Genomic DNA, 122451 nt, shown 5'->3' with positions numbered 1-122451 from the left:
GGAGCCTGCTGCACCGAGGTGATGGACGGGGTGTACACGCTGTTGGTGGCCAGAGATACTGAGGAGGGGACTGGGCACTGCCCTGGCACTGCTCTCTCTCTTCTGGGTCATGAAGGCAGGCAGGGAGTTGAACTGCTTTTTACACTTCCCACACAGGAACACGTCTTCGTCATCTGCAGTGAAGAAAGCAGAGCTTCAGGCCTTCTCCTGCATTCCACAGTGCTCTACCCAGCAACCACAGTGTAGGGTAACAGGCACTTTGGATCTCAGCACCTGGAGGACATCCTTGTCAGGAGAGAGCAGCTGCAAGGGCCAAGCTGTCCCTCCTCCCCAAGCCCAAGCTCTCTCTAAAAGCAAGTGATGTGACAGAGCTCATCTTAGCCCTGCTCCCATACACAAACCCACTGTCTCCCTGGGACACACTAATCACACTGTCTGTCTTCTCATCCCAAATACAGGAACAACCAACCTTGCTCCTGTAGCACCCTCTGCTTTTAGTCAAAGCAGCTCCTTCCAAAGCATCAGCATTATGCTGGCTGAGGCAGATTTTATTACTCAGGTTGCACAAAGCACAAGAAGTACCTTGGATAAGGGCACAGAGTCACTGTCAGCTTGTGTCCTAACCCCCTCCACAACACTGCTGGTTTTTGGCACCTATGCCTGACATTAGAAGCAGAAAGAAGAAACCCAGTTACATGTCCCAGCTGAAATCTGCAGCATTAGCAAACCACACACCATTTGCACTCCATCCAGGCTGACTCACAGGCTGTTCCCCTGTCTGAGTCACAGCCTGAGGTTGACCATTTTTGGGGACACAGACTGTAACTCCTTGGGGGATAACTTCCCATCCACCCAGCAAATTCTAGTCCAGCACCGTGAGGGTCCACATGCACATAAATGACCAGTTCCCATATTCATTCACACAGAGATGGTCCAGGACTGGAGCACTTGAGCATCTCTAGAGGAGAAGGAATGGATATTAAATAAAAACATGAACAGTAATAGGCACTAGATGTGGGGACAGTGGCTTCTCTCTCACTCTGTGTATTTATTGGAAGCACATGGGTCAAGTTTGTTGTCATGACTGTCTCCAAAACTATCATTGCTTGCTTGGCACTTGTCCTTCCTCCTGCTCTGTCTGGTCCTGCTGAGGGCTCACAACACTCATAGCAGTACCCCACACACCCAGCTGTTCTGCCAGCTGTGCACGCTGCAGGGGAGATGTGCAGCCCTCCTGCCCTGTGCTCTGTCCCAGTGCCACCAGGACTCACCCATGGGCTGGATGGCGGCGGAGAGTTGACATTGGGAGCAGACGGATCCGTGACACCTCCTTGCCCATCCAGTAAGGACTGCACAGCCAGCACTGTCTGGTTATCCATCCCTGAAAGGAGACACAAGCATGGATGGTGAACTGAACCCAGCCAGACAGGGGTGTTTGGGTGCTGGGAGCTCACTCCTGAAACAATCTCCCTGCTGCTCTCTCCTCCCTGAGCCACTCTCACCTTCTCACCCTCTACTCCACAGCACCAACTACCACACAACAGCAACACTCCCACCTGTCTTCAGAACTCCTTTGATGCAAAAGAGAAGGGAAGAAGGGCAAGGAAAGCCAAAAGAGGGTTTGGTTTCAGGCACTTGCTGCAGAGAGGAAGGATGCTTATAACACTGGGTATGAAAAGAGCTGAGAATGTCACAGGAGTGTGGGGCAGAAGCCTGGGTGGAACTGCCCAGGGGTGCAGCACAGACACACCGAGCTCGCAGCAGACAAAATCCTTGTGTGCAGCAGCTCTCCCAGCAGCAGTGTCACAAATGCCTCCCTGTTCCAAGGCCAGCATTCCCAGATCTGATCAGACACAGGGCACACACACCCAGTCAGATTTGTTTTAGAATCAGCTTACTTGCTTTGGCACAAAACATTTTACAATACAGCTAAAATGTTTTAAAGTATTCCAGATAAATACAGAAGATTGGGACTGCTCATCTAGGGAGACAACCTGGCCAGCAGCACATGACTGTGGATTAAGCATGACACACTCTATTTAGAAACTGAATGAAAAGACACAAAGGACAACCTGATTTTGGGAGAAAAAGAGCAAAAATTGGTGATTTTCATGCACCACTCCTTCCTATCACTCTTTTATGACACAGAACTCACAAAGGAAGCAAATGGAACAGCAAGGTTGTATATTATATCTCGTGGATTAAGGGAGAGAAGAAAGCTGAGGGGTTCTTAGGAGGTTTTTCACTTCCAGATCTTTGCAGAACAAAACTGCAAAGCTCTGAACTCAGAATTATGTGCCACGGGAAAGGAAAATCAATCGGTCTGATCACTCCTAAGCAGTGAGGTGAGGACTGTGCTGAGATGAGGGGGGTTGCTCAGCAGACAGCAGCAGGAAAGACAGTGAAGCACCATAGCAGATCACAGTATAAGGGACCAGCACAGCAGGAGCATCCACCACCCCAAGTTCCTCTCAAAACTTCTCCTGAACAACTGGAATGTTACCTTCTTGATGGGGAATACCCATATAATCTACAGCCTTTTAAAGATACCCTAAACACTCATTTCTCATGCATTCCCAGTGTGAATTATGTCACATTAAGACTCTGTGAACACCTTTTTCATCCTTTCACTGAGGAGATGCTGCAACCCCTGCTCGTATCCCTGGGAGAGAGCAGAGCACCATCCTCCAAGGGCACAAGCAGCTGCTGGAAGGCAGCAGATCCCGCTACATCACACACTCCCATCAAATTCCCACCATGCCTATGGGAAGCCTTTCACACAGATCACAGAGGCACAGCAAAGCTGCAGGTCCAGTTCAGCAAGCCTTGGCTGGCAGGGAGAGCTGGAGCCAGCCCTGCAGCTCAGCCCCGCCAGCAGAACACTGCTGGGACAGTGCTGGGAGGATCTCCTCACTCCAGCCAAAGCCCTGCTCTAAATACACCTCCCCCTGCACAAAGAACCTCTGGTCAACTGCAAGGGGAGCACTGCAGGCTCCCGATGGCACAGCCAAAGCACAGAGTGCCATGGAGCAGCACTTCTCCAGCAAAAATAAGCCAGGAGGAAAAGAAGGATCAAAAATTCAGGTGAAGTATGGTATGGGGATAATTGCAACTGCACAAACAGTGCCCTCGTGATATGGGTACTAGACAAATGGGCTTCCTTCTGGCACAGAGTCAGATCTTCCAAAGAAAAAAGCCAAACAATTGCCTTGATCCCACGAGGAGGAAGAAGCTTCAGGAGAGGCCAAGACAATGATGCAGCAACATTGTCAGTGTTGCACTCAGCCTCTTGATGGAGAAAAATGGCCCAGGACAACAGAAATATCTATTTGCAATTCAGAGCCCCTGCACTTCACTGAGGCACTGCACACCACCACACTTCCCAGAGGGAAACCCCTGAGGACATGGCTAGCAACCCATGAAGGCAAGCTGGCAGTTACTTGGTTACATGGATGCCAGTCACAGCTATCCACAGACTCCAGGAGAAAGCTCTGGATCAATCCTGCCCTGCCTACAGCCAGCACCAGCCTGCAGGATGCTCTTCAGCCATGGAACTTAAAAAACCCAGCTCCCTCTCTCCTGGCAGCAGCAGCAGCTGAGGTGCCCAGAGCCTGACAAAACCAAAGTGATTTGGGGAAGCCAAGATAAAAGCACAGGGCTACTGAGCTGTGATTTTTTTCCTTCCCTTTCAAATTTCTCTCAGCTGGAGATGAAGCAAGACTGTCCACGTCACCCAGGTGCTAATTTGCCCTTGTGATAAAGTCTTTTTTTCTGACAGGAGCACCAGGTGCTTTAGTGACAGGTGAAGATGCACCTGTGCCCTGCAGCACCCTGAGACCAGGCTGCTCTAAGAATGCCAAGTCACCATCGACTTGTAATCCAATCAACAAGACAAAAAAACAAGCTCAAGCACTAAAAGCTGCCAATTGCTGCGAGCTTAAACTCCCCCCCCCTTTTTCAATTTGCTAAAAAGCTTTGCTGTCCTGAATGCTGCAGGGAAACTAACACAATGAGGAGCTGATTGCAGAGAGAAAATGGGGACCCGATTCTACACAGGGTGTTGGCAATTGCACCAAGTCACCTGACAAAATAGAGAAAAATAATTATTCTCTGCTCCTCTCTCTGCTGCTATGGTCACAGGTGATACTCAAAATCACAGGTAACAATCCCAATGTCAGACCTTCCAGGCAGTGGTGTCATGTAAAGGAAAATACATCTGTAATCCAATTTAGGAAATCAATGTCCATGAAGTAGTTTCTCTCCAAAGAGGCTGACCCCTAGCCCAGTGTCAGACTGCCACAGCTTGGCACATCATCCTCGGATGGCACCTGGCTGTAACAGTGCCCCAACACTAAAGTGAGATGTGTTTGAGCACAACCTGTTCACCCACACAACAAGCACTGCCCGGGCTACCCCTCAGAATACACATGCAGGGGCCAGCACCCACCCAGGCACTATCCCTGGGGCTGGCACAGAGCATGGCACAGCAGTGGGATGGGCAGTGTGAGCCCTGGACGTGGAGAGAAGGGGGGACCCCAGCATGCAGGGACACGGGAGGTGCAGGAGTGCTGAGAGTGCCCTGGGCATCGGGGGTGCTTCCTGGGCACAGAGACAGGGGTGATGGGAATGCCCCGATGGGCAGGGCACAGGAGCAGGGAGGGGGTGAGAGGGCCTGGAGCAGCAGGGGCAGGATGGGGATGGGGCGTCCAGGGCCAGGATGGGGATGGAGTGTCCAAGAGCAGCAGGGGCAGGATGGGGATGGGGTGTCCCGGAGCAGCAGGCAAGAGAGGCAGGGAAGGGATGAGGTGCCCCAGAAGAGCAGGCACAGGGCACGGAAGGCATGGGATGCCTTGGGCCGTCGGGCACTGGCACAGGGTAGGGATGCAGTGCACCGAGCGCAGGGCCCGTAGTTAACGAGGGCTGCCCGGTGCACAGGGCACTGCGGGGATGCCGCGGCGCACAGGCAGGAGGTGGCACAGGGCCGGGGGACCGGAGGTGACAGAGGCGCCGCAGGGAGCCGCGGACGGCAGCGGGGGCTGCCGGCGGGGACTGCAGCTGCGCCTGCGGTGCGGGCAGCGGAGGAGCAGCGCGGGAGACAGCCCGGGGCTACCGGGAGCGCCACACGCCGCGCCGGGCCGGGCCTCACGGGGCGGCCCCGCGGCGGCCCCTCGACCCGCGCGGCGGCGGCGCTGGACAGGGGGAGCTCGGAGGAGCGAGGGTCGCGCACCCCGGCTGTCGCCGCGGTCCGGGAGGTCCCGGCGCGGCCCCGGTCTGGCCCCGTTACCTTCCAGCGCCTCGAAGATCGCCTGCGCCATCTTGGAGCGGCGGCGGCAGCAGCGCCGCCAGGGGGCGCCCGCCGCTCGCTACGGGCCCACAGCGCGGGAGAGGCGGGGGAGGCCGCGGGACGGGGAGGGTCGTGTTCAACTCGGGGCGCGGCGAAGCGGCACTGCGACAGCCCGCGCAGACCGGGCAGAGACCGCCCGGGGGCCGCCCCTGCCCTTTTCGGGCTTCCGGCGCGGCCGCGTCGGCCACGACCCCCGGCCCATGACCGGGCTGTGCCGGGCCGGGCTCGCAGCGGCGCCCGCCGCCCTCACGGAGCGGGTGGGCGGGACGCCTCGCTCGGCCCCCATTGGCTGCAGGACAAACTCTCCGCACCAATGAGAGGGTGGGGTGCTGCCGCTTATTGGCCGAGAGCCGTGATTGACAGGAGCGAGGGCCTATGGGAGCGGCGGGCGGGGCGGCGGCCCCGGAAGCGGCGTGCGGCGGGGTGCCATGGCCGGCGGGGCCATGGCGGGCGGCAGGGATTCGCTCCGCGCCCTGCTCCGCGCCGCCAACGCGCTCCTGCGGCAGCGCCGCTACCGCGCCGCGCTCGCCGTCATCAAGGGCTTCCGCAACGGCGCCGTGTGAGTGCCGGGCGCGGGCAGGGGGGTCTCGGTCGCTCCCGTTGGGTGGGGAGGCCGGGGCTGCTGTGGCGGGGGTGCGGGGGAGGCGATTCCGCTCCCTCACCTGCAGCTCGGGTGCTCTGAGCTGGGTTTAGGGTCCCCTTCGGGCCTGGCTCGCTGAGGTGCGTGTGCTCTTCTCTCTCCAGCTGGGCTCCTGCCGGTTTGCTCTGCTGCTGCTGCTGGGCTGGCTTAAAATAAGAGATATTTGGCTAAATAGCCTTTTTCGGCTGTTAGTAGAATAGAAACACAATCATTACATGGTATAAAACAAACTCTGTTAAGTATCTGTCCGCCTTTACAGTTATGGAGCCAAAATCCGTGCCCCGCATGCCCTGGTGATGACTTTCCTGTTCAAGAGTGGAAGGTACAAACGCTAAATCTGTGTTTTTGTGCTGCTGCTTAGAATGTTTTCATCACAGCTGCCCGTTTTCTGTGTTTCTAGGGAGTTTAAAGAGCAGAAGGATGTGTGAGCCTTGTCCTGATAGTGAAATACACACAAATATATATCCTTGAGGGATTTAATCACTGGTGGAATGGTTGGTGAGGACAGAGGGGGAATTAGTAGATGCCAGCAGCAATGTTCTGTCCCGTGCTGAAATATGGGAACCCAGGCTATAGCAGTGCACATTGTGCCTTTCCCTGAGCTCCAGAGGTTTGCATTTAGCAATAAAAAAGTTTTAAAAGGGGCTGTTTGAGTAGTGAGAAAATTAAACCCAGTCCACAGTGGGTAGGGCTGTGCTCTGATGAGTGAGCCAGAGCTGAGGGAATTTCTCCTCCTTCCCAAGACACTCCTGGCATGGCCAAGCCATCGGTGGAGGTCGGGGGTGCAGTGCCCAGGCTGAGTGAGTGCAGGATCTTGCCTTTTCACTCTGGTAATTGTCTGTTTCTTTCCCTCAGTTTAAGGGAGAAGCTGAAATCCATTGCCCAGGCCACGTACACTCACTCCCGGAACCTGGCCTATTTTGTGTTCACCTACAAGGGGCTCCTGGCAGTGCAGTCTTGGCTGCAGGGGGAAAAAATCCCATTTCATTCTTTCCTTGCAGCCTGCATTGGGGGCTGGCTGGTGTTTGGTGACAACAATCCCATCAACAGCCAGGTAAAGGCACTTGCTGAAAGTTTCTCTGGCCAGGAAGCACAACAGGTGTGCCAGGAACTGGCTGGTGGCGCCTGTTTCTGGTGGTTCTGACCACAGAGCATTGCTCTTTTATCACGTTCTCTGCACAAGTTGCAGTTTTGGCTGCTCTGCACTCAAGTCCCAGGCGTGGCTGTGTGTCTCCATGAGCAGTTGCAGTGCTGGAAGGCCAGGCTTGCCTCCAGGGCTGCACTCAGTTTGTAGGAAGGCAGCCAGGTAACCCAAAGCTGTGGGGCTGTCCCACCTGTCACCTGAGCTGTGGTCACTACCTGTGTGTTCCTGGTCTGGCCATCGCAGGGTTAAACTCTTCCCCTGAAGTGTGGTGAGTGTAAAACTTGATCAGTTAGAGCTGCACTGAACTAAACTGATGAAAGCTGCCCAGGGGTGTTTGATTTAAAGCTGGTTGTTAACACACAGTCACAAACCAAGGAGTAAAACACAGAGCTTCAGGTGAATCCAAAGTGCTCACCTTAAGCCAGACCTGGTGTTAGGCTGTGTCCAGGCTCCTGAGCTCACACCTGCTTGGCAGGACTGCTCTGGGTCTGCTCCATCAGCACCATCTGAGGCGCCATGAGCTGGGCAAAGACACAAGTTGTGCAACTGCACGGCAGTGTTGCATGAAATGCAGCCCGGTGATTGCCAAATCAGAGCAGCAGGCCTTGGAGAGACACAAATACCCGTGGTTTGGCAGAGTGCTGATAGGGGAAATGACAGCCTGTTTGCTTTGAAGTGGGGGACTTGTTCCCAGCCCTCCTGGCTGTGCTCAGCTCTCACCCTGCTCTCTGGTTTCTCCTCCTGCAGATCGTCATGTACCTGCTGTCCCGGGTCCTGTTCGGTTTGTCCCGCCTGGCTGTGGAAAAGGGCTACATCCCACAGCCCAGGCAGGATCCCTTCCCTCTCCTGGCTGCCCTGGTGTGGGGCACAGTCCTGTGGCTCTTTGAATACCACAGGGAGACTCTGCAGCCCTCCCTGCAGTCCTCCATGACCTACCTGTACGAGGACAGCGAGGTGTGGCACGACATGTCTGACTTCCTCATTTACAACAAAAGGACAGACAGCAAGTAGGTGCTTCACTCTAAAACACCTTGGAATGGAATGGGACCTCCCAGCAGCTGAAGGAAAAGGTTATTCTGTTGCCCTTGACCTGTGATTTTTTAAAATTAACATCTGTCGAGCAGAGTTGGCTCTTGTCTCCAGGCCAGAATGTTCTGATCAGTCTTTTGGCTCCTTTTAGAAGAAGCACACACCCCAAGAAACTTGTTGCAGTCTTTTTTAAGAGGCCTTATTTTCCCTACAAGTGTGGCATTGGGGTTTGCTCTTTAAAAACTAAATATATTTAAAAAGTGACAGCCTGACACTAAGTGGAGAGTATGAAAACATGTTCTAGGGCTCATCTGAATGTTTACAAGTGTTTTTTTTTCTGTGCTGCTGTGTTCACTGTGGTGTGATCGAGGGTGAAGGGTGTGCTCTGAAAGCAGGGCCAGCATTTCTTCATTGCTGTGGATAGCTGGGAATCCTGTTTGAAGTATTACAAAGACAGTTGTATGCTCCTTGAGAGAATTCCTCTTTAGTTTTCCCTCAGGGAGACAATAAAATGTGTGAGAATAGAACTGTTAGGATTGTCTTGTACAAGCCTGGTAAATCAGGCTTGGAAAGACTATTTTTGCTTGGTTTCTTTCCTGCACTTGGTCTGAATCTGAGCCTCTGCAAAGTGCACTAATGAATACCCTGTAATTATTTTAAATTTGTTTGTAAAGCTTTTAAAAGCTGCTTGAACTAAATACCAAAAACAGTTACACAGCTTGAGCTCCTCTATGACCAGGCCTCAGATCTCATGCTGGGGACTTGGTATGTCCAAGGGAGCAACATTTCCCAAGCACTTTTATTTTGGTGGAGCATGACAAGGCTTTCTCTGAGGTCCAGAATCTGCTCTCCACAGCAGTGGAATATGATGGCTGTAACCATCAAATCTGGCTGTAACCAGATTTGAGTCTGATTTTGTACCTGCAGTTTGTGCAGGCTTAATGGATTAATTTAATGGATTAATTTATTAATCATCTTCCTCTCAAAACACTCTGCTGAGTCCCAGGATAGGGCAGCACGCCCTGAGCTGTGACAGAAGATTGACTAGAGAGCTGAGAAAGCACAAAAACTGGTTTAATTAATCAGTTAATAAATTCAAACGCCTCATAGTGCAAAGCACTCACCTGCCATACAACACTACACAGTTCACTCAGTGCTGTGCATTGAAAGAATCCCTGCCACGCTGGTTTGATGTGGTGATATTTCCAAGAGAATCATTAAGCCCTTTTGGCTCAGTTGGGACTGTTTGGTTCACTTTCCCTGTGTCCACCTGCTTTTCCCTGACCTGCCCATGGCATTTCATAATCCTGCTGATGCTCTCGTCATCATCTTTTGAACTCTTTACCCTCCAAGCTCTGGCAATTTCTCCTATTCAATGGTACAGCTGAAACAGTACATTTAACTTCAGGGAGCTTCTCAGTAGGAAAAAATTCCCAATTTCTTCTTAAGTAATTTTTCCTTGTCCTCCTAAACTCCTTTATTACTGTTGCATATATGCAGAGTGCTGCTTTGCCCTTTATTTTTCCACTTCTCTTTGTCCATGCAAATCCATGATGTACATGGTGCCCAAAAACCAAGATACTACTTTGTCATAATAACTCTCTGTGATCCCTTCAACTTCTAATTAACTGCTGTTACAGTCTGGACTGAATAATTGAACTGGAACATCCATCAGACCCTGTGAAAGCTGTAAAATTAGGAATTTGGTTTCTCTCTTTTGGTTAAGGGTTTTTGGGGGGGGGGTTTGTTGTTGTTGTTGGGGGTTTTTTTGTTTGTTTGGGTTTTTTGGTTTTGGTTTTGTTTTTTTTAATAGAGAAGCATAAAGATTCAATACAGAAAAACTGCTGAAGCTACAGGTGAGGTCTTATTCCTTTATAAACATCTTTCTTTCCACCACTGTTGTGCATTTGAAGCATCACATTTTTTCTGTCAGAAGTCTCAGTATTGTTCCAACTAAAAGCATTGGTCTTCTGCTAAAATTGCTGAATTCCTGCAAGCTTTGATGGGATTTCAGAAAGCTGACAGCTGTGGCTTGGGAATTGCTCCCTAAAACTATTAAACTCACAAATCCTTGACCATGTGTCATTATTGCAGCAAAAGAAGCTGTGGGCTGGTTCTGTGAGCTGAGTGTCTCTGAGAAGTTTTTGATCTGTAAAATTTGTAGCTGGTATTTCTTTCTCTGAGAAAGGCTTGTGGCTCCCTTCGAGGTGGAATAACCTTCCTCTGCTGGGCATTGTACCACTGTGGCTGCTGGTGAAGCAGAGAAGGACAAGTGGCCTTTCCTGCCCTTTTCACACTGCTCTCTGTCCTCTCTAGAAAATAAATCCTAGCCAAAAACCAGTGTCTGCAGTCAGCCTGGCAGCAGTGACCGTGACTTCTCCTTGGTTCAAAACGCCCTTTTTCTCTTGGGAATCTCTCCCTTCCTAAGGAACCCGTGCCTGAGCCTGCAGCCATCTGCAGAGGAGCTGCAGGAGGCAGCTGCCATCCCTGGAAGCCCAGCTCCTCCCGGGAGCACAGCCCCTGGGGGTTTGCTGACCGTTGGTTTTCCTGCTGTGCCGGGCCAGGACAGTAAGCTGCAAGTCACTGCTTTCCCCAGGGAAGTAATTGGGACAGCTCCTTAATGACCTCAGCCCCCATGGCTGTTCTGGGACCAGATCGCTGGGGATGAGCCCCTTCTGCTGCCAAGGTGTTGGAACAATGCAGGCGTGTAGTAGGGAAGTGAACTAGAAGTAATCTGTCTGAGTCAGACTTTTGGGATATGTAAGTGACACTCCCTGCCCTCCCCCAGGGCATTGTGTGGGGAAAGGAGTGCCCTGTTTGGGTTCCCTTTTTATGAGCATTAAAAGCAAAAGAAATAAAGAGACAGTTGGGAAGCCACCTGCGTATGGCCAAGTGCTTAAGGATCACAAAGAAGGGGCATTTTCTCCCCCCAGCCCCGAATGGGTTTGAATTTTAAGATGAGCATGGGGTTGTTTGTCTACAGCAACTTTATTTTCCCCTTTGTTATTTCTTTCTTGACACCTGGCTGATGCTGAGTGTCTGTAAAGAGGAGCAGAGTGTCTCAATCTTAGCTCAGTTTGTCAGAAGTGAGGAACACTGGATAAAACTGAAGTGTTTAAAATGATGCTTCTCCCTCAGATTTTAAGCCTCTCTTAGAGGCAGTTTTAAAGGTTAATGAATCGAACTGATCAAAAGTTTTCAGCAATCCTGAGCTTTTCAAGCAGACTGACTATCCTGGGCTATTAATCATTTATTTTTTGAAGGAACAAAGCAGGCTCAGGGTTATTTACTGCTGCTGCCTGCTGCCCTGGCATACCCACTGTGCTTCCCTTCCCTTTGGAGGACAGCTTGTGTGCTGGGGCTGGCTCTGGGGATGGCTGGAGAACCCTTTCCGGGACAATTGCATTATTTAACAAGGGTGAAAACGAGACAGCTGCCTGACATTTGGTTTAGGGAAGGTTTTCTGGGCTGTGTTTGATGCTGGCAGTGAAGGAGAGAGTATTTCTGAGAGCAAAACCTGTGTTTGGCCGTTCAGTGCTGCAGAGGAGAGCTCGAGGAGGCTGGGGCTGCTGGGAGGTGTGACCCTGTGTCTGTAATGGGACAGTGCATTTGTCCTGGCCACCACCCCTGTGTCTGTGCAATAACCAGAGAACTGGCCCTGTTCAGGGCATTTATTAGAGAATTGTTGGGTGCTTCAGGTTGGATGACCCCTTAAAAACCATCCCACCCCTTGCCATGGGCAGGGACACCTTCCTCTATCCCAGGAGGCTCCAAGCCCCATCCAGCCTGGCCTTGGACACTTCCAGGGATCCAGGGGCAGCCACAGCTGCTCTGGGCACCCTGTGCCAGGGTGGAGAGGGTGCAGAGAAGCTTTGATATTGGTGCTGTGAGACTTTCTGCCCTACTAGAGTAGGTCAAACTCTGCTTTACACCCACTGGGTGTGGGTGGAAGGGCAGAGATGATCCCTGGCTGCTGAAAGTGACCCAAAGCAGGGCCCCCCTGTGCAGAGGGAGCTCTGCAGCCAGCTGGGAGCTGCCATGGCTGCCTGCTGCTGCTGGAGCAACCAGAACCCTGTGCAGATCCTTCACCCAGGAGAAGCTGCTGGGACTCCAACTCGTTTTCCCTGCATCAGCACAAAGGTGACCTTTGGATAATACCCCGAGCTGTGTGCTGCTCCCTATTTGTCAGGCTGTGTTTGTCTCCCTGGCTCATGCCAGCCTGAAGCAAAATGTGCTTTCTGATGCTGCTTTTGAAACCCAACAGATAAGGGAGGAGGGAAAATAAGGCGTCATGTCTGTCTGCCACTGTTAATATTTTTGGGGTGTTAATCTTGAGCTTTCAACCTGTGTGTTCCTACCAGATTGGTGGAGGAGGTAACTTTTTTCTTTACTTTGAAGAATTTTTGTGTTTCTGGTGATGAGGAGGGAGAAAAACAAACTAAAAGCTCTATAATGCAGGTATTATTACCTCTGCTTTTGAGATATATTTTGTATTCATAATTGCTGTGTAATCCAGGCCCTGATTTTCTGACAGCATAGAATAAACTAAAGAACATAAACTCGGGTAACTTACATGACACTGATCAGAATGCTTGTAGATGTATCTCGGATTTTGGGTTTAAAACAATAAAAAGAGAGGTCAGGGAGTTCTTGATGTGGCTCTGTCTGCTATGAATCACCCTCTTGGGGTCATTATTTCTGTATAATCACTCTTGGAATATTACAGTACTGTGCTTTGTCTACAAATAAAAATCCCAATTTTTTGTCTTTTTTTTACTGTCATCATTTTTAAGCTAAAATCTCTGAAGCAATGCTTGATTATTGCATGTCTGTAGTCCTGGCTGTAGAGAAGCCATGCACAAAGTGCAGTTTTGGCATGGTTTGAGCTCTGGTGTTACCAGCTTGGAAACAACAGCCAGTGCTGCTTTGACCCCACCATCAGATTTAATTCCTGCAGGTGTAAGGATGCCAGCTGCAGAAACAAATTGGGATGGCTGACACCCCTTGGTTTGTTTTTTTCAATATGACAAATAGAGAAAATAAGGATGTCTATGGATGGTTTTGCTGCCTCTTCCAAGCTAAAAGTTCAGAGGGAATGTGCTGTAGAGGTGACTGCTGTGGTGGTGGGGATGAAGCAATTGCTGAGTGTCTGTAAGACCAAACCTCCAGCTCTGTAGCTGTTGGAATGCTGGAGTGTCCAGCCTGGGCCCATGAGGAGCCAAATTAACACCTCCAAACTGATGCCAGTCCTACCTTCAAGTGTTTTTTTCCTCCTCACAGAGCATCATACTCTGTCTGAGCCCTTGTTCTGCTCCAGGTGAAGCTCTGGGTGACCTGTTGGTTTTCTGACAAAAGCAAAAGTGTTCCAGCACTTTTGGGTTCTCAGTGCCAGTGACCATGTGGTGGGAAGTGAACCTGGACTGGCTAAGCAGAGGTAGAAGCTAGAGCCTGGCATATTCCCAAATCACTCCTCGATAAGCCCCAGGCTCCCCAGAAACACTTCAGCCTCTCTGTTCTTCCATGGGGTTTGAGTGAAGGAAATGGAAGAGCCTCGTGGCATGGAGTGGCTTTCAGTGTTTGTGGTGTTTTGGCTCAGGATGAGACAAGGCCGCCCTGGCTGGGTGTGAGAGCAGAGCAGGAGGGCAGAGGGCTCTGTGCCCCTGGCTTCTGCTGAGAGACACTCTGCATGGTGTCAGCTTTAAAAACAGAGAGAGAGGAGGTGGCACTGCTGAGTCCGGTGTGCCCAGCATCCAAAAGAGGAGCTGACCTGGTGTCCTGCGAGAAGGGCTGTGTCTTCTTCTGTAAGAGATGCAAGGGAGCAGGCACTGCCTGCTTTGGGCTTTTGGGACTGGGATCTGAGAGAAGACACCTAAACCACGGCTGCCCCCTTCTGCCACAAGCCAGCTTTGGACACTGTTTATGCTTCCAGAAAATCGCTTTGGTTTGCACAGAACAACAGTGATGGCTCAGATGGCAGAGGTGAGGGACTGTAGGGTCAGGGCAGCAGAACTGGGGGTGCTCTGGCCTTTCCCCAGCTGCGTGTCCCCACCACAGGCAGATTGTGCCACGCTGCCAACTCACCATCTTGTGAACAAACCAGTGAGCTGGGAACAGGAGCGTTGGCAGGACACCCCGGGGAAGTCCTGCCCTCCTTGCGTGTGACAGCTCAGCACACTCCACGTGGGAACTGCTGGAGGCTGGGACAGTAAATATCCCTGGGACACCCACAGGCTGCCCTTAACCGAGCACAGGGGTTTGCATCCTGCCAGCTCTCCTGCTCCCGCTGCCAGGTGATTTTCCAGCGCAGGTACCAGCTGTGCTCCAGCTGCAGACTTTTCCCAGCATACGCCCCTCGCCCTGAGTCTATCCCACAGTGCCAAACCCACCCAAACTCAGCGACTGCCGCGGGCTAAATCCTGCTGGGGCACGAAGTGTCTGAGCAGCCTTGCTGATGCTCTCCAGGACCGAGCGGGGCTGTGCAGACAGGGCTTTATCTGGGAGCAGCACCTGCCACACAGCTAATCTTGGGAACACTCTGCACTCCTTAGCGGGGCTGCCGGGGCCGGGGGGAGGCTGCAGTTGTGCAGGAGACAGAATTCATCTGCTTCCCCTCATCCACACGCAAGGAAAGGCCCTGCCCGCCCTTCTCCCACCAGCGTTCGCCTTTCATTTGTTTCCACAGCCGCCCCTTTTCGCGCCGCCGGCGCTGAAAGCCTCGGAGGAGTCGCAGCGCAGCCTCCGGGAGAGGGGGCAGAGCCTGCTCCCCCCCGAAAAGCTCCTGCATGAATTAGGGGGGGTGAAGGCAGCCTTTGTGAGCCGAGCGGGAGCAGCTGGTGCAGCAGCTGTGTCCCAAACCCTGCCTCATCCCAGGAAGCGCCGGGCTGAGGCTCCCCAGGGATGGGGAGAGCGCCAGCCATGCGCTCCCGCCCGGCTGCTGGGGTTGCCTTTTCCCCCTTCCCCAGATGGAAGAAGCATTAACTGTGTGCAAACATCTGGTCTAACTGTTGCTTATGCTTCGTAGTAATGATGATATTGCAGTGGAAGGGCTCTGGAGAGTGGGGCTTGGAATATTAGAAGGGCCAAGTGTTAATTAAGTGTATTAATTTCCTTTAAGCGAGGCAGCGTTTCTCTTTGCTCTCTGCTGATGAAGAAATGAGGCACAGCGAGTTTATTTGATTGGTCACGGACACGCACCATGTTACTGCTGTATTTAAGGATGGAGGGATCCAGGGAAATCACAGCTCTGCTCCATACTGGCCATCCCCAGGGGAATTGCAGCCACTGCCAAAGTATCCAGCATAAAATCCTTTAAAGCCAGAAACCTGTTAGGCCAGCACAGGGGCACTGCATGTCAGGATCTGCTCCACAGCAGAGGAGTTAACTCATCCCTGCAAATGCCTCCTGCATCCCACGCACTGCTGGGAAAAGAGCCCCTCTCCTGCACTGCTGGGAAAAGAGCCCTTCTCCTGCACTGCTGGGAAAAGAGCCCTTCTCCTGCACTGCTGGGAAAAGAGCCCTTCTCCTGCATCCCGGGCAGGTCAGGGTTGGCAGCGGGGCCGGGGCGGGAGCCAGCGCTGGCTCACAGCCCTGCCTGGCAGCAGCAGCGGGCTGGGGGCCACTGTGCTCGACCACCAACCCCCGGGGGCGCGTGGGGCAGCTCATGGGGGGAACAGAGGGGTCAAACCCTGGGCTCGACTCAGTGGGGTTTGGGTGCCTGGATCAGACCCCGCTCCACACTTTCCTCATGAGCTTCCCCACGTCTGGGCCCTGCAAAAGGCCTGATCTTTAAATGCTTTTTAATTTTTTCTTTTTTTTTTTTTTTTTTAATTAGCAAGATGTACTTTTTTCCTTTTTAATTTTGCTTCCTCATGCAGCAGGAGGTTATCAGTGTCCTGCAGGCAGGAGATACTGGTGCTGGGAGCTGCCTGTCCCGTGTCTCGTGGGTGGACTCTCACCTTTCTCAGCATATGGGGCCGCTCCCGGCTCCGTCTGCCGCCCCTGTGTCCCTGCCGCTCCCCAGCCACACGGTCCCACGGCCAGAGATAGCGCCTGGCACGGTCAAGTGCAGGTTGTGCTCCCGGCAGAGCTTTTCCTCTTCCCTCTAAGGTGTTATCAGCCAGTCCTGAAGGAGCTGCCGAGATCTGCAGCTGTTTGGTGTTTGGAAACACAGAATGCCGTGAATCATCGGCCAAACGGATGGAGCAGATTGCAGCATCCCAGTCCTTCCGTGCGCGCTGGACCCTGGAGCAGCGTCAGAGCCTGAAGCCTCCAGACTAGCCCGACAGCCTCATCCGTGGACTCGGGGCTGCTTTGAACGAGGGACGTGGGCAGCCCTGAACTGAGCCCTTCATCGCTCCAGCACTTTTAGACAAAAATCCTGCAGACGCCTTGCCCCGCAGCACAGGAGAGCTCCTGCCCAGCACGGCTGAGCACCCACTGATGTCCCCAAAGCAAGGCATTGCTGTGGGGTGCCTGGGCCACGCTGGGCTGGCTGTCACCCCTGGGGAAGGGGAACAGCCTGGGACACCCCGCAGAGTCCAAAGCCACCCTCTTCCCCAGCAGTGACACCCGTGGGTGGGTGGAGCCCGCAGGGCAGGGGAGCGAGCTGAACTTTGCTCGTGGGTGCGTGCCCTGTCCTCCCGGGCCGTCCGGAGCGGGGAGCGGCCGCGCCCGCGGCCGGAAGCCCATCACCCCGGCGGGGCTGAGCCCGGGCCGGGACCGGCTCTGCCTGAGCCCTAAAATCCCCACGGGTGGGAAAACCGGGAGCCGGGGCCGGGTCGGAGCGAGGAATCCGCGGCGGCACACAAGAGGGGGACACCCGTATGGGGGACTCAGGGACACGGGAGGGGACATCCCCGAGGGGGACACACAGGGACAGGGGAGGGGACATCCCCGAGGGGGACATGCACAGGGACAGGGGAGGGGACACCCCCGAGGGGGACACACACAGGGACAGGAGAGGGGACACCCCCGAGGGGGACACGGGGAACACACCCGAGGGGGACACGCACAGGGACAGGGGAGGGGACACCCCCGAGGGGGACACGGGGAACACACCCGAGGGGGACACGCACAGGGACAGGAGAGGGGACACCCCCGAGGGGGACACGGGGAACACACCCGAGGGGGACACACACAGGGACAGGGGAGGGGACACCCCCGAGGGGGACACGGGGAACACACCCGAGGGGGACACACACAGGGACAGGGGAGGGGACACCCCCGAGGGGGACACGGGGAACACACCCGAGGGGGACACACACAGGGACAGGGGAGGGGACACCCCCGAGGGGGACACGGGGAACACCCCCGAGGGGGACACACACAGGGACAGGGGAGGGGACACCCCCGAGGGGGACACGCAGCGCGCGCCGCACCCACGCGGCGCCCCCGCCGCGTCCCCGAGCCACGCTCCCATTGGCCGCCGCCCCGGCGCGGCGCCGCCGATTGGCCGCCTGTCAGCGCGGCCCCCGCCCGCCAATGGCCGCGCGGCACCGCCCGCCGCCCCGCGCGCCGCGGCCAATGGCGGCGCGCCCTCCCCTCCCCGCCGCGGCGGGCGCAGCCAATGGGCGGGCGGCGGGGCGGCTCGCGCCGCTTTTCGCGGCAAAAAGGATTTGGCGCGCAAAGGCGCGCGGGGCCGGCGCGCCGAACAATCCGGCGGCGGGCGCAGCGGAGCCGGAGCCGGAGCCGGAGCGCAGCGGCCCCGCGCCCGCCATGGGCCGCGCCCCTGTCCGCGCCCTGCCCGCCGCGCCGCCCGCCGCACCGCCGGCACCGGCTGCCATGTGAGCCATGGCGGCGGCGGGCGGCGCGGCGGGGCTGGCGGCGCTGCTGGGCAGCGCCTCCCCGCACCTCCTGATCGTCTCCGCCGCCGCCGAGGAGCCCGCGGGCGGCGGCCACCCCGATACCGACCTCCTGCTCTTCGCCACGCCGCAGCCCGCCCGCCCCGGCGCCGCGCCCAGACGGCCCGCGCTGGGCCGCCCGCCGGTAACCCCCGCGAGTGGGATGGGGAGGGGGCGGGGGCCGGGGCCGGGCGGGGGCTCCGGGGACCGGGGGGCCCGGGCTGTGTTCCGGGCTGTGCAGTATTTGGCCTCGAACCGGCCGTGTACCGACCGGGCCGTATACCCGACCGGGCTACACCGAGCCGGGCTGTACAATGGCCCCGGCTGCATACCGGGCCCTGCTATGTAGCGAGCCGTGCCATACCGAGCCGGGCTGTACAGCGAGCCGTGCTGTATACCGGACAGGGCTCCATACCGGCCCGGGCCGTACTGCTCCCTGCTGTGCCCCGTGCTGTGCCATATGTCGTGCCGTGCCCTGCTCCGTGCCAGCCCGTGCCCGGTGCCCCCGGCTGTGCCAGGCTGTACGGCCGGGCCGTGCCACGCAGCACCTGCCGGGCCGGCCCTGCCCCGCCGCCGCTCCGGAAGCCGCAGGCCCCGGCGCCGGGCCGTGCTTTGCCTCCCCACCCACGGCCCACGTCGGCTCTGGGGCGCTCCCCGCAGCGTGGCAGGGCCTCCGCGGTTGGAACAGCCCCCCATCCCCGCCGGCGTGCGTGACAGCTCTCATCAACCCCTTCCTGCCGGGATCTGGGGTGTCTGTACCCCACAGTGCTGTGGGGGTTCCTCACAGAATCCCTTCATCAGCAGTGGGGCCAGGGGTTGCCTGTCCCTGTGCTGACCCTGTCCCTTGCAGGTGAAGAGGAAGCTGAACTTGGAGACGGATCACCAGTACATAGCGGAGAGTTTGCCAGTGAGCCGGGGCAAGGCCAGGAACCCTGCTAAAGGTATTGGCTCCACTGCCCCTGGCCCCCCTTGCCAGCCCAGCTCAGAGCAGAGGTCCAGCAGCCCCACTCTGCTCCCCCAGGCTCATCCCTTTGTGTCGGTGTGGATGGGCTGTCCCTGGGGCTGGCCTGCCTCTGCCCACCCTCTGCACTCACTGCTGTGCCCTGTGCTGGTGCCAGGGTTGTCCTGCCCTTCTGCTGGGCACCCCACTGGCTCTGTCCCTCCCCGTGGGATGCAGCTGTAGGTGCCAGCATGGTGTCAGTGCAGTGTCCCAGGTGGACCTGCTGTTATCTCCCCCCGAGACCAGCCTGGCACTCGGTGTCTCAGTCACAGGTGTCACAGTTTGTGCCAGGTGCTGCAACATGCTTCCTATGGGGGATTTGGGCAGCTCACCCCATTGCCCTGAGAAAACAGATTGGGTTTGGGGTGCCAGTCCTGGTCACTAGTCCACAAGCCACCTGCAAGCATGGCAGGTGTTTGGTAACCTTTCAACTTCATCTCTGGATTTCCCTTGTGGCCAAATGACACTTGTCCTTCACGTCTGGCAGGGGCAAAGTCTCCTGGAGAGAAGTCCCGCTATGAAACCTCCCTGAACCTCACCACCAAGCGCTTCCTGGAGCTGCTGAGCCAGTCCCCAGATGGTGTGGTGGACCTCAACTGGGCGGCCGAGGTCCTGAAGGTGCAGAAGAGGCGCATCTACGACATCACCAATGTCCTGGAGGGCATACAGCTCATCACCAAGAAGTCCAAGAACCACATCCAGTGGCTGTATGTCCCTTGGCTCGTGGGGCTGTGCCTGGCTGTTCCTGGGGTGGGGGAGCTGTCTGGGTGGAGAAGGCTCTTACTTGGGTGGAGAATTTCAGGGCGGGGTCACCAGAACTTCTGTTGCAGGCCAAGTGGTGGCCCCCTGTGGGGAGGGCTGTGCTCAATGGCAGGAGGCACCTGCGAGTCCCCCTGGGACTCCCCAAGTCATCCAGGGGAGTGGGGGGCTGCATCCAGCCTTGGGGAGTGGTCTGCAAAATCCCTGCAGGGCTGGTTTGGTTCCCTGGCTGTGGGGTGGGATGTGGCCTGGCCTGGTGGGGGCACAGGAAGCTGTGGGAGCTGGCTCCTGATGGACACGGTGCTCCCCAGGGGCAGCCAGGCCACGGTGGGAGCGCCAGGCCGGCACCGGCTGCTGGAGAAGGAGCTGCGGGAGCTGCAGGCGGCCGAGCGGCAGCTGGATGACCTCATCCAGATGTGCACGGTGCAGCTGCGCCTGCTCACCGAGGACCCCGCCAACCAGCAATATCCTTTGCTTCTGGGGTGGGGCTGGCTGGGTGGCGGCTGTGGTTGAGCCCTGGTGTCACAGGCAGGGCTGTTTCACACAGGGCTGTTTCTCAGCCCGCATCCCCGTGTCCCTTCCTTGACCCGCCCCACCGCAGCCTATGTGACCTGCCAGGACCTCCGGAGCATTGTGGACCCCGCGGAGCAAATGGTGATGGTTATCAAAGCCCCCCCAGAGACCCAGCTGCAGGTCTCAGACCCAGCAGAGGTGAGTTGGGGTCACGCTCTGCTCCTCCTGTGCCCTCCCTGAACAGCCCTGGGTGTTCCCCAGGTGTCCTTGTGCCGCCTTGTCTCACTCCTGTCCCCTTCCCCAGGCGTTCCAGGTCTCCGTGCGAAGCACTCAGGGCCCCATCGATGTGTTCCTCTGCCCCGAGGACAGCTCGGGGGTCTGCAGCCCCGTCAAGAGCCCCTTCAAAGCCCCTGCAGAGGACTCTTCTCCCAGCCATTCACAGCCCAGAGCCTCCCTGCTCCTGCATCCTGCCCAGGATGTGAACATGCCGCTGCTGCCTGGAGAGCAAGGTGGGGCTGGGGACACGAGGGGCCTGGGGACACGAGGGAGCTGCGGGGATGTCACGGTGGCTCTCATCAGCCCCTCTGCTGTTGGCACATGCTGCTCAGGCGCCCCAACGAGGCAGGGAGGTGGGAAGGCAGGATCTCGATAGCCAAAAAAAGCTTTTTTTGGGGTTTCTTTGGAGAGTATTATGGGATTTACAGCTGCTTCCCATCCCCACAGAAGCGCTGCTGCCAGGACCAAGCGTGCTACCCAGCAAGAGCCCGGAGGAAGAGGTGAGCCTGTCCCCACTGGCCTCCATGGACATCCTGCTGGAGCAGAGCAGGGAGGACTTGGCGGGCTTCTTGGCCGATGAGTTCATCAACCTGTCGCCGCCGCAGGCGCAGGACTATCACTTTGGCCTGGAGGAGGGCGAGGGCATCAGCGAGCTCTTTGACTGCAACTTTGGGGACTTCACCCCCTTGGACTTCTGAAGCTGTGCCTGCCCGGGTGCTTGGGGGAGCTGCCAGGGGAGGGGGCAGCCCTGGCAGGGCAGGGCAGCTCCTCTGGCTCCAGCGCCCGCTGTTCTCCCCCATCCCTTTTTGCAATATTTTCTCATTATCCCTCCAGCCCGGCGGGGGCCAGTGGCATCCCCAGCTCCAGCCCCACAAGGAGGATGCCAGGGTGGGGTTCCCATCTCAGGGGAACCCCTCTCCCAATAGGGCCCTGATCGGGGGCAACTGCCCAGGGCAGAGCCACTGCCCCCTGGGAGCCCATTCCAGAGCTTTAAGCAGTCCTGTGTATAGATTACTGATTTGATTAATTTATTATTGTCCCCTGGGGACAGCGTTTCATTTCCATGGGGGTTTGGGGGGGCTGTACAGCAGAGTGGGGGTGCTGAGAGTTTTTGTTGTGCTGGGAGGGGGTGGTGGAGATGTGGGGGGTGCTGGGTTAGGGCTGTCCCCCTGCGTGGGGGCTGCCCACAGCCTGGCTGAGCGTGGGGTATTTATTTATTATTTATGGTGTGTGGAGCTCTCCCAGGACATGGGGGGAGCAGGAGGACAGTGCTGGTGAGACATGGAGGGTGCCACCAGGGTCTCACCAGCACATCCTGGCTTTGCTTGTGTCCAGAGCGGGGCTGGCAAGGCCACGGCTGTGGCAGGTGGCTGCGGGAGCGGGGACGGGGCTGGATGGGGCTGGTGGCCCTGGGACCATGTGTGTGTCCCCTCAGGGGACACAGAGGTGTCCATGGGGAGTGTCTCTGCAGGTGAGCACCCAACGCTGTCTCCAGGCTTTCCTTCCCCTCCCTGTGCAGCCCTTCAGCCTTTTGGCTCTGGCTCTCCATCCCCAGGCCACAGGGGCTGGGAGGGGAGCCGAGCTGGACCGAGCTGGAGACGCACTTTCACTTTTACTGCCATTTAACAAGCTTGTGTTCTCTGAGCTTTGTGTTTAATAAAGGTTTCTACTGACTCTGCCCTTCGGCTGTGCTCAGGTGCCTGGGGGTGTGAGGGGTGGTGGGAATTTCAGCTGAGAAACTGAGAGGTTTGGGGTTATTTTGTGGTATGTTTTCCACTTTGAACTTGAAATCCATGACCAGGTATGTCCACACCTGGGGCTGCAATAGGTGTTTCAGTCCTTGGTCCCACACAGGGTGGGATCTGGGCCTGATCCTGCCCTCCCTGCTCCTCCAAAGAGGCTGTGCTGCAGGGGGATGGGGTGATGGGTTGGGGTGGGGTTTGCTTTTCTTTCAGCAGTCCCTGTCCCCACTTGGCTCCTCTCTTGCCTACTTCCCTCCCTGCCTTCCCCCTGGTCCTGGGGCAGCACTTTCCTGCTGTGGCTGCAGCATGGGGCCAGTGTGAAGCCACTCCATCCACTGAGTTCCCAGCTTTCCCCGTTCACCCAGCTCTTGGTGCTGCCTCAAGACACCTGCTGGCAGCAGTTTCTGGCCCAAAGCTCGAGGTCCCTGTGTCCTTGCTCGCTGGGGACACACTGCCAGCAGCAGCCCTGACCCCGGGTGCCCTGATTCCCTCTGCAGCACACCAGGACCGAGGGACACTGGGGACCCCCAGGGAGGGGTGCTTGGGGTTGCCAGGGGCTCCCCGGCAGCCAGGATGGGGCTCAGCAGCGTCACGGCCACTGCCCTAGTGGCAGCCAGGGCTGTGCTACTTCCTGCCCGTGTTTGTGCGCTTTCTCCCCTCCTCCTGCCCAGCCTCCTGCCTGGTTTTCCTTTAAACAGCCTGATAAATGTTTCACCCTGACCATGTTGTGTAATCACCCTGCTCCTGCACGGGCAGGCAATGGGATCCCAGGCTCAGGACAGGCTGCTGCTGGGTGCTGGGTGGCACAGAGAGCCCATCACCACTGCCTGGCCTCCTGCCCGCACCCTTGTGCCTCTCTTCCCACACCAGTCCCTGGCTGGCTGTGCTGCCCCTGGATTGTTCCTACAGCTGGACACGTGTGGATGCTCAGCTCTGCACACCATTCCCTTTCCCAGCTTTCCCAGCCCTCCAAAGCACGGCAGCAGGGCCAGCCAGGCCCTGCCATCTCCAAACCAGTGCCCAGCACGGCAGTGTCACACACAGGCTGGCACGGTGACCCCTGTGCCTGGCTGGGAAGAGCTGGTGTTTGTCACACTGCCACCCCTTCAAATGGGGCTTTTTCACACAGTGACACTGCAACAGCATTCCTGCTGCTCTGGTCCATGGGATCCTGCCCCACAGAGCCAGGGCAGCAGGACAGGGACCAGGTGGGAGGGCACGGACCCAGGTCCCTGCCTGCTGTGTCCTCCACTGCAGGGTTTGTCCCCTGAGGTGGCAGGTGCTGGAGGTTCTATGAGTTACTGCAGGGTGCCCAGCCCAGCCATATGCCAACCCCTCCCCAGCCATCCCTCCTCCTCTCCTCTGCTCAATTCTGTCATGATGGATGGTGATGGTGATCTGCAGCGCTGCAAAGGGGAGAGACCCCGGCACGGGAAGTGTTTTTTGTGGGAGCCGGGGGGCACAGGGAGAGGGGCGAGGACTTGCACTGACATCCCGAGCTCCACAGGGCTGTTCCCACAGCCAGCCAACCCCCAGCAGCAGCACAGCTCTCCCTCTTTCCCCCGAGAGAAGGCAAACCTCCGATGGCATCACCATCACACTGCCCTCGCAGGCAACCTCCTGGCACACCGAACCCTTGGCACTCCCAACCCCGCTGGCAGCAGCCCCGGCAGGGACGGGGCTGTGTCCCACTGCGGCAGCACAGCCCAGCCCTGGGGGCTGCTCCGCCAGCTCCACGTGAGCCACGGCACGTAAAAATAACCACTCTGCCTCCCAGGATGATTCACGATGCAGCTGAAGGGCTTCCCTCCTGCTATTTCGGATGCTGGAGAGGGAGCTGATGGTAGCTGCTTTGGAAGAGCACAGGGCAGCGTTGGGAAGCGGCCCCAGGCAGTGCCTGGTTTGATTTATTGGCTCCAACGCTGCTTTTCTGTCAGGTGAAGGCACCTTGCACACACCCTGCCTGCTCCTGGGGCTCTCACTGCCAGGCAGTGTGACCCCACAGGGACCGTGTCCATCCAGCCTGGGGTGCTGTTGGGCTGCAGTGAGTGGTGACCCCATTGGCACTGGAAAATGTCGTGCAGGATCTGGCCACGGCGCTGAGCCCAGACAGCCCTGGGATGTCCTGGCCCTGTGCTGCAGGGTTGGGATCTGGGGGAGGCAGGAGAGCTCCACAGAGGGGTGAGCTCTGGGACAGCCTGGCAGTGGCATTAGGTGTCCCCCACAAGGGGTTTGTGCCTTTAACCTAACCCCCCTCAGAGGGTCCTAGAGGGGTTTGGGGTCTCTATAGGCAGGGGTGTCCTGCCCCCCCCCTGCATCCCACCCCACACTTCCCTATTTCCACTTCCAAAAATCTTTCCTGTTTCCTCCACGAGGAGGGAACTTAGGGAGGTGAAGAGCAGCATGGTTTATTTCTGGGACGCTGTTGAGTGGCTGCTTCCTTTAATTCCTCCCCGTTGAGGTGCTGGGGAGCAAAGCAGAGCCCTGCTGTCCCCCACAGCCGGGGCCACATCCTCCTTCCCTGCCGTGGCTTTCTGGGAGTTGGGAGCTGTCACCTGTCACCTCCTGCCATCAGCAGTTTGCCTGAACTTCATACTCACTCTCAGGCTGCTCCTTCCCACATGGAAACTCATGCTGACTCCCAGGGATCCCAGCGTGGGACCGAGCGTGGATTTTTGGAGCAGATGGGAGTGCAGGGAGCCCTTCCAAGGGGGGATTTGGATCTGTGGCAGAGCCTCACCATCACCCAAGCCCCTTCCATGCTCCCTGGCAAGGTGAGTCCCCTGTCCCTGCTGCAACCCTTGCCCGTGTTTTGTTCCTGCTCCCGTTTCAGTTGGATTTGATGATGGCCATGCTCAACAGCTCCAGCCCTTGGACTTCTCTGCCTCCCTGGGGACAGGGACAGCCCCGTGCCAAGTGCGGTGAGTGCACGTGCACCCTGGAGCCCTTGGATGCCCCTGCCAGGGCCCAGGTGTGCTTTTTCCACCTCTTTTGCCTTGCACACACCTGGAACAGCTGGGAGATGGTAAAAATAGCTGTGATGCCGTGGGCTCAGCTTGGAGCACGTTATCCCAGAGGGAGCAGGAGGTGAGTGAGCTCCACGTGCTGCAGCTCGCTCACGTTGGGGTGGGGAAGGAGTTTGGATCTGAGATCTGGCTTAAGCAGAGCCGAGCTCAGGACTCAGGGCGTCCTGGAGAGCTCCATGTGAAAGCAGAGGTGGTGCTGAGGGAGGCAAAGCCTGCCTGGGATTTTACAAAATCCAAGCAAAACTGGTTCATGCCCCTTTCTCAGGAAGTGAAATCCTGGAATGCAGGCACAAGCCTCCAGGTGCCTGTGCCAGGCAAGGGATGGGGACAGCTCCTTCTCCTCCTCCTCATGTCCCCCAGCCTGCTGGGGCAGGGGGGTCACATCTCTGGAGGTACCGGGATCCTGGCGTGTTGCTCTGGAGGGAAGCAGCTCGGAGCAAAGGCTGCCTGGCACTGGGGGCATGGAGGAGCTGGCACCACCAGGAACTCATTTGGAACCACCCTGGGTGTCAGGGGACCACTCCAGGGCCACCAAAATCACAGTGAGACCACCTGTGGTCAAAATGCGGCCAACCAGGGCCAACTGAGGAAACCGGGACTTTCCCAGTGCCATCAGTATCCATGTTGGGACTGGTCAAACTGGGACCAACTGGGACAATCGGGGCTACCCCAAAGCCAACAACAACTGCACTGGGACCACCTGTGGTCCAACTGGGGCCACAGTGGGACAACCAGGGCTATGCTAGGACCAGCCATGAGCACACTATGACCACCCATGGTCAAACTGGGGCAGCCCCAGGGCCATCGGGGCAACCAGGGCTACCCTGGGGGCAAGAGCAACCACACTGGGACCACCCATGGCTCAACTGGCACCAACCAGGGCCACAATGGTGTGATCAGGACTACAGTGGGGCCAGCAGCAACCGCACTGGGACCACCCACGGTCAAACTGGGACCACCCATGGTCAAACTGGGACCACTCAGGGCCTCACTTAGGGCACCCAGGGCTATGGTGGAGTCAACAACGACCACACTGGGACCACCCATCACCAGACTAGAGCCACCCTCGGGCCAGCTGAGGCACCTAGTGCTACAGCGGGGCCAACAGTGACCACCTGTGGCCACACTGCGATCAGCTGGGGCAACCAGGGCTACTGTGGAGCCAACACTGAGACCTGTGGTCACACTGGGACACTCAGGGATGGTCACACAACCCAGGAGTGGGAGCCCACTGGGCTCTACTGGCTCCAACTGGGACCACCCCAGCAGCGAGCGGGCACCGGACCCGGCGTGGCCCCGCCCCTCTCCGTTCCGCCAAGCGCATTGGTGGTTCCCGATGCCAATCACGGCCCATGGCCAATCGGATGGCGGCGGGGGCGGGCCCTCCGCGGAGCCAAAGTTGGCTGGGCCGGCGGAGCCGCGATCGGCGGAGTCGGGATCGGCGGGGCGCGACCTGCGCACGGACCGAGCCGATCCGAGCCGATCCGAGCCGAGCCGAGCCGAGCCGAGCCGAACCGAGACGAGCCGGGCCGAACCGAGCCGGGCCGAGCCGAGCCGAGCCGAGCGGAGCCTAACCACCCTGCCTAACCGGACTGAGCCCAGCCGAGCCACCCCTGCCGAACCGAAGAGAGCCGCACCGAGCAGAGCCGAATCCATCCCTACAGCACCGCACCGAACCCGTCCCTGCGGCACCGAGCCGATCCCTAAGGCACCGAACCAAACCCATCCGTACCGCACCGAGGCCGTTCCTTCCGCACCCAGCCCATCTCTACGGTACCGCACCGAGCCGTGCCCTAAGCACCGCACCGCGTCCTCCGGCACCGCACCGAACCCATCCCTACAGCAGCGCCCCGTGCCCTGCGGCACCGCACCGCGCCCTAAGGCTCTGCACCCTCCGGCACCGCGCCGCTCCCCGCGCCCCGGTGCCCGCAGCACCCGCGCCCGGCGGGACCATGATGTCGTGTGCCGAGCTGCTGGCCGTGTGCCTGCTCTCAGCAGATCGCGGCCCCAAGCCCCACCGCCAGCCGCTGCCCATCTTCCACGACGTGAGTACCGCGGGCGGGACCCCCGCACCCCTGCCCAGCCCCGGGGCCGCCCTCGGGGAGCCGCCGCACGGGTGGCGTCGGGGTGAGGCTCCTTCCCGGAGGAACCGGCCCGAGGGATGCGCCCGTGCCAGCCCGGAGCTGTGCATGGTCGTGATGGCTTCAGTAATGGTGTCATGTCCTCCTGCTGAATGCTGGGCCTCTGGGTGGCTGGAAACAGCCCACGCCTCATCCAGAGCTGGCTGTCATGACAGCCGGAGCGGGAGCTGTGCGTGGCAGGAACGCTGTGGAAGGTTCCCTGGAGCTGTTCACAGCCCTGGGATCCAGCAGAGCGCTGCCTGCGGTAGCTCCCGGCTGCAGCCCCTGTCCCTGCCCGCTCCCGACGCTCCGGGATTGTGCAGGAGGATGCTCCGTGCGGGCTGGAGGTTGCCTCGGCATCCTGGCGGCTGTGGGTGGCACGGGGGAATTGGAAATGCAGGTGGTGGCTGTCTTTGTGTTCGGAGATGCTGGCACAGTTCCTCCTGTCGCACCGCGTCCCCTCCAGGCCGCGGCCGCGCTGCTCCTGTGACAGGGGCCGGGGCTCCGGGGGAGGCGGCTGCACCCGGCCATCTCCCGGGCCAGGGGCACAGCCCGGGCCAGAGCCACCTCTGGAGCACCTCCGCTCGGCCCTCCTGCTCCTGCCCAAATCTCCCCGGTGACAGAGCCCTGGCACTGCCATGTGTTCGGCACCGCTGCGCTCCAAGCCACCCTGTGGACCAAGGAGATGTGGGGGCAGAGGTGCTGCCCCTGCCCTGCCGCAGGGCGGAGAAGGAGAAAGCCAGCGAGGGTTAAGGATGAGGGCTGGTGGTGCCCGGGCACCTGCACAGCCCAGGTCGGTGCCAGCTGTCATGTCCCAGCTGTCGTCTCCGTCTTGACCCGCTCCAGGTTCACCCCCGTGCCCCACTCCATCCCAGAGAAGGGGAACAGCAGATCTCGGGCAGAACTTTGGGAAGGTGAATGCCACGTCTGGTCCAGTCCAAGACCTCCCGGCACCCCCAGGGAGGCGCTGGGAAGCGCGGCTCCCTCGGCCGTGGTGCCGCTCGCAGCTGCCAGCTGGGGGTCAGGGTCTGTCCCCTGCCTGGGGGTTCGGGCTGCCAGGCTCTCCAGCCAGCATCATTAACCGCACTAATTACTTGGCTGAGGGAAGGTGGGCAGGAGGGGGCGGGTGGTGACAGCTGTGTTCCAGCTCAGCTCCTCAGGGCACTCGTTGAGTCGCATATCCATCCCTCAGGGTGTCATTAAAGCAATTAAAATGGGAAATGTTAACAACGCTAGCAGCTGCTTTCCGGGTTCTGACGGCTTCTCTTCCTCTACCCTCTGACTCCTTTGCTCCCACCTTTGCTCCAGAGCTCGGCAGGGTGAGTTTAATCTCTGCACTTTTGGGTCTGGGCACTTGGCCGGTGTCCAGCTGCCCCCCAGGCTGGTCGGGGTGAGCATCCCACGGCAGCAGGGCAGGAGCCCCGCCTGCCTCCCGGCAGCGCTGCCCGCCGCAGATCCCGGTGGCTGCTGCTCCGCTGGGACCTGTCTGCACATCTCCTGCCTTTGGGAGAGGTGAGGAGGAGGAGGAGGAGGAGGAGGGCTTTGCCCAAGACGCTTCGCTGCAGGCGCGGCACGAACCGCAGTGCTGCCATCGCCCTGTGCAGAATCTCAAGCCTCGGGGAGATTTGTCCCTCAGGCTGGTGCCCGGGGCTTGCTCTCTCCCCTCCCGGGATACGGGAGCTTCAGGAAGGACGGCGCTCTGGTGCCTGGCCGCAGCCTGCCTTAGCCTGCCGCGGGTCGATGAGCGCATTGTCCCCAGGGCAGCTGTCCCCTCCCCAGCAGCCGCCTGTCCCTGCCTGCCTGTCCAGCCAGACCTGCAGGCAGGGACAAATCCTGTAATCTCCTTCCTTCCCGGGGTACGTGTGGGGCTCATCCCATAAATAAATGCTGTTTCAGTGCCTCTTCCCGCGGTCCCGGTGAGGCTGCGGCTGCTTGGGCACAAGGCCAAGGGCTGAGGGAAACATGCCGGGCTCCAGGCAGTGTCTCCCTGTGCCTCTGAGGCTGCCAGTCCACCCTGAGGCAAGAGAAGGATTGCTTGTAGGGCCCTCCAGCAGCCCACGCAGACCTAATCCCGCTCCCAGCCTGGCTTTGCATCACCTTTCCCTGGCTTTGTCCCAGGGTGCTGTCCTGTCCGCACTGGGGACAGCGCTCAGCTGCCATCGCCTGTGCCCAGGGAGGGGACAGCATTCGCCCTGTGCAGCATGGAGTGGCTCCGTGCTGGCTGAGCTGGCTGCAGCTGGCCCTGGGCTCGGGCAGGACGGGCCGGCTGCAGCAGCCGGAGCCAAGCCCTGCCACGCCGGGGGCTCTGCAGCAGACACGGCCCTGCCCCGGGGCCACTCCGGGCTCCCGCTCCTGCCGCGCTCCTCTGGAGCTCCAGGCAGCTGTCGTGGTGTGTGCGCTGGCTCGTGTGACTCACTGAGCCCTGGGAGTGAGGAGGGGCATCCGCTCTGTGTGCTGAGGCTCCTGCTGCACTCAGGATGGGCTCACCCCGGATGAGAGACCTTCTCACCCCAGGGGATCTCCCCTGAAATTGTGTTCTCCTCTGAGCCCGCAGATAAACCCTGCTGAGCAAGGCCAGCCCCTGAGTGGGAAATGTTTGCCCTCGCTCGAAGTGCCTGGGTGACACTTGACAGTCCCTGGGATGAGCTAGGTGGCCTCTGTGACAGCTGGGGCCACAGAGGTGTCAGTACAGGAGCCGCGTGTCCCTCTGATGACACGGAGCTCTGCAGGGTGAAGCTTCTCCCTTGATGGAGAGTTCATGGCAGGGTGCGACCATTCCCTGCAGCCGTGAGACCCCACAAGGAACCCGTTAGTCTGGAGAAAGCTTTGCTTTAAAATCCAGAGGAATCGCCACTGTTTGGGAGCTGCAGGTTCCCATCTCAGCTCCACAGTGCATGAGGCAGGTGCTGTGTGGTGCTCAGGGAGTGCCCACCCCCCTGTCCTGGCAGGAAATAAATGCTGTTTATTATTATATTATAATTATAGCATTATAATATATAATACTGTTTATTATTATATTATATTATTATTATTATTATTATTATTATTATTATTATTATTATTATTATTATTATTATTATTATTATTATTGCTGTTTATTAATAAATGCTGGCAGGGCAGCAGCCTGGCCGGCTGGAATCCCGGGGGATGGTTACCTGATGCTGCTCAGCCCAAGGCAGCCCCTGCTCCTGCAGCAGCTTGGGGCAGGAGGAGCTCACTGTGCTCACAAGAGCATCCTCCAAGGAGCTGTCCCTGCTCCTGGTTTCAGCCCCAGGGAAGGAACCAGGGAGCTCCAGCCCTAGGAAAGCCTCTGCTCATCTCCAAGCCAGAGGTTCAGGGTTTTTAGGTTTTTTTAGCGTTTTCCTGCTTTCCCTCAGCAGTCTCTCAGAGCTGGTGAGGGACCGTGGTCTCGGAACACGCAGCAGAGCTGGCGGTGGGCGGTGCGGGAGGAGCCGGGGCGGAGGGGCAGCGGTGCCTCTGCCTGCGCAGCCAGCGGGGGGGCAAGAATAGGAAAGTTCTATCTCCTTTCCCGGCCCTTTTTTCTTTCCTAATCTTTCTTCAGACCGACAGATTTCTTTATCAGCCGGGATGATATAAAGGACAGTTGCCACATAGAAAATTTTATGTCGTTGCCTCCATTAGGATGTGCTGGACAAAACCTGGTACATTTTGGTCTTGAAAAACGTTGCCAGAAGTGATGTTGTTCCTCAGTAGGGTCAGCCCCAGACCTTCCAATAATTCCTGGTGAAACAGATCCTACAGGGCTGAGCAGGACTCATGGTTGGGAGTCTGCCTTGAGTCCCTGAACTGGAGCAGCTCTCCAGCTGTGCTCTGTGGCAGAAGCAGTTGCAGATTAATTAATTAATTAATTAATAATTAATTCCAGTGAGTGTGCAGGCCGAGGTGTTGTGGGAAGGGCTGTGCTGAGGGGTGGTTACAAAGCTCAGGGCAGGAGCTGCTCCTCGGCGCAGGTGCCTGAGTGTTGGTGATGCACAAAGTGCTTCCTTACAGACTGGGTTTGCTCCTAATGTTCTTTCGTTTAAATGGACTGAAAAATCAAAGAATTGCCATCACAAGGATGTAGCAAAGTCCTTTCTGCTTTGCCTCTGTGTTCTCTAAAGGTGCTTGCTGTGAGTGCCGGGCTCGCTCGGCCAGGGGCTCTGTGCATTAGAGGCAAGAAATGGGTTTAATCATTGGCAAAGGGGAATTTCCCGGAGCAGCCTGTGCAGTCCCAACAGCTGGGGCTTCTCCCTGAGCTCCTGGAGGTGATTTTCTGTGCTGCTGGGTGCTGCCTGGCTCACTGTTCAGCTGCCCTTCTCCCCCTGCTGCCACGCTGAGCCCTGTTGTGTTTTGTCTTGCAGATTTTCCGGCGAGCCGACAAGAACGGTGAGTGCTTTGTTCCTGCTGCCCCCCTTCCCTGCCTGGCTCTGGCTGAAGCAGCGTGGCTCATTCCCACTGCGAGGTTTGGCTGGAAGAGGGAGGGTGGAAAATGCTTTTCTGCTTCACCTGGATCCCAGAGCCTGCCCAGGGGCTGGGGAATAGGCTCCCCCAATTCCCCATCCATGCACCACGCAGGACACAGCCCCTTCCAAGCCCTTCTCCTGCCCAGGGGCTGTCAGGCTTCTGCTCGGTCCCTCACAGGATTGGTTCCGTCTCCGTGCTCAGTCCAGGGTTTTACAGGTGCTCCTGGTTGGGGGATCCTGTTTCTGGGTGCCCCTGGAGCCCCTGGCATTTGGGAGTTAGGCTCTGCTGCCCAGTTTTTAGTCCAGCACCCATAAAGCAAGAGGTCCAAAATCACAAGTGGATTCCCTGAGCCTTCCCATACTCTCTTGGGCTCTTTTCCTTCATGGTAGCTTAGGAGATGCTTTTATTGCAGATCACAATGCAGCCCAGGAGCTGAAGTCCTCCACAGAGAGGAGGGAAAAAGCTCTTGAGTCCATGGAGAGCACTTTCTTCCCATGGAAATCTGATGCTGCCCTCAGTGTGCTGTTTGTTCTTGGACAGCCTGCGTGCCTTTCTGAGAACACCACAATGGGGCCTTTAGGAAAGGGCTGAAATTCCACCTGCAGTTCCAGCAGCACCCTGTGTTTCTGCTGGGCTGGTGGGCCACGCTCTCAGGGAGATTTGTGCTGTGATTATCATGCAGAACACGCCCAGCCGTCCCACGCGGCCCGCCGGGGCCGGGGCGCTGCTTTCCACAGTGATATAATTACTCTTCCCTTTTCTTTGAATGCAGATGATGGGAAGCTGTCATTTGAGGAGTTCAAGAACTATTTCGCTGATGGCATCCTGAGCTCGGAGGAGCTGTGGGAGTTGTTCAGTGGCATTGACAGGCGTCACTCAGAGTGAGTACCGCGGTGGCACGGGGGAGACGCAGGAGAAGCTAAAACTGCCTGGCTGGAGGTGGAGGACGTTGGGAGGCGGGTGTGATAAATAGTCAGGGTGAGACAAACCCACCTCTTGCCACATGCAGGTGTTCAAAGCCACCAGCAGCGAGCCCTGAGAGTGCTGAGAGCAGTCAGACATTTTGAGAGCACCATCGGATTTCCTGCAACTCTGGAAAGCGAGCAGGCATTGAAAATGCCATTCTTTTGGTTTGGAAAATGTACTCCAGGCATACCCGGCCTGTGTGTCTGCAGGAGCGTGTGCTGGTGTGGGGACACAGCACAGGCTGTGCAGAGTCACAGGCTTTGCCACTGCTGACTCAGGAACTGCTTGTCACTTATGTAAGAGCTGCTTTCCACCCCAAGTGGGCCCGGTGCGTGTAACGGGGAATTTAGGGCAGCTACTTGTAAAAAAAAGAAAGCCCCAAAGAGCAGGAGAAGGAATTGTGATTAGCTCTGGTCTCCTCGTGAGTGGTGCTATCCAGAGGGCTCTCTTGGGCTTGGCTGGGATTCTCATCCCAACTTTTTGGGTATTTTTGGCCTCACTGGGGTCTCTATGCCCAGCTGGTTGCTGTGGGTGAGTCTGTCCTGGCACTGGGAGGAACTGGCTGCTGCTAAATTGCATGGCTGGGGTCTGCCCAAACATTGGGGTGCTGCTGGGGGACAAGGGGCTGCAGCTTTCTCCCAGTCTGGGTGGAGGTTTGGCTTCCCCAGCACCCAGCATCTCCTGCACCTCTGACACCCTTGACCAGGGCGCAGGTCCCTGCCAGGGTGAGGAAATCTGGGGCAGCCTGAGCTGCACACGCTGGTCCCAGGGCTTTGCAGGGAGCCAGGGCAGTGGCACAGAGGGCCCTTGTCACACTGAGATGCCAATGGCCACCAAATGCCACCAGCAGCAGCCACCCAGGGTCATCACCCACTCAGGCCTGGGGCAGTGGGAATGATGGACTCCCGTGCTGTTGGAGCTGGCTTTGGTTCCCACTGCAGTGGTGGGCAGAGCAGTGGGCAGGTGTGGGGAGCCTTGTGCTGCTTTCCTTGGAGCCTGCTGGTTGGGCTTGTGGATGTGGGCAGCAGGAGGTGTCTCCTGAAAACATCTCTGTCTCTGGGCTGTGATCCCAGTGATCCCAGGAAGCTGCAGTGAGTGTTCCCTTTCCTCTGGAACTGCTCCTTTCCTCTTGCTCCATTTTGGGGTGATCTTGGAGTCACAACACCCCTGGAAAACACAGGGTGCAGCCAAGCTGGGAGCTTTAACCCAGCTCAAAACTGAGCAGGGAAGGTCTCCTGCCTTCAGGTGGGGCTTGTTCCATCTCTGGAGCACTGAGGAGACCTGACCGGGCTGTGCTGCCCGGAGCCGTGGCTGCAGCAGTGCCCCCACAGCTCGTTACCTAACGAGGGTAGCTGTGACAGCATTGAGCTGGTGACATCTGTTAGCAGGGCATGAGAATTGGGTGTTTGTCCTCTTCCTGCCACCAAGAGCAGAAGGGACCCTCAGACAGAGTTGTTGCAAATTCCTGCAGATGTAGGAAACAAGGGGTTTGGGGTGTGCAGGATTTGGTGTCGCATGAGGGCTGTGCTGGTGCCCTGCTGTCCCCGTGGTGGGGGCTTGGACAGCCCTTCTCCCCTGGGCTTGTTCCTTGCCCTGTCAGGAATTTAATATTTCAGAGAGCTGGCCAAAGTTTGCTGCCAGATTGAAGAGTATTACAAAGCTGGGAAGCAGCTACAAGCTCTCCAAGCAGATCTGCTGTGCTGCTTTTGTGTCCCGAAGCTTTTGTGATGGTGGGAAAGTTTCACTCTCAATCCAGCAGGTGGGTTTGGTGCTGTGTTTGTCATGTCTAGGCTGGAATTTGTGTTTCCTTGTCCCTGCCAGGCTGACCTGAGGAGGGGCAGTAACAGACAGCCCCTCCTGACCCTCACCCATCCCTGGAACCTGCAGAGCTGGCAGCTGGGAACATGAATATTTCAGAGGTCTCCCACATTTCTTGTTGTCTTTCCAGAGAGCCCCATGCTCTCCTCTGTCCACCTCCCACCCCTCTGGCTCTGAGGTGGGACGCTGGGGCCTGCACATCACACACCTCTGCTGGGGTCACTTCAGAGTCTACATTTCCACACGAGGCTGGTTTTGTTCTGCATTTCAGAAAATGTTGCCATTTTGGCAAAAGTATCCCCTCACTTTAATTCTGTGACATTTCAAAATTTATATTGAAGCCAAATTCAGCTCTGGATGGCAGCTGGTACAACAGCAGGTCCATGGCTTTCTTTGGCTGGTCCAGAGCTCCACACCAGCTCTGGCAGTGGCACACTAAGGTTTGTCTTCCTGGAGAAGAGCATTTTCATCCTCTGAGATGTCTGGGTGAGAAAAGACTGATGTTTTTGGAAGTAGGAGAGCTCCACAGCTGCATCCAGAATTGCAGGGGTTGAATGCCTGCGCTGTGAAACCTGCCCAGGGAAGTGCTGTTTGGATTTTACCTGTCCTTCTGTCCTGCACCTGTTGGGGAAATTCAGAAAAATAAGGTCTAGAAAATGCATCTTTCCATGAGGGTGTTCAGGAATTGGGTGCAGGTTGCTCAGAGCCTTTGACCTGGAGCCACAAGGGATGGAAGTGCTGACCTGGTGCCTCTTGAAGTCTCTTGGTGGAAATAACCTCAAGCCTGTGAGTGTCTGGAAGAAGGGATTTGAGTGGATTCCCTCTTCTCTCTTTACTCAGAGACTCTGCAGCATCTGCCAGCCCCTGATGATGGAGAGTGACTGAAACACTCTGTGTCACACAAAAAAAGGTTTGGAAACCAGATCTGTGATGGCAGTGGAGGTTCCCAACATGACAAATTATCAAAAAAAAAAAAACCAAAAAAAACCCGTCTGCTTTTCTGCAGCTGATTGCTGTTTTCTTGCATAAATTCCAGGCACATTCTGACAAAATCCCAATAGCATAATGATGACAAGCTCCTCCATCATCAGTTCAGGCTTAATTACAGTTAATCAGTGGTTTGAGCACAGTCAAAATACAGCTATGGGAAATGTGGAGAGTCTCAGGATGAGTGCTTTGGAGGCAGAGGATGGCTCTTCTCTTGGAGTGGGAATGGCAGAGAGGAAAGCCTGCTGTCCCTGGCAGCCTTGCAAAATGGGTCAGGATTTGGTGTGCACGTTCTGTCCATGAGCTCCACTTGCTTTTTGGTGTGAATTTGTTCTGGCAGCATGAGAATGGCCCCAGCAGCTCTGGGGTTTGCCTGCTGTGCTCTGTCCTGCCCCTGTCTGTGCCCTGGGGCTGCTGCAGGCTGGGGGACATGGGAGAGGTTCCCGTGCAGGGCTGCTGATGGAGCAGGCTGCAGCAGGGGGAAAAGGGAGCAGATCTCCTGGACAGCTCCCAGAGGGATGGTTTCTGCCACGAGATGTTGTTGATTGGTTCAATGTTCAGTGGTTTAGTGATTGATTAGTTAACATTTCTTTTTAAGCAGCAAGCAGCCAAGATATAAAGAGTTATTAATAACCTTAGAAGCCACAGGGTGGGAGTTGATGGCAGCTCCTTGTCACACCTTGCTGGAGCTGGGAATGGCAGTGAGTTGAGCTGGTGGCTCCTTGTTCCTGCTGAAACCAGTCCCAGCCCCAGGTGCTCACTGGGAGCAGTGCAATTGCCTGGATAACGTGTGCACCAGGTGTCCACATCCCCTCTGTGGTGACTTTTACCCTTCTCTCAGGTGGGAGCCAGGCTTTCCCTGCACTGACAGCTCTGGGGCACAGCTCTGGCAGGCTGTGCTGTGGATGCTGCAGTGCCAGGGCTCTTGCAGCACTGCAGCAGCTCTGCAGGCTCCAGGCAGCTGCCAGAAATAAAAGGGGAAAACTTCAGAAGGAGCAAACCCTTTTTCCAATGTACACTGGTGCCCCAAACCCCAGTGTCTCTGTCAGGCAGAGCTGCCCAGAAATGGGATCAGCAAAGTTGGGCAGAGTGGAGCTGGCAGAGCGAGGGGCTGTGGCTTTGCAGGTTTTTCTGTATTGAGTCTCGAGGGAAACACGATTTTTTTATCCACTTTTAAAAGTGCCTGCAGTGCCAGGTCAGTGCGCAGAGCCCTGCCTAAATCAGCTGCTGCGTGTTTAAAATAGCTGAGCTGAATGCCAGCCTCACACTGCCCCTCTCTGCTGCCTCAGAGCTCCAGGTGCAGTCCCAGAGCAGAGCATCTGCAGTCCCCCTGCCCTGGCTCTGCCACCCCTCAGGTCAAAATATTCCCCTGCTTTGAACCACTGCCTGCTGTTAAAGTGCTCTCAGTGGAAGCCCAGAAGAAAGGGAGAGACAAAAACAGCCTTTGATGGCTTGGGAACAGCTGTAGGAAGACTCTGCCTTAATTATTTCACCTTAAATGGCATTTTGGACACTTCACACACTGTTCTCTTACTTTACATGGGGGTGTTTTTGTCCCTTTGCCCTGTGAGCAGTGTCAGAGGGGGGACAGGGTGATGTGGCCATGGTTTCCCACCCCCTGGGCAGCAGCACTGCAGCATTCCTCATGCTGAGAGCCTGACAAACTCCAGGTACCGCCACTTCCTCCATGTGTGACAGCACTTAAACACTTAAAAAACACTTGAAAAGCTCTCTTTGGGGCTCTCTTCCACTTTTCCAATCAGGATTAAAATTGGTTGTAATCATTTGGGGGATTTTGAGGCAGCAGAACGCCTTGAGCAGAGGCTGATTTGAATAAATGACATGCTGGGGTCTGTCCCTGCAGGCTCTGGGCATTGAGAGCAGCTCTGCCTCCGTGGCTTTGGCCACCTGAGCAGATCCTACAGCACCATGCAGACCCATCCCAAAACCTGGGGCTGTTTTTGAACATTCCCCCTTCCCTCTCCACCCCAGCAGCACCTTTAGCAGCCACAGGAGGGACCTGCCCAAGCCCTGCAGGGATGCCAGGGGGGATCGTGCAGCGCAGTGCTCTCTGTTAGTGACAAGGGTGGGGGTCTGGCCCCTGCCCCCAGGATTTTGGAGCCAGCTCCTTGCTTTCATGGCCTTCAGGGCAGGAACAACTGCACTGGAGGGCTGTGAAGTCATCCAGCCCCTGGGAGCCTGCAGACAGCCCCACAGCACCTGGGCTCTGAGGGAGGGAAGAGGAGGAGGAGCAGCTGGAGGGGGTCTGGCCACGGGGAGGACCTGGGCTGAGCTCAGGGATGAACAAGGAAGGAGCCCTGGCTGGATGCCTCCCACCTCTGGGGAAGGAGCAGCTTCAGTTGAAGAAGCAGCTCCAGGGCTCAGAAATGGGGCTGCCAACCCAGCTGGCCAGCCAGGGGTGTGGGGCCTCTCCATCCCGACCCCACTGTGTTGCCACAGATGCTCTCCCTGCACACTCCAGCTCCAGGAGATTTTGGTGGAGCAGATTTTCCTGCTCCTTCAGCCCCTGGGTGCTGCAGGGGCTGGGAATGGCTCCTGAGCTGCTGGCTCTGAACCTGTGCAGCTCCTTATTTTTCTAATGCAGCCTGTGAAAATACATGAATATGAAAATCCACAAACATGAAAATCCACCAGGACTCAAGACAAGCCCTCAAACCCCTGCTCACCACCACTGTTTCCCCCACACCAGCCCCACTACCTAACGGGAGCTTTTTTGTGTTTCTTGCAGTAACGTGGACACGGAGAAGTTGTGTGGTAAGTCAGGGATATTCCTGCCCTGGAGAGCTTCTCCTCCCCTGGCTCTGGGTGGTGAGGCTTGTGTGTGTCTGAGCTGGGCAGGACTGGGTGGCATCGAAGGTTCCTGTGGCTGGATCCCAGCACAGAGGTGCTTTTCCCAAGGGGATGGATGTCTTGGTTTGAAAAGCCAGGTGTCTGCTAAGGAAGGCAGGAGCCTCCCCTGAAATGGAAAATGCAAACCCCCTCCCCCTGAATTATTGTAATTTTGAAATTAAGGGGCTCTCAGGCAAAGATATGGGAGTAGTAATAACAGTTCTTTACCAGGGAAGAAAATAAAAATAAAATAAACAATGCAGTAACACAAAACAACCCTGCCAGAGTGAGAGCAGGCCCTGGCAGGCTGTGGGTCAGGGTGTGGCAGCAGTCCCATTCCATGGGGGCTCAGCCCTCCTGCAGTGCCAGCTGTGCTTCTGCTGGAGCAGGATCCTGGACAAGGCTGGAGTTTTCCTCTGGAGCTCCAGGGCTGCTGGAGATGGGCCTGGGCTCCCTCTGGGAATGCAGTGGGGAAGAAAGCTGCTCCTCTGGGAATGCAGTGGGGCAGAAAGCTGCTCCTCTGGGAATGCAGTGGGGCAGAAAGCTGCTCCTCTGGGAATGCAGTGGGCAAAGGCTGCTGTGGGGTTCCAAAGTCAGATTGGATCCAGGTAGGAATGCTTGGCTCCTGCCCTGGGCACAGCATCTCCCCATGGGATGATGGAATTTTCTCAGCCATGCAGGGACACTCAGTGGCCATGGACAGCAGAGATCTCCTGGAGGGAGGATTGGCTGTGGGAGAGATAAAGAAAAAACTGCCCAGGGAACAGCAGAGAACTGCCCCAGCTCTGACAGATGGGGACAGAACACACAGCCCTGAACCATATCTTACAACCCAGGACAGTAGGGAAGAACTCTTCATTTCAGTCCAAGTGGGAGAATGATTCTGGAAGGGGAGGGGGATCCCCCCTCGCAGCTCTGGGCTGTGTGTGGGAGCAGGGGAGGCAGAGATGGAGGTGCTCAGGAAGCTGACCACGGTGTTCTGTCCTGCTGCAGATTATTTCTCGGCGTACCTCGGGGAATACAGGAATGTGCTCTCCGCCCTGGAAACCCTCAACGCTGCGGTGCTGGCAGCCATGGACAAAACCAAGCTGGTAAGGATGGCACCAGGGGAGGGCAGCTGGGTGTGAAATTGGAGCTGTGGTGAGCTCAGCTGCTTCTTAATGTGGAATTTGGGGGTTGGAGGCAGCAAACCCCTCAAATGAAGGGGTGTCTGTGCGTGCTTGGGTTGCCTGCATGGGCAGGCACACAGCCTGGAGGAGGGGAAGGGCAGCAGCCTAGTACCAGTGGATGGTGTTTGCTGCTACCTTTCCCAAAAGCATCTTCTGGGAAAGCTGCTCGGGCAAGTACAGACAGTCACTCAATCCACACTCTCACCACAGCTACGTCAGCAAAAAGAGACAGAAAGGGTCTCTGTATAGACTTCCAGTGAGATTTATTGTAGAATCACACTGAAGGAATTCAGGACAAAGACAGGGCAAACAGTGAGTGTCCTCGGTTAAGTCTGGGGTCAGGAACCAATGATTTGGGGGCACAGGGACAGTACAAAGGGCAGTGACCTATGAGGAAAGGGCAGATTAATTTAGCTGCAGGACACCATGGGAGAAGCCCCTTTTGACTCACCCTAAGGACAGAGGCATTCTCGAAGCCTGTGGTGAATTCTTCCAGGGCAATATCCTAGAAGTTTCCTTAATAAGCTCAAAGGTGTTCACAGGGAAGGGTAAACCCAAAGCCTTCATGCTGTGGAGACCTTATCTGTGCTCTGGGGACATCATCCCCCCCTTGCAGGGCTCTGGCAGTGCCTGTTCCAGCAGCTCCTTGCAGCATCCTGCCCACGGACGCTTCCTGGGAGCATCACTGAGAGCCCGTGCCGAGTTCTGAGCCAGAACAAAGTGTTTCCCACCCAGCAGCGTGGCTCAGAACGTGCCCTGCAGGGCTGATGGTGCTCGGGACAGAGCCCAGCCCGGGCTGTGCTCGCAGCACCGAGTGCCGGCTGCAGAAGAGGGGCAGGGGCAGCGCTGCAATTCCTGCTCTCCCAGCCTGGTACAGGCTTCCTTCCTGAGCCAACGCTCGCCCTCTCCCCGCAGCCTGTGCTGATGGAAGCAGCTCGGAGGCTGCTAATTAGGGCAAGCTGCGAGCCCCGGCTGTGCTGGGCAGCGCCAGGATAAGGACAGTGGGGAAAGGCAGCGCTGGCAGGGCCCTGCCCAGGGACAGCAGCTCCTTCTGCACCTGAGATGTGGCAAAGGGTTCAGCTGTGTGCTTGGGCTGCTGCTGAGCCAGGGGAACGCCCTTCCTTTGAAGCAGGTGAGGGGCATCGTCCGTGTGAATGCTCCTCTGACCTCTTGGTCAGACAAAGAAAAGGGGGACCAGCCCCACACTCACCCCCGTGGTGTTTGTGCCTCTCTAGTGTCAGTCCCTCTCTGCGTTTTCCTCTGGCCAGAGCCACACTCAGCAGTGTCTCCCTGTACGTGTGGAAATTTCATGCCAGGAGAGGGAATCTCCTGAAAATGCATTTTCTCATTGGTTCAGGTCCCTGGCCCCACTCACAGTTATTAAATACAAGTCCAGAGGGAGAGGAGGAATCCTCTCCAGAGAGCTGTGCTTTATTTCAGTTCCTTTCCCTTCTGTTTTCTTTGGGTAATGAATGTGTACAGCCATGTATTTCTCCAAAGGGCAGAACAGTCACTCTCTGCTCCACAGCATTCACTCCCTCCAGACCTTCTGTGCCACTGGTGTTCCCTGGAAAAGAGAAGCAGGTTTTTCCTGTTGAAGCAAATTTGGATGGACTCATTTCTCCCACCTGTTTGGATCTGCCTGTAGCCAGGGCAGTCCAGTGTTCCCAGCACTGCTCCCACCCAGGAGGGGCCTGTGCTGGTCAGGTGCCCTGATGTGCCCCAGTGCAGCTATTGATCCTGATCAGGTGCTCTGATCCCAGCCCTGATGTGCCCCAGTGCAGCTATTGATCCTGATCAGGTGCTCTGATCCCAGCCCTGATGTGCCCCAGTGCAGCTATTGATCCTGATCAGGTGCTCTGATCCCACCCTGATGTGCCCCAGTGCAGATATTGATCCTGATCAGGTGCTCTGATCCCACCCTGATGTGCCCCAGTGCAGCTATTGATCCTGATCAGGTGCTCTGATCCCACCCTGATGTGCCCCAGTGCAGCTATTGATCCTGATCAGGTGCTCTGATCCCACCCTGATGTGCCCCAGTGCAGCTATTGATCCTGATCAGGTGCTCTGATCCCAGCCCTGATGTGCCCCAGTGCAGCTATTGATCCTGATCAGGTGCTCTGATCCCACCCTGATGTGCCCCAGTGCAGATATTGATCCTGATCAGGTGCTCTGATCCCACCCTGATGTGCCCCGGTGCAGCTATTGATCCTGATCAGGTGCTCTGATCCCACCCTGATGTGCCCCGGTGCAGATATTGATCCTCCTGGGACCCTTCCCCTGCACTCCCCTGCTCTGATCTGGGGAGGAGGCAGGAGTGGGCAGGGCTCCTGCAGAGCTGTGCGATACCTGCCACTGCTGGAGGCTCCAGAGATGATAAATGCTGCATTCCTACCTGCTGGGACCTGAATAGATTCCCACATTTGTCTTTCCAGAGTTGGACTGGAGCTTGAGTTGTGATGGGATTAGTGGGCTGGATTTTAGCCAAAGCTCACACCTCTGTGAGCCAGGCAGAGAGCAGATGTCCCACATTACACCTGCCCCTCAATTCTTCGGGTTCAAACACCTCTCTGAGGCCTGGGAGCCCCACTTTGGCAGAGGGAGCACCCTCGGGGAAGAACCAGATGAACTTTCATCCCAGGGAGCTGCTTGTGCACTGAGAAAACTGGAATGTTGCAGCCCTAGATACTGAGAATTTCAGACTTTCTGTGCTGACAGGCACAGGAGAACACTGCATTGACCCGAGGCTGTGGAGAAGGCTTCCAAAATGGAATAATAGAACTAGGATTATGAGTGTGTAGTTTAAATAGAAGTGTGAAATATCATGTAGTAGAAAACTTATAGTTTAAGGATTTAGAATAATATATATAAAGAATAATATAATAATATTATATATTAATATAATATAATATAATATAAATAATAATATAATATAATATAATAATTGATAGTATAAAATATAATATATAATAATATATAATATGGAATTTATAATAATATATGTGTTATAATTATAATATAATTAGAATAGAATAGAATAGAATAGAATATATATAATATGAATTTAGAATAATATATATAAAACAAGTTAGAAGTTTTAGGGCGGAAGCTACTCCTTCTTCTTCATCTTCTTCTTCATGAGTTTGAGTAGTATTGTGTAATTGGATAAAAAAACCCGCATTACAAGCCACAAGTAGTTAGTTAAAAGTAAAAATAATTTAAGTGTCATTTCTTAATTAAACAGTTTATCCTTAAAAACCTTGGAGAGAGAGAGAGATACAGCTCTATTTTTGGTTAATTAAAATAAAGTCCTATAGAACTCACAAATTGTGAAACTCTAATATAGCTATGAAGTAATAAACATCTAAGCCAAACAAGAAATCCCATGTCAAGCATTTAATCCCAACCTTAACAGAAAAAGGAGCAACGACTCCTCACTGCTGAAGGATCTGCAGGCGCTGCCTGTTCCTGCCAGGCTGTGCTTAGGAGGACTCGGCCCGACTCTGGAGCAGGCAGCGAGGTCCAGGCTGGCAGGACGAAGGAGGAGGAGGAGGAGATCTCTGCCTCGAGCTGTCCCAGCACAGCATCCCTTGGTTAGGGCATGATCCAGCTCCAGCAGCTCCTCCCTGCTGCAGCCACAGGGCTGCTCAGCCCTGCAGCCTCCAGGGACACAGCTGGAAATGTGAAAAGGAGCAGGAAAACACACAGAGAGCCCGGGCAGCTCCTTGGGGACTGCTCACACCGTGCCAGTGAGCTACCCAGGAGGGGAATAAGGAAAGGAAGGCTCAGAGGGAATGTGCCGTGGGGGTATTTGGGAGCTGTGGTTTGAGGCAGTGCTGCCAAAAGCCTTCTTGGGATTGAATATTCCCAGCTCTGTGCGTGTCCCTGCAGGCCAGGATACCTGGCATGGGTCACTGGGCTGTGTCCCAGCTGTCTCCTGGCTGGCAGGCTCCTCGATCTCCTTGTCAGGAGAAGCCCTGGCATAAAGCGTGGGCAGTGCAGGCTGGCTTTGTCCTGGGTGCCTGCAGTTGCTGCAGTGTCGGATTGGGCCCTTTCCTGACCCAGAGCTGGGGTGACTGAGAGGGGTTTTAAAAACTTTTATTCCATTTTCAGTCTCATGTGAAGGGTGAGACAATACAGATGTTATAATTCACACCATCACAATCAGAAGCCAATTATTTCCTAATTACAAAACACTATAAGCATTCCTTGGCCTATCAGCTTTAGCTACACTTTTAAAAAACTTATTTTATACTTATACTATACTTTATACTTATATATATATACACTTTATACTTTATACTTTATACTTTATACTTATACTGCACTTACACTTTTAAAAACTTATTTTTAGTTTAATTTCTCTCTCAACAATATCTATCTTATTCTATAGTGTTTCTGAGTTAACATTTCTTATCTCAACGTTTTCGTGCAAATATGTACCAAGTGAACCTTCTGTCAGATTTTAAGAATTTTCTATAAATCCCTTTCCCGCACTGCAGGAAGCTCTCTGTGTGTGTGTGTGTGAGCAGCAAACCTGCTCCTGTTTTTTTAATGGATCTGCAGGTCAGCAGGAGGAAACCAAACCATTAGGGCTTCCCATGCCTCCGTCCTTCCTCACTGGGCTGCTAGGAACATGCTGAAGAAAATATGATTTGTCAAGAAGAGAGGGTTTTCCCTCCACATTCTGTCATTCCCACTTATTTGTAAAATATAACTTGATAGCTGTGCTGTAGAGGGCTAATTACACCTTATTTTGTGGCTGAACTTCATGTTTGCAATATAATTGTGTAAGGGTAGGAGGTGAACAGTGGAAATAGGTCAGAAAACAGCCTGATGTTTCTCACAGGGGGTCTGCATGCTAAAATCTTTCCATTCTCCAGTGTGCAAACACTGCAAACCCTCACATAAATACCTCTCCAAGCCAGGCAGCCTTATTGATCCTTTGACAGGAATGATGTGGCCACCCATTCCATTCTGTCCTGAGCTTAACTATCATCATAAGAAATCAATAAAACCCCTGAAAAGCAGAATTACAGCAGCTCTTGGCAACTTGGTGATTTTCAACCGGGTAAACAGAGCTGAAACACAAGTGCACGACCAAAATTCCTTGTCTTGAGCTTGCTGAGTTATTTCCTTTGCCATGAGCAGAAAATGCTGTGCTTGGTGAGTTTATTGAACCTCTGGTCACAGAGGGTTTGACTTCTGTGCAGCATCTGATGAGAGGATTTTGGGTTTTTTGCCCCAAAATGAGAAGTGCGATGGGGGCCAGATTTTAGGTTCTTTCTCTGCCCTGGCATGAAATTTTCCAAAGTGCTGCTGAAAGGTGAAGCAGCATTTGGAGCTCTCCTGGGGGATGGTTATTTCCATCCTGTCCCCAGCACGTTCCCCTGGGTGTGCTGTGTTTGACGAGGCAGGAGGCAGCTGGCACTGCTGCCGTGTCCCCGTGGGACCCTCTGCAGCTGAGTCCCCTCCTGGCACAGTGTGCCCTGGGCTGGCACTGGGATTCTGGGGGCTCTCACCCCACACTGGTGCCTGTGCCTGTGTGTTTGGGGTGTAGGGGCTGCCCTGGGCGAGCTGTGGGGCTCAGGGCAGGCTGAAGGTGGTGTTGGTGAGAGCAGCTCTGCTCCTGCCATAAAACTCCATCCATGGGGGGCATGAGGCTTTGGGGGTTCAGGGTGGAAGCTGAGAGGATGGGGAGTGCTGGGAGGCAGGGTTGCTGCTTTTCCTAGAATCTGGCCCTGGGGAGGTGCCAGATTATTCTCTTTTCTGACCCAGAGATGGGGCAAACTGAGACGTGCTTTAAAAACTTCTATTCTATTTTTAACAATACTAACAACACAATAACAATATTCTACTTTAACATTAAAATTTTGTACTGAGTTTCAGTACCAAAAAAAAATTCCATAATTAAATGTTACTCCCCATCATCCTATATACAGAAACTCAAGTTTGTAGTACAATTGTACTACCCCAGTACCCCCTAAAAATAAAATTACTAACTTAAGTAAGTTCCCACAGGAAGGGGAGTGATGTGCTTGGGGAGAAGCCTCCAAGCCCCAGGCCAAGGGAAGTGTTTGTTTGCCCAGGCTGTGGCAGGGCTGGAAGGACACCTCAGAGCTGGGAGCACACCTCATTTGGCTGCTGGCTGGGGGAAGGGCCCTCGGTGGTACCAGAGGCATGACAAGGCTTGGATTTGGATTTGGGGCAGTGAAACTGATGCCTTGTGCAGGCTGCCCTAGAACAGAGACTGGGCAGAGCTAGAGAATAAAGCAGGGATTTATTAGAAGGCCTCAATAGATCCACCTTGGGCAGCACCAGAGCCCAGCCAGGGCTGCACCCAAGAGGAACCAAAATGGTCCCAAAATGCACGAGCGCTCCCGGGGGCTCTCACTGGGATCAGCTCTGCTCCATTTGCACCTTGCAGTTCATTGTCCCATTCCAGCTTTAGCCCAGGCACTCCCATCCTGCTTGTTTTTCTCTCTCCAGCCCACGCTGTTTGTGCTCCTGGGCCTGAGCTTTGGATCATTTGTCCTTGGTCCCCAGCTGGAGAAGGAATTGTTTTGTCTCCCTGCTCTGTGCAGAGAGCTCACCATCCCCTCATATGAAGCTCAGAAGTGCACACTGAAGCAGCACAGAATCTGAAAAATATAAAAACTAAAACCTGAGGCATCAAAACAGACTGTGCAGGGCTATGTGGTGGGAGAACAATGTTCCTGCTCTGCCCCCCTGGGGACTCACTCACTCCAGGTGTGTCCTGGGGAGGTTGGAGTGTCTCTTGTTCCCCTTCAAGCAGGGAATGAGTCCAGGCTGGCAGGAGCTGGGCAGGCATTGCTGGCAGGGATTTCAGTGCCTGCACACCCTGGGATGAGGAGGGGAAGGGTGGGCAGGGATACCCAGCCCTGAGCTCACCCTTTCTGGGGCTGAGGGCAAGGAAGGCTTTGTGGGAACACATGGGATGCTTGGCTGGGAGAGGCTGGAGATGCAGAGCTGGAACTCAGTTTGCTGTGGCTGCATCTTGTCAGTGTTGCTGCCATCCTCTTCCTGAGGCAGGACAATGAGATTCATTTTCCAGCAGGGATAAAACCCCCATGCCTCTGGCCCCTGGTACTGGGGGGAGGCTGTGACTGTCCTTTGCTGACTCCAGCTTGAGCCCAGAGCTTTGGGGATGAGCATCCATCCTCTCCACTCTCTCCCCTTCCCTTCCCTTCCCTTCCCTTCCCTTCCCTTCCCTTCCCTTCCCTTCCCTTCCCTTCCCTTCCCTTCCCTTCCCTTCCCTTCCCTTCCCTTCCCTTCCCTTCCCTTCCCTTCCCTTCCCTTCCCTTCCCTTCCCTTCCCTTCCCTTCCCTTCCCTTCCCTTCCCTTCCCTTCCCTTCCCTTCCCTTCCCTTCCCTTCCCTTCCCTTCCCTTCCCATCCAGCCACAGCTGTGCCCAGTCAGACACAGCTCCCGGACTGGCACAGAGCAACCAGAACACCATGAGGGGCTCAGGACCCTCCCCACTGCTCCCTTTCTTTGACACCATCAGTGGAAGGGTTACAACGAAATCCTTCTGTGCAGAGCTTCTGAAATTCCAGCTCCTCAGTGTGCTGGAGAGAAACACAGCAGGAATTGGAAATATTTGACCCCAGTAATGGGGTGGCATTGCTGGACATTATTTTGGACATGGTTCATGAAGCCTGGGGGGGGGAGAGGGCAGCTCTGGGTGCTGCAGCCTTGGGGTCACACGAGGACACCACGGGGAAGGCAGGGATGCTGCTCCAGCCTTGTCTTGTTGAGGAAAGGGGTGGACCTCTCCTGGTGGATGTTCCTGGTGAGCAACCAGCCCTCCTGCATCATGTGGAGGCTCCTTCCTCACCCTCCCACTGCTGCTCCTGTCTCTCAGAGCTCACGGTGACATCCTGTGGTTTCTGTGTCCCTTGAGGAGCTGGCACGGGGCTGGCCATGGGGACAGGAGTCTGCTGTGACAGCTGGGCTGTGCTCCCCAGCTGCTTCCTTCACAACCTCTGATCCCTTTCTAATCATCTGCCGAGCTGAGTCAGTTCAGCCAGGCAGCAGCAAGGCCAGGTGAGGAAATGCCTCTCAGGGAGCTGAATCGGCTCCCTGAAGCACCAAATGACCTTTAGATCTAAATTAAAGGAGTGAAAGCAGTTCCCTGGTTTTCAGCTCATCTTCCTCACCAGTGCTGATCTGTTCAGTGCCAGGATGAGGAATCACCTCCTGCAGTAAGTGGCTGCAGTGCAGGTGCTGTGTGGACCTTCCCCTGCTCAGCTCCTTCCTCCTGCACTTGTGGCTCCCCTTGGGGGTCCTGCACTGCTGACAGCTGGAGCAGGTCCCTTCCTCGTCCTGGCAGCTGCATTTCCAGTTGGGGAAGGCAGCCTGGAGCATTAGGATTGCCTGAATGTACCCAGACCAGGCAGTCAGCATGGCCTGGATCCCCAGCATGAGCCCCAGTTGTTTTCCAGCCCGATGGGACACAGCCTTGTTAGATAGGAAATAACCTGGAGTGTCAGTGAAAAGCACTTTGGTTCTTTCGGGGCATTTTAATTGACTTTGCACCCCTGCAGCAGTGCAGGAGCCACTCGGGCAGCGCTGCTGCAGCTGCCCCCGGCGCAGGGCAGTGTTTCAGTCACTCCTGCAGTGACACAGTGGCACGGCTGCCACCTCTCTACTGGAATTTCATGTGCACATACTCGGCCCCGTGCTCCTGGTACTCGCCCTTCGTCATCCACGTGTGCTGGAAGGACGTGAGCGAGGCTGCCATGGAGCCCCCGGCCCAGGCTGCCGTGCCCCTCCTGGGGTTCGCCAGGACCTCGATGTGGACACCCGCTCCTCGGAAAAGGAAGTTCAGCTCCAAGCACATCCTCTCGGGAAAGCCAGGGAACATGGAGGAGCCGCCTGAGAGCACGATGTTGCCCAGCACGTGCCTCCTGGCGTGCTCGGGCACCGTCTGGAGGCTCTGGCCAGCCAGCTGGGCCAGCCCGGGGCAGCTGTGCTGCAGCAGCTCCGGCCGGAACAGCGGCTCCGGGCAGCAGAAGCGCTCCTTGCCCAGGGTGATCCAGCGCCCGTCGGGGGTCTGGAATCTGGCTGGGTGATGGGACCCCTTCTCCCGGAGGTCTCCCTCGTAGTCCAAGGACACGTAGCAGCATTGCTCCTTCAGCTGCGTCAGCACCTTCTTGGTCAGGGCCTGCAGCGCCGCGGGCTCCGTGGGGCTCTGCAGCAGCAGCTGGTGCAGGTGCCCGGACAGGTGGTCCCCGGCCACCCCCAGGCAGCGGGTGCCCTTCCTCAGGGTCTGGCCCCCACACACGGAGGTGACGTGGGACACCGCGGCCCCAGCCTCCACGGCCAGCCCGGTGACCCTGCCGTGGGCGCAGAGCGACAGGAAGCCGGTGTTGGCCACGTGCAGGGCGGGCACCCCGAGGCTCTCGAACAGCACCTCGGCCGCCTTCGCCCTGTCGGAGGCGGGGCAGGACGGGGACTCAGCCAGGAGCACCGGGTGCTCCTCTGGGGACACTCTGAGGCAGCAGCACAAGAGGTGGCTCCACAGGGTTTTCATGCCGTCCCAGTCCTCCACGAGGCCGTACTTGAGCGGGCAGCGCCGGGGGGCTGCGGCCCAGCACGGCGGGCTCTCCGTGGCAGGGCAGTGCTGCCGGGCGTCCCACGGGGTGTCTGTGCTGCAGGGCTGCCCCAGCACCGTCCTCAGCACGCACGGGGGCTGCTCCTGGCCCGCAAAGCCCCCCCGCGTGAAGCGGCTGCCGCTGTCTATGACCACCGCGGCCTTCAGCATGGCTGGCGCTCCGCAGGGATGCCGGGCACGGAGGAAGAGCCTGCGCTGGGACAAGAGGGGTCTGGTGAGGGCAAACCAGGCTCAGGTGCCTGCTCTGCAAGGGGGGCTGGCTCAGCCCCACTGCAGGACAGCGGTGTCTGCTCTAGAAGTGTCTGGGTGTGTCCCTCCTGTCTCCTCACTCCCCGTCTCGCTGAGTGTCCCTGCGTGGGTACCTTGTCTCCATCCCCAGAGGTTTTCTAACAGTGCAAGGACAGAACTTGAGGTGGTTTTAAGGAAGCAAGTGATCACTGGACCAGAAAGTTGAGTGGTTGGACCAAATCCTGGGCTGTACCAGAAGGAGAGGGGCCAGAAGATCAAAGGAGGTGACTCTTCTCATCTACTCTGCTCTTGTGAGACCCCATTTGGAATATTGTGCACAGTTCTGGTGTCTCCAGCATAAGAAGGACACAGAACTGTTGGAGCAATTCCAGAGGAGGCCACAGAGTTGCTGAGGGCACTGGAGCACCTCCCTTCTGGAGACAGGCTGAGAAAGTTGGGGCTCTTGAGGCTGGAGAAGAGAAGGTTGTGTGGAGACCTCCCAGCACCTTCCCAGAGCGTGAAGGGGCTGCAGGGAGGCGGGAGAGGATTCTTTGTCAGGAACTGTGGTGACAGGACAAGGGGAATGGGATCAAACTGAAAGAGGGGAAATTTATGCTGGATATTAAATGCAAGAAGTTCTTTACTGTGAGGGTGGGGAGGCCCTGGCACAGGGTGCCCAGAGCAGCTGTGGCTGCCCCTGGATCCCTGGCAGTGCCCAAGGCCAGGCTGGACAGGGCTTGGAGCAACCTGGGACAGTGGAAGGTGTCCGTGCCCATGGCAGCAGGGCATTGGAACTGGATGATCTCTGAGGTCCATTCCAATCCCTTAGCATCCTATGATTCTGTAAATGCTGAGCCAGCAGAGCCAGCAGAGCCCATAGCACAACAGAGAGGAGCTGAGAGGATCTGTGATCCCAGCTGGCAGAGAAAGGCAGGAGTTTGGGGTGCCTCTGTGTGTCCAGGCTCCTCCCTGGCTCTCTGTGCCTCCCAGACCTGCTCCTGTGGCATGGTGTGCCTCTTGACGCGTTCTTTGGGCACTCTCCAGGCCAGGTGACCCCTTTGTTCTCCCCAGAGCTTCTCACATGCCCCTCTGGATGCACTTTTACATGCCCAGTGTAAGCACACGTCAGAAATCCATCAGGGAATCTCTCATGGAAGCAGACAGGCTTGGCACTGTTTCCCTGGGCAGAGAGGGCACAGAGCCAGCCCCTGCCTGGGCCTGCCAGTGGTGGGGGGGTCCCTGGAGGAGCTGCCAGCACCCAGGGTGCCACCACAGGCTGCCAGCCTTGTCCCCAAGCCCTGCAGTGAGCAGAGCAGGGTGTGAGCGGGTGGCACAGGGGTGCTGTGCCAGCCCTGGGGGCCTCCCTGGGGCTGGGGGCTGTCCCTGAGAGTGACCTTCACCTGGTGGCTTGTGTCCATCTGCCCTCCCCCACGGCTCCTGGAGCTGGCAGTGCTGGGCCAGGGCTGGCAGTGCCGGGGCCGGGCCGTGGGTGCTGGGGCAGGGCTGCCCATGGAACCGTGGCTGCATTCCCTGTTGTGACCTCACAGCAATGCACCCCGAGGCTTCTTCTGCCCCACAGCCTCACTTCTGCCCTCAAATATCGCTTTTGGTGATGATTAAAATTTGACTGAACCCCACCACGTTTGGTTTATTGAAGGGACAGCCCTTTCCAGGTGTGGCTCTGCTGTCCCTGCACAGAGGCAGGTCTGACAGATCCTTTCCCCTCTCCCCCAGAGGTACGAGACAGCCTCGAAGATGGAGCAGTTCCTGACACGGTTCCTGCTGCGGGAAACCATGCACCAGCTGCAGTCCCTGCAGGCATCCCTCGAGTGCGCCGTGGACACGGTGGAGGAGCAGGCGGGACGGGAGAGGTACCGGGCTGGGACGTGCTGCTCCCCCTGTCCCCAGACCCCTCCTCACTGGGAGGGACAGCCAGGAGCCCTCTCCCAGCCCAGTGCGGAGCTGACACCTCTAGGAATGACTTCAAGACCTCCTTTTGCTTTTTTTTTTTTTGTTTTGTTTTAATTCCAGAAAGGAGATCAAGAAATCGGAGACTTCCGTTGGCCTGAGGTCAGGGAGGCGGTGTGGGCGCAGGGGACAGAAGAACGTCTGCCTGTCCCCAACAGACCCCTACTCTGGGATGCTGACAACAGGTGCCTGCTGTTCCTCAGGTTCTTTGTGCGCTGCTGGAGCCCGGAGGGGGTGTGGGACCAGCACAGAATCACAGAATCAGTGAGGTGGGAAAAAATCTCCAAGATCGAGTCCAAACGTCCTCCCAGCACTGCCATGGCCACCACTGACCCGTGTCCCCAAGTGCCACATCTCCAGCAGCACTGGGCAGTGAGGGCTCCTCCAGGATGGAGCCTGGAGCATCTTGTCCAGATGCCAGCTGGAGCTTCTGGGGGATGTTGTATCTTTTGGGCAGTAGGAAAAAAAAAACTAGTTTTTAGGATTAAATCAGTGGTCTAGAAGATTTTGTGGGTTTTGGGTCCTGAGCAAGCTTTGGCCGTGACAAAGCTGAGCTTATTTTGGGTGACACCTCTGTGCTCTTTGCCCTGCAGGTGTTTGTGTGGAGGACAGCAGCCAGTGGATGGCTCAGATCAACAGGCTCCAGCAGCTCATCGAGAAGCTGGAGTGCAAGGTGTGTGCCCAGGGGGGTGCTGGGCTTGCCCCACACCTGGGCACGGCCACATCAGTGCTGGGACCCCCTTCTGTGCCAGCAGCCCTGGCATAGTCACAGAGCTGCACCCACGCACTGGCCCCAGCCCTGCATCCCCTTCCCCCGCAGCTCTGCTGAGCTCTGCTGGCTTCCCCGGGGTGCTGAGGAGTCCCTCAGGTCCCAGTGACCCCACAGGTGTGCAGGACACAGCCCTGCCCTCCCCCAGGTAGCACAGGGGGTGTCCCTGGGGCGGTACCCAGCTGTCCCCGGGGTCGGTGCCTGTCCTGCTGCAGAGCTCTCCCGGTACCTCTGCTTTTACCCAGTACCTCTGGTTTTTCCTGGTACCTCTGGTTTTTCCCAGTAACTCTGGTTTCCCCTGGTGCTAACGCAGAGCCCGCGCCTGGAGCCGCTGAAGGAGGAAGCCATGTGCAAAGGACAGGATGCAGTAAGTCCCTGTCCCTGTCCCTGTCCCTGCCCCTGTCCCTGTCCCTGTCCCCGTGGTTTGCAGGGACGCTGCCCCTGTGCCCAGCCTGGCAGCTCTGCTGTGACCCGCTGATGCAGCAGGCTGGATTCAGGGCTGGGACCATCCAGGGGACAAATGCAGCTCCCTCGTGTCCCTGCCAGCCCCGGGCAGTGCCCGCTGCCAGCCCAGAGGAATGCAGCCCTCTGCTCGTGAGAGCCCAGATCCCCCAGGAGCGCTGAGGGTGCCCACAGACCCAGGTGGGGGGTCCCCAAGCCCCTTTCTGTGGAGGATCTGCAGCAGGACCCCCACGGGGGATGGAGCATCTCCCGCTGGTGGGGTCCCTGTAAGGACAGCCTGTCCAGCTGGGGAGAGGCCGCTTTGTGTCCCAGCACGGTGGTGCCAGACCCACTGCGGTGGCACAGGATCGCACACAGGGGGGAGCAGGGAGGGCAGGAGGGGACAGCCCCTGACGCCGTGCTGTCCCTCGGCAGCACATCCTGGTGGCCAAGAGGCAGATCTCGGTGGCCACGAGCAGCGTCGAGGAGTTCCGGCAGGCGTTCCGCTCCTACACCGAGGGCACGGCCGGGCACAGCAGCTGCCTGCAGTAAGTGGGGTGTTTTGGGGGTGCTCTGGGGGGTGCCCCCCCGGAAATGGGGATTTTAACACCCTCGGGGGGCACAAGGGTTTGTGTGGAGTGTTTTGTGTGCTGGGCTCGGACCTGGCAGGCAGGATGGTGTCACGGCTGCAGCAGTAGCATCCCATCTGCCGCAGGTATTCCCAGTGAGAACCAGTGCCTGGCCAGGAGTGGGGGGTTTGTGCCTGCACGAGTGGCTGTGGTGTGTTCCTGTAAGCGAATGCACGAGCTCCTCCAGCACTGAAGCACTCAGAAGCAATGGGAAGGGCAAGGGCAGGGCTCCTGCAGAGCTCTGACTGAGGGAGAGCCTGTGGGAAGCTGCCACGAGCACCTGAAGCTGCCCCTGGGTGAGGCCAAGGCTGCCCCAGAGCCCTGCCGTGCCTGCAGGGACATGGCAGTGCCAGCCTGGCCCTGATGGCACAGCTGCTCCCTTCCCTGTCCCACGGGTCGCTCCAGGCTGCCTCCTGCAGGGAATGTTCCTGTTGTTCCCGTTTCAAGTGTCCTTTCTCAGCTCTTCACGTTCAACAGCACAAATTCACATTTTCAGTCCAAACAAAAGGAAGATGCTCGCTGTGACACGTGTGGTGGAGAGAATGGGAGGCTTTTTCTTTGGAATTGATGGGCTTTTTTGTCATCAGGGCTATTTGTGGAGACAGCGGGGTGGCGTGGCGTGGGCTGGCTCTCCACGTGAGCCCAAAGCTGGAGCCGAGCCCGGGGATCCTCCGTGGGGCTGCGTCCCTCCAGGGAATGGCAGAGCCCCGTGTGGGAGCAGGGGACAGCCTCAGAGCTGCTGGGTGACACACTGTGCTGTCCCCCCGGGGCTTGGCCCCCTCCAGCAGCTGCAGGAAAGGCTGGTCCTCAGCTGGAACTGCTGCTGCTGCAGCCCAGCACAGCTGCTTCCCCTGGCCCTGCACCCCCAGCACTGCAGTTACCCCTGGCTGCCTCCCCAGCACCAGCCCCAGCCTCTCCTGGGCACGAGGGAATGTGAGGACAGAGAGCTGTGGGTTTGTGCTGTGAGCTCAGCTTCTGCCCCCGTGCCTCAGTTTCCCCCCGTGTGAAGGGTGACATACACCTACTCCAAGGGGCTTGCAGGATGAGCTGTGTCAGTGCTGGGGAGGAGTAAAATAATAAAACACAGAACGTGCTGGCTCCTGGGCAGCAGCAAAGACCAGTGTAAGAGCTGTAAAGCTCCTCTGGCACCTGGACACAGGAGCCGTGGAGCAGGATTTGGGTTCGGGATCCTCTGGAGCTGTTCACAAAGTGTGGATGCACCCAAACTGTGCTTTGGGAGCCTCGTGGGGAGGCTGATGGGCACAGCAGTGCCCTGCTGCCCCAGGCTGCGGGGGCACACGTGGCCATGCCGTGCCAGGGCCATGCCGGGGCTGTGCCAGGGCCATGCCAGGGCTGTGCCAGGGCCATGCCAGGGCCGTGCCAGGGCCATGCCAGGGCTGTGCCAGGGCCGTGCCAGGGCCATGCCAGGGCCGTGCCAGCCTGCCCAGCCCAGCTCAGGGTGGCTCTGTCCCCACAGTGTCTCTGCCTGCAAGCTGACGGACGAGGCCTGCTTCATCCTGTACGAGTTCTGGCGGGACGTGACCTCCTGGAGAAGGTGGGGCCGTGCCCATGGGTGGGGCTGGGGGGCTCAAAGGGGTGCCCACTGCTCCCTTCCCTTGCCCAGCCTGTGCCACTGCTCTGCCCCGTGTGCCCTGGGGCCATCTGCAGCTCACAGGGGTGAACGCCCCGATAAAGGACTTGGGGAGCAGGGCAGGAGCAGGGGCTGGTGCTGGGGGTGCAGAAGCTGCCCTGTCCCTGTGTGTGGGCACAGGGCCCTGGCACCACATCCCCCTGACCCTACACCTTGTTTTACAGCCACTTGCAGTCCAGCTGCAGCAAGACTTTCCAGCAGTCCATCCTCAGCTTGCTGGAGTCCCCGGAGCTGCTGACCACCATGCTCTTCCCAGGTGAGGGTGCCTCAGTGCTGCTCTGGGTGTGCTGCACAGGGCAGGAACAGGCCAGGAGCAGGCACTGTGGCTCCCTGCAGAGCAGAAAATTGGTTTGGGGTGACCTAAATGAAGTTTTTCAAGCCTCAGGGTGAGACCCGTTGTCCCCAGCAGGTTTGGGTGTGAGCTGGGGTCTGTCCCCTGCCCAAGGGTGCTCTCCAGTGGGGACAGCCAGGAGCAGGGACACTGCCCGGGTAGCAGATGAGCTGAGTCCTGTCCCACATACACCTGGTGCCTCGTTTTGTGTTTCCCCTGAGCCCTGAACGTGCTCTGCAGAGCGCTGCTGCTGCCAGGTCAGTGCCAGGGGCTGTGTGCAGGGTTACAGCCCAGCGCTGGGGCAGGGCAGGCCAGCACAGGGAATGTGCACATTCCCAGGGTACCAATGCAAGTGGGACCAGCTGTGGGAAATGGGAACCAAAGTCAGCCCTGGTTTGCTTTCAGGGATCTTGTAAATATTGTAAAATATTAGTCCATAAAACATGGATTAATTTGGACTGAAGCCTGCTGCTCCCGACTTGCCAGTCCCACTGACCACATTCCCAGTGCTCTCCTGCACAAGTTGCCACATTTCCAGGGGATCTCCCCTCTCCAGGCTCCCTGCCCGGGGTGGGGTGGGTGCTTTAGAGCCAGGGACCTGCAGGGTCAGGTCCCCCTTCTCTGCCACCCCAAATCCCCATTCCCAGTTTCACACCGCGCTCACCTCCCTGCTTTCCCTCTCTTCCCAGCTTCCTGGTGGATCATGAACAACAACTGACCCGGGGCAGCGTCTCCAGGACACCATCAGCATGCGGGAGGACGTGGAGCCCTGGGCACAGCCTCTGCCACCTTTGTCACCTCCCTGTCCCTCCATTCCCTCCTGTGGCCAGCGGGGGCTGCCTGCCCTCGGCCCTGCCAGTGTTCTGCTCCTTTGCTCTTGTCATGTTAATTTATTTCTTTATCCTGCTCCTAAGCCAGTGTCCGAGCCGCCTGGGGGAGCCGTGGGTGGGGTGGCAGCCTGGCCCTTGGGGGAGCACTGCTCTGGTGCTGCAGCCCAGGAGCCCTCAGTCCCTCTTGCACTCAGCTCCTCCTCCTGGCTCTGAGGCTGCCCGGGGATGGGCAGGGGGACACGGCACTGGCCAGCTGTGACATCCTGCCCAGGGAGCCAGGTGGCCTGGTATGGATTGTGAAGAGTGTTTTATAGGGAAAAAATATTTCATGAAGTGCTTCTGGCAAGGAGTACCCGATCATGCCCTGCCACGCTGGCAGCACGCGCTGTGGCTTTGAGGTTGGCTTTGTGCCCCACCAGCTGTGCCCACGGCTGAACCTGTCCCCAGCACATCCCACTCCAGGGAAGGCCAGAGTGGCTCCTGGCTGCTGCTTCCTCAGTTCCCATAAACCAGCCTTGGCACTGAGCAGTGGTGCCAGAAGCTGGAGCTGAGTTAAGGGGGAGGGGTCTGGGGTGGGGGGCACTAAGTGAGGGGGGAAGGCTGGAGCAGATCCCACCTGCTCCAGGGTGGCACTGGGGGTTTCCTTGGTGGTGCTGCAGCAGCAGAGCCTCTGCTGAGCTGGGAAAAAATGCATTGTCACAGCCAGTGTGGAGGGAGTGGGAGGGCACAGGGGGCAGGAGGGACAGCAGCCACCCTCCTGGCCTGGAGAACATCATCCTTGTGCCCCTGCCTGTCCTCAGTGCCAGCGTGGCACCCCCAATCCTCACTCACCCGGGACCTGCTACCACCCCCAACCTCTTCTCCCACTCCCTGCGGGTGCTGCTCCACCAGAAACATTAATTTGAGTGCCTCTGCCCCAGTCCCTGGATGCAGGCAGGAAAACCTGTGCCTGAAGGGGCAGTGGGTGCAGCTGCTGCCTGGGGACCCCTCAGACACACTGTGCTGGGTGGCTCTGACACGGTGGCACCGCTGGCCCCAGGGGGTGACAGCACAGGAGGGGTCACTGGCTTTTAGGGAGCTTGTTTTGCTCCAGCAGAAGCTGCCTGGTTTGGGGTGCCAGGGGCTGACCTGGCTGATGCCAGGAGCAAGCTGCAGAGATGGGATCAGGGAAGCTCCTGCTTGGAGGGACAGCAGCTGCTGCTGCCAGCCCAGCTGGGCACTGCCAGACCCCAGCCCAGGGCAGGCTCAGCACCCAAACCACAAATGGCCCTTCCAGGGATGGGGTGGCAGAGCCTGTCCCCGTTCCCATGGGGACCCATCCCCCAAGCACCCCGTTGTTTGCCTGATTATCAATCCCTGCTGCTTTCCCTGGCCAAAGCCAGGATTTGCTGTGCCCGTGGGGCAGCTGCTGGGCCCAGAGCCACATTCCTGCCCCTGGGAGTGGCAAACAAGGGATGCAGGGATGCAGCACCCTGGGCCATCAGGAGGGGACAGGCTGTGCCAGGGCACAGCCAGGCTGGGTCAGAGAGGGGCAGCCACAGGGGCAGAGCTGCAGCAGGCACTGGTTTGGGATTCCTGAGCTGCCTCCCCAGCCCTGTGTGGGGTTCACCCCTCAGTTCTGGGTTTCTTCACCACTGGATTAATGTTTGCAGCAGCCTGGAGACCAAAATCCTCAGATTAAGCCAAGGTGTGGGCAGGGGGCAGCCCTGGGGGCACAGGGCTGGCAGTGGCAGCCAGCTGAGACAGCACCCTGCAGGCTGCTCTGTGCTCACATAAAAAGAAGTAATTTTAAAAAAAGCTCAGAAAACAACAACACATTGAACTATAAACTCAAAGAAATCACTGGGGATAGGGCTGAACTCCAGCTCTGCCTGCACTTGCTCCCAGGCTTTGCCCACAGCATCACCACCACAGGGGAGGCAGTTTTTGTCCCTAAAAGTCCCCTGGCCAAGGCCAAGGTGTGCCAGTGTTCCCCAAAAACCCCAAGAGCTGCCTGAGCACTGCTGAAAACCTCTGCCCCTTCCCAGAGAGAAGGGGGAGCTGGAGGATGAATATAGTCTTTTTATTGACTACTTTTGAGTAGAACAAACTAAATACATCTGTAACAGTTTGGGCTCCTTTATACAGGACATTAAATAAGTTATGCACAGGAATGAAGTAACAAATTTCTATTACAGAATTAAATGTCAAAAAAAAAAATAGAAACCTTAACCCAATGTCTTCCCACACCCCAAGTTCACATTTATCATTCCATCTTTTAAAAAAACAACAAAAAAGAAAGAAGCAATCATTCTAATCATGACTGTTAGTATTTCATTCATTTACACTGGGGTTAATTTTAATACACGGCCATCAACGTTGCATGAGAATTATGGAAGACAATCTATTTACAAGCAACTCCTTCCAGCCCTGCCCTGCTCCCCTCCCACCCCAGCCTGGCACTGTCACCACGCACCCACGGCCTGAGCCTGGGGCTGCAGGTGAGGAGGGGACGTCACAAGCACGTGGGATTGACCTGAGGCTGTTCCAAAAGAGTCCCTTAGGGCAGGAAATCCCTTCCTGACAGCCCTAGCATGGGCTGCTGCAGGTCAGGGTGGCTCCAGTGCCACCCCCACTGGGAGCTGCCTCAATGCCAGTGTGCTCCAGCACCGACTCCTGGGGACACAGGGGAGACACCCCCAGGGCCACTGGAGCTGTCTTCAACACCAGGAGACCACGTGGCTTTTTAATAAAACCTTGCAGACAGGGAATCACCAGCTCCATCCCAAGGAGCTTTCTCAAGGGGCCAGGGCTGGAGCAGCAGGTTTTCCTGCTCACCCCTGTGACGACTCATTACAGCTCCATTATTCACCTCCAATTGAAAAAGTGATCAAAAATAATTTGGGAATTACTTGCTTCATTGGGCTCCAGCCCAGCAGTGGCACACACACAGTCACAAACACGGCTCTGCTGAAGAGATGGATTTCTAGAGCCCCTGTGGGAGCTGGGAGCAGCTCCTGGAGGGAGCAGGGCACGTCCCCTCCCTGCCACGGGCTGTGCCACTGCCACCCTGTGTGACACTCCTGGCCAGCCCTGCTGCAGGGCTGTGCTGTCACAGCCTGCACTGCCCTGGGTCCCTCCAACCCCTCCTTCCCTCCACAGCAGGGACTCTGTGATGGATGGAGCTCCCCAGGCTGGCCCCTTCCCCAGGGACCTCGTGATCCTCTTTTGGGATCCTCTGATCCTGTGGTTTCAGGATAATCTCTGAAGGTGGATGCACATCCCTGGGCATCTCTGGATGCAGCATTGCAGGAAACCCCTGGAGCTGGGGATAAGAACAGACACAGTACACCCAGACCTGCCTTTCTTTCACCAGTGTGGCTGATGTGAGTGGAGAGCACAGGCTGTAAACAACCCCTCGCACCAGCGAGGATCCCTGGGCTCAAAAACAACAGCAGGAACTCACAGACCAGCAGCTTCCAGGCAGTGAAAAAACAAAACAACGGCCCCGAGGTGGAAAGGGCACCTGCACCCAGCCCAGATCTGCTGTGCACGTGTTCCCCCAGCACAGGCCCCACCCAGGAAACACCCAACTGTCTGTCTCACCACAGACCAGGATGAAATCCAGGCCATCCAGCTGTACCTCCCTGCCACTGCCTCTTGTGTTAGAGCAGACAAATCCTCTCCTCCCTCTGTGCAACCCTCAGATGCCAGCCTGGAGGCAGGAGAAGTGGGCTCAGCTTTGGCCATTGCACAGAGGATGAGATGCTCCTGCTGGGAAATTGGCTCTGGTCTGTTCACAGCAACAACCGGCCCACACAGCCACCTGAGGCACAGCTGCCTGGGAGCAGGGAACAAACTCTGGATATTATGGAGGAAAGGTGGCAGAAGGAGGCAGTGGTGGCTCTGACACCTTGGGAAGCGAGCCCGAGCATGCCACAAGGACAGGGCTCCCTGCTTGGGCACCACACTCTCAGCATCTCCGGCCTGTGCCAGCGCTCTCCCCCCTGTCCAGGCCCCCCGAGCGGGTGCCCAGTGTCCCCCAGGTCCTGACGCTGCTCTGGCGTCCCCCTGAGAGGAGCAGGGAGATGCTGCAGGCGAGGCTCACCCCAGTCCACGAGCCACAAAGGAAAAGGCAGAATGAGAGGGCAAAGCTGGAGTGAAAAATGTCAAGTAGTAACAGTTGCTGCAGGGGCTTTTTCAGCTTAAAAAAACCCAGGGAACTCATCCAGTGGAGTGAAGCAAAGCCTCCCTCCTAGAGTCCGTTCGTGTCTATGGCCGTCACGGATGCTGGCGTGGAGGAGCGCGAGGTGGTGGCCGAGGTTTTCTCCAGGGCTGGGCTGGGGATGCCATCGAGGCTCTTGGCCGCCGCTGCCACCCGGCCCGTGGGCAGGGCCAGGGGCTTGCTCTGGCCGTGCAGGCCTTGCCCACAGATGCGGTGGTGCCTCTCCCAGTCCTTGTGCTGGCAGAAGGAGCCGCAGTACCGGGCGATGTTGCAGCCGCTGCACGTCTCGCTGGCTTTGCGGCCGCAGTTCCAGCAGCTCTGCAAGACCAAAGACACTGTGCTTGAAAGGGGTTTCGTTTCCCTAGGAGCTGCAGGATGGTGCTGACTCAGCTCTGGAGGGGACTGTTCATCCCCTGTGGCCCAGATTTAAGAATATGAAAATGAGCAATCCATTAATTCCTGCTATTCCCCAGCTCTTTGCCAATGATTCTAACCCCCACTGCTCTTTGCCCGCAGCCGCTGTCACACTGCTCCAGGCACATCCTCTCTCCTAGACCCACCCGAATGCAGAGAGGAAACAGCAGGCATGAACTGAAAAACACTCTGCAGATGCTGCTATTGGGCCTTTTTATTTCCTGTTTTAAGCAGCTCTATTTTGGTCTCGCTCCCAGCCAAGCGCTCTCCGCAGGGATCGCGGCGCGCTGCACAGGCACCATTTGCTCCGCACCCTGCCTCGCTGCACGAGAGGTTGGAGCAGGCCAATTTGGAAAAGCAAATGCTCATTTGAAAGCCTCCCAGCCAGGTGGAAGCACTGCCAGAGCTTGAGCTTCAACCTGGAAGTGGAGCAAAGCCCCTCAGACCGCTGGGAGAGGTGTCAGCTGGTGGCTCCCGCGTGCCACCGCTTCCCTCGGAGCGTGGGGCAAGGGGCCAGCGCTGGAGCGAGGGCTGCAGCTGCTCCGGGGAGGGGAGGGACGGCAGAGCAGCTTCCCTGCAGCTGGACCAGGGTGTAGCAAACACATACTGGGGAGGGAAGCTCAGCTGAGGGAACACAGCTTCTGTCAGAGCTGGCCTTTTTGGGGACGCGGCTGCTGCGATCACCATCAAAGAGCTGTGGGAGCGGGGTGCTGGGAGATGCTGGGCTCTACCAGGCAGCCCTGCCGTGGGGAAGGGCTGGGAGATTCCCACTCCCAGGCTCAGCACTGGAGCCACCAGCTCACGGTGATCATTTATGGGCTGACAGTGAAGCACCTGACGGGTTCACTTTGGAGTGAGCTGCTCCAGAGCCTCTGTGTCCCCAGGGGTCCTCCACCTTCCAGGAGAAACAGGACTTGTGACCAAAAAAACCCTACCAAAGGCTGTGGTAGCTCTTGGAAAACTGGGTCACTGCTTCGCAGCTGTTTACACTTCAAGTGTTTTTCAGCTGTGTTGCAAAGGTTACAAGATGTGCCAGAACACAGGACAGCTTTTAGACAGGGTCTCTAGGGCTTGCACAGGGGTGCTCAGCAGCTCTCGAGGTCCCAGACTGCTCCTCAGCACAGCTGGAGGAGGAGGACACTCCTCTGCTATTCCCCTATGGAGAAATCACTACTTGCCTCATTCCTTCCATGGCTTCCTGAGCAGTTCCACCCACTCCCATCATGCGACTGGTGCGTTCAACCCTCAGCAATTTCATTGGGAATTGCAGTATGGACATAATTCTCTGGAATGACACCTAGTAATTCCATGGTTCTGGCCACACTTCCTGAGCCCCAGCTGAGCTGAAACCCACCAGGAGGAGGGGATGGACCTGCTGCCTCCACACCCCAGCAGACACAAAGAGCGTGGTCCCATCAGATGCTCAGCAGACACAAACCCTCTGCTCTTGTATGTGTAGACAAATTAAAGTATGGAGCAAAGCCGACATGGATGGGATGCGGTAGTGCAGGAATGAGCCATGTGATTCCCCTTGCCCAAAATCTCAAAAACTCTACCAAGTGACCTTCCTGTTAAGCAACAGGGAGGGTGATTGATGATTGAAGAGTAGAAAGAGATACTCTGAGGCACCCATTCAGCACATGGCACTGGCAATGACAAACCAAGATCCATCCCATCCCTTCTTTTCCAACATGCAAACGTGGTACAGACCACCAGGAATGTGCAAGAGCCTTTCCTGCAGCCCAGTTTCTGCCCTGCCCTATTTTCAAGCCCACAAACAGCAGTTTCTTTCCTGCAATGATCAAGTACCCCACCATAATTTCTGACCTAAACTGCTGCATGCACCAGCTTCCTTTTCCCTTTGCTTCTACACCTCTTTCAATGCCAAAAAATCCTTGGTGATTACACTGAGTCCAGCTCAGGGTGCCCAGTGGTTGCACACACATGTGTCCAGAGACACTGTTCACGCTGACTCCCCGCCAGCAAAACCGAAAAAGGATTTTTGATTATGTTGGTGCATTGTTTAGTTATTGATTGGAGAGAGACTTCTAAAAGGAAAAGGTGTTGGAGACTGGATGGAGTTTGGAGCACCTTAGTCCAGTGGAAGGCGTCTCTGCTCATGGCAGGGACTTGGAATGAGATTTCTTTGAGGTCTCTTCCAACCCAACCCATCGTGCGATCTATGATTCTGTGAAAAGGGTGGGGGCCCTGCAGGCTTGACCTGGAGACTCTGCAGCCTTGGAAAGGCCTTGCCAGGCTGTCCCCTGGCACCTCACCTCGGTGGACTCCTCCTGCTCGTTGATGACGAGGAAGGCATCCTCGGTGGCCTGGCGCTTGGCGTCGGCGATGGTCTGCTCCATGCGCGCCCGCTCCGACGCGATCATCTCAAACGCCTTCTGCTCCGCCTCGGCCACCGCCTTCTGCACCTCCGACATGGCCTGCCGCTTCACCTCGTTCACAGCTTCTTCTGGAAGGAAAGAGCAGCCTCACCCACCCGCCCTGGGAGTGAGGGGAGCCTCCCAGAGAAGCACAGCTCCAGCAGTGTGTTCCCAGCACCAACGAGCGGCAAGGCCGGCCTCAGTCCCACGGGATCCCTGTGGCACCACAGAGGAGCAGAGCCCTTTGGGAAAGCCAGGGTGGGGACGATGGCAGCCAGATGTGCACGTCCTGGGGCGTTGCTGCAGCTGGGCTCTGCTGTTTCTGCACAGCAAATCCACAGCACGTGTGTTTGGGGTTTACCCCGGGCGATCCGGCAGGATCCCGGCCGGGTCGCCGCAAACACTCACCGGCTTTTTTCCAAATCTCCTCCGTGACGTAGCCCGTTCCCGACCTGCTGCTGAACTCCCGCAGGGAATCTGCTGGAGCAAGGGACACAGGGAAAGGTTGGCAAAGCCTCATCCCACCCAGCTGCCGCTCACGTGCCCAGTGGTAGCTCAGGCCATCACGGGGCAGGGAAGGATTGACCGGCTAAAACTCAAAGCAGAGGATTTCTATGGTTAAAGCCACTCCTCAAACATTCAGATGATAAATTACAACGTTTAATTATCGCCTTGCATAATTTATGACTCTGTATAACCTACCTCCTGGTACTCTAAAACAACAGGCAATGCTTATAAATGTATGTTATCCAACTACTGCACTGTCCAGAGGCTGTGAGCATCAATCTGCACACCAGCAGTTTACATCAAGCACAGCACTTCCCAATCCCAGGGCAATTCAAAGGCTTGAACTGATGGACAAACTGTCCTCCAAGACACCTGGAGATGCTGCTTGATGTTAACTGAACCTTCTCACAAGAGCAATAGAGCTTGAAAATTATCCCTAGGTCCCACAAGGGGAGAAAGCAACAGCTTTCCAAATCTGTATAAAAATTTTAAATTATATCACCTTTAACAACATGGGGCTGGAAGTGTATTAGTCATGATATACTTAAATATAGGAGGGCTGAAAGCTGGCTGTGCCCCCCAGGCTGTCACATACACCCACTGCTCCTCAGGCTTGGTGGCAACTGGAGCCAGGGGCACTTGGATTCCTTGCAGGATTCACTCTATATTTTGTATACAAACAAGTAGAATATACATCAAATTGACATTTATTCTTGCTGGAAGAAATCCATTTTTATTACTGAATAATCAGTGGGTTTTTTCCCCAGAACTTTCATTTGCATTGGGTTTGTTTGGATGGAAATCGGAATTACATTGAAATAAATCAGCATTTTAGACTTGTTTTTTCTATAGGGTCAAACCCTGCATACTGGATGGGGAAACCAGTCAGCTTTGATAAAGTTGACTCATGATACAAAAATAGAATTAGTAACACAGGTAGCTATTACACTTACAAAAGCCTTTGGTATTTTTAGAATAAATAGACCTTGACATTTAAAATCCTTCAGGCAAGAGGGACTGGAAGGGGGAGAGTGGTGGAGACTAACACCTCTTCCCTGCCTTTTCACCCCCAGCTTTTTGGACCAACTTTGGCCAGCAGTGACAAGGAAAGCATGAGCAAAGGTGCCTTTAGATGCTGACAAAAACTGCTCCCTGTGTCGCCTCTCTGCAAATCCTTGAGAAAAATACTTAAGCACTTTGTAGATGTGACAGCCTGTGGTTTTTTGTTTTGGGGTTTTTTTTGTTTGTTTTTTTTTTTTTTTAATAGAAGGCAAAATAGCAGAAGCCCCATTTATTTGAGCCTCTCTTTTATACCTTAGTTCACTACAGGGGCACCTGATTGGTCATTTAATCAATACATTCCACATGATTGGCTAATTAACAAGACACCCATTTGTAAACAACCTTATGAGAAAAACAGCAGAACAGATTGTTAAAAAACACCACCTGCAGACTGTTTTAATATTTGACTATCACTGCTTATCTCCAGCTCCCTAAAGCCTCCCAGGCTGATTAATGGGAAAATTTATCTTGCTTTCTCTCTCTCTGACCAGGCTGTCACATGCACGGCAGCGCTTAACCAAACTCATCCCACGACTGGCACGAACGCCCATCGCTCCGTGCCCTGCTCACCGCTGCCCGCGGAGTCGGCGCTGGCGGGGCTGTGCTGGCGGCTGAGCAGCTCGGCGCCCGCCTTGCGCGGCTCGGCCGTCTCGGAGCAGCGCCTCTTCCAGTAGTTGAGCTCCTCCCTGTCGGCCTCCTGGCAGCGCCGCAGCACCGCCATGGAGCGCCGCGTCTTCTCCACCATCTCCATGATGCAGTTCAGGGCCTGCGGGGGGAAAAGGGTCTCCATCGTCTTGGATTTCACCCAGGAGGGACCATCCCAGGCAGATGAGACAAGAGCGAGGTGGTTTCCCAGGAGTCGGGATGGTGCCGTGTCCAAGGATACAGCACTAGGTAGGGTCACCACAGGAGGTGGCTCAACACCTCCAGGACACGCTCCTAAAAGCAGAGAGGAAAACCCCACCACTTTCCTATGGGATTAGGGCTGGTTATGCTGGTGTCAGTGCTCCAGAGTCGCAGTCCAACTCCAAATATTCAGCTACTGGGCCTCTGCTCCACCCCAACACCATCCCCTCAAAAAAACCCATTAGCTTTGAACTGTGAGGTCTTTCTGCATTTATGATCAAAGCTGAATTTTAATCCCATCTCTTTGACGGAAACACCAGTGAAGCGCCTGGAGGAGCTGCCTTGCTCAGAAGGAAAAAGCTCAGCATAAAATCTGCCAGAAGCACCAGGTCTTGCTGTTGGTGCCTTTTTTGGTCCATAAAAGGCTGGCACCTCAGGGAAAAAGAAGTCTTAAAATGCAGTAATGATAGGTTTACTAATTTTGTAAGTCCATATCCTGACTGCACTTAGTGCATCTGTGCACTCTGTGCTGGCCAGGGCTGGGGCAGAAAAGATCCCAGTGGGGATAAAGCTGAGTTTGGTTGCTCAGCCAGCCATGGCAGCACCTGGCCGTGCTCTGCAGGAGAAGGTCCCCAGCTCCAGACACTTCATCCACACCAATTTTAGTTTCCACTGACCATGGGCAGAGGAAAGCGCTACAGCTCCTCTCAGCCCTCCCCACCATCCACCTGCTTGTGGTGTCTTGTTCCTCCACCAGCCACCAGGAGAGCCTGGATATGGTATCAACAAGGAAATCACCAACTGGAGCAGGTGGAACACTGGTTGCTGCTTCCCACAGAGCTTCCCACAGCCCCTGCCGTTCCTTACGTGATCGAGATGCTTCCACTCATCCGCCCACTCCCTCTCTGTCAGGCGGTGATCCACCAGCTCGTCCTGGTAGCCTCCATTCAACCCTGCAACAAAACGCAGCCACAGAGGGATTAGATGGACCAGTGGAGAGAGAAGTGGCCCCAAAGCAAGAATAAAGAGCTCTATTTCCAGCTCCACAGAGCTGGGATTTTAAAACACATCTCCAGGTGGCAGCTCTACAGGGGTAATTCCATGCTGGTGCTTTTTTATCCCTGTCTGCTTCACTGTCTGGGAAGTGCTACAATCCACTTGTGGCTCCAGTTCTGACCTGCTTGTGGAGCTGGTTCTCCTGTTATAAACTCACAGCAGCTCAGAGCCTGCGATTCAGGCTGTTGTGCTGGAAACACATCATGCACCTCCCACACATCCCTTGGAGAAACAGGGCAGGGGGTCAATCTCTACTCTCCTGCTTTGGAGCTCTTGGAAAAGTTAATTTCTATTTCCCAGTCCTCTCTTTCTACCTGCTGGGTTGGCTATACTCAACTCACACACTAAGTCCTTCCTCCTCACCCTCCGAGACTCCAGCCTTCATACAGGGAAATACAAACTCTCAGTCTTCCTGTTTGTAACTGAACTGTTTCCTCTGAACTCCCTGCAAAGAATCAGCTGTGAGGATATGCCCAGCATCAACCATCTTTGGGTACGAGTGGCCAAGCAAAGACCAACACCAAAGCCCAACCAGGAACCCTCCAGGCTCTCACCGAGCCCGCCGTGCCTGTCCCGGATCTCTCTGTGCTCCAGCATCTTGCTGGGGTCCCTGTAGAGGTGGGAGGTGGCAATATCTTCCAAGGTGTAGTGCTGGAGGGGGGGCGGGGTGGGGTGGAACTGCCCGCTGGGGTTCATCAGGGGGATGGTGAGGGCAGGGCTGTGCCGGGGCGCGGGGCTGATGGTGCAAACCCTCTTGGCTGGAGGCTCTGTTGGCAGCGGCTCCCTCTCAAAGCTGCTGTCTTCCCTCCTGCAATCACACCAGCAGAGACAGGCATTCCTTAGCATCCCATAGATGTACTCAGATGCAGATTTGGAATCAGCAGGGTTTGGGCAGCAATGATTTTACCACGGGGTAAATGCAGAGAGCTCAAACAAATGCGCTCATTTTATGAGGCGATGCACAAAGCGACCCCGTGAAAGAAAAGGGTTCAGGATGCCTGAGTGTTGTGATTCATCTCTCTGAGCATGACCAAATTAAAATTTCACAGTTTTTATAAATTTGAGGCATGCTCCACATAATTGCATAACAACTTTTATCTTGGAATAAAACGTGGTGAAAATGAAGCGCATCCTTCCCAGCCCTGCCAATGCCTCCGCTCATTGCCTTGGGGGTGGGAAACTGCTCAGCTCCCTGGCTCGGGCTTTTCAGTGCTACCCAAAAGTCCCTCTGGGTCACACCCTGCCTGAAAGAGAAACCCAACCTGAATTCATAGTGCAGCAGGAGCAGTCATTGGAGTCTTAGAACAGCCAGAATAGTTGTTGGGAGTGATAAGATCCTGGATGCTGCTTAAAGCCGTTGTCAGCAGCAAAGATAAAACAAAAGTCACGACTTCAACAACTGAGCAGAGTGACAAAAGCTGGTTTTCACCTGTCTGGACTGTGCCTCTTGCCATTGCCATTGACCTCGATGAGCAGCTCGGAGGAGTCAGCGGGAGACGTGGTGTTGGTGTTGAGCAGGATGTGCTCGTGCTGTGCCAGGTACTGGGAGGGCGTTTGCTTGGCAGCACGGGCACAGTGCAGCAGCTCCCGCTGCAGCAGAGGGAGGTTGGCCTGGAAAACAAGCACAGGGCTGGATTACAGCAGGGCAGGGGTTTCCAGCTGTTCCAAAAGCTTTGGTCTTCATCAATAGCTCAGAGCAGTAACACCTGTGACCCATGAGCCCCACTCAGGATCCCCCAGCTCCTGGTGTCTGCACTGTCAGATTTACCTGTATTTTCCCAGGAGCCTGATGATGGTAGACCCAAAATCCAAGTGTTACAGGAAGCACTGTGTGCTACCAGCATCTAGTTACCCAGAGATGTTGTGGAATCCCCATCCCTGGAAGTGCTCAAGGCAAGGTTGGACAGGGCTGGGAAGAACCTGGTCTAGTGGAAGGTGTCCCTGTCCATGGCAGGGGGCTGGAATGAGATGGGCTTTAATGTCCCTTCCAACCCAAACCATCCTGCGATTCTGTGATTTAACCATCCCAGACAGACTCCGTGTGCCAGCACTTCAAACATTCTAGATCTGAACATTTGCAAATAAGATCATAGGCTCAGAAGCTGCCACATGGAGCTTGGTTTGCCTCCTTTATCTCCAGCACACAAGCAGACATATGTGGCACACAGCACAACGTCAGCCAGTCCCACACGGCCAGCACTACGCTCTGTGCAGTCTGTCTTGGGCTCCAGAATTGCCGTGGTGCTTGCAAGGAGAGCTTTCCCAGCAATGTCACAGTGCCAAGAGGCACACGGAGTGTCAGCAAGCCCCAGCAGCTCCCTGTCACCTTCAGGAAGGGGATCACAAATGGCCGGAGGGGGAAGTTGGTCGCCTCTTGCAGCTTGCAGTGAAATTCCTCGATTGTCACCGTTGAGTTCTGAGAAAAGAAATTAAGAAACGAAATGGCAATTTGTTCTTATTTTTAGACATGTGGGAAATGGCTCCAAATGAACAGAACTGGGAGGGAGACAGCATCTGCTGCTCCAGGACTGACAGTGTTTGCATTGGATCCTGCTGGATGCAGCCAGCAAGGCTCAGGCCAGCGGAGCAGGAATGCTGCACTAGGAGAGGGGGAACTGCCTGGCTCAGCACCCCCCAGCTCCAGAGTGGGAGGCAGAGGCTGACTCCAGGGCAGCAGGACACAGCTGCCATCTACTGCATGCTGGGGCAGGCTGTGGAGAGTCAGACTTTGATCCCAGCTGCCCAGAACTGCACACCTTCAGTTCTGCTCATCTAACCCATCCACAGAGTCTCATCAGCCCCTCTGCTCACTGTGGTCCTCTCCTGGTCCAGCCCTGCCTCCCCCAGGGCTGCTCAGGCTGGGGAATCCCTGGGACAGCAGCGTTTGATAATTGCATATACAAAACTCAGCCCTGCAGCAATAAGCACAATCTGGGGTGAGAACAACAGCCAAAGGGACCTGGACAGCTTCTCCTTCCCTCCCCAAAAGGGCAGGTTAAGGTACTACCCTACATCCATGGAATTAAATATGCTATATAAATGCAGCAGCATTTTACATCCATTGCTTAAGCCCTGGGAGTGGCCCTGAGGACATGGACAGACTCAGGTTTGCCTTGGAAGCAGAAATGCTCCAGGCTGCTGCAGTTTAGCTCCCTTCAGTGCCTGCTGAGCCTCAAAAGAAAATGTGCCAAAAAGCAGAGATCAGTGCAGGAGCCCCACTGGGTGCCCCATGGGACCACAGCTGCCCAGGGCTCCAGGGCCTCAGTCCAAGGTCACAGAATGGGTTGGAAGTGTCCTTAAACCCCATCTCATCATCTCATTCCACCCCTGCCATGGGCAGGGACGCCTTCCACTATCCCAGGTTGCTCCAAGCCCCATCCAGCCTGGTCTTGGACACTGCCAGGGATCCAGGGGCAGCCACAGCTGCTCTGGGCACCCTGTGCCAGGGCCTGCCCATCCTCACAGGGAAGAATTTCTTCCTAATATGCAATTCAAACCTCCTTTTTTTCAGTTTAAAGCCATTCCCTCTTGTCCTGTCACTCCATGCCTTTGTAAAGCACGTGGAGTATCGTGTCTAATGCACTGGACAGTATTTCCCCCAGTTATTCTGTATAAATGCAAACAATGGATACAATTCTACAGCAAGATCTGTTCATTTGGGTTTGAAGGGTGTTCTCACGGCAGGGGTTAGGAATGAGGTGATCTTTAAGGTCCCAAATCAAACCATTTTGTGATTCCATGATTTACAGAAAAGCTTTATCCAATTCCTTCCAGCTTTCCTTAAGTTTAGCTGCACACAAGCTCGTGCCTAAGCCCCCGGACCAACAGCTTTTTGAAACATAGCAAAGGCAAGAAAAAATACATAATTAAGTTTCTCAGGAAGCACAAACATAACAGTCCTGCTCAGCAAAGATGCAAACAGACGACATTGTGTGCCAGGAGCTGGGAAAAGCCAGGCAGCCTGGGACGGTGCAGGACTTACCACGAGAGCCAGAACGAGGGTGCGGACCTTCTCCCCGATCTCTGGTGAGATGTCATTCCCAAACTGCTGCAGGGTGGTGAGGAAGCGCTTCAGCTTGCTGAGCTGCCGGGCTCCACACGTGGCTGGGAGCTGCTGGTTGGTCAGCGAGGAGGAGGAGGATGAGGAAGGGCCGTTGCTGAACCTCTGGGGTGGGGAGGGGGCCCCGTTCAGGGTCGGGGGGGAATGGTTTATTCCGTTGGGCACTGCAAAGGGGAGACAGAAGCGATGCTGAGCACCAGATGGGCACATCCCTGTGGTCTGGTGCTGAAGTGGATCCATCCTCCAGCCAGGAGGCTGCTGCTGCTGCTGAGGGGCACCTCAGGTGGCTCCACCTCGCCTGAGGAGGGCTGGCAGAGCCTGCCCTGTGCCTGCCATCCCTCCCTGGGGATTTACAGGGAGTTTTGCAAACACAGTTGTTTTTTTCCCAACCTGGTCCCATCTGAAACTTTGCCTCCTGTAAGTGGTGAGCATGTTGAAACAGACTGAAGGGCTGGAAGTTTGGGAACTCGGCAAGGGATTAGGATAAATTGTTGACATCTCCACGCTGTGGTTGTGCAATGTTGAGCCCTGTCTGATGAGCAGCTGTGCACTGGGGCCCCAGATCAGTATAAACCCAGAATTTCAGAGTGAAAAGCACATCACTGGAAATAGAGTCATAGCAGATCCACAGGGTTTATCCTTAAAAACCCAGCCCTGAATCCCTTATGGATTTAAGTGCTGACAAGGGGGCCATAAGGTATAAAAACCATTTCAAGTGATGGTGTTCAGAGAAGCCCTGAAACCACCTGGCAGAGCTGCCCCTTGCCTGTGGGAGGAGCAGAAACTTGTGAGAAAAGATGCCAAAATTTCTGCTGCAGCTTCACGAGGATCATAGCAAATCCTGATGAACCCAGTGAGGGGTTTTTCAGAGAAGACAGGAGGTACTTGAACAGTTAAACCACTCTGGGGCATGCCAGGGTTGGAGGCTAGAAAGGCTCCACACACCTGGACCTTGGTGGTGAGCACAGGAGGGAAACTTAACCAGAGTCAGTTAAGATGCAAGGAAAGATAAGGCTACAGAGACTAACAAAGGTGGTTCCTGCTAACCAAGGGGTGACAGCCCTCACAGACAGATGATGAGATGAAGGTGAAGGCCAGCACTGAGAGAATGGAGGTACAAAGGCAATGTGAGCTCATGCCTTTTGTTATGGAGCAAAGCAACCTGAAAAACTGCTGCTCTTAACACACACTCCCAAAGCAGCAAAACAACAGGGACATCAGGATGTACCCACAGGTACAGCTCCACAGAGTACACCAGAGCTGTGTGAAAGGCAAGGCCTTTCTGGTAATTACTCATAAAGGCCTTTATTTCACTATAAAAGGGTTATAAATAGGGTGAAGCTGCCAAGAGAAGCTCCTCTCAAACAGCAAAGGCTGTGCAGCTCCGTGCTCTCCGGCAGCCACAACTGAGGCACTTTCCCCCTTCTCTATTTCACTTCCTCTTATTCTTTCAGATGAAAGTCTGGGGAGAGCAACAGGCTCTATTTATACCTCAGGAGAAAGGGGCTGTGAGACACCCCTGGGGCTGTGGGGGACCCTCGGGAGAGGCTGCCAAGGAGGGAGCAGAGGATGCTGGTGGACAGGGGGATGCCGTTAGACACGGCCCCGTAACCGCGCTGTGTTTTTGGGCTCAGCCCTCCTGACCCTCTGCCAACGGCACCACCACAGGGCAGCTGGCAGTTATCTGATCCTGCACACCACCAGGATCTGCTCCACCACAGACCACACAGCAGGGCTGGCACCTCCACTTCCAGGTGAGAGCACAGCGCTGGAACAAGCGAGGCAGCGTACCAAGACCAGTGGGATTGCTGGTTTGGGGACAGCAGGATGATAAAATTCCTGGGAACAAAGTCATTTAAGGCTACTCTTAAATTCTGCCTTAGGTCCTACACAGTCAAAGGTTTTGCTGCTTCTCCAACCCTGTGTTAGTGATCCACAGGCAGGTATGGCTTTGTTCCAACTGCTCCACCTCACCTGCCCAAGCCAGGGCAGGTCACACCCCCACTGAGTGATCAAGACCCTCTGGTGCAACTGAGAAATGAAAAAGCAAGAATGAACTTCACCATAGGTCACATCTCTCATGTGTCTTGGAAAGAGGCAATTAAGTCATCTGCAATCAGCAGATTCAGGCTTCTTGGCCCTTAACAGCATGCCAAGCATCCTCATTGGAAAAATTAATTTCTGTCACTTTGCTAATGGTCTTTTTCTGCCTGAGCAAAAGGAGAGCCATTAAAAACGCCTGAGCACATAAAGATGGGGACAATGTGTCTGGCGGGATAACCCAGTGATTAGTGCTGCTGCCAGCACATCACAGTGTGTCCTCCAGGAGGCTGGGCTGGAAATCTGCAAACCCCAGTGCCAGCATGGAACTCTGAGATAGCCCAGACACTGTCATGGACAGCACAGCAACGCAGAACCAGCTAGGGAACAGTCTGTGCAGGGAAAAAGGGGTGAGGAGAGCATGGAAAATATGCACATGCCATGTGTGGGGGTCAGATAACTCCATGCCCAACAAAGTAAAGCAGCTTTGCTCCGGAACAATGCTTTTAAAAAGACATTAAATGGCTTAAATGATAGCTAAAGAAGGAAAAAAAAAAAAAAAAAAAGACCTTTTCTAGTCTGTAAGAAAAGGCTGAAGGTCCTTTCCATCCATGGAGTCACCTCTGAGCAACATTCAGCTAGAAGAACTGGGTGCAAGACTGTGCTACAGCTGGGCAGGATCAGGACTGACTGTGGCTTAATAGGAAAGACTACAAAGAGAAGATGGAAAAAAGAGAATCTGGATGGACAGCAAGGAATTTTCAAGGCTGGGAAATTAAAAAAATGAAAAACTTTCTAATCTCAGCTGCAGGAATGATGTCTGCAAAGTGAGATACAGCAGAGTGGGAATTAACTCCTCCAAAAGATAAAGAGGAAAGCCCAGCTCTTGGTTTGCTTGAAGCTGACCTGATAAAAGATTCAATTTCCTAAGGAGTTTATGGTGGAAATCAAGGCTGCACCTGCAAAGAGAAAGCCTCAAGAGCACCAGGAGCAAGGCAGGAGCAGGCAGGGGGGCAAAGGGGGATTACACAGCCTCTTTTATGTCCTGCATGCGCTACAGAACTGCAGCAAAGCCCCGGTCCCCGCTCCCGCACGGCCAGGCAGCATCACCCGCCGTGCCCTGGCTGATGGCTTGGCCACCCCAGGGAGTTCTGTGAGCAGAGCCTGCCCTGCTGGCTAGAGCTGGTCCCAGGACAAGCAGCAGTACTGAGCTAAGCCGGGCTTACGTGCAGTCGGAGTGAAGGACACGGGCCGGGGGCCGCCGGCGTTGACGGGGGGCAGCGGCGGCATGTTGGGAGGAGAGGACCTGGACTGTATCTTCACTTCCACGGGCGATCCGGGCATCACTGGCACCCTCTTCTCACCAGCAACTGTACCAAGAGAAGGTGGCAAGGCTTAGTGACAGTCACTGACACGCACTTCCCCGCCCAGCACGCCGGGAACGCTTGCAGGGGTGAAGATAAGAGCTGGGGGAAGTCACATAAGGCTCCCACGCTGCTCTGGAGGGCCCCGAGCTGGGGACAGGCACCAGGGGTCATGCCTGTGGTGTCTGTGCTCACCACCCCGCTCTCCTGACTCCATCTCCTCACCCCTCACGCCCAAAGATGCTCTTCAGAGTGTTTCTGTCGATTTGCTTTGCCCCTATTTAAGATCTCTCTGGTACACACCAGATGAGCCTTTCCAGAGGAATCCCAACCTCTGGGAGCCATGCAAGCAGTACTATGGACTTGGGCTGTGCCAGAAGTGACTGGAATGGGCCTGGAGTTGTAGAAATGAGCTGGTATCAGTTACAGCCCCACTCCTGTGTGCAGTCTCTGGTGTCCAATCTATGACCAGCTCAAACTGCAGCTTCCTTTCCAGCCCTGAGGGATGTCCCAGCTCAGGGGAACAGTGTGACTGCAGTGTGACTTACACTCCCAGCTCCAGTGGCTGGGATCAGCTTCACAAGACAAAAAGGAAGAAACATCCTAATGTAATACTGGGATGCTTTTTTTTTTTTTTTTTTTTTTTTTTTTTTTTTTTTTTTTTTTTTTTGAGAGTGGTGTTTTGGGGATTTTTGGTTTTTAAAATGCACACAGCTCAGCAGACAAAGCCTAAGGATCTCCAAAGCACAATTCCTGTGGGGTGCTCTGTACTGCACTGCCAGCGTCTCCAGTGCCCATGACCCCAAAGAAATCATCCCTCTGAGATGATGGTCCCCACTCCCTGCCCTTCAAGCTGCCTCTCCCCTTGCTCAATTAACTCACTAATGAGATGTGAGCATCTTGTCCCACCCAGGAACACGGCCGGGTCCCCAGCACGTCCAGCTGCACCCCAGCTCAGGCTGTGAGGGAGCTCAACTCAACTTCCACCACTCCAGCAATGCAAGCTGGGCTTGGGACCATTACCATCTAATTTCTTATCCACAGCTCTTACCAATATCTGTCAGCTGCAAGAAACTCAGCTTTTGAGCCTGGGCAAACAATGAAATGCTGCATTCCCATAGAGCGCTGAATAGGTGGCAAAATTCTGCAACACAACCCAAACTTGCTACTTCTCGACTCCCAACAACAAAAATGCTGCTTTTGAGAGCAGAGAAAACACAAACTGGCACCTGAGCCCTCGTGCTGCTGCCTGGGATCTGCTCTGTCAGCCCCAGCACCTGCTCAGCCACTGAGCTGCCTCATTTATTTTCCTTATGGCAAGTCATGGGGGATGCCAGCGAGGTAACAAATGAACTTTGTTATTCCCAGCATTTCTTTCTGCTGTTTGCAGGAAGGGGAAGCAGGGATAATGCACACTGAAAATCCATGTTTTCCTGCCCTGTCAGTACAGGTGGAATAACTTGGGTTGGAATTGCTACAAAACCCACATCTGAGAACATTTGTGTCTTCATTTATTGAAGCCTGCTTTCAAAAAAAAAAGGGAAAAAATTCTAGGCTTTGCTTTCATGAAGTAGAGAGATATTGAGCCAAGGGGAACTACTATTAATTTTAACATATAATAACTACATTAATCCCATATTGCAAACTACTGTACATGTGGTCCAGCTTCCATACAATTGAACCCTGATGTGCAGACCCTCCCTGTCATTCCCATGCATGAATATGATATTCAGATGAATAACCATGCATTGAGGTAGGAATGTGACATCATTTATACATGTAGGCACCTACTCCAGCAGGTCAGTTTATCAGCAAGAACAGGGAAAAATTCCTGACTTTCTTTCCTCTCTACATAAATGCAGCAAAACAGTGAAATTTTGTACACAAAGTTAGGGGTATTTCTACCACAAAAAGTCTGAATTGCCTCACTCAGGCAAGGAAAGGAAACATTGCTAAATGACCCAAATTCTTCAATCAAAACAGCACTAATTGTTGCCTCTCCAGCACTCAGTGTCAGCTGTCCAATGACCCATCCAGGGACCCACTGTCACCCACCTGCCTCCTCTCCTCCCCCTTCCCATGAAACCCCCTTTTCCAGGTGTACATGGCCAACCTGATATTGCCATACTCTGGAGAGCATGAAATCCTTAAGTTCTCTCCCTATTCCTCCCTAAAATGTTCCTAGGGCACATTAAGAAAGCTGAACCGATTTGGTTAATTTACAGGCAGGGAGATAAATTTCACATAGAATTTATAACCCCAAAATAAAACCAGCTACTGTGTGAGACACCAAAACTGAAGCCCACAAGAAGCCAACACCTTCTTTTCCAAGCCCACTCCAACAGACAAGAAGCAAACAGGATTGTTAAATTTAAAAGCTTCCTGCTAATGACCTGGGGCATCTATAAATGCAGCTAAAAAGCATCTTTCTGAAGCTCTCCTTTTTTAGCCCAAACATGTCCATTTAATGAGAATCATCTGAGCAAACCAGGCTGTGACCAAGGGTTTGAGTCAGCCTTGAGTTGACCTGGGGCTAAAGCTGAGCCAGTGAGCTGCTCCCTGGAGAAAGGCTGCCTTCCTTGTCTCATTCTTTCACTTCCAGCACTCAGAAATATTTACTGGCTCACCAAGAGCAGCTTTTCAGTGCTGCCTCCATTTGCAAAGGGAGGATGCAGAGAGGCTCCTCAAAACATGTGCAAGTCACCAGCTGAGGCACTCACCTAAAGAGTCAAATGCCATCATAGACTTTGGATGATACTCTAACAAGAATAATTGTTGTCAATGACTGAATGCTCTAAGCACCAGAGCAAGATACCTGCCCAAACTGGAAACATTGCACTGTTTTCCTACGAAAAACCTCCTCCTTCCAAACCTTACCTGGATCAGAAACACAAATGCTGTTGTTACTTCTCAAGCAGTGCCTGCAGGAGCAGGCCAGACATATTTATGGCACAACACTTTGGCTGTCAAGCTGCCAGATGTCCAAACTTTGCAGTGACACGTGCTCAGCTCTGCACCAGATCCTGCCCAAGGTGACCAGGGACAGAGGCGGCAGCGACGTGGATACCTGGGTGGGAGAGCTGCCTTCCAGCCTCAGACACACAGGAATTTCCCACAGGAAGAGGACTCAGAGAAAACAAAACCCAATGAGATGCTGTTTTAGTCCTGGCTCCACGCAGGAATTCCACCTCCTTCCAGCAGCGGTGGCCTTGCGGTGCGGATTTCACAGCTCTCAGCAGCTCACGCTGCCGGCTGGGCACGGGCAGCTGCAGCCACAGAGCAGCCTGTGCTCCTGCCCTAGATATTCCTGTGCCCCATTTAAGGAGCCCAGGTGTGCAAGAGACCAGAAAGCCTCAGAGCTGTGAGTACACCTGGAGCCCTCCCTCCCTCCCTGACACGCTGCAAGGCGCCGGGTTCATCTGGCTCCGCTCTGGCTGTCGGTGCGCACCAGATTTCCTTTGCTGCTCCAGTTGCCATCCTGGCGTAACAAATTAAAAAGGAACATATGTCAGGATTAAGTGCAGCTGATGATTTTCCTTTCTGGAGAGGAGAAAGAGCAAAGTGACGCAATGGGACAAAACACCAAGAAAAAATCTGGGGTCTCAACTGATGCTCAGAGAGGTCCCACTCCTGCAATCCCAGCTCTCCAATACCACAGCACATCTCAGGGGGGCAGTTTCAACACCAGCTCCAGACAGATCTCATCCTGTTTATTTTCTTTAAAGAAGTCTTCTACCTATAGTGTTTAGTACAAAGAGAGTGGTGCTGTGACAGGTAACATCAGCATTTACTTGCACTATAAACTGTATGAAGAAACTGCTTCATTAAACTCTTCATGCCTGTGGGCTTGAGAAAAGGGAAAAGGCAGAAGAAAAAAAAAACAGCAACAAGTTATGGAGTATCTCAACTACACTGGAATTTAATTTAATCCTTAAATTCCTTTGGCAATTAGAGAATAAACTAAGTGATGAAAGAGATGTAGAAATAGTGCATGAGGAGAACTGGATGTTACCTTCCCCCAAAAAGCAAGATTAGGAACAGAAGAGTGACAGTGAGGCAGACAGACACAAATGGTCTCCTCATCCACTTCCCAAAGTTCAAAATATAATTCAAGGCAGTACCAGGAGGTGCTCCACTCTGCTCAAGAGAAAGCCTTGATCTAGATTCCCTGGCAGTGCCGTGGATTTGTTCAGAGCAAGGGAAGAGAGGAAGAGCCACTGCTACAGAGCAGAAAATGGGGATGCTTTATATGAATTTACAATGCAGTGTCTGCATGGGCACAATTTAACCCAGTCACCTCCCTGAGTGGTATCTTCAAGCCTCTCCTGATGCACAGGTAGGATTCCCCTTGATTCCACAGCACAAGAGTTAAGCAGGAAGGATGAACCTGCATGCCCTGGGAGTGATTTTGGAGCTGTCATTTGTAAATAAGCTGTCATTTGTAAAAAAAGAGTCAGAACTGTGTCTCACCAGCCCATGTGCCAGACTTGAGCTCTCCAGCTTTCTGCAGAAGACAAACCATGAAATATCTTGGAAGAAATAAGAGAAAACTACATGAAACATGAGACAGCCCTGCGACACCAGCAGCTATGCCCAGGTAAGGGTTTGCTTTTCCCTTTGGCAGCTTGCAGGACAGAGAACAGGCTCAAAATCAGACCTTGTCAACAAAGCTTTTACCACTAAGTGGTTACATTGCAAACCTGTAAATTAACAAATTTCTGAATAAAAGGCTGTGTACAAGGGTTTGCCCAATGGTTCAGTCTCAGGAGGGAAAGCATGTACTGATTTCAGACAGAAAGAAGTTTAATCATGAGAAGATTAACCATAAGATGTTTTTCAACTTTCATCTGGAACAGGCAGAACATATTCATAACCTAAAAAGCCTCTCCTCACCCCAAAAAGTTAAAAGCCCCAAATTCATACCTGCCTCTTGAGAGCAAGGGACTGGAGAACTGTCCCAGTAACAACAGCCAAGGTCAGGTCCAGCAGGAGAAATTCTTTGGTCACCCATGAGCCAGGTCTGAGCTTATTCCAGAGCCAGCAGACAAACAGACACCCCAGAGGTGATGCAGCAAGGGAGATCAGCCACACCTGTCTTTGCACTGGCCCTGACACCAGGGTGAGCACTCGGGCTAGAGGCATGAATTATAGACCCCCTACAAGTCAGCAAAATGAGCCCTTCCTACAAACAGTCCTTGGAACTTCTTTCCCACCATTTACACAGATCAGAGTCCCTGGTTTTAGATAAAGCAATGCCAAACTTGGCTAAATGGATAGAGAGGGCATTGGAAAGAAGGAAACGAAGGAGGGACAGATCTTTAACAACCCCCTCTGACCCAAACTGTTCTATAACTCTGCAAGTAGCTCCATGTCTCATGCTGGAGGGCAGGCCAGGGAAATGCCCCGGCCCAGCCATGCCAGCCCTGACATCCCCAGCGAGGAGGACGTGCTGCAGTTGGCTCATCACTGGGTCCCTGTTGATCATCTGAATGCAGACGAGAGGCAGCATCAGTGTAACCTGACCTGATAATGTAAATAGGGTGAAATGAAATATGGTTCGCCACCTCCCCAGCTTTGGCGAATGTTTATTTTGAATAACATGCTTATCTGCTCCAACTGCTCACCATCTGTTTTCAGTCTCCACCAAGCTAATATTTTTCACATTTAGGAACTGAGAAATGGGAAGAATTACATTTAAATTTTATTAACATCTTTCCTCTGCTCCAAGGTTGCCTTTCCCTCCCCTTGATGGCTCTAAGCCATCTGTAGAGCACCTTTGCAGTTCTCCAAGGCATGCAGATGAGAGGTGATCTACATGCAAAGCAAGAGCATCATTACTCAGGCTTCCAGAAGATGCCATTTACTGCTTCTCCACCGCAATTCCCTCCCTTACCTGCTTCCAGCAGCTTCCCCAAGCTCAAACTCAAATCAAATCGTCAAGGGAAAAGTAATATTTAATCTTTTTGCAGCATTGCTGCATCAAAAGGCGATTGAGAGGGAAGACTGAAGATAAGCATCAGGAACAAGGCAGCCAATACAGCAGCTTTCAGAAAAAGAGGATGGTTGGGTCTGTCCCAATTTGGAGGAGAGTGAGACACTGGGAGGTCTGTAGTCAAGATGACTTCTCTCTACAAATATTGACATTTACTTGCTTGTGGGGTGGTTTCTAGAGGTCTTTCTTTGCTTGAGTCAACAAAAGGTGATTTACAACCAGCACTGCAGAACACGAGTGTGTCACATAACCAGGTCACCAGCAAGGGCAGGTCACATGAGGTCCCTGTCCATCCTCCTCCCTCCATGCCATGGAGCTGGCCAAGATACTACTACAGCAGCAGTGCCAGTGGGTAACTCATTTCTCTGTACAGATATTTCCTCCACTCCATGTGATCAGCCTATTTTTACCCCGTTTAGCTGGGTTTTATGGCACATCCCAGCTCCTGAGCTGTAAGATGCTGTGGGAGTGGAGAGGGCTCGGCACCTCTCAGGAGAGCCTTGCATCACACAGGAGGGAGCTGCTGAGCCTGGGATAGGCATTTTATAAATCAAAAATAAACGCGTGTATCTCCATTGCCATCTAGTCCTCTCCCACACACAGCTGTTTCACTTTAAATCTCAATTCAATGTGAAACTCAGATAGAAGAACTTGAAAGAGCAAAGTATGTTATCGTTCACAAGCAGTCCAGAAAGCAGTTAATAAGGGAAATAAGATTAATAATTTATTCCTGAAGGCAGACTGCAGATCTTTATCCATCTTGCCCTTCAGTGATTTTTATAAAATCCTATTAATGTGCCTGGCTCTAGGAACTCAGCAGTAGCACAGGTTGGATTTCGAGGCAGTTCCCAGGCAGACAAGGCGGCAGCAGCTCCAGCTCTGCCTGTGCCATGGCCGTGTCAGACCCAGCAGCACAAACCTGCCTGCAGGGCACTCCTGCCTCTTGAGCTCTGCCCTCCTCTGGGGCCAGGACCAAACCTGTGGGATCTGGGATTCGCCCCACAAACTATCACATCCAACACACCCCACAGCTGTTGTACATCAAGCCCCCAAACTGATCTTGCTTCTACAAGAACACAATCCACCCTGTTGTGGTAATCCCCACTCTCCTGCTCTCTTTCCATGAAGGAGGCAGGCAATAGCTACCCTGACAGCCATTTCCACCCAGGAGCTGTTGTTGTTCTAGCCACCACACCACAGCCATTCCCTTCCCACACCACTAGCATCCCTACAAATAAATTTTGGGTGCCCAAGTTCATCCCCTGATATCCCTGGCAGCAGCTTTTGCTCATCATTGTCTCAAAGGGATGCTGTGAGCTCTGCCAGGGAGCCCGAGGTGCCCTGGTGCATGGAACCCTCCTCATCCTCCCCAGCTGACTGCTCTGCCCTCATCAGAGACAGCCACCCTGGAGGGAGGCATACACTCCTGGAATATAGCCCAGGAGAATACATTCCTGGAAACCAAGGCCTGCATTGCAGTTTTAGGATAGGAAGCACTCTGGGGATTGAGGGGAGTGACGCAACCTCCCCAACCACCCCTTTGGCTGGGTTATAACGTGGGACAGGGCACTCGTTCAGCAAAGCCAGAGCTGCTCACTAATTCATTTGCTTAGATACTGCTAAGTATTTTGGTAATTTTTCAGTAATTCCTTGTTCCATTTAACATTACAGAATCAAGACTATTTTTTTTTAAATCACCCACTCCCATAACAATATTAAGCAATATTTCCTCCCCTGCACTATTTACTCCTTGGGCTAAAGCACTCGGAATGAAAAATGAAAGCAGTTACAGATATCAAACGGGCAATTATCACAATCATGGCAAAAAATTAGTTCTTAAAAGTCTCAGCCTGCTGCATTGCTCTCCAAAGCCTCTGACTCCGAGTGGAACAACAGTGGCGGGAGCAAAGTTTCCAGATGGGAACATCTGTGTCTCATTTGCCTCAGGGAAGAAAACACCAGGAAGATTAACGGCTCCTGAGGCTGGTGGAGCCCAGACACAACACGTACAGAAGGGACACCATGGAGAAAGGCTTGGAGCAACAGCCTGCTATCAAAGATTGGGTTTTTTTATTAATGATTATTTTGTGGTGCTTCTACACGTGGGGAAATGAGATGTCAGGGCAAAAGAGAGCTTGGGTATTACTTATTGTTAATGCTGTGTAGAGTGAAAGCAAGAGTTGAGTTAATTATGCTTGTATTAAAAAAATAAAATAAAAGCAGCACTTTTACCATCTCAGCTATTTTTAGATAGAAAAATTAATTTTAAGAGTTGGCTTTAAGGGGTTACACTCTTAAAAGCTCTGAAATGGCTCCCTGACCAGAGCATCAAGGCCACGGATTCACCCCTCTGGGGTCCAGTGAACACCAACTTTACACCAAAGAGTAAGAAGTGATCCAACAAGTGGGAAACTCATGGTTGAGTGACCGAGTCTCCCCTGGCAATGGCAGTAAAAACCTGTTTCCCTCAGGAGCATTCCTTAAATTCTGCCACAGTTTAGGAACCACATTTCCCAAGGTGGGCAGGCGTATAATCCACAGGTTATACAGCAAAACAACTGAGCACTGTAATTTTGAGAGTGCAAATCTGTTTTTTCATTCTGCCTAGGCTAAACACTATGCAGTAAATAAAGCTGAAACTTTTGTACCTGTAAAATTTTGGGAGGTCCAAGAGAGGGGAAACACAGTGAAACAAGCTCTAAGTTTAGAAAGCATTTTCCACCTTAACAGAGGCTTCGAGACAGCCTTTAGGACATGATTTTATCTAGCCCTCATAAATCCTTTCAAAACTTGGACTGCTGGCCATTTAACAAGCAGCTCCACCCTTCTCCTGCTCTCCAGATGAAACACATTCGCGCTGGGCTCCATTTTGTTCCCTCCTTCTCCGACCCAGCAGCCCCAGCAAAGCAGCAGAGCCTGGGGAACCGTGGTTAATTGGCATCCTCTAATTACTAATTAGCTCCAAGGGGCTCTCTGCAGCTCCAAACAGTCAATGGGAATGCATCCACTGATTTAAAGAGGCTTGGGAAAAGCAGAGCTGCTGGAGCAGGCTCCGAGGAGTGACCCAAGGAGCTGCACAGGGAACCCACAGCTCCCCATGGAGGATCCAGCACGGGGCCACCACCACTGCAGCCCTTGCTGGGCTTCTCAGGAACGGCTCTGGAGGAGCCTCAGGGAGGGTTACAGGGTTCTCTCATCCAAGGGGAGCATTCCCAGGGGGTTCTGGCTGCTCTGCAGCTTCTCCTGCACAAGCGCCTCTTACACAGGTGCTGCAGTTAGAGGTGTCTGAGCAGAGTTTGTGGTTTAAAAATCCATCATAAGAGATTTAAGCCACAAATTCATCCCACCACCACCCCACAAACTCCATTTAGGACCCTGAGCCTCCTTGCTGCCCGACTTTACCAAAAGAAATGAGGAGAGGGCAATGTGCACAGAGCAGATCCCAGCAGGAGCTGATGGCCACCAGTGCAGCGAGGCCACAGCTCCCACTCTGCAGCACTGCCCTGCTCCCTGCTGAGCTGCTCCAGGAAACCCAGGGGAGCACTGCAGGTCTGGCATTCCCATGGCTTCCCCAGGACAACCCCCTTCCCAAGGGAATCCTGCAGCTTCTGCACTGTGAGTCTGGTTCATCCCAAAAGTGATGGTCGCCAGGTGAGTGAGCCTCTTTTTTCACTGCCTGGTGGTTTATGTCCCAGCTCTCAGTTTCAGCAGGAAAAGCTGTGGGAAAGGAGGACATTTTCTAGCCAATTCCATAAGAAATTTAGGAGGTGCTGAGAAGGGTGCTGTTTCTGGGTCAGCACAGTGAGCCCCTTTGCTGAAGGCTTCCCACCAGCAGCCCTGCTGTTCTCATTGCGGGATGAATCCCTGCCTCTCCAAGAACAACCATTCTGGGAGTTTCCTCTGAGAAAAGCGTCCCATCCAGCAGAGTCCACTCCACTGCCTGGTCCATTTTTAACCCCAAGCAGCTGAGGGATGGTGTGAGATCCCTTATCACAGTGCCTGGTGAGCTCAGATCCCAATCCCACAGCTCCTGGCACTTGAGATCCTGCCCACCCTGTGCCTCTGCTCCCAGTTGGCTGCTGGGAATAACTGTGGCCACACGCAGGACAAGTTCCTACAGGGACGTGCACGGTCTGTACAACAGCTCCCACAGATTGTTATGAGGACAGCAAGGTTTACTCCAGATTTTTGTCATCAGAGAACCCAGAAATCCTTCAGCCACAGCAGCTCCTTCAGGAGAGACAGCCTTGTCTGTCCAAATGTGTCCTTTCCTCAGGCATCCACAGCAATCCTGCCTCACTAGGTACAACAAACACAGGCACTGTCCATGACCTGGACAGGTCCCCATCCCACACTGACACACCCCAGGGATCTGCACAGCAGGGCAGAGACAGCCTGGAGCACCTCAGAAGTTCAAGCAACACAAGGAAAAAGGAAAGAGTCTGAAAAATCATTAAATCTTTTAGAATAAAAGGATGAATTCAAACCCTCCTTAAAATCATCCAGTGAATATTTGGGAGCTTTAAACCTGATTACTAAAGACATACAGAAGGAATTTAAAGTCAAGCTTTAAAACCATTTAAGAAGACATCCCTCTTGCTGTCCTCCATCTTCCAAACCCTGCTGCTTGATGGTTTGGTCCCCAACACTATAAATGAACCTTAAAATCAGCACTGACCTCAGAAAACAACCAGTACTGAGCAAATCTGGATTTCTTAGAGCATCATGAATATCACTGAGCACAGGGATCTGGGCTAAGGAGAACAGGAACAGCAGGTCTGGGGTTTAAGAGTAGGGGTATCCAGTGAGTAGAGAGTACTCCAAATAAGTAAAGCACAAACTGGGATAAAAAGATCTCTGCATACCAGGCAGACACAAAGCAGCAGTGCTACCAGCTCAAGCACCACTACCAATAACTGTAAATAACAGCAATTTAAAAAAGCACTTCTGAAAGAAGTGAGATCTCAAGGCAGAAAACCACATTTAATCCATAACAACCAACGTGACCACAGAGAGGCACAAATAATACCAAGGACACCCAAAGCCATTAGAAAAGCCTATATTAAACTAGAAACAAAACCCCAAAACTAACAACAAACCTGTTTGTTAAGCACAGACCAGGTACAAATCCTGACCATCTGGAGAAGAAAGCAGTCCAGAAACTCATAGTCAGATGGGCCAATTTAGATGAAAACAATGGTCATTTTAGCAAAATCAAAACAGAAACCAAATGCAGTGCAAAACAAACCATAACCAAGTTCTACCACAAACCCAAAATGAAGCAATCAAGGAAGCATACAGAAAAACATCCCCCTTGGGTCCCTGAAGTCATACCATTTCCAAATATAAAGCAGACTCGAACACAGAGTCTTCCCTTCTCCAGAGGGAGGCTGAAGAGCAGGAGCTCATCACTGCCAGCCAGCCCAAGGGCTAAAGCTCCACCAGACTTTATCCAAAATTGGGCAAGTTGTCCAAGAAATCATGAGGAACTTGGGAAAGACTTGGAAAATCTCTTTTATCCTCGTTATTTACAATCTCCTACAAGTGCCAGAGGGGACTCCATCCCTCTGTCAGTGTCTGCAGGGAAGGGTCACAGCAGGGACCAGACTCTGCTCTGTGGGACAAGAGGAACGGGCAGGAACTGATGCCCAGGAAGTTACACATGAACGTGAAAAACTTCTTTACTGTGTGGGAATGCCCAGGGAGGGCAAATATCTCCCTACTGGAGGTGTTCCAGGACTGCCTGGACACAGCCCTGTGCCACGTGCTCCGGGATGACCCAGCTGCTGTGGTCCCTTCCAGCTGGACCCACCCTGAGCTTGTGTGACCAGGAGTGTCCCTTGCCCCACAGCCAGGCTGGCTTTCCCAGGCAGCCCTGGCACTGCTGCCCACACCAACACCCCTGTCACTGCCCTGCTGATATTGCTGAGGTAGCCAAGGCTCACTAATGACTCCCCAGCTCCCTGGCTCTGTGCAGAGCTCACTTCATTCACTTGGGCGCTAAGTGCATTCAGTGCTGCCCAGCTAATAGTCCCTGCCATCACTGGCACACACAGGAGCCCTGCCAAGATGACAATTCTGCCTCTTAAAAACACTCCTCACACCACTACACAAATGGCTCCTCCTCTGTGCCCCAAGCCTGACCAGCTTGTGGGAAATTTCCACCATTCCCTGGAACTGGCAGCACAGGAGGAACACACTTAGGGGTGTGTTTTGGAGGGGCCTGATGATGTAGAGGGGCCCCTACACACCTGGAGCCCCACAAGCCAGCATCCCCTGTAGAGTCCAGGCACAGAGAGATCAGGATGAACAGGAGAACCATCAAAGTTCAGTGTTTAGAATCATGGAATGGTTGGGTTGGAAGGGACCTTGAAGATCACTCTGTCCCAAACCCCTGAACACCTTCCACCAGACCAGGTTACTCCAAGCCCTGTCCAACTGGAACATGAACACTGCCAGGGATGGGGGATCCACACCTTCTTGGTCTGTTCAGGGAATTATCCCAGCAGAGATGGGTGCACAGCAGTGACTGTTTCTGTGTGCCTCCTTCCCCTCCCTCTCGTGGGCAGCAGAGGTGGAGAATTTCCATGGATAACCTCTGGAGACTCAGTGATGCACAGGGACTGGAGAGGGAAGGCTGGCTCAGCTGCTGCTGCACTCGCTTTCAGCCCATCACACAGCACAGACAAGATTTTCCAATTCATCCTTCTTAGCGTTGTCCTCAAGTAGTTACCAGTAACTTGCATTAACCTGCTCCCCATCAACTGGAGCACAGGGCAAGACAAAAACCCAAAAAGCTCAATTGCCAAAGTTGTGAGACCAGGGCACAAAACAACCCAGCAAAGCCCCAAGTCTGTTCTAAACTGTCATCTTCCTTCCCTGGTCACAGCAAAGCCTGTGACACGGCGCCTATAAATTTCCTCTAATGATGCAGCAGTGAGGCAGAGCCCCATCTGTGCCTGGGCACAGGTGAGACTTTTCACTATCGTGTAAGTGCAGGCTGCCTTTCAATTACACTCACCAGCCCATTAGGCAAATTAGATTTGCATATGAGAGGATAACTAGAAAGTCAAGAAATAGGCCCTGAAGGAAAATACATTCTATAAGCTACATGTCCCTGGGAAGATGAGGACAGGGAGTTTGCTGTCCAGCCCTCTAGAGCTACGTTAGGTTTTCACGGTGTTCAGGTTTCTCTCAGCACTGGCATGGGTTTGAGGACAGCCTCTCCACTAGGCAGAACTGAAGCCAGACAAAGACATCTGCGTTCCCTGCGTCCCCACCTCCCTAAAAAGATGCCCATTTCTGCAGGGCTTTGCATCATTTGCAGGTTCTGCCTTGCAGTATGCTGGAAAGGAGATTAAAATACTACTGGTGTGAGAGAATTTCAATTGATCCCACCTGGGTTTCAATAACATATCACTGAACTACAGAATTATTTCCAGCACCCTAAGAAGGTCCAGAGGGACATGATACCCAGTGGTATGGCATTACACAGGTGTCCCATGTCACTGAGGACACTCATGTGGACTAAAGAGTTCTGCTCAGGTGATTCTGAAGAATTCATCCGCCTGCACACACTTGTTTTTTTTTCCTGGTGAGTGTATGTAAAACAGAGACAACCTAGCTCATCTCCCAGAATCCAGATGGCACTTGCAAACCTTGTCTGTGTATCAAATGTTGTTTTTTAGATCAAGTGTCCCTGGTTGACAACACAGAACTTCACGGTGCTATCTTTAGAGAGGCTTCTCTGCAAAGAAACACCCTTGGAGCATACGTTGCAGGAATATGCTAATGTGGCAGGGTGTTTTCAGCGGCCACAAATGGATCTGTTCCTGGGAGCTCAGACACCCCACAAGCAGCTGAGACTGGCTGGAGATGAAGGGTCACCCAGCCCCTATGGAACAGATGCACCAACAAGTTAAAAATCGCAGACAGAGGTTAAGGTACACCACTGGAGAGATGCAGGGTGAGCTCACAGCAAGTGCACTCGCACACAAATGATGATTACCAAAAATCCCTGCTGGAAGAGTGAGGGCAGCTCAAAACAGACAGCAAAATGCGAGACTTTCCGTTCCTTGACTTCTCCTACAAGTTTAGAGATTCTTACCCTGTTTCCTGTTCAGCTAACTGCAAGGATCTTATAAAAACCCAATGATTTTTCTTCCTCAAGGTCTTCACTTCCTCCTCCACATTTCATGCAAAGATAAAAGCAGCGCATGCAAAGTAAGTTCTTTAAAACCAGCCCATTAATAAAGAACAAAACTCTACAAAACTTGCGGTTTGACATATTTCTGAGATGGTCATGTTACCTTCAATGAAAAAAAAAAAATGGTAGCAGTTGTTAAAAGAAAACACTAGCATCCCCCAAAAAAACCACCCTGAGTTGTTTTCTATTCTCCTCAGCTCCAAGAACAAGAATCATCACCTGCATGTGAAAAAGCATGAAAAAAACCCTGACTTATACACACTCCTCACTAAGCAGCAAAATGGCCTAAGAAAAAAAACAAGAAAAAACAAAGAAAGCTGCAGAAACAGGTTATGGTACAGCTCAACCCTGGGATCAGAAGGTGACACCAACAGCACTGAGGTGGCAGAAATAACCCCTCATGCCCGCTGCTGAAAAGAACATTTCAGAACAGTGACATCAGGTAAAGCAGCAGCTTTTGAAAAAAGAAAGTGATCCAGGAGGTAGCTCCTTCCATATTGCAGGCGCTCACAGTAAACACCATATGGCCTGTTAATTTAATTAGGGAGAAGAAACCCCCTAAGTTTGAGATTTGACTTTGAAGGGTTTAAAACAAGTCTGAGGAAAATCGCTCGAGATATTCCATGAGCTTGCCTTGCCTCCTTCATCCACCTTCTGACCCGCTGTACCCAGTGGCTGTCCCCAGGCTGCACGGCACCCCTAAGAGCTGGGATTTTTTTAGAAGTCCACCTTCCCCACCACTGCACCTGCACAGATGCTTCCCAGGAAGAGCTGAGTGGTCCATGCCAGGCAGCCAAGCCAGGAGAGGTCTGGATCAGGAAGGAGGGACATGCAGTAAATAAACCAAGTACTTCAGCTGAACAATATTCTCAGATAGAAACCAGAATTTTTATTTTAAATCCTCACAACCTACATTGGCAGGTCCCACATATCAAAGACAGGATGCAGCTCGTGCTGAAGGTCAGCCTGGCAAATGGTGGAGCACCAATGCTGAGACACAAAGCCTTAGGGCAAGTCCACTCCCCATCCATAAGTAAGTTTGCATCTGTAATCTTGAGATCAACCAACCAAGCTCCAGACTTCTGTATCTGAGCAAAGTCTCAGTGCAGTGACTCTGCTGAATAAAATGTCATTCTCCATTATGGATATATCTTCCATGTCTCTTTGTGAGCAGAGAGGGGCATTTCTAGGATCATTTCCAGCTAGAGGTTTGCTTTCCTGCATCTGTACCATGATGGGACACCGCAGCACCTCTGCCACGCTGCCCTGCCAGGTCTCTGCTCAAACTGCTCAGTGCATCACCAGCAGGAACAAGAGAGATCCCATGGAAGTGGCTGCTGGGGCACCACCAAGAATGCAAAGCCACAAAAGGTGATGATTCCCTGAGGAATGGCTTCCCAAGCTGGAACAGCTGAGGCATACCAGGTTCTGGTAAGGTCTCACCTTCAGCAGCCCCTGAGGCCCAGGCAGGAGCAGGAACACCTCCATGGTGCTCCAAGGACCACCATCCCCTCACGAGCTGCTCTGGCAGGAGCCTCCAGCACAAACCCCACCAGCACAGCCTTCGGGGGTCCCAGCTGGGTGAGGGAAACCCAACACTTCTCCAGAGAGGTGTGACCGACCGACCTCAGGCCTGGGTCAGGGCTTTGGCCCCCAGGCTGCTCGGACAGGGGCACAGAGGGAAGCTCTGCCTGATGCCTCCAGCATGGGCATGAGCTGCCACCCTCCTCCACTCCTGCCTGGCACAAAGTGGGTCAGGCTGCGTGGGCCGATGGCACGTCACAGGACGTGACCCACCCGTGCTCCCCAGCGTGCCTCTGAAGAGCAGGTGCATTTCTCAGGCCCAGGCAGGGCAGCAAGGGATGCTCCCTCCCTCCTCCTCTTGCCAACTGCAGCCCATCCTATCGTGAGGAAAACCCAGGGAATACCCCAGGGGATATTTTAGGAGATCTGGACTTTCATGGAATCTGCTGCCCTGTAGATAAATCGTACGAGGAGAAAACCACATTGCTCCTAGAAATTTGTAACCTCAGTTGGCATGGAGTTTCTCCTTGGCTCCTCTCAACAGCTGACTACACTCACAAATTAACATCCCACTTGTTTAATTATGTTTTCCTTTCCTATCCAGACCCAGGCTGGGATCTGTGTATGCCTTTAATAGGTGTGTCACAGCAGTATGCCAGAGTTTCCCATTTTCTAGTTAAAAAAAAAAAAAAAAACAAAAAAACACCAAAAAAACCCCAACAAGCCCAAAACCAGATAACAAAACATCTAAAGCCCAGCAGACTTCTTCCTGCTAGCAAGGAAACCTCCTCTCAGGACACTGCAAAGATTTAATTTACTACCAGTTGCCCTCTGGTTATTTTACATTTATGGGGTGGGGGCTGAAGAAAGGAAGAAAGCAAAGAGGGTGTAATTAGCTTTGCTTGTAAAATGTTCATCCCAGTTGTAACAGCAACTGGAGCCTATCGGGGGCTTAATAGATTTCAGGGTTTTGTTGAAGCTGAAGGGTCTGTGTGGGGCGGAGGGAAAGGCTGGGAATAAAAGAAAAAGGGGAAAAATATTAAAAAAAAAAAATCAATAAGAGGATCCTACATCTTGCCACAGCCCCATATGGAAGTAATCAAGCACAAGGGTGGCAGCTGGGGCCAATAACAGTCACCTGCAGTTGAGGGACGTGGGGGTTTGGGATGGGTTTTTAATGCTAATTTCCTGGAGGAACAATGCGGGAGCGGCAGCGAGGGCGGCTGAATGGGGAGCAGCGGAACAATGGCTGCACCTGGCGCTGCGGGCAGGGCACGGAGCGGCAGCGCCCGGCACATCTGCTCGCACAATGCCCGCTCCCCCCTGCAACAGGTCCGAGCCGCAGCCTCCTCGTCCTCCCCTCCGCCACGGCTAGCGACACTTTTGGGGCTTTCAAGGGTTTTTTTTTTTTTTTTTTTGGTGAAAGGGATGGTTACACGGCATCCCGCCGGCAGGTTGCGGCATCCCGCTGCCACAGATGAGGCGAGGAAGGAAAACTGACTCTTGGCTTTGAAGATCTGCAAGTGTTGGTTCTTCTAAATGGTTCTTCTGGCCACCTGTGAGTGTCCTCCTTCAATACCCCAAGTCGTGCTGCAGCCACCAGAGATGGGAATCCCACAGCCGGCAGCGCGCCGAGGAAATTCAGTACGCATTATTCTAAAACCTTAAGCTTAGCTTATAAAAATGCCACTGCCCAGCCCAATAAAAGGCATGATAGTTACACTTTAAAATGCTTTGAAACCTCTGAAATTGCTATTGTCCTGTTGGACATAAGCTGCTGACACACAAAGCCGTGCTAAGGTCAAGGTCCTGCCTCAGAAAATTGCTTGCAGACCCAGGAACTGAACCCAAGCCTCTCTGTGCTGCACTTTTAACTGTGGGATCACCGCTCACCATTTCTTCCTGGCTGCTGCTCCTGCTCTAAACAAAGGTTTTTCCAGCCGTTCCCTGAACGCTGCATGAATTAAGGCAGTCTCCCTCATAAAAATAAAAGTTGAACAGACTCCCAGAGACCTGCAGTGATGCTGCCCCCAGGGACTGCTCTGGAGTGTCTGTCGAAACACATTTCATACCTAGCTCCTAACAAGCAATCAGATATGGAAATAGTCACTAGATAAAGGCAAGCTTACAATCCAGCCCAGAAGAAGTATGGATAAGCCAGCTTTTATAATGGGAAAAAAACCAAACAGGCAACAGATTATGACCATCTCCTGCTCAGATTTAAAACCTAGCCAGCATTGACTTAAATCTGCTGCATGTGTCCAAGTCCCCAAATGACTGTGTTCAGCTCTCCAGCTATACTATAAACATCACACATACACGTCAAACAAATCTTGTTTTTTGTCCAAAGCTTAAAAAAACAGATCTGGAGAAAACAAGAGGCCACCTGGCTCCCCCATCCCATCCCATAACTGTGGGAGAGCACTGCCTCCTGCTAAATGCTGCTGGTGGTTACTGCATTTATGGGTCAATTTGGGGACTGAAGGGCTGATTGACTTGAAAACTCAGCTCCTGCAGTCAAACCACACAAACCTGTCAAACCAGTGATAACCTCTACAAGCCAAACTCCGCTGTGGGTGACGCAAGACAAAGCTCTGTGAAGCAGCAATAAAATAATTTGGGACTCACACTCAATGCGACAGGGGAGGCAGCATTAAGTGAAACCCCACTCTCTTGGGGACTCTGGTCCTTAAGGCTCAGAATAAACCAGAAAAAAACCCAAACCCAACAGCCTGACCCAGGGCTCACGTGAGCAAAGCTCCCTTTGCTTTGGCAGGTTTAAACAAGCCTCTGCAACACCAGCAGATGCAAGTTGCAAAAATAGCAGCATCTTGGAAGTAAGTAGGGGCTGTGGCTCCAGTCCCTGGGCAGAGCAGAGCCTGGCTTGGCATTTTCACTATTAAATGGAGTTTCTGCTCTTTTCCTCGGGGCATTCCCTGTGTAATAGAGTTCTCAGATTAATGATTTATTCTTCTTGCCTTTAGCAATTCTGCTCCTTCCTCAAACCCTTCAAAATCCTTCTCTTGGCTTAGCTGCACTTTCCTGTTGGCAGTATTTGCTCAAACTGCCGTTCCTTTACTCCTTTTTCCTTGTTTCCCACACTGGAGTCTCTGAGTTCTGCATTATTTGTGTGTTTCTCTAACTGCTGGATGTGCTGGGCTGCCTGGCTGTGAAGGGCACACAGTCATTTAGGTGAAGCCTAGGTAGTTCCAAAAATCAGACTAAACATCTTTTCCATATTAATAGTGAAAATCATGTCATCCAGCAGACAATAGCAGGGAGAAAAAAGTGTCTTCACTTGGATGTCCTGCAGAATTTCTATAACATTATCAGGTCTGGCGACAAGAGTTTCAAGCTACCCTCTTCCCCAAAATACAACCACCTCTCTCACCTAAGCACTCGGCTCATCAGGCACCCTAAATCCTTTTTAAAAATAAAGGAGCCTAAGGAAAAAAAGAAAGTTTCCTGCAGGGCTTGAGCACGACTCTACCAAATTAGTTGTTTAATGGCCAAATCGTGCTGCCCTGATGCTGGCAGAACTTCCGTTTGCTTAATCAGGGCTCGACCCGCAAGGAGACCGCAGGGGCAGCTGCTCCAACACCCTGCACTGCCTTCACGAATTCGGGAAGTCTCCAGGAGAGCTGCAGCAGAGGAGAGCACTGCTCTTTGCTCCTAGATATCATCACACCCTGTACGGCTTTGCTGGACATTTTTGGGGTTTCAAACTCCTTGTGCTGGTGCACTTTGAGACATGGAAGTGCACACACTCCTTCTGCCTCCTCTCCAGGGACACACAGGGGGTGTGTTTGATGTGTATCTAGAAGCAGACTTATAATATACAGTATTTCTAAAAGCCTCTACCCAAATGCTTACATGCTGCAAAAGAAGGAAAACCTTAAGGTGGCCCATGGAGTGGCCAAACTGGCCGAGCACAGAGCTATAGCCCAAGCATGCTGCCAGGGAGCCCAGCCAGGCTCTCCCTCAGGAAACCCTGACATTTGGCATGTTTAAAGCTAACCTGGACAAAGCAACACCAAAGGGAATCATCCTGCACCAGGCAACCCAGCAAATACTCCTTTCTCTTTTTCCAGCCTGACAGCAAGCGATACTCAGCAACATTTCAGCTCCCCAAACTTTGAGTGCTGATTTTGGTGCATCTCCTGTAGCTGGGCAGGATTTCTCCAGCACATAAAATGGACTGAGTATCATTGCACAGGAGCTGAGTGGTGTAGGGGGCAGAAAATATTTGGTCAGCTTAAACATGCAACAGAGAGATCTCTACAACAAGCTACACCAGAGGGTCAGAGGAGTAATTTCAACTGCCGAACCTTCCCAAAAGACAGGGAGGGAGAAAAAGGGCAGGTTTAAACTAAATATACAGGATCCAAGGATTACAATAGAAAAAGAGAAAATACAGCCTGTCTACAGCGCGACAGTGAAAATATATAGGGGAGATGTGTTCTGGTATCACAAGATTGATCTGGGAGATTTAGATGCTGGGAGCATCAGTTGCTGCTCAAGGAGTGCAAAGACAAAAAGGGAGCAGCCTCTGACACAATGCAGAGAAGCCCTGAAAACACGGGGGAAATTAAGGAAATTTGGGAGCCAATGGAAGAAACCCACCTCTGCAGTTTACACCTCCCCCCCAACCCCAGCTTCAATACCGGCATGCAGAAACCAGAGTAAACCTAGGCACAGCAGAAAAACACGTTCTGCTGAAACACACAAAACCCTTCCTGCATTGCCATTTCCCCAGAAAACGCCAAATCCCAGCCCTCTGCTCATGGAGGGGGGGTGGGGGGGAAGGAAAAAAAAAAAATAACCATTCCATAGCAACCCAGAACGAGCTGTACCGCAGCTCTCCTCAGAGAGAGTTTAGTGTTTTTTCAGCTGCAGAATCCTCGCATGCAGCCGGCTGGGCTATTGAAGTTTTCCCCAGCACTGCAGAGGACCGAGGCAGGGCTGGCAAAGCGCTGCGGCCGCCGCTCCCAGCCTCTCCCGTACCTGCTCCCGAGCTGGAGGCTCTCCCCAGCCCGCCTGCGAAAGCCAAGGCGCTCCCCAAACCTTGCAGGGCTGATCATCCCCCCGAGCATCCCCCGCCGCCCCGGGTACGCCGAGCGCTGCTTCAAAATAATCCCGTTCCTTGCTTACCCTAGCCAGCGAGGTTGCAAGGATCCAGCTGCTGTGCAATACACCTCGTTTCTTTCAAATAGAAAGAAAAGCGCTCTTCCTCCTCCTCCTCCGCCCGTGATCTTCGAGCGCAGCCGGAGCCCAGCCTGCCTTCTCCTTTCATTAGCTGGACATGTGTCAGGTCCCGCACATCTGCGATTTCTCACTGCCTGGAGCCGCCTGTCCGATTCCAGGGAAACACAGATGGATCCCAGATGGGAAGGTCCTGCCAAACAGACCAGCTCTCCACCTTGCCAGAATACCCAGCTTAGAGGCACACACCCTCGGCTCCCTGCCTGCTCCCTGCCTGCGCCGCGCTGCTGCCAGGCTGCTCGCCAGCTGATGTCACCAGGCACACACCTACCAGCGCCTCGCCGCCCGCCTGACATTAACTTGTTAAATACACCCAATTTGTTTATGGCCGGCAGGAACAGCGAGGCAGCGGCAGGAGCAGAAGCGGCTCCGCCGCCCCCCTCCCCAAAGCAGCCTTGTGCGGCACCGGGGGCACGGCAGCCGCTGTCTCAGCCCTGGCTTTGGAAACCGGGATGAGCTGTTGGGTAAACCGGCGGATTAATTTTCCGAAGGTTTCCCCATGCACGTAAATCTTCGCTGCAAACTCCACCCCCCATCCCCGCAAGCCCAGTGCCAGAGTTTGCGGCGCTGGAAAACTGGCATGTGTTAGCAATTAGAAGCAACAACAAGATAACAAGATACTGATGTTGCAAGGGTACCAAACGCGGACTGGAAAATTCAAAGGAAGAGCAATTAAATGCGTAACATACTACCCGGCTCGAAGAGGAAGTGTTATAGGGAAATGTAAATCCGAAATGTTTTATACAGGGAGTAAACTCCACCAGAGATCTCAGAGCAGTGAGGGAGGCCCGGAGCAGGAACCCATCGGGCAGGACCACATTTGACCATTTCCCTCCTCCCATTAATGCACAGACGTGGCTGCTGTGCCACCTACAATCCTCCTGGTAATCCTGACAGGCTGCTCCCCGAGGTGCGGCGTGAACAACAGATATTAACTGGAGGCCCCTGACTAATCCCATCAGCCCGGCACCACTCACCCCCAGCCGGGCGCTGGGCAAACACGGATTTACACAACAGCATTCCTGGCCACGTCCCTGCCTGCCGGGGGACTGCCCCGAGCAGGGGGCACCACCCCTCCAGACTGCCCAAACCATCCTGCTCCACACCATCCCACTGCCAGCTCCTCTCAAACTGCCCCAGGAGGAGAAGCAATGTTTGCATTTTGCCTGCACACCATGCACAGGCACATTTTAAGATCTCAGAAGGGATCTGCTGCTCCAGTCCTTACAGCTTAACAGGTTCAGGTCTTGATCCTTTCCAAATCTCTGCAGTCAACAACACCTCTCTCTCCAGCTACTTTTTTTGAGAACCAGGGACCTCAACGCTTCCCCAGCCAGCAAACTAAGAGCCTGACACTGCTCAAGCTGGGGGATGCTGCTTTTTCACAAGTCCAAAAGTCATACATGCCAAATTCTCCACAGTTAGTGCAGGCATGACAGGATAGTTACTTGTTCACAGGCAGCAAAATGCTCCTTTTTATGAAATTCCCAGTGCTCTGGCAGGCTACTGCTAACTGCTATGTCCATAAACCTTCTGGAGGTACTGCCCCCTGGCATCTCACCTAACCCTTCACCCTGGCTTCTCTGCTGCTTATTCCTAATTAGTTTAAGGTACCTCTGCTTCTCTTTGGGAGGGGGAAAAGGCTGTAAAGGGAGAAAGCTGCTTTAAAGGAAGCATTAAAAAGCATTCTGCAAGCAGGCACGGCATGAGTCCCTGAACACAGGGGCCACGATCTCCTCCTGCAGAGGACAGACCTCCCAGTATAGGCAGGATGCTGCATGATAATGGGGGGGCAATTTGGGCAGGAGATTTTTGGGCTGTTGCAGGAGCACATGAAGCTGCTGCTTCCCTGGCTGGGCAAACACATCACTCTGAGAAGAGCAGCCTGGCTGCAGGCAGAGGGGACACAGGCTTACAGCAGCTCTCCCTCCTCCAAACCTCACCCAAGAGCAGCAATTCCACATGCTTCAGTTAAGAAAAAAGAAGTGAATCACATTCAAGTATCAGCACACAAACACCTGGAGCATCCCAAGAGATGATGCTCAGGCAGCAAAACAGGTTGGGAACAGGCAGATCCAACAGTGCCCCCCAGCACCCCAGTCCCCACTGGAGGGGCTGCTGGCAAGGCACATCAATAAATCATTTAGGTTCAGAAAGTTCAGCTCGCTGGGGCTTCTGACACTTCTGATGGAGGTTGCGCAAAATAGCGAAGCTCTCAATATTTCATAAGCTGAGATGGAAAAACCATCTCTAAATTACACAGACAATGAAGGGAGGCACAACCCAAGCAGCTCCACCAACAGCAGAACTAATAAAGTTATTTTCCTATGGACTTGCATCTCATGGTTGGCTCCCTGGCACCTCAGGCTGTGAGGTCCCCAACAGGAGCCGTCCCCGGCCGGGTCGTGGCGACAGCGGTGGCTCTCATGTGGAGTCTCTGACGTCTTCTAAGAAGCAAGCTCATGTTGCAGCTCTGTCCCCAGTGGAGATGGCACCAGCCCTGTGCTGCCAGCGTTAAGAATCCAGTATCAGACACCGCTGCTCCCTGTGCTGCCCTGTCCCACCACCCCCAGACCAGCCTGAACTGGGCAGGGAACTCAAAAGCTGACTTTGGTCTGAGTGTGACAGAGGGGGGCTCTGTGATGAACAGCAGACGCTCAAGAGATGCCACCTGGCATCTGTCAGGTCTTTGAGCCAAAGCCATAAGAGAAATACCCTCAGAAGGCACAGGGGACATCCTGGGGCTGGGATAAAGGGGCTTTATGTGAAATAGGTAACTAGCACAAGGTGTTCCCTTGCCTGCTTTTTTAACCATATTTCAGTTTAAGGACCTGAACAGCTTGTAACCCTTCACACAAACAAAAGCTGTCCACAGCTGTGACAACTGGGTTCTAACTACCCTTTGTCGACCCACGGCCAAATAAATCTCTTCGATGTTTTTACAACATAAAGCACCTTGAAATGTCAAGAACTCAGGTCACTGAAAGTATTTTAAGTATAGTTACAACAACTTTATAAACCTTTATGAAAAGGCACACAACTCTTCATCACTGTGTCCACAGCCCAGTGTCTAAAACCCCACCATCCTCAGGGAAGACATCCCCACTTCTTGCTAGGGAAGCAGGAATAAGCCAGACCTCACGGCTCACCGTTAGAGTAAGAAAGATAGATGTGTGCTTTTGGGTTCTCCAGGTACAAAAACTATGGACACCAGGAAGTCATTGCCTAACCTTCTTTGAAAGGCTCATGGATTGTGTCTTACATATGATCCAAGTGCCTCAGCTCACCCAAACCATGACCTATCCCTAAGCTCATCCCTGAGCTCACCGCTGGCAGAGGCAGGTGCGTGAAGTATAGAATCACAAAATCCCAGAGTGGTTTGGGTTGGAAGGGACTTTGCAGCTCATCCCACCCCACCCTCTGCCATGGGCAGGGACACCTTCCACTGTCCCAAGGTGCTCCAAGCCCTGTCCAGCCTGGCCTTGGGCACTGCCAGGGATCCAGGGGCAGCCACAGCTGCTCTGGGCACCCTGTGCCAGGGCTCCAGGTTGCTCCAACCCCCATCCAATCTGGCACAAGGAGTCCATCCACATGTCATCTGCTGACCCCTCTCACTGTTCCCAAGAGGCTTGTCTGCTCCTAAATATGCACTAAAGCAGATTTTGTAGCCCAGACATCACCAGCACAGCAGAAGGAAGCAGAAGTGCAGGCAGCACGGGGAGAACTGCTCTCCCTGGCTCACCATACTGATCTGCTTCTGCTTTCTTCTCCTGGGAATGTTCCATGGAAAGAACTATGCAAGCAAAGTTTGAACACTGGGAGCTATTGATACCTGCTGCTCAGTGTGGTTTCTGAGGAAAGCAAGGAAATCTGAAGAATTTTTCCAGTTTGCAGTGAAATTTTTATGCCTATCACAGCCCATTGCCACAGCGAGCACAAGAGACCCAAACTGCTTCTGATTTCTCTGCTATTCCACAGATACTTCACGATGTGCCTCAGATTTATTTTTTGCCTGCTGTGTTCTTACCTCAGAAAGAAGCTTCACTTGAATTCAAGGCAACCCTGGAAAGCCTTTGCCTTTTTAAGCTGACCACTTTCCATTGCACAGAAAAATAAATCCAAATGCACTAAGGCAGCCAAAGCCATTTATCAGGCTAAGTAGAAACCGTAAATTCATGCTAACTGGAATCTGATGGAAACCAATTGGGATCCTCCTCCAGGCTCAGGTCTGGCAGGCAAGTCAAACATTTTATTGCCTTCTTTATGCCTTACAATACAGTGGAGCCAAGAAGGGACTGCTCCCTTTGAAGCGATGCTGGTGGGGTTGCAAGGGACACTCATTGCCTTGAGTTCAAGCTCAATCCCCAAAACAGAGATTAGACCTCTCCATTCCTGGCAAATTTATCACATTTAACAAACATCCTCTTTTCAATACATCCATTATTTGAATTAGCACTTGGCAGATTATGCTAACAAGCTTAATTTGTCACAGAATCGTGGAGAATGGTTTGGGTTGGAAGGGATCTTAAAGTTCATCTTGTCCCACTCCCTGCCAGGGACACCTTCCACTGTCCCAGGCTGCTCCAAGCCCTGTCCAGCCTGGCCTTGGGCACTGCCAGGAGCAGCCCCAGCTGCTCTGGGCACCCTGTGCCAGGGCCTGCCCACCCTCACAGGGAACAATTCCATCCTAATATCCTGTCTAACCCTGCCAAGGCACACCCCTCTCATCACTTCCAGACCCTTGTCCAAAGTCCCTCTCCAGCTCTCTTGAAGCCCTGTTAGGCACTGGAAAGGGCTCTAAGGTCTCCCTGGAACTTTCTCTTCTCCAGGCTGGACATCCCCAGCATTCCCAGCCCCTCCCCAGAGCAGAAGAGCTCCAGCCCTCAACAAAACCCAAATCCAATCACATTGCTTCCTTCAGGAGTGAACATGAGCAGTGTTTGGTTTTTGTGCCATTTTAATCTTCCCCAGAGAGGGGAAAAACCACATTAAAAGTCAGCCTTAACTGAGCTGGAAGAATTTTACACCCAGAACATCCACAATCAGACATAGCCAAAAAAATTCCCAAAACAATCAGGGGGAGCAAAGATGCAACAAGGAATTAAACTCAACCTGAGGAAGTTATTGAAACTACTCCTGGCCACCCATTAAGGGAGGGGACACATGATGCTTTATTCTTGTGGCCACATATGTAAAGAAAAAAAAAAAAAACATGCAGGAACTGATATCCTGTGCAAAAATATCCCCTCCAAAACAACAAACCAATTCCTAAATCTAACACCCCTGCTCTGATTAGAAATCCAAGCTTCTGTAGCTGTCACGGGTATTTAAACCAAACACAGAAATATGGAAAAAATGAGTAATCCTATTTGGAGAGAGAGTAAAATCCAGCCTGCAGAGGATTAATTCTAGTCCAACAGCCCTGCAGCTTGACAGTATTTTCCAGATCAATAGCAGTGCCATTTGATTACAGAGATTTGTTCAAATACGTACATCCACTCCCCTCCAATTGTCATTTCAGTGATTCTCAACTTTAGTTGCCCAACACCCAGACCAGGAGCATTCCTGGCACTGGAAGCTGTGTGGATGGAGCCCTGCTGCAGCTCTCAGCCACCTCTCCACTACTTTGGAAAACCCAATTTCCTGTCTACATCTGACAGTTTTGCCCCACTCCTTGCAAGACCATCCTCTTCAGTGCCTGTTTATGGTGCAGACAGGCTTTGGAAGCCAAAATCCTCCCTTTTTCAGGTGAGGTGGTGGCTTTGAGAGCCGAGTCGTGGATCAGGCACCCTACTCCAGGCTCCCAGCGCTCCTCACCACCACATGTGGAAGACCATTTACAATTAAGAAAGCACAGGTTAAAGCCTAACAAAGCAGCAGAATTTGGGGTTTTTGCCTCATCCCAGGGGCCACTGTGAGTAACAAAATGCACGTGATGCATCCTAAGCCCCTTCCCCACAGCAGGTTCACTACATCCCAGTTTGCTTCCAGCACCTCCCTCCCCTGGTGCCTTCCCTGCCACAGCTCTGTCTCCTCCTTCTTTATCTCAGGCTCTTTTAACAGAAAGAGCTTCTCCTTCTTTATCTTGGGTTCCTTTTTTTCCCCAAATTCACCCTGAGCTTCCCTCTGCTCCAGGCCCTGGGACTGGCACATCTGTGAGGGCTGCTGGGGCTCTGCTCCTTTCCCAGTGCTTCAGAGGAGAAAAGTGGTACCTCCCCAGCACACAGCCACCCAAGCAGGGTTCTTTTCTCATTAATTAGGTGTCACTAACCTGGTAACATTGATTTAAAATATCCAAATTCCAATCTCCCTTTAAAAAATAAAAATAAAATGCCAAGTTGTTTTGTTCATGACACCCAGCAAAACCACCAGCTGTGGATTTTAAGCAAGGCTCCCCAGCAGCATCCCAGTTTCTTGGCTTTGCAGGTTTAGCAGTGAGCAGGGTTCCTTTCCTTCCAACCCATCACAGAAACCACATTTCAAACCTGTTTTTTTGCTAGTTTTCCCCCTATTTCCTTTCTACCCATTTTTCTTCGCCAGCTCCCTTCTCCTGCTCCCCGCTGACCCTTTAGACCTGACAAACGCTGGCTTTGGGGAGAGAGAAAAGAAAAAAGAGCCCAGCGCAGCCCTTTGCGCCTGGCCCGGCATTCCAGCGCTGCGCTCCCGGCTCCACAAAGTCTGATTTAGCAGCACTGCTGGGAGCTATTAGTTTACGAAAGGCCCAGCACGCCCACCCAGGCACAGGGGCGGCAGAGGCTCCCCTTTCACCGCTGCCATGTGCCTCCCACCCCGCCCGGAGCGCCGGCAGGGCGCGGAGCCACGGCAGGGCCAGCCCGGCGGGCAGGGGACAGGGACAGGGGACAGCCCCGTGCTGCCGCAGGACAGCCTTCATTAATGGCATGCTTATTAAGGGAGGCCAGCCTCCATCCAGGCTCTCCTTTTATCCTGCCCGTTGCTCCTTGTTGCCGTGTCCTGTACCCACTTCTTCCTTTTTTTTTCCACTACCATGCTTTTAATCTCGTTGTTTAATCTGCTTTTTTTGCCGTATTTTTGCTTCCCTTTGCCACTCTCTGCTTCCACCATCTCCAGGCTCCTCGTCTGCCTCCATCCCTTCCCCAGCAGCCGATCCTGAAAATCATCAAATCATCACTGTCCTCCCAACCACTGGAATGTGCTGAGCAAGCTCAGCCACCTGCCCAGGTGTCTGCTACCTGACCCTGTTACCCTCCCAGAATTAAAGCATGCATCAGCCTCCCAAAAATGTGTGCCACGGGGAACTTATTGGTGTGCTCTGCCAATACTGCCAGACTTTGGCCAGCTCATTATCCCAAAATGCCTGGTGTGGATGTAAGGCAGAGTTAACTCTCCAAAACTGAAAATCAGCTCAGTGGTGGGAGAAGCAGTGAGAAAGGAAAGGGGAAAACAAGCAAATGAAGCATCATTTTGGAGTCATCAGGGTTTTGACATTCTCCAACTGGCTTCTATTAGCATTGCATCTGTTTGGGTGCCTGAAGGAGAAAAAAAAAAAAATCAAAGGAAAGACTCATTTCCAGAGGTACAGAGCAATCAGCAGGTTCTCTGTGTTTCCACTGCCTCTGGAGTGTTTGGATGCAGCTCAAGGAGGACCAGGCACAGTGAACAAGGACCTGAAATTTTATTACTTTCCCCTCCTGCCGGAAGCAGAGCCTATTTGCAGATTTACAGCTCATGTCAACAGGAAGTTCGTGTTTACAAGTTTCCTGGAAAAAAAGGCAGCATTCCTGTCCTCCACCACAGCCTGGTGGCAATGCTGCCTCGTGGGGGAGTGCTCAGATGGGTATGGGAGACAGGAATGAGTTTTGGCCATGTAAAACATAGAGACAAATAGATAAAGCTATGAAAAAAAAAAAAAAAAATTGAAGACCAGAAGGAGAACAGTAATTCAGCAATTTGGTGGAAAATGCACAGCAAGACAGCACAGCCGTGTCTGGAAAAATACTTTTGTAGCATCTGGGATTCACACTTCAAAGAAGCAGAAGAATTTTAAGAGGATGAAAAGCTATATTCAAGCTAACATGAATTTTTCTCTTCTGGCCCAACTCTTCTGTCACTCCCATTACACTGTTCCTCCAAGAGTCACAGCCAAGCTCAGCTGGTCACACTGGGGTGGGCCCTCCTCTCCCAGTAAAGGCAGTAATGGGACCACAGTGTGTCTGGGGGTGCTGCTGGATGCACCAGGACCTGCCAGGGTCCATCCATCCCCCAGCTCAATCCCAGATGCAGCTGAGGACACTGTTTATTGCCTTCACAAATTGGAGCCCTGGGCCTGAACAACCCTATCTTGTGAAACCTGGATTTAAAGTCTTCCCCTTTCATATGGTTATTGAAAAAAAAAAAAAAAAAAAAAAAAGGCAACCAAAAAGACCCACCAAAAACCAAAACTGAAACCAAACAAAAAAAAAAAAAAAAGAAAAAACCCCACTATTTGTTCCAAAATTACACAAATCAAGAGGACATGAGGACAGCCAAAGGTCAAGCAGCCAGAGCTCTACCAGGATGCCAAAGACCCAAATCAGTAAATATTTATTTAGGCCACACTGTACAGTTTAGTAAAGACAGATATGGAGTGCTTAGGGTGGTATCTGATCTCCTGAGAGAGAACACACTGCTCTCAAGGAAAGTTTCTGTCTCGACAGATGGACATTTTCCAACAGAAGGATGATCCAATCACAAGATCCCTCGGACACAAACTCATTCAACAACACACAACAGGTACAGAAAACCAAATCTCAAAAAGCCACACTTACCTCCTCCCTAGAGAAAGGGCTGGAGAAAACCGAGCTGACAAAGCCCTCAACCCACCCAGGCTTACCACCTTCCAGGATTTAACATGCAGCAGCTTGAAACAACTGAGCTGAAGAGGAAACTCAGAACGGATGCAGGCATCAGGTCCTTCCCACACCACCACAGCTGTCCCCAACCCTTGCATCCACAGGTGTCTCCAGCATAGATTTAGGGTGACCCCCCTTACCCAGAGCTGTACTCATTCCCTTGAGTGCTCTTTCCACACCAACCAGCAGCACTAAGAACAAAATTCCCAGTAGAATGAGAGAGACGGAGAGAAGAGTGTCACGCAAAGGTGCCCAAACTTATTTTTCCACCCTAAGTCGTTATCAGGAAACCATTACTGAGGAGCTGCCTGCCCTGGATCCAAGCATTTCACATCCAGGTGTCAGCATCTCTGTGCTGAAGGATGGAAGCTCAAAAGGAAGATTTTGCAATAGGCTGAAAGGAACATTTGCTGAAAGCATCCTATCGAAGCAGGCAGGTGTCTTCTACCCCACACACTGGACATACTTGTTCAGACAACTTCAAGAGCCAGAAGAACCTAAACACCTGCATGGTGAAGTTAATTTGCATGCACAGAGAGGAAAAAGCAAGAAAATAATTACCTTCAATCCAAACCTCAGGTTTACTAAACTTGAAACTTCAAAAGTCATCAAAATCTTCATTTTCTACATCATGAGTTACATTAAAAAAAACCCAACTCAGGGAGAAGAATAAGAAGGAGACATTTTAACTTAAAAAACAACAACAAAAACCTGGAGCAGGAGATAAAGATTCATCAGCAAAGCTCCTCCAAAGTGGGGTTGGAGTTGATGGCAGAGGCAGTTAAACTGCAGTATTCTGGAAAGATCTAATGTGATTTGGCTGTCACTACTAAGGGAAAAACCCAACAAAACTGCAGCAGCTCAAACACATTTATTTCCTCTTCATTTCATTAATGCTACCCAGGGCTGTGGCCAAGGTGAAGCTGAGTTTATTGCCTCGAGCCTGCTCTGGGATGTTCTCTGCCCAGGTGAGCCAGCACCTCCCAGGGCTGCTCTTAACTTCTCCCAGCTGTGTTTTCCCTATACCCCAAACATCTCCACCTGGTTCGGCAGATGGAGCAGCTGCAGCTGAAGGCAAACACCTGGTGAGCCACAGCCCTGCCCTGCTTGCAGGGGGAGATCAGAGTTACAGCAGCTCCTGCCCTATTTAAGGCTGTATCAGGGCTGTAAGTGCTGTGTTTGTGGTTAATAATCTGCTTCCTTTGAGCCCAGGGAACCTGAAAAGCTCAGCCGGGCAGCATTGCACTGACCAGCCACCAAAAACCTCCCAAAGATGTGGAAAGGAGTGCTAAATCCAGCACAGGTCCTACTCAGAGTAGGCCACCACTGGATGCTCCAATGATTGTACCTCTACACCAGCTGCATTTCTCACACACCAGCTTTGGGCTGCACCAACCCAACCAGCACAGGAGCTGCACGTGTCCAGGTCCCTGATGGGCTCCAGGCTGGCAGGAGGCTCCCTTGGGACAGAGGAAGGAAGACCCTTGTCCTGTTCACTGCTGCTGTCTGACCTGGTGAATACTTGGAAATTCACTTCTCTAGAACAACATTTGACAAATACTCATCCTCTAGGGAATGTCATGATGAGCAGAGCATGAGAAGTACTAGGACTGTTATTAAGGGATTTTTACAGCAGTCATGTCAAGTTAACACCTCTCTTCAAGTCAATACTGCAGTCTGAGCAGGCTTTTAGTTTAACAGTTCATTCTTGTTGGAGACTCCTTACAACTAAGCAGCAGCGTCATACAACTACCTGGTTAGCAGTGCTGCTTCAGCATTTCTTTGCACCATTTTCCTCTTGGTCAGTGATGGCAGTATTAATAGTATTTCTATTAAGAACACAAATATTAATAATATTTATGTTAACAACACAAAGGTATATAACTATTCTACTATAAACTGGAGAGGCAGACAGTGCATTAAAAAAAAAACCCAAACCCACTTCCCAACAAGATCCAGACATTTATGGTCACCAAAGAACCAGCAAAAGAAGCTGTTTGTTACTTAGCAGTAATTTTCAAGTGACTTGAGCTGAATTCAGTATTGTAGTCACACAGGAAAAAAAATCCATGAGAAATGCTCAAGGCCAGGTTGGAATGGGCTCTCAGCAACCTGGGATAGGGGAAGGTGTCCCTGCCCACAGCAGGGGTTTGGAATAGGATGGTCTTTAAGGTCCCTTCCAACCCAACCGTTCTGGGTGTCTATGTAATAAAATGTTGGGGGGAAGGGAGATAATTTAAGGGTTAAATTAAATCTTGCAAGGCCAAACTGACAGGAATCAGTTCCAGAAAGCCTGCAGGGTCAACTTGTATTGACTATAGAAGATCCTTGTGCAAATTAAAAAGTTTCCCTGCCTGTTTGTTTCGGCATATGGAAAAGCTGCAAATTCACTCCCTGAGGTTCTCACTGAGGAGGCTGTTAAATGCCAGGACGAGTCTCAGGACTGGGATGTTTGGATGCTAAGGAGTGCTGGAGGTGCAGCCTGCTGCCATTCTCCCACGTGTTCAGGAGTCAAGTCAAATCAAGGCGACATTTGTAAAAGCCCCTCTCGGGCCCCGTTTCCAAACACCTGCATCCCTGTGTCTCCTGGGCCCCCCAGCTCTCCTGTTTCTCAGTGCATCTCACTATGAAACTGCAGAGTGCCTGTCTTCCTCACCCATGCAGAACAGCTAATCCCAGCAGGATAATCCTGCTTTAATGAGAAAACTATAGGACCTTTGATAAAGCATATAAATCTTATAAAAGCCATACTACAACATTCCTTAGTCTCTGGGACTGGATGACCGACCTCTAAAATGAATTTTGCATGTGGCTGTCTCAAAGCTGTGGAAGGTAACACGTGGCAGGGAGAGCAAACTGCTCCCTCTTGCTTGCAAGACACCTTAAAATCTGTAACAGTGCTGGAGGCAAATTTCCCATGCCTCTGGACACGTGTGCCACTCCAGCAACAAAACACCTCATCCTCTGCCTGCCACAGGAGCCAGAGGACACTGGCATCTCCCACTCCTCTTCTCCAGCTCACAGCACACTTCCCCAAATGGGAATGGCCATGATACAGCTGACCTGCCCCAAGTCAGGAGCTCCAAAGGTCCAGTAATTTCCTACAGCCCAAAGAGCTGGGACATGGTAGGAACTGTGTCTTGGTCTGCAGCGCAGCTGCTGAGCTCCAAGATAAACTTCAGAGCCTCTGCCAAACCGGGAATGTGTGTCAGGTTTTGTATGACAAAAAAAAAAAAAAATTGAGAACAATTCCTCATTACAACTTAGGTGCAGAAATCCACAGACACTTTTTTCTGACCTCACAAGACCTTGCTCCAGCCCCAGAGAAGAACCCAATTAATTGACATTTCAACACTTTCTTTTCCCCTCAAGTACAAACACACAATTGCTGAGAAAAAGCAGTGATGCTCTGACCTGACACGACCAGTCGTGTTGAGGAATAATTCCTGTGCTGTATCAGTGACTGGAATTACCAGGGCTTTGCCAACAATTTAATGAGATGGAAACTCGTGCTCCCACTGCCAGAATTTGTTTGTCGGGCCATAAACTATTTAGATGCCCTGAATATTTTGCTCCTGTGTTATAAAACAGGTGTGAAGAGGTGCATCTCCATTCACGGAGCTGCTGCTTGGAGCAGTACGGCCTTTTGGACAGAGCTAAATTCTTGGTGTGCTGCATGTACTCAGGGAGAGCTGTCCACTGGCTTGCCCTTCACCAAAAGAGGCTCTCGGAGCCTGGATGGGGACAGGGTCACACCTGCCCAGAGCACACCTGAAGCTGGACCAGCTCAGAGTGGTGCTGCCAGGTTCTCCAGAGCTTCCTGGGCCACCTCAGACCAGCAGGAGCAGCAGCAGGACAGTAAAAATGCAGTGCTGGTGGAAACTGAGGCAATCCTTACATGTGCACAAGGGAAAAGGGGAGATTCTGTGCCAACCAAACTATCTTGTTTGGTACCTGTGAGACTGAAGGCAAGAATTCCTGCATGGATCACATCCTGGTCTTTGGTGCTCTACTGTCCTTATGCCACCAGGATAGTCCTCAGCACGGGTGGAGGATCAAGATGTGGTAAACAATGTTCAGGAGCAGTGACTGAGCCTACCAGTGTTTTTTTCTGAGCGTATTTTACCAGAAAAACATGACAAATTTAATTCCATTAGTTTTATCTCAAGCTTAGCTTTCTTAATTAGAGGTACAGGGCTCAAAGGAAACGACTGTAATTATTAAATGGGAAATAAATCCTGATGAACACAGTAACTGCAGTGACTGAACATTTAAATAAAACTGGGAGAGGACAAATCAAGAAATATCTAAAAATCACCTGCTCAACAGTTTGTGTGCTCTGATAGTTATTTACCTATTCACATGCACAAAAAGGTTTTATTCCCCCTCTTGCTAAAATCAATATCATACAGGGAAAAAAAAGGGTTCTTCAACAAGACAAATATATTCAAGAAGAAAACAGTCAGACAAGCACCTGGGAATGTTTTTGGAGTACTGCAGTGCAAAACCAAGACTCTCCCTCAGAAGATTCCATCACATTAACTTCTAGGTGCTCAGCATGCCTAAATAAAGAGGGAAAACCGAGCTCTCACAGAAAAAACTCAGCCCTTGGGGGGATAAAAGGACACCACCAGTGTATTCTGGAATGTGGAAACTCAGGTGGGCCAGGGGCAGTAATCTGAAGTCAGGTGCTCTGCAGCAGAGGGGTGAATAAACACCAGTAAATGGATGCAGGTGAGCCACCCACAATTCCAGCGTGAGCTGATTTGCAGTGGCTGATATGGGAGCCACAAGAAGAAGGCACTGCCTGTGTGACACAGCTCCTGACCCGTGCTGCTTCAGGAGTGGCAGTGCCTCTCTGCAAGAACATTCCTGAGGACAACACGGTTTCCCAGCACCACGTAAAGTACAGCGTGTCCCGTTACTCACCACGGAAGGTGATCCATCAGCATCTGTAGTGTGAAGAGGGAGGCAAACAGCAGAAGGAAAGCAAAGTGCTAGAAAGAATTCCTGGCTAGAATTTGCTGCTTTAAATCTTCCCATGAACGCAGGCTGTGAGCTGCAGAACGACACACTCACACCGGGAAAGCAAAATGGGTACAAGGCTCCCATCCAACTTGGATTTAATGGCAGAGAAGATAGATCTGCTCTTTGAGAAAAATCCCAATTGTTGATTTCTATTTTGTCTGGCGATGGAGTACAGTATTCCTCCTTCCTTCCTGCCAAAAGTGGTGGAAGTACGATGTGCTTTAAAGTAATTACAGCAGCTCGTCCCAGAAGTGGCTGCATTTCAAACGAGGCAGGAGATGCACAAGTGGGGAGTGGCTGCTCCCAGCTGAATGTTGAACCTGCCTTCAGACCTGGGGACGAAAAGGTTCTCTCCAAAACAAACCACCACATTTGCTTCTGAAACCTGCCAAATTTGACCCCTTCTGGTCTGCTTAACCCTGCTGCACCTCCATGGATAGCTGGAAAGCCCAGGGCAGCGTGGCCCAACGTGGCACCTGTGGGCAGGACATGCCTTCCTACGGGGACTCAGCTTGATCCCAGGTTTTTTTGAACTGGTATCTCTCTGACTCCTCAGCAAAACTTGCAAACATTTGGCTGTGCCAACCCTGCACCCCTCTAAACACTGCAGTATTTGGAAGTGTGCACTATTTTCATTATTGGTAGAACAGCCATAATTATCCAAATAAAACTATTGCTATACTGGGCCTTTGATCATAAATAGAACTTAATGGATTTTATTACATCCCAGAAAGCGAGAGCTACAGAAAGAAAGGTATTGCTAAATGTGTTTAGCTACCACCTATCAATTTCTCCTAAACACTGAGCACTTAAGAAATACCCAAAGAAACACATTGCTCCTACTGCATAACCATTGCAAGTTCCCCTCTGAGCTCTTCCCCTTTAGCCAGCTCGCAGGGGACATTTCAGCAGCTGAAAATTAAAGGGTCACAATATTGAGCCTTCAGGTATCAAGTTCACAATGGAAATAGCAGCTGACACAGAAAGGGCTCCGCTGAGCACGGCTGTGATAATTCTGTTGCCTCGGAGCTGGAAGCAGCTCACTTACACAGAGTTTGTTATTTAACTCAGCGAGGAACGAAATAAAATGCCACAGCCATGGATTTATTCCTTACACAGCCTCTTTCAAATCATGCTCCACACCGGAGATGTGCTTGCAGTGAGTCTTTAACTCTGGCTGCAGTATCCTCTCAAATCCAAATAATTCCCTGTCAAGTGCCAGGGAAGGCAGTGATGGCCTCAGCAAGGGCTGCTTGTCCTGCAAACCTCTGCTAGCTCTTCTGCTGGAGCCCATCTTCCAGAAAACTTCACAGGAACCAAACACCACTAGATGCCATGGGTCCGTGAGCAAGTGACAACAAATCCGGGATGTCCGACAGCCGCCGTGGAGAAGGGCAGAAACAAGGAGGACTTCAGTGGGGCAGCCAGATATGCCAGCTTCCCGCTTGTCCCTGCTGACACAGTGCAGGAAAAGCCATCTTGCCACCCCCGGGGACTCCCCACCTGGCCCCGCTCCGCGGTGACAGCCCAGGCCTGCTGCTATCTCCCAAACAGATGCATTTATTCTCCTGAGAGCCTCCCACGTCTTATCTAGCTGGCAGTTCCCAAACGTCGAGCGCCAAGTCCAGCTAAAACCACTTTAAGCTCTTTTAGGCAACAATCCCTGAAAGCGTTTTGGCAGGGGAGCGAGGGAGGCGAGGTCCCCCTGCGCTGTCCTGCCGGGCTGGGCACAGAAAGCAACCCCTGCACCCCACTCTGGAGATGCTGTAAACAGGACCTGGCACAGGAATGGATGTATAGGTTACAGAGATGCCTTGCTTCAAGCAAATTTGCCTCTCAACACATGGCCAAACTCTCACGCAATAAATTAACTATTTGGCAGCCACCGAACTAGCGCTGGAGCCAAACCAATTAGGGTTTAATGTGATCCCAATTTCCTATTTCTGAGACGGGGGTCGGGGAGGCGGAGGAAGAAGGGGGAAGAGGAGGGAGGGAGAGCAAAGTAAATCCCCTCCTGGTTTATAAATCCTTGCCAATCATCCCAGATAAACCTGTCACCCACAGCTCTAAATCTGTATTTGCACTTGCGTGCTCCGAGGGACGTGGTGGGAAAAGGCGCATCGGACACAGCCAGCCTGACTCCCGACATGTGTTTTCCATACTTGGGAAATTCAATCATTTAAAAAATATTTACCAAGCTTTGTCTTTAATTAGAAAAACATGACCACGGATAAGGCAAGTTATTGTTTCTAAGCTAGAAATGTCAGAGATCCTCATGATGTCAGAAGATAAACCCCATCAGCGACCCGTGGACCCGCTGCCAGGGCTGCAAATGTTTTGAAGGTTTTTTTTCATCTCCCCTCTAAGTTCAGCGCTTTCCAGTCACAATTCATCGGTGGCTTCTTGGCCCCCAACAAAGCTAGTCATGAAGGAGGAGGAGGAGATGGAGGGAAGGCTCCTGCAGCAGATCTGCCAGACGGGTGTTTTAATGCAAACGAGCTCGCACAACGGGGGAGGAACAGAGGAACACTTGACTTCTTTGTGTTTTAACATCCTGACTCTGGTACCTCCCCTGCACAACTACCTGCCCTCAACTAAGATAAGCAAATTAATCTCATCTGCACCTGGAAATGCCGCAGGCTGAGCTGTCCCCATGCTTTGAAAAAGTGTTAATTTAAGTTTCTGCTTAGCCAAGAGCCAGGGAAGTGCTCGCTCTCGGGAATACAGCCAAAAAATACTGCAGGCCACAATACCCACCTAAGAAAAGGAAGCTGCCTGTGCTCCAAGCAGACAGCCAGGAGTTCTGCCTGCCCAGGACCATGTGTGACCCTACAGCTGTACCCCACACTACAGCCACTGTTCCACCTCTGTTTGATCCAACACCTGCAGCCAGATCCGGAGAGGCTCCGCAGGCAGGATGCACAGCTTTAAAGTATAAAGCAAATATTTGTTTTTTTGCCAACAAACAAAAGATAGGGGGGATGTAATGAGCTGTCAGGCCCATTTGTGTGCTCACCACTCCTGTTAAGGCCACTGAAGAGTCTTTGCTGACCAGGTGGGGGTCAGGAAGGGTCCCTGGACTGGCTCCTCAGCGCTGCCAGCCTGTTGTGTGCCACCAGCACAGTTCCACCAGTGTCAGCAGCTGCTCGACCCAACCACTCCTCCCCCAGCCCACTCCCACACACCCCAAACACATACAGCCGCCTTACTTTACCTCCTTTAGGGCTTTATCCCTCTTTTCCTCCTCCTCCTGTTGCCTCCTGGCAGAAAAGGCGGGATCAAACACACACAAAGGCCAGGTGGGAGCGTGTCAGGTGACAGATTTGGAGAAACTTCCTGCTGCAGCAACCAGGTGCACTGCTAGGAAGTGAAAGCCAACTCCCAAGAGATCATGAGGATTAAAAAGTACAGATAAGCAGGGAGAAGCTGGTATTGATGCAAACAAACTGGTGTGTCTATCAAGTCCAATCCTACAGCAATAAGTCTGGAAGCATTCACTAAGTATTTGATTATTTTATATCCACAGGCAAAAAAAAGGCTAACCCTGCATTTTCCATTCAAAACCCTGCCTGTGATGAGAGAATTCTGTAATATTTTTCAAATATTTTTTAGCAAGCTTTGAAGTGTCAGCTATGGCCCCAAAGCCAAGCCAAGGGCATGCCACATATCTTGTGAAAACACCCTTGCAACCCAAGGCTGAGGGCTATTAGCAATGACTACCTTAAATACCAACATAAATCTACACTGGAGAAAATCCCTGCCTGAGCAGTCAGATCCTTTAAATCATCCCAAGTGTGCAAAGCACGTCATTGAAGAAAACACGTGCAGAATTTGACCTCAAGGTCCGAGTGCCAGAAAAGTTGTTACCTGTAGAAGTTAGTACTGCTCTCTCATGAAAGGGAGTAAAGGACATTTCAATTGACTTCCAAAGTCAGGGTTGATTAAGCCAGAGTGCACAAACTATGATCAGGATATGTCTGTGGCTGAATCAAACAACGGTGTGCACACACTCAGGATGTGGCACAAAGAGATGGGAAGGTGACAGGGACACAGTTTTAAGCCCCAGACAGAGAAGTTTTAAGCCCCAGACACTGGCTGGACAAATGCTCTCAGGAAGGTGCCTTTCTGCAAGAGTTCCAGGTGAATTGCCAGTCTGGGTGGAAACCCTTCCCCTGGGACTTTTTACATCAGAGAGGGAGAGGTGGGCTCACTTCTCACCTTTCTGAGTCTTACAACCACCTCCTTCTTCTGAAGGGGAGGAGTTCACCTCTGATTCTTGCCAGCAAGAAGGAAACCTGAGCAGTTCCCCCCCTCTCCAGTGGCTCATGGCAGCCTCTCGAGGTGCCTGTGACTCCTTGGCAGCTCAGGATGATGGAAAGCACTCTGCCTATTCCACTCCAGTCCTGCTTCCAACAGAGTCAACTCCACAAGCTCTCTCCCAAGTACAAACTCTTTTCAATCCTCAGAGCAGCAGCAAATCAAAAAGTTCTTTTTCTTTTCTCTTACTGCTTTAAAATGTCAATTTATTTCACTGTCCTGAACACTGGCACAAAGGAAGAGGAACACCTAAAGCCTTTCATTTTACAGCATATGACAATCAAGACTAAGACCCTGAATGATCCATTTCAATTTCTAGCCATTGGAAATATCCACATAAGAAGAGCACATTCATGAGAGCTGGTATGTGCCTTAAACGAACATGGAACATCCCAAAGTTTCAAAGCAGTCCCACATTTCTTCTTTCCTTCCCCACTGTTAGTTTCACAGTGAGCACTGATCCACTTCCCTGTAACACCCACCCAAAGAAATCAAGCAACCTCCTGACATTGCCAGGATGTGTAAAAATCAGAAATCATTGGGCTATGCAGATAATTCAATTTATAAACATTATGAGTCTGATTATTCACTTTTTTTTATAAACCCCAACAGTGTTCTTGGGCTGACACTGGGCCCAAGAACCGAATGATGTCTTGTGCAAGTGTTCACACTGTTCAATAGCTGGCACTACCAGGGCAATCCTTACCTGATCTATCTGCAAAGACATCTATGTGCTTATCTTTATAAAGCAGCTGCACAGCTCACCAGGCTTATCCTTAGCATTCCCCAATGGATGCTGGGCCACAGACACATTAAACTGAATTTAAAAAATACACTTTATCTCCCACTGAGTCACTCCAAGCATTCCAGGTGCCCTCACCCTCTCCTGCCAGGGGCTATGGCCTTGCTGTCCCTGCTGCCATAGGGTCAGTGATTGCTTGCTCAGTTCTGCCAGCAGGACCCAGATGAAAAGCCCTAATCACAGATTAACAGGCTGGTTTGGGCTGCGAGGAACCTGAAAGACCACCCTGTTCCACTCCCTGCCATGGCAGGGACACCTTCCACTAGCCCAGGCTGCTCCAAGCCCTGTCCATCCTGGCCTTGGACACTTCCAGGGATCCAGGGGCAGCCTGGGCTTCTCTGGGCACCCTGTGCCAGGGCCTGCCCACCCTCACAGCCAGGAATTTCTTCCTAATTTCAGGCATGGTTTAATATTGCAAAACTCAACAGCCACATACATGTCCACACGTTCCTGCCACAATCCAACAAAATATTCAAACAACTTGTCCCATGTTGTAGAAAGTGTCACAGCTGAGAGGAACCGGTTTCACGGACCCACCCTGAAGCTATGATGGAGGCACAAGATTCCTATCTCCCTTAGCTTCAAATATTTTTAGCAGGATTTCAAAGGTCTGACTCTCCTCCCTGTGCTCAGTCTGAGGGAAGCAGGGAATCTGACTGGTCTCTGCACACTCCACTGCGTGCACCACGAGCAGACACACTGGGTGGCATTTGTTTCATCCAGCTCCTCACTGCCAAAGCCTAAGCCAGCTCTCCTGGACTCCCCTTGCAGTGAATGAAAAAGCTCAGGCACCTCCAGTGAGGAATTTGTCTCATTCAGAGAGAGGTGTCCAAGACTGGAGAGATGAATCACCCCCAGCAGTGCCTGTTTCTCAATGTGACTTCAAAGGGAGCCTGGGGGAAGGAGATTGGGCGCAGACTTCGGGCAGCAGGGTTAAAGCACACGATCTCAGCCGAGCTCCTTCTGTGGGGCCTTTTCTGCAGGGCTGACAAAATGCAGGTCAGGAGCCAGGTGCCCGGGCTCTCCAAAGCCACGTGGACATGGACACAGCTCTGCCACCACGGTGCTCTCCAGGCACCTGGGACACTGGCTGGCTGAAGTCCACACGCCTTGACACGCTCATATATTTCCAACTGTCTTAAGGGGTAACAGCCTCACCCCAGCATCTCCACACATTCTGCCCTAAGCAGCACCATGAAGTATAAAACCGATTTCTGTCACTTGGTAATTCCTTCTCCATATCGGGAATGCAGCTTTCAGAGTGGTTTCCACATTAGCATCAGCATCTATCTTTACACTGCTTCCCTATGAGCAATCACACTTCATTTTAAAATTTTTGAATTTCCTGAGCCTTGGGATGTGCTTTTAACTGCTTTTCTGCCTTGCCTGAGCAATGACTTACCCACAGAGTCACCTTGAGGCCGTGACCTAGCCCACGTGTAATGGACATTGCTACACACAGACATCCCGGCACCTCGCTCCTCATCCCGGGATGGCTCCATTTCCATCCCCACTTGTGGACAAACCAGCACAGGCCACGGAAACGCTCAGGAGGCTGAAATACGGCCAGAGGCACCACGCGCTCTCCTGCCAGCCTCAAGGCTTTCAGAGGGCACGACACTTCTGGCAACAAACCCAGGATTTTGGGGAAATTAACGCGCGTGGAGCTGAGGATACCCACCTTCCCAGCTCCAGGCAGGAGAGGCGCTGCTCCGAGCAGGATTTCTGTGCACAGGACTCGCACACACAGGTGCCAGCTCGCTGTGTGCCCGCAGTTTGCAGCAGGGGAAACACTCGTGCCCAGCTCTGCCGTGGGTATTTCCACAAAGTGTCCCAGACACTTCACGGACGCGTTCGGGCGCTGGGCCGGCAATGTGGGAAGCGCCAGGAGGGTGCAAGCCCGCCTGGGCTGCAGCACCGAGGTCGGGCAGTGCCGGCCCCAGCAGCCCTTGTTCCGAAACCCCTCCAGCCCGGAAATCCCGCACAAACCCGGGCACTGCCGGGCTGGGCTTGCGGCTGGGGGTCCCCAGGCCCGCGCCTCGGGGCAGTGAACCCGCAGGCTGAGAAGCACGCGTTAGTCAGAGGCGGAATTACAGACTGCGACACAAAGCGCGGCTGCCCCTCCCGCGGCCCGCCCGGGGGCTCAGCCCCGCTGCCCCGGCCCGGCGCCGCCTCCCGCCCGCGCCCCGAGCCCGGCTCTTACGCTGGCAGCTGCCCGGGATCCCCACCATGGCCCGGATCCTCGGCGCCTCCCGCCCGGCCCGGCCCGGCCCGGCCCCCGCCGTGACGGGAGCGGGGCGCGGCTTCCCCCGGCCCGCCCCGCCGCCCTTGCCCGGCTCCGGGGCGGCTTTTGGGGCTCTGCGGGGGTTTGGGGGTGAGGTACGGCCGGCTTGTGCGGTGTAACCTTCACACACCCCACGGGCCGCATGCCCCACCTCCCCGGAGGTCTCCGGCTCCCCTCAAGGTGTGACGATACCTGCGTACAACCCCAAAGGTGTTAAAATTCCTGTACACACATCCCCAAAGGTGCTACAATACCTGTATGCCCCCAAAAGATGTTAAAATTCCTGTGCACCCCCAAAAGATGTTAAAATTCCGGTATACACATCCCCAAAGGTGCTACAATACCTGCATGCTCCCAAAAGATGTTAAAATTCCTGTATGCGCGCCTCCAAAGGTGCTACAATACCTGTATGCCCCCAAAAGATGTTAAAATTCCTGTATTCATCCCCAAAGGTGCTACAACACCTGTACACAACCCCAAAGGTATTAAAATTCCTGAACACACATCCCCAAAGGTGCTACAATACCTGTATGCCCCCAAAAGATGTTAAAAGACTTTTACACACATCCCCAAAGCTATTACAATACCTGTACACCCCCAAAAGATGGTAGAATTCCAGCACACACAACCCCAAAGGTGCTACAATACCTGTACACCCTCAAAAGATGTTAAAATTCCTGTACATCCCCAAAAGATGTTAAAAAGACCTTTACACACATCCCCAAAGGTGCTACAATATCCCTACACCCCCAAAAGATGTTACAATACCTGTACACAACCCCAAAAGTGTTAAAATACCTGTACAGCCGACCCCAAAGGTGTTACAATACCTGTTTGCCCCCAAAAGATGTTAAAATGCCTGCACACAACCCCCAAAGGTTTTACAATACCTGAGGATGGGTAGGTTTGTCCCCAGCCCAGCCTCTCAGGTGTGTCGTAGCACGATGTCTCTGGCTGGGTAATAATTAGCACTGACTCCATGATTGCAGAAGGCTGATCAATCTCTTTATTACACTATACTGATTAAGAAACTCTTCACCTTACAGCCAGTCTGATACAGTTTGATCTCACTGGTCCTTGAATCCAAACACCATCACCAGTGGCCAATTAAGAAATCACCCTTTGGTAAACAAATCTCCACGACACATTCCACATGTTCACAACAGCAGGTGCAGCAAGTGGAGATAAGAATTGTTTCTCATTCTTTTCTCTGATCTTCTCACAGCCTTCCCCAGGACAATGCCTGGGAGAGTCTGTGCCTGCTCTCTGTGGCCAGAGAGCTGCTGCCACAAGGTGCTGTTACCAAAGTGGTTTTGCTCCCTCCTGGCACTTCCCATATTCCAAGCCCAGCTCTAAACCACATCCACAAAGTGTCCCAGGGAGTCGTGCTGCAGTCAGATATCCTTGGCAAAGCTGAGATGTGTTTCCACTCCTACAAGCCAAAGTTTTCACTGCATGGATACCTCAAAACCTGGAAATGCCAGAGTTTAGGATCACGAGAGTTTCACTATTCAGAGACTCCTATTCAGGGTTTGTTAAGGCTGCAGCCTCATAGAATCATGGAATGTCCTGAGCTGGGAGGGACCCAGAGGATCACCCAGCCCAGCCCCATCCCTGCACAGACACCCCAACAACCCCACCCTGGGCACCCCTGGCAGCGCTGTGCCAACGCTCCTGGAGCTCTGGCAGCCTCGGGGCCGTGCCCATCCCCTGGGGAGCCTGGGCACTGCCAGCACCCTCTGGGGAAGAGCCTTTTCCTTTATGCTGAAGTCCAATCCATGTCTGAAAACAAAGCACAGCTTTGCTCCCATCCTGGAGGGATTTGCCATTTTAGGTGTTCTCTGGGAAGCTGAAAATATGCCAGCTAGGTCAGGAATGCCCCAAAAGACTTGGGAGTAGCTGTAGGAGGAAGATATGTGCCTGCAAATTGGGTTATAGCTGGAGTTTCCCTTCCCAGCAATAAAATATGTATGTGGTCCTGGAAGCAGGGCCAGGACCCAGTCTCCTGCCCTAGGGAGATGTCCTCACCAGTTACCAAGTCATGCTGGTACCAGTGTGGTGATGCCCTGCTTCAGCCTAGGAAGAGCTCACTCCAGCGAAAGAGAGCGCTTGGGATGTGGCAGGAGATCCAACGTGGCTGCCCTAAGGCACTGTCCCTGCCCTCAGGTCACTGCCTGTATAATCAAGGCGTTGAGACCTGCGAGCCCTCCTCAGGGAAGAAAGGGCACAGAGGTCAGGACTGCTGTTTCCAGTAGGACCATGCTCCCAGCAAACTGAGTTTGACCTGCCCCAGCTCTGGGCTGGTGGGTGCTGGCAGCAGCCCCTGGCCAGCCCAGCCCTGCAGCTCAGCAGGGTTTCACTCCTGATGCTCAGGAGCCACAGGCTCCATTGGAGTTTGCTGGCCAGGAACAGGCATCTCTTGGGCCCAGATGTCCCAGGATGGAGCAGATCCAAATTTGCACTAAAAGAACAGGAGCATCCATCCAGTCCCATTGTCTTGGTTTTAACTTTGTGGCTTTGCCTGCTCCCTGGCCCCTCTCTGCCAGAGCCCACATCCCCCGCGCCTCTCTTATCTCCTGCCGCGCTGGCTGCAGCTTGGCTCTGGCCTGTGTTTGCCACCACTTCATTTCTGTGTCATCTGCAGCCTCGCTGGAGCCAGCTTGACACCGGTCAAGCAGAAAGGGCCATTGTGTGGGGCGCTGATAAGGGCTTTGTTTTTATTTAGCTGGTCCTTAAAGCCTGTGAAGCTCCTTGGAGAGTAGCAGGCTGGGCTCCTTCTGAGCCCACCGCGATGGGAGCAGCTTCCCAAGACACCTGAATGTGCCAGTCCCAGCCTGGCATCTCCCTGAGGCTCACCCAGGCCGGAGCCCTCTCTGTGCTGAGGGCACAGGAGCTGGAACTTCTGTGGTGACAGTGTGGGGCTGTTGCTGCCCTGCTCCGTGTCCCTTCCCTCCGGAGCACCACAGCCATGAGAGACGAGCCCTGCTGTGAAGTGTCACTGCTCAGCTTGAGGAGAGGATGATGAGAACTGGCAGAGCAAAGCAGAGCACTGGGATGTGCTGGGGAAAGTTTTGAAGGAGCAGCAAATGTATTTCCATCTTCCTTTGTCTTCCACAGCTTTGGTGAAGCCGTGGAGGGCACAGGGCAGCTCCATGACAGGGAGCATTGCTGCTTGGTTTCTAAAGTTGGAACAGCTTCTTTGGAAACCCCAGGGAGGAGAGGGTTGTCTAAAAACTACCCCTGGAATACCAGGAAAAGCTACACACAAAGCTTGGTCTGGCAGGCCTCAATGCTGATGAAGGGTGTAGCTGCTCAAGGAAAGCAGTTTTGGAGACATTTCCATAGGTTTATGTGACTTCCCCACAGAAGCAGGACCATGGTTGAAATGTGGCCATCCTGCTGCTCCTCCAGCAAGTGTCTTCTAGGGAGAGGAAATGGTGTGAGCAGGGAATGGGATCTCTGTGCTCTCAGACGGGTGGTGCCAGGTCATGGGCGAGATGTGGGCATGGTCTTGCAGGGAGGATGAGCTCCAGACCCTGATGTTCTGTGAGCCAGGGGAGCCTGTCACGTGGAGATACAGCCTGCCCTGCAGGGAGCTCTCCTTCCCCACCTCCACCTCCCCAGATTTTAAGCCGTACAGAGAGCTGAGCTTGTCTCGTGCTCTGTGGAACAACAGCCATCAAATGAAGGTGTCAGATGCAATTTTTCCTCTGCTGGTACATTGGGAGACAGAGCAGGGTTTATTTGCTCCAAGAGAAAAAACCCACCCAGGCTTTATGAGTCTGGATTTCTGTGCTGCGTCCAACCGAGCAACACCTGTTCACTCAGCTGATGCTGCTGTATGTCCTTGAAATAGGCTGGTGGATGAGAGAAGAGACTCTCCAGGCATGTTGGCTTCATCTGGAACCCTTTTCTTTTTATCACTTGAACACATCATGTATTTGGGACAAGAAAAAGACTTAGCCCAGTGCAGTATGTGGAGACACACATGCTGGAGAGGTAGATATATAACAGATATATATGTCCCAGTATTTTATACATCTGTCACTCCCCATTGAGCAGCCACAGATTTGCAAACAGCATTTTTAGGACTACAGATACACAGCCACTACACAAGGTATGTATCTCTGGCCAGTAAACCACCAAAATATTCAGACATGCCCTCCAAAAGTCAAGATGTGCTCCCACCCTGTTTAGATCATTGAAGTGGATCTCAGGCAGTCGGGTCACAGACACTTTTTCCGTGGTGAATTCTCTATCAGGTGCACAGGGAATGGTGCTTGCTTGGCCTCTGCTCTGGTTACTTGCTGCCACCCCACAGCTCAGCTCATGCCATGCTGAGTGAGCTGTGCTCCGAGGATGGGTTTTTTTCCAGTTTTGTTTGCTGTCCTGCCACCTCCTTACCCCTGCCTGAGCACTGATGTGAAGCACCATTCTGGGTTTGGTGCCCATCCTGAGGGAATGGGGCTCCTTCAGCTCATGCAGAAGTTCTGTTAAGGGAACAGGATGGGCAGGAGGGACATGGAGCTGTTGGAACGAGTCCAGAGGAGTGATCAGGTCCCGACCAAGGTGATCAGAGTGTTGCTGTGAGGAAAGGCTGAGAGAGCTGGGGTTGTTCAGCCTGGAAAAGAGAGGCTTCAGAGCGAGCTAATTGTGTCCTTCCAGTACTTGAAGGGAGCAAGAATGATGAAGAGAGACTGTTTACAAGGGCTTGGAGGGACAGGACAATGGGGAATGGCTTCAAACTGAAAGAGAATAGGTTTAGATTGGGATATTGGGAAAAGATTGTTCCCTGTGAGGGTGCTGAGGCCCTGGCACAGTGTGCCCAGAGAAGCTGTGGCTGCCCCTGGATCCCTGGCAGTGTCCAAGGCCAGGTTGGACAGGGCTTGGAGCAGCCTGGGACAGTGGAAGGTGTCCCTGCCTGTGATGAGAATGAGATGATGTTTAAGGTCCCTCCAGCCCAAACGTTCTCTGATTCTCTCATTCTATGAGAGCTCATAGCCTGGAGTCCCCCCTGAACAAAACCAACGTGACACAGGTGGCTGCTGAGCTGGAGGGAGCGAAGGTCTCAGCTGATGGCTGTGGCCCTGGGTAGAGCAAGCTCTGTCAGGCAAAGATGTATGGCCAGCCTTGCTCCCCACAGCCTTGTCCTGCCTCTTCCTCACCCCTTTGCTGCCCCCTCCCAGTTCCCACAGCAGCTCAGTCCTTCCATTTCCTCTACAGTGAGGGCAGATGTGGTGGCAAGGATTAATGGCTTTGATCAAAGAACAGCAAACACAAAAGCAAGAGGGAGCGTTGTTTGGAAATCTCTCATCTCACAGGTATTTGTAGTTCTAAAAATGCTGAAAAAAAGTCATTACTGTCATAGAAATGAGTGAGAAATGAGATGAAGGATTTCTCTCACAGGGCAGGCCAGAGCACCCTGCCTGCTTCCTTTGCTGGGAACTGGTTTTCCAAACAAGGAAAAGAGAAAGTTCAGTGCAGGCATCATTAGCAAGGGTGAGAACTGAGTGAAAGGAGAGTGAGGCAGATGGTGCCAGAAGGGAGGTCTGGAGTTTCCCAAGGTCAGTCTTGGTGGCTGGTCAGTGTTTCTCCTGGCACAGTGTGAGTGCTCAGCATTGCCAGCAGAAGCAGTGTGTCCAGGGGGAGGGGGTGGGACCTCATTGAGCAAAAACTTCTGGAGGAGGGGATGGGTGGACGAGACCTGTTCAGCAGGTGGGAGGCAGAGCACACAGCGGCTGTCGAGCCCAAACAGGCAATAGTTCCGTGATAAAATCTTGGGACATTATTTATCATGCTGGCCCTTTCTTCAAACACCAATGTTTGAGCATGAGGGTGTCCAGCCCAGCCTAGAAGCTGTAATCCTGTCCCTGAAACCATCTCAGATCTTCCTCATTTGTATATTCAAGCTGATGGGTGCCTGCTGCAGCCATAAAAGGGGCTGATACTGTTTTGAATATCTTATTTGTTTTCCAGAGGCCATCTGGCTGCATTTCTTCATTGTTTGAGAAAGCAGTGACACTGTCAGTGCTGCATTACCCAAAAAATGCCCTGTGCTGGGAGAGT

General features: G+C 53.3%; 4 protein-coding genes across 12 annotated transcripts; 3 read left to right on the top strand and 1 right to left on the bottom strand.

Annotated features, from left to right (window-relative positions):
• Positions 1-5766: 5766 nt before the first annotated feature.
• Positions 5767-12928, top strand: PXMP4 (peroxisomal membrane protein 4). The gene is made up of 4 exons (XM_053958457.1): positions 5767-5903; positions 6244-6306; positions 6840-7038; positions 7876-12928. Exons 1-4 carry the CDS (start codon positions 5773-5775, stop codon positions 8137-8139), a joined length of 657 nt encoding a protein of 218 aa, XP_053814432.1. The 5' UTR covers positions 5767-5772; the 3' UTR covers positions 8140-12928.
• A 5018-nt stretch (positions 12929-17946) lies between these two features.
• Positions 17947-21629, top strand: E2F1 (E2F transcription factor 1). Its single transcript, XM_053958456.1, has 7 exons — positions 17947-18141; positions 18847-18937; positions 19484-19703; positions 20067-20219; positions 20352-20466; positions 20573-20777; positions 20992-21629. The coding sequence occupies exons 1-7, from the start codon at positions 17947-17949 to the stop codon at positions 21240-21242; spliced, it is 1230 nt and encodes a 409-aa protein (XP_053814431.1). The 3' UTR covers positions 21243-21629.
• Positions 21630-26757: 5128 nt separating this feature from the next.
• NECAB3 (N-terminal EF-hand calcium binding protein 3) lies at positions 26758-56674 on the top strand. 5 transcript variants are annotated; one of them, XM_053958904.1, is made up of 14 exons: positions 26758-27357; positions 31794-31818; positions 32669-32777; positions 38417-38442; positions 39511-39608; positions 51285-51421; positions 51582-51703; positions 52112-52191; positions 52601-52654; positions 53164-53276; positions 54835-54912; positions 55173-55264; positions 55418-55596; positions 56029-56111. In XM_053958904.1, the coding sequence occupies exons 1-13, from the start codon at positions 27265-27267 to the stop codon at positions 55564-55566; spliced, it is 1176 nt and encodes a 391-aa protein (XP_053814879.1). In that variant the 5' UTR covers positions 26758-27264; the 3' UTR covers positions 55567-55596; positions 56029-56111. The 5 variants fall into 5 exon arrangements, with proteins under 5 accessions (XP_053814879.1, XP_053814881.1, XP_053814878.1 ...); XM_053958906.1 differs by lacking the exon at positions 55418-55596 and having other exon boundaries at positions 56029-56149; XM_053958905.1 differs by lacking the exons at positions 26758-27357; positions 31794-31818; positions 32669-32777; positions 38417-38442; positions 39511-39608 and adding an exon at positions 49147-49536.
• Positions 56675-58210: 1536 nt separating this feature from the next.
• Positions 58211-116351, bottom strand: CBFA2T2 (CBFA2/RUNX1 partner transcriptional co-repressor 2). Of its 5 annotated transcripts, none has more exons than XM_053958719.1 (11): positions 116305-116351; positions 73963-74106; positions 70619-70860; positions 68963-69052; positions 68066-68247; positions 67191-67444; positions 66448-66533; positions 65305-65500; positions 63574-63645; positions 63064-63254; positions 58211-60691 (listed from the first exon to the last, which is right to left on the bottom strand). In XM_053958719.1, exons 1-11 carry the CDS (start codon positions 116330-116332, stop codon positions 60404-60406), a joined length of 1773 nt encoding a protein of 590 aa, XP_053814694.1. In that variant the 5' UTR covers positions 116333-116351; the 3' UTR covers positions 58211-60403. The 5 variants fall into 5 exon arrangements, with proteins under 5 accessions (XP_053814694.1, XP_053814695.1, XP_053814698.1 ...); XM_053958720.1 differs by having other exon boundaries at positions 63574-63642; XM_053958723.1 differs by lacking the exon at positions 116305-116351 and adding an exon at positions 115783-115823.
• Between the last annotated feature and the right edge of the window lie 6100 nt (positions 116352-122451).

The sequence above is a fragment of the Vidua chalybeata genome, chromosome 17, assembly GCF_026979565.1.
Source record: "Vidua chalybeata isolate OUT-0048 chromosome 17, bVidCha1 merged haplotype, whole genome shotgun sequence".
In the NCBI taxonomy this organism is placed as follows: Eukaryota; Metazoa; Chordata; class Aves; order Passeriformes; family Viduidae; genus Vidua; species Vidua chalybeata.
This window is presented reverse-complemented; position numbering and strand designations above follow the sequence as displayed.

Coding starts and splice junctions, on each gene's coding strand:
- CBFA2T2 (XM_053958719.1), bottom strand. CDS start 116,332: ATGGTGGGGATCCCGGGCAGCTGCCAGC. Junction 67,445..68,065: donor AAGAGGCACAGTCCAGACAG/GTGAAAACCAGC, acceptor GTGTGATTGCAG/GAGGGAAGACAGCAGCTTTG. Junction 63,255..63,573: donor GGAGATTTGGAAAAAAGCCG/GTGAGTGTTTGC, acceptor CTTTCCTTCCAG/AAGAAGCTGTGAACGAGGTG.
- E2F1 (XM_053958456.1), top strand. CDS start 17,947: ATGGCGGCGGCGGGCGGCGCGGCGGGGCTGGCGGCGCTGCTGGGCAGC. Junction 18,142..18,846: donor CCGCGCTGGGCCGCCCGCCG/GTAACCCCCGCG, acceptor TGTCCCTTGCAG/GTGAAGAGGAAGCTGAACTT. Junction 18,938..19,483: donor GGCCAGGAACCCTGCTAAAG/GTATTGGCTCCA, acceptor CACGTCTGGCAG/GGGCAAAGTCTCCTGGAGAG.
- PXMP4 (XM_053958457.1), top strand. CDS start 5,773: ATGGCCGGCGGGGCCATGGCGGGCGGCAGGGATTCGCTCCGCGCCCTG. Junction 5,904..6,243: donor GGCTTCCGCAACGGCGCCGT/GTGAGTGCCGGG, acceptor CCGCCTTTACAG/TTATGGAGCCAAAATCCGTG. Junction 6,307..6,839: donor TTCCTGTTCAAGAGTGGAAG/GTACAAACGCTA, acceptor TCTTTCCCTCAG/TTTAAGGGAGAAGCTGAAAT.
- NECAB3 (XM_053958904.1), top strand. CDS start 27,265: ATGATGTCGTGTGCCGAGCTGCTGGCCGTGTGCCTGCTCTCAGCAGAT. Junction 39,609..51,284: donor CCATGGACAAAACCAAGCTG/GTAAGGATGGCA, acceptor CCTCTCCCCCAG/AGGTACGAGACAGCCTCGAA. Junction 51,704..52,111: donor CTCTGGGATGCTGACAACAG/GTGCCTGCTGTT, acceptor TTTGCCCTGCAG/GTGTTTGTGTGGAGGACAGC.